A 144,179-nucleotide genomic window follows, 5' to 3' on the forward strand; every position below is an offset into this window, starting at 1 on the left:
ACGAGATATTGATCTTAATAGCATCGCCATGCATAGTCTGTCACACATTAAATATTTGTTGAATGAATACATGAATAATATTTTTAGCTTTAATGTGTCTCTCAACCAGCCTATTAGAAAAACAGAATAATTCATATATTCACAAAGCATCACTTTTTGGCTGTAATGGGTAGGGGCCCGTCCCATGGAAGCACATCTGCCAATATTTACATCCCTTTGCAAACCATACCCAAAGTGAAATCTGTTCTTCGGTCACTACGGGAGCTGTTGCCATGAATACTGCTGACCTTTTAAAGTTTGGTGTCCCAAGGAGATCACGGTGAAAACAGTCTTTCATATTTAATCTTATTTTTAACGTACTCTAGTACCGAGAGATGATTGTCAGTAAGTAATTGGAATGCTGGAATTAATGTTACACCCATAGTCAAAGCGATCGGCGCAGTGCAGCTTCAAATCAAGGCATCTTAGTCCTCCAGCAGGCCCTGGAATCGCTTTCCTTTTGGGCAGAACTGGTGTAGAAACTACTGCAGTCAAGGTTCGGCCTGGATCAGACACAGCCAGGCAGGGCGAGCATCAAGGAAGTGCACAGCTCCTGGCAGGTGCCTTAAACCGGGGCTATCTTCCTCCAGCCACAAGGGGGCGCGACGGCGCCACAGGTCGCACAGGCCGCAGCCCGCCGGGGACCGCTCTGGGATAGCGGACAAGGACTACCCGTCTCACACGGGCGGGGCAAAAGGCGCCCCGGAGGTCCCAAGGGCAGGAAGTGAGGGGGCGGGGCTTGGGGAGGTGTGCGCCTGCGCGGAGGCCGGCTGCTGGATCCCGCCCGGGCTGCGGCTACGGTGCGCGCTCACGGTGACGGCCCGATGCTCGCCTAGAGCAGGGCGGAGAGGGTGGAGATGGGGAGTCGGGGCGGAAGCTCGGGGGTCGCGGTGGTCACTGGCCGTGCCCGGGTGGGCGGGAACGGCCGGTGTTGGGGCCGGTGTTGGGGGTGGGGGGGCTTCCTGGAAGTTTGCCTCCCGCCGCCGGTGGTGGGTTCCTCCGGAGCAGCGCGTCCTCTTGCGGCGTCGCGGGGCCTGGCTTGTGGGGGGCTCCCCTCCGCTCCCCGCCGCTCGTCCTTGTGCAGGGAGGGAGACAGACACATGCTCTCCTGCGCGGCATCGACACAGTCGGTGCAGTTCCAGGGAGCTTCCCGATCTCCTCGGAAACTTGTCTTTCAAGGATCCCTTTTCTTACGGTTTACATGCCACTTGCGGTGTGACAGGGAGCAACTGCGCGGAGCAAACCTCAGCCAGAAACGTTGGTCCCAGGACATGAGAATCCCTCAGTTGGAAGTTAGGAGTTGATCACCTCATAGCGACTCCAAAGGTCTTGGAGCCCTCCCTAAAAGGATTTAGATACGTAGCCACCATCCGCAGTCAGGAGGCAAGGGTGCTAGTGTGACATTTGGAAGTTTAAGAGCCAAGCCTGATAACTTACTTAAAAAAAAAAAGAAAGAAAGAAAGAAAGAAAGAAAAAGAAACCGTCCATCATGTGTACTTAGCTTGAATGATTATTTTAAAGTGCATGTCCTATTTTTTTTGCCAACCTGACAGCTGTTTCCATAGAAACTAGAGAAGAAATTGTAGTTTTTCAGTAGTAGTTGTTGAAACTGTCTTTCCGGACATCAGCTGTGAGTGCCAGTGAGCGCACTACTTGCTCATTCTGAGATGGGCACTTGAGGAATTAAGGGTTTGGAAAAAAAAAAAAAAGAAGAATTAAGGGTTTGGAATGTTCTCTGAGGCTAGCAATCCAAATTGTATGATTTTCTCACATCATTAATTTTCTAATTCTGCAAGTCTGCCGGCTATGTTTGTTGGCCTGCCACAGTTCTTTGACGAGCACACGTCATTCCCAGTTCAGTCTTTTTATAGGTGTTGTGTAGTGTAGAGATTGGCTCTTGGAAAATGTATAAATATGTCCTCCCCATTTTACCCCCCCTCCCTTGTCCCCCCCCTCCCCCGGGTTTTACAAACCCCATTTTAAGGATTAATCAGTCATTACAGATTAATGTTCTGTTCCGGCACTTGATTGTCAGTGGTAGAGATAATAATGAGTTAATTATGTACCTAGAGATTGGGGCTTTTGTCTGTACCTTCCATTGGTAGACTGTTAAAATGTTTGCATATGCTCTGAGGAGAGCGGTTCTCTCATGAGCAGAGCCAAGCCAAGTGAACGAATGCTGCGCACAGCAGCCGGATGAGGGTTTATCTTCTGAAGGATATCAGTATCCTCGATGTTCTAGAAATGAACAGTGGGTGTAGGAGGCCTGGAGAAGGTGCCTGTGAAACCAGGAAGCCAGGAGCAACATTAGGAAGTTTATTGAAACTCACAGAAAACCCATGGAAGTGCTTGCTTGGTTTGAGGTTCACAAAGCAACATACCCTGTAATATTTATTTATTTTTAAAGATTTATTTTATTATGTATACAGCATGTGGGTCTGCCAGCCAGAAGAGGGCACCAGATAGATGGTTGGGAGCCACCATGTGGTTGCTGGGAATTGAACTCACGGCCTTCGGAAGAGCAGCCAGTGCTCTTAACCGCTGAGCCACCTCTCCAGCCCCCATACCCTGTAATATTTAAACTGCCAGAAAGGCCTCCCACCCCAGCACCATTCTTACCCCTAAATTACATGTAGTTCTTTTCTGAGATTTGTTTTTTTGTCCATTAGTGTGTTTTTTGTCTTTATTTTATATACCAGGCAGGGATTTTTGTCTTCTTTTTTTCTGCTTTATATCTGCTACACAGAGTGGTGTCTGACATGTAGCAGTCACTCACATAATGGATTAATGAATAAAATAATCCTGAACCCAATGAGATATGTGAATATCTGATTAAGATAATCAAGTTTCATTAATTCGGTTGGCAATGTTTTTAAAATAGGTACATTTCGGCCTGGCGGCGGTGGTACACGCTTTTGATCCCAGCACTTGGGAGGCAGAGGCAGTGAGTTCCAGGCCAGCCTGGTCTATAAAGAAAGTCCAGGATAGCCAGGGCTACCCAGAGAAACCCTGTCTTGAAAAACCAAAAAATAAAATAAATAAAATAGGTAAGTTTAACATTAGATCTGAATTTTTGGCTTTTGTAGAAAGGTTTGAAACATTTGGCAACATAAAGGACAGATCCTGTCATGTTGTTGGGCCTCCTGTGGGTGACTGGGGTTGTTCACATCCGTATGGCTTTGCCAAAGTTACCTGCATCTACCATACAGCCCTGTGCGGTCTCTAAGTCCTCCTGTTATCTTTAATACAAATAAAACCGGCTATAAGTTCCGCCCATCTGATGCATGTAGCCACATATGAGGGCTGCCATATTGGGCAGCACAGAGAACTTGTTTTTTTTTTTTCCCCAGAAAGTTTTAAGCAGTATTGCTTTCGATGGTGGACTTTGCTTCTCCTGATGTCCTGTTACACTGAAGATCTTGTTTTAAAATAATCCTGAGCCAGGTGTGGTGGCGCACGCCTTTAATCCCAGCACTCGGGAGGCAGAGGCAGGCCGATCTCTGTGAGTTTGAGGCCAGCCTGGTCTACAAAGGGAGTCCAGGATAACCAAGGCTACGCAGAGAAACCCTGTCTTGGAAAAAAAAAATCCTGAACATCTCTATGACTCAAGTGCTGAATGCAGGCCTGTCCTGTCACGCTGGGTTTTGGGGCTCTTGTGGGCAGCACTAACCGCTGATGTTTTTAGGTTAGCATAACGTCTTAGTTTTGAGCTCGGTACTTCAATTTAACATACAGTCTGTAGTGGTGTGACTTTTTTTGTGACTCCTGGGGTTAGTGTCTGTTAAGGATTGCTTTAGGTTGCCTGGAGGAGGGGTTGGCAGTGAAGTCAAGCACAGTGGTTAGAGGGACTCTAGTAAAATCTGCTCCCAGGGTCACAGAGCCCAGGGCGAGCTGGGTTGAAGTCCTAAGGAAGTGATTGGCAGGACTGACTTGAAATGACCTTTGGCCTTTTGGGTGTTAAAATCCTAGGGCTGATTCCGCATAGTCTGTGGAGGATGGGAAACTTCATGTAAGTTCCCCATGGTGTATAACATGGAAATAGTAACTTGCACACGAACTTGTGCAGCTGCCTCCTACCATGAAAATGTCTTTGAGATCAATTATTTGTAAGACACAGAAACTGGAGGAAGGGAAGGAATTACTTTCGAGAGCTTCTGAAGCCCAGTCACACGGCGGGGGCAGGAGGGGGGGGGCGCACATGGGGGGTGGGGATGGGGGTAGGGGGTGGGGGGGGTGGCGGGGGATGTGTCTCAGGAACTTGGAGGCCTTTTGGCGTTCCTGTGCACGAATGGGCAGTCAGTCAGTCTCTTGATCTTCCACATTCTGCCCTCCCAGCCCCCTCCCTGTTACCACGTGTGCATGCCATCTTCCTTTCTGTGTAAACGCTTGCAGAACTTTTCCTCACTGGTCTAGCTTGCATTCTGTTTGCTGCAGCACCGGCTATAGACCCTACATACCCACACCTTTATATTCGTAGGCCAGATACTTACTTAAGGTGAAGTGTCTCTGTGGTAGGTCTCTACTGCTGGCTTGGAGGCCACTGGCTGTTAGGGACCAGCATTATTGACTGGCCCATTCCCTAAGCGGAGGCCATGCCCAGACAAGTGTCAAAGCTTTATGACAGTAAATCATCAGATTTAAAGGAAAGGAAGTATAGTCATGTTGGTTTTGCAGTTTTCTAGTAAAAGAGCTTACATATACTTTTCCATGTGAAACAATTCTGGAATATTCTACTCTTTTTTTTTTTTTTAGAATACATTGCATTAATAAGATATTTTATGTATTTTCCCCTAATAAACTCATTTTTGTCTCCTTGATTAGAATGCTGTCTCTACAAAGATAAGGACTGTTTTCTCTTCTTTCTGTCATTTCCGTACCACTTAGCTAGCGAAGAAAACAGGCTGCTCAAATACACGAGGATGGCCCCATTAGTTCTCTACAGAGCCAGACACTCCTGTTGCCTAGTGACATAGTTTCTGACTTAATCCAGTCCAAAGAATTACTCACCTGTACTGCCCGTCAGGTAAAAATCAGGACCTGCCGCTGTGTATAGCACATAGCACTTGCTAATGGTAATGATGTGCTTTCTATTACTGCTGTAGATGGTATTGCTTCTGCTTTTGAAAACAGTCACTGAAAGACAGGATGCCGTGTGGTGCCAGCAGCAGCCCCCCACACCTGTTCACTGCATCTCTTCAGTGTGTCAAGGGCACCTGGAGTGACTGGCCTGTGCTCTTTAGGTCTGGGGATGTGCTCCGTCTGCATGGTGAGGAGGCCTAACCGCAGTTCTCAGTCACTGCTCCATAAATGATAACATTACTACAAATTTGAAATGATTTAAATTGTTTTTATTATTATGCCACTTCTAAGCTTAGTGCAAGACAGAAGAAAGAAAGCTAAAAAGTATCTTGTTAATGTCAAGCTATTAATAGGTTCAGTTGACTTCATTTTTAATTGGTAGTAACTCAAAAAAGGCACCATGGGATTAATTTTCACTTAGCTTTACCTCATTCACTTTATAAATTAATAATATAAAGGCATAGTATACAAATCAGATAAAAGTACAGTCTAATAACTTTCATATTGGCAACTATGCAGCCAAGACTATTCATTAAAATTAGCAGTTCAGAAACAACTCTTAGGTATTAATTCTGTATTAGTAAATTTAGTTTTGCCACCCCATGAACATTTTAAAAATATTTAGAAAAACTGAAAGAAAATGTACATATGCCACATAGGTATAATTATTATTACATACAACATTGACTCTGCATCCTGTGTGTGCACACGTATGTGTGTGTGTGTGCATGCGCTTGTGCATGTGTGTGGGAGTACAGGTGTGTGGAGGTGTACATGTGTGTTTGTAAGAGTACTTGGGAGTAAGTTTCATTCATGCATAGATCCTTCAACAAGTACCTCAGGTGTGTATATGTTCACACTATAGAGTGTAAAGTATAGGCCTCCTAATGCTTTCCGAGGGAACAATGTCCAGTTTGACATTTTCCCTTGGATGGTGCTCAGATCAAGACGAAGGTGTGTGAGCTGGTTCACCGTGGCCAGACATTGGAACTAGCTTCAGGTAAACAGGTCATTTAAAAGCACTAGCCACCATGTTGGAGACTGGAACCCAGAGTCTCAATGAAGGCGAGATTGGGGGAGCAAAAGGAACTCCTTTCCTAAGTTTGCTGTGTGCGTATGGGATAGGCGCATATATGATTGTCATTACAAGGAACACCTGGCTGGGAGGCGGGGCAGGTGGGAGGCATTTAGGTGAGAAAAAGCCTGGGCATGGACATGGGGTGGCATTTCCTGTAGCTGTGAAGGTGGAGGAGGGAACCTGGTAGCAGTTGCTGCTCCACCTGTAGCAGGAGAGCGACCAGGGCTATAGAAGTTGCTGGAATGCTACCCCATCTTTAAAGTGGCAGGTCCAGAATTGGAGTTTCCTTTGGGCTTTTCTGTGTGGATCATTGAACCTCATGGTTTGTGGGCTTACAGCTGTCAATAACTTTGTGCAAGCTCTGGCCACAGCCTCTTTGCCGTCTTTTTCTCTTACCCACCCTTGCTGCATTTGAGGATTGTAAGCCACAAGGGGATTAAGCTATGTATGTCATCAAAGTCTCTCACTCCGTTTATTTTAGCTCTGATCAGTCATTAAGTTCACAGGTCCTTATTTCCATAATGACCAATCTGCTGTGAGTGTCACCCAGTGTGCTTTTCATCCTCCGTTTTGTGGTTTTATTTAGAAGGTGAAGGTAGTCTTTTAAAAATATGTACTCCATGTCTGTATAAAACATGCTCAGCTGCTTTAACACATGGGGTATAGTTAAGGAGCTAGCCTCATTTGATCAATGCTTCTTTTCCCTGTGGGTCTAGTTTTCTGCTTGGTAATTTTAAATTGTATGTTGCTAAGTGTTGGATACTTTTTGATTCTTGAGGTGTTTTGAAGAAAATCCAGGATGTAGCTATCAGAAGCACCTGGATCTTTTTGACTGCTGGGTTTTTTTTTCCTTTAACTTTCTTTTTTTGTAATGTTTTATTAATATATTCATATTACATCTTAATTGTTATCCCATCCCTTGTATCCTCCCATTCCTCCCTCCCTCCCATTTTCCCCTTACTCCCCTCCCCTATGACTGTGACTGAGGGGGACTTCCTCCCCCTGTGTATGCTCATAGGGTATCAAGTCTCTTCTCGGTAGCCTGCTATCCTTCCTCTGAGTGCCACCAGGCCTCCTCATCAACTGTTTTACCAAGCTGGTAAAGAAGCCACTCCCTGGGTGTTGTAGTCTCTGTTCCTGGGGCCTGAGGGGGCAGTTGTCAGTGCAGTGTTGATCCTCTAATGCTGAGGCCAGACTCTGGGGAGTTGCCCAATGCCAGTCACAAATGGCAGGTGTGTTTCCCACTTTGATTAGTAGCAGCAGGCAGTGCACCCCGCCCTGCGCACTGTGCTCTGTGGTAATTCACCCCGCCCTTCGCACTGTGCTCTGTGATTGTGGTTCTTTCAAAGTTTCCGGGGGAGGGGGCGGATTTCTCACTCACATGATCAGTAGTCCTCAGCTGAATAGGGAAGGACTGCACGGACATTGTGGGTTTCCTTCCTCTGTCCGTGAGCTCCGGCCGCCTGGTCCACAGGAGCGCCCAGTTTCGGCTCTTCAGTTTAAGGCAATTAAGGGCCTAGTCTCTCTTGTCGGTGTGTTTGGAAACTCATCTGCTGGTTCCTTCCAGCAGTCTTGGCTTCATTGGGGGCTCGGGGGTGGGGGTGGAGTGTGAATAGGGTCGGGAAGAAATTGGGAATGTGAAAAGATTTCTGGCCCAGAATGGGCGGGGTCTCTGGGGCAGTCATGGGCCCCTCCTGTTTCCCACCTTTCAGTCCCCCATTGCCTACAGCCAAGTGTGGTGAAAGTCTTGTTTTATGTATTCCATTTTTTTTTCTTTTTGGTTTTTTGAGACAGGGTCTCTCTGTGTAGCCTTAGCTGTCATGGACTCTCTTTGTAGACCAGGCTGGCCTCGAACTCAAAGCTCCTCCTGCCTCTGCCTCCCGAGTGCTGGGATTAAAGGCTTGCGCCACCATGGCCGGCTGTATTCCATTTTAAAAGTGATTTTTAAGTGGCATTAAAGCCCCTCTTTCTAGATTCTGATTCCAATCAAAAGCCTCATGATATTATTTGAAATAATAAATTAGAATTTTTAAAAATAAAATTTTCTAAGTTAGGCTTTTCTATCCCATTATATTCTTCTTATTGTCAGCTGATACAAATTTATTGTTGGTTTCTCTAAGCTATTTCCCATTTCCCCAAATGATTTGCTGCAAGTAAAAAAAAAAAGAAAAAAGAAGTGAAAAAACTGAAGTGTTGAAAATAAGCACCCTGTAGTGACCTAGTGTGTGTGCAGCCTACTGCTTCGTCCTGTTGAAGGTACTGCCGGGCAGAAACACGTGTTTCTCCTGAGATGCTTCACACACTTTTCTTAAGCATTACATTCCCAGTGATTAAATCCATATTTTTCATAGGTGCTTATGTCTTATTTTTTGTGTTCTAGATAACCAAGCAGAACCAAGATGAGTTTCCTTTATGGACTGCAGTCTGCCACAAGAAACCGTTTTCTCTCTGGCGTGAACTCGCTGGCCAACAGGAGCCAGTGGAACACAGCAGCAGGCTGGCCACGAGCACCGAGGCCCTTGGCTGTAAATGCCGGTCATGGACGTAACACAAGCAGTCAGTGTCCCTCGCTGACTTCGCTGCCTGGAGACCTTCTTTTCTGTAGGACTCTCAGTAACAGAAAGTCAGGGTGCCTCCCAAGTGCCCAAAGCCGAGAAGTGCGGGTACTTACCTACAGACATACTGCATGGGGTAACTCTTTTTCAAGACAAGGAGCGAGGCAAGAGGCTGGCCTCCCTGCACTCTCAGCGTCAAGTCCTCCGAGCTGCCCTGTGGAGGGAGCCGCCAGGCCGTTCCACAGGTCTCCACCGGTTCAGGCCGCCCCTGTGCCTCTCTTACTCCTCATTCTGAAGCCAGTGCAGAAGCTCCTGGCCATCATTGTGGGCAGGTAAACATTCTTCGTTAAAGTTCTTGAATTTTATATTCACATTTGTATCAACTTTTAGTAATTTTTAATAACTAAACCTTAGTATTTATAACACTGTACTTTTAAGGAAACCTTCCCCTATACCATATCCAGCTCAGAATTTGAGTTTATAAAGGTAAGTTCTGCCAGGCGTGTTATGGGTGTGATTTAACGATCTTGAAATAATTTATTGTAAATTTAGTGTACAGAAATATGGTCCTTAAGTTTTGTTGGTAGAGACATGCCTAAAAGACTGCCCGTTTCTAATGGTAGGCATAGCAAGTTGTGTGATAACAGCGCTTACGAACACTGCGTTTTGATTTTGTGGAATGGTAGGCAGGAGGCGTGAAATGGAGGCCTCCCTCATATAATTAGGGGCTCAGGCTTAGCCACATTAGTAGTGCGCGTGCCTACCATTCTGCTTTCAGTCTTTTTGCTGTGCCTCCCTCGGTGGTCTTTTATAACCAGCTGCTCATTGTATAGCTAAGCGGTTGCTCTCGGCCCTTTCCTTATTTCATGAAGTGCAAGAAGGCAAGCCTGCGTCGTCATCAAGTTTTCATGTGCTTGGTAACAGGCTGCCCTCCCCTCCCCCACTGCCCAGCCATCTACTTCCTTCCTACTAACAATCTAGTCTGCTTCTATTAACAACTCAAGAATTCCTCTGTCATGTATTTAATCCAACATGTTTGATGTTGACAGAACATAGGTGTCTATATTGGCTCATTCTTATTTGTAGGGATGTTTGCTTTGTGAGCTCTATTCCTTTAACATTTTTTGATTTTGGCCAGGCATGGTGGCGCACACCTTTAGTCCCAGCACTGGGGAGGCAGAGGCAGGCAGATCGCTGTGAGTTTGAGGCCAGCCTGGTCTACAAAGTGAGTCTAGGATAGCCAGGGCTACACACAAATACCCTGTCTTGAAAACAACAACAACAACAAAAATGTTTGATTTTGGTGTTGATTTTACTATATAAATTTTCTCTTGTAGTATGTTGTACATATATTATGAGTAAGTCGTAATGTTATAAGATGTAATAGGAACTATGTATACTTTGTTGCTTTGTGGCCCTTCTGTTTCAGTCGGTTTTTCTCAGGCATTTCCCCCATGTCCCCATGCCAGCCTTCTGACACTGTGATGAAATAACTGAGATAATAAGGGGTAAAGATTTATGTGGCTCATGCTGTCCACGGTTGCCTGGGCCCCAGGCCACTCAGTGGGATGCTTGGCAGAGGAGACTTGTCCATTTCATGGTGGCCAGGAAGGCAAAGAGAGAAACAGGCAGGGGCTGCGGTGCTAATATCCCCTCCAAGGACACAGCCCAGGGCCCCCACATCCTCCCTCTAGACTCCGCCTCCCAAGGGTCATCCCAGCTCTCTGTCCCACAGGACAGAGACCCAGCCTTTGATATTAAATAGATAGACTTTTGGTGGATACTTCCAAATAAATGATAGCATGGGCTTAGTAAAATTATACTAGCTTTATAAAGTTGCTTTACAAAGCAACTTTGTAATGGATTCTTGTCAAGGGAGTGAGAGGGGGAGGGAAGGAGAGACACACAGAGAGACGCTGGGAGAGCCAGAGAGAATGTGTGTGTGTGTTAAATTTTTATTAAGGCTTAAAAAATGTATGCACAAAGAAATGTTTTTGTCCCACTGTTGAGAAACATTTCTTGTCAAAATGCTTGTGAACCTGTATTGTTTTTAAAATTGTATATATTATCAGTATTATTTGTAGGCCCAGCTAGCAATCAACCAAGACACAGACACTTATTATATTTTAAAATAGCCTTGGTTAACCTGGGGCAGGACAAATATCAATCTTCTAAACTACCTCCCATAGTGGGACAGGCATGGGATCCCTGTCTCAGCTTTATGTCATTTGTTCTTAGTAACTTTGATCAAGCTACCTTTCAACTATAATCCCATATACTTGGTTATGTTTTTTATCTGGGCTGGATTTTCCATCCACACCGCCCGTATGCTTCTTCTTTAGCTAACCCATGGCGGCCTTCCTCTCTTCACTTCAGGCCTCTCTCCTCCTCTTGTCAGTCCTTTTTTTCTTCCCAGAATTCCTCTCTCTCTCCTAGCCCCACCTATCTCCTGCCCTGCCCAGGTGGGATGGCTTTTTATTAAGCAAAAGATGGGTCAGACAGCAAGCAGTAATTAGCATCAAAATACCTCAGACCATCCCCCCCATCCCCCCCAACAAACCCAGCCCAGCATTTGAGGGAAGCTTGCCTGCTAGCAAGGCCCTCCCCAGCGGCATCTGTAGCAGGCCTGCTTCCTTACTCCCGTGCTTCCATCTTCCCTCCCTCCTCATGTTCAGATGGTAGTGGAGCTGCTGCTTCTGTGCAGTGCTGCTCAACGCAGGCTGGTGCCAAGGGAGCGGCTCCTGTGCTTTGCTGGAGCACTGGCCGATTGTGCTGGAGTCTGAGGAGCACTGGCAGATTGTGCTGGAGTCTGAGGAGCACTAGCAGATTGTGCTGGAGTCTCAGGAGCACTGGCAGATTGTACTGGAGTCTGAGGAGCACTGGCAGATTGTGCTGGAGTCTGATGAGCACTGGCAGATTGTGCTGGAGTCTGAGGAGCACTGGCAGATTGTGCTGGAGTCTCAGGAGCACTGGGAAGTACAGTGGTGAAAGGTACAGACTTATCCTCCAAGTCTGCTTGTTAAGTGGTCAGGCTCATGACTGGAGTTCCCTTTCCTACTGGGTTTTCCTCTTGGTACCTTTGTGACCTTGGCTAGGTTGTTCTCTGTAACAAGGCATAAGAAAGAGCAAGTAGGTGTAATGATTGGAGCAGCACTTTGAGAATGACAAATAGTACTGTTGGTGAGTGGGAGTTGTAACAGGATCTAGTGTTTGCCTTCACACTAGCCCAGAGGGAAACTCCAGTGACCCTGAGGGTTTGTAAGCATAGAACTGATGACTTTTCCATCCTCTAGCTAAGAATTTTATGACTTAAGAAGCTGTGTACAGAAAGAAAATATAGGCTGAGGTGACTGGTGATGTAGAACCCCTGCATGTGAGTCTGACTTTGGTGATACGTGAGCATGCGCTCACCAGAACACTCCATTTCTGATCTGTCACAGGGGCATAAGGAAATGGTGGCAAGCACTTCCTCCCAACAAGAAGGAGCTATTTAAAGACAGTGTGAGGAAGAATAGGTGGAAGGTGCTCTTTGGGCTGAGTGTGTTTGGACTGCTGTTTGTAGTGTTTTATTTCACCCACCTGGAAGTGAGTCCTGTCACTGGAAGAAGCAAACTCCTGCTGCTGGGGAAAGAGCACTTCCGACTTCTGTCAGACCTGGAGTATGACATGGTGAGTAAGTAAGACTTGTATCTAACCAAACTGCATACACACTGCATACACAAATGCAGGAAGCTTTCTTAAGACAGGGTGACTGGGTCAGGCTGAGGTGAGAACTGGGTGTGGTGACTGTCCCAGGCCTGGCCGCCCTGGCTTAGGTTCTAGCTTTCTTTCTTTTTCTGTACAGGAGGGCACTCACCATGGTCTGCGCCCACCTCCCTGTTTTAGATTAAGCTCTGTGCGACCAAGGGTCTTGTTGGTTTGTTTATTTTATCCTAGGAACTAACACACTATGCAGACTAGTGCTTAGTTTTTTGTCTCAAATAAGTAAATATGCTGTAAGAATTTTTATATCTTGAAATTCAGGTATAATAAGATAGTTGTGATTTTTCTAAACAACAGTTTTGGTTTTTGAAATTTTATTGTATTTTCTGCCTTAAAAAAAATTCCTAAAACAGTGTTTTGCTGTGTAGCGTGGGCTGCCTTTCAACCTGTGACCCTTACGTCTCAGCCTTAAGTGTTGAGGTGTGTGCTACCATATCTCCTGTTGTCGACTTGACACAAGCTAGAATCATGGAGGGAGGCTCAACTGAGAACATGCCTGTGTAAGCCTGGCTCTTAGCCTAGCCTGGAGGGCATTCTCTTCATCGGTGATTGATGTGGGAGGACCCAGTAAGTGGTGCCACCCTTGGGTAAGTGATCCTGGGGCATATAAAAAACAAACTAAGCAAGCCATGGAGAGCAGCAGAGCACCCGGGGCTTCTGCTTGAGTTCTTGCTCCAGGTTCCTGCTGTGAGTTTGTGCCTTGCCTTGCTTCAGTGATGGCCTGAGAGCTGCGAGGTGAAATAATCCCCTTCCTCCCCAACCGGCTTTTGGTTGTGGTGTTTATCACAGCAATAGATAGCAAACCAAACTAAGATATACAGTCTTTTAATTCTTTTAGGATAGTTAATAGAGGACCTTTTAAATTTGTTTACAATTGTTGAGTTCTTTAAAAATGATAATTGATACAGTCTTTTAATTTCATATCTTATGAAGTTGTATGTTTTAATGCATCTTAAAAAGTTATCAACTTGATTTATATGTTAATTAAACTATACATGTTATGAAAATTAAATATTTGTAGAATATTCTTAATGCTTTCAGTATATATGAAAGAATCTTTCAGAAAAAATGTTTCCATATATGAGATGCCTAGGCTTTTTAATCAGCTTCACATAGAGAAAACGATTTGCTCATTAGCTCTGAGATCTTAGTGATTTTCTTTCAGTCTGTGTGGATCAAACAGTTTATACTTAGTGAGATATTGTCCTTTTTTGTAAAAGCTTAAGTCTATATTATGAATAGGGTGTTCTTCCATTTACTGGATTATGAAAATAATTCATTTTCTTTGACATATTTTTCTTCCTTACTTTTCCCCCGTGAGACTGGGTTCTTTGTATCCCAGGCTGGCTTGAACTTACTATCCAGCAGAGGGTGACCTTGGGGTTCTAATCATCTTGGATTCCCTTCTCCTGTTTGGATTACAAGGGTGTGCAACCACAGTAGGTTTATGTGCTGAGAACCAAACTGAACCTTTTTTATTTATTTATTTATTTTTTGGTTTTTTGAGACAGAGTTTCTCTGTGTAGCCCTGGCTGTCCTGGACCCGCTTTGTAGTCCAGGCTGGCCTCGAACTCACAGCGATCCACCTGCCTCTGCCTCCCAAGTGCTGGGATTAAAGGCGTGCGCCACCACTCCTGGCTCCTTTTTTATTTTTTTATAAGGACTTTTTAATGTGGAGTCTTGGTATCTAGGTAGTTTTGTTTTCTGAAATTTTTAGGAAAGTAGAAATATTTAGGCATTTTACTTGTATATAGATTAATAGAAAAGAAGAATAAAATTTGAATTTAGTAACATTTATATAAAAAATCTTATAATCTACTCCTTTGTGAGAAACCACACTGCTTTGGCATGAGCAATTCAGATTTCAGAAATTTGAGTCTTTAATATATGTAAATTTTTGCACAATTCAAAATTAAAATGTCCGATGTTAGTCAAATACTTCTCCATGAAGCGGCATATGCATTTTGTAGTTCAAAAACTCTTAAACAATTCACTTTAAAAAACCTTCTAGTGGATGGAAAAATTTAAAAGTGATCTGCTGCCTGAGAGAGACCCTCGATACCTGACTGTTAAGGAAGTGGTGACTCACCTAACACAGTGCAATCAAGACGTCCCGGGAATCTCTGAGATCAACTGGGCGATCCATGTGGTCGATTCCCCAGATGTCAATGCCTTTGTGCTTCCAGTGAGTAAATGCTTTATATTTGTTATTGTTGCTAGCTTTAGTGTCTGTAAGTCTTACTGTAGACTAATTGCTTATGCCATTCTCTTTGTGTGCAGAACGGACAAGTGTTTGTTTTCACCGGGCTTTTGAATAGCGTAACTGATGCGCACCAGCTTTCCTTCCTTCTAGGCCATGAGATCGCACATGCAGTACTTGGGCACGCTGTGAGTACCCAAGTGACCTGCAGCTCTTGAGTGTTGCCTTCATATTAGCAAGTTGTATCCTTTAAGCAACCCAGTTTTTTCAGAGTTTTTTCCTTCTTCTTTTAATGACGAAATGTAATTGTATTCTGTACCTGAAAAAAGGTGCTGAGCTAATTTTGAGATTTTTGCAGTCTTTAGTGTATGATAATGAATAATTAGTATTTCTCTTAAATACTGTTTTTATCGCTTGTCTCTTTTGCTAAAAAGTAATTAGTCTCAACCTCTAATTATTTCATGTTAAATTTTAAACTTCCATAATTATTAACATACTTGTAATCCAGTCAAAAATTAATTGTTGGAAAATGATGCTACTATTTAAGTGGTAAATCAATTTTATTCTTACTCATTTTCAAACTATGGTTGGAATATTGTTGAAAAATGTCTAAATAATATGTAATATGGGAATAATGCAGAGCAATAATGATACCTTGCCAGATCAGTTTACTGAACCTCACCTAAAATGTCCTTCCCAATCAGAGCTTTAACTTATGAGAATGTATTAATCATCCCTGCCTTATATATGAGGAAGCAGACATTTAAAAAGACTAACTGTGGCCACATAGATCTTTAATAATGCATGAAACATTTTTTGAACTCATTTTTATTGCTATTCGTTAAAAGTATAACTGAATCTTTTGTGCATACAACTAGAATAAGCATATTTTTGTTTTTAATCAGACCATGCAGATAAATATTTGTGAAAGGAATACAATATGCTAAATCAGAAGTACAAATGTTATTAACTTCAAATGGAAACTATGGTGTTTATTATTAATCTTTCTTAACGTCATTTAAAATTCTGTCTATTCTTTAGAGGAACAATAAGATGAGATTGGCCGATGTAGTTCTTTTTTGAAGTATCCTGATTTCTTTTGATTTTTAGGGAAAAAATGTTTCCTAAATATGTACAAGAGTAAACTAAGTAATAGAAATAGTCATTTAGTGTGTTTTAGTATCTCTCAAATGGTAGTGGCATAACACATCAGTGATGCATTAATGAATGAGACAGAAACTTTCTCTTGGATTAGTTTTATAAGTGTAAGGCCAAATTTGATTTCTCCACTTCTCTCCCTGTGTCTTCCATCTGCCTGTAGTTTGTGTATGTGTGTAAGACTGTCTGTCTCTGTTGCCTCTGCGTGCGTGTGTGTGCGTGCGTGTGTGCGTGTATGTGTATCTGTCTCTGCCCCTGTCTATAAAAAAGGACTTTGGTCTGTATTTATGAACAACATAGAAAACATGTTAATCTTTAAACAGAAATCTTTAATGGTTTTAGAAGAAGAGGTGACATTACTGACTACATCTGACCCAGAGTAGCACCCATTATTGCAAACAGGTGCTGTCATTCCATGTCTACATGTTACTGCCAACGTTTCTGAGACATTTTTGTTCATGGCTGCTTTTAACCTATTGGCTGCTTTCAGCAAATGATCACCACAAGATATACATGCATTATTCTGGGTCAGGGCATGGAGTAGTAACATAATTTAAGATTAAAGTTGTGCATTACTTTAGATTGTAAAAGCTTATTGCATTAGAAATCCAAGGCATAGTAAGGTTGGGTACACTGTTTTTTAAGGGCAGCTTAAATGTGAGCAGGCTGTGTACACAGTAGGACAGCAGGTTATGTACATGGTGTTAAATGACCTTAAGGCATGTTCTATTCTTAAATTGACTGTGGCAGTTCCCATCAAAATTCTAACACAAGTCTTTGCAGACTTTGAAAGAGCAGGCCTCAACTTCATAGGGAAAGTAGGAAACCCAGGTTAGCTAAAATAATCCTGTACAATAAAAGAACTTTGGGAGATATCACCATCCCTGACTTCAAGCCATAATATTGAGCAATAGTAATAAAAACCACATGGTATTGGCATACAAACAGACAAGTTGATCAATGGAATTGAATCAAAGACCCAAAAATAAACCCACACACCTACTGACACTTGCTTTTGACAAAGAAGCCAAAACCATACAATGGAAAAAAATAAAGCATCTTCAACAATTAGGGCTAGTATAAGTGATGTCTTCATGTAAAAGAATACAAGTATTCTAGTGGGACTCTAGATGAGAGAATCATGGGAGAATGGCAAAGTAGAAGGATCCAGAGGGTCCTAGAAGCCTACAAGTAGAACATTATGATAGGCAGATTTGGGCACAGGGGTCCCGCTCAAACTAAGGCAGCAGCCAAGGACAATACAGGCGGTAAACCTTAAACCCCTACCCAGATCTAGCCAATGGACAGAACACTCTCCACAGTAGAGTGGAGAGTGGGATATTACTTTCTCACGTACTCTGGTGCCTCACCTTTGACCATGTCCCCTGGAGGGGGAGACCTGGTGGCACTCAGAGGAAGGACAGCAGGTTACCAAGAAGAGACTTGATACCCTATGAACATATATAGGGGGAGGAAATCCCCCTCAGGAACAGTCATAGGGGAGGGGAATAAGGGGAAAATGGGAGGGAGGGAAGAATGGGAGGATACAAGGGATGGGATAACCATTGAGATGTAACAAGAATAAATTAATAAAGGAGAAAAAAAAGAAAAGCAAAAAAAAAAAAAAAAAAAAAAAGAATACAACTAGATCCATATTTATCATGCTGCACAAAACTCAAGTTCAGGTGGATTAGAGACCTCAACATAAAACCAGACATACTAAACCTGTTAGAAGAAAAAGTGGGGATCAGCCTTGAAGTCATTGCTACAGGAGACAACTTCCTGAACAGACCACCAACAGCTCAGGCACTAAGATCAACAATTAATAAATGGGACCTCATGAAACTGAAAAGCTTCTGTAAGGCAAAGGACATCTCAGTAGGACAAAACGGCAGCCTACAGAATGGGAAAAGATCACCAACCTTACATCTGACAGAGGGCTAATATCCAAAACAAGAACTGAAAAATTAAACACCAGTAAACCAGATAATCCAGTTGAAAAATGGGGCACAGAGCTAAACATAAAAGTCTCAACAGAGGAATCTCAACTGGCTGAAAAGCACTTAAAGAAATATTTAATATCCTTAGCCATCAGAAAAATGCAAATCAAAATGATTGAAATTTCATCTTATACCTCTCAGAATGGCAAAGATCAAAAGCACAAATGACAGTTTATGCTGTCAGGGAGGTGGAGCAAAGGAAACACTCCTCCATGGCTAGTGGAAGTGCAAACCTGTACAGCCATTTTGGAAATTAATCTGGTGGTTTCTCAGAAAATTGGGAATAGTTTTACCTCAAGATCCAGCTATACCACTTCTGGGCATTTGCCCAAAGAATGCTCCATCCTACCACAAGGACACTATTTGAATTATGTTCTTAGCAGCTTTATTTGTAATAGGTAGAAACTGGAAACAACCTAGATGTCCCTCAACTGAAGAATGAATGAAAAATGTGGTGCATTTACATACAGTGGAGTACTACTCAGCTATTAAAAACAAGGGCATCATGAAATTAGTAGGCAAATAAATGGATGGAACTAGAAAATATCCTGAGTGAGGTAACCCAGACCCAGAAAGACAACTAAGGTATGTATTCACTTATAAGAGGATATTAGTCATAAAGTACAGGGTAACCATGCAGCAATCCACAGACCCAAAGAAGCTAAATAATGAGGAGGGCCCAAAGGAAGACACTTAAATCTCACTCAGAGGGGAAATAAAATAGAGATCTGAAGTCGATGAAGGGAGGGAACCGGGTGGGAAAGGGTGTGGGGAGGGAACAGGGATGAGGGAGGCTCCTGAGAGCCTATTGGGATGACCTTGCTGAGACTCCTAGCAGCAGGAGACAGGGAACCTGCAGTGGCCTCCTCCTGTAGCCAGGCACTTCTGGAGGGAGGGGACACCAACCCACCCCCAAAACTTTTGACCCAAAATTTGTCTTGCCTCCAAGATTTGCATGGATAAAGCCAGAGTGGAGATTAAGGGAATGACCCACCAAGGGTTGGCCCAACTTGAGACCCACCCCGTGGGAGTGAGCCGGCCCCCGACACTATTAATGATACTCTGCTCTGCTTGCAGACAGGAAATTAGCATAACTGTCTTCTGAAATGCTTCATCCAGCAGCTGATAGAAACAGATACAGACACCCACAGCCAAATAACAGGCCAAGTCTTTTGGAAGAGCAAGGGGAAGGCTTGAGGGAGCTGGAGGGGTCAAGGACACCACAAGAAGACCTACAGAGTCAACTAACCTGAGCCCATAGGGACTCACAGAGACAGAACCATCAATGAAAGGGCATGGCTGGGCTGGACCTAGGCCCCATACACATATGTGCAGATGTGCAGCTTGGTCATTATTGGGTCCCCTAACAATAGGAGTAAGGGCTGTCTCTGACTGATACCTGCCTTTGGATCCCTTTCTCCTAGCTGGGCTGCCTTGTCTGGCCTCAGAGAGAGGATGAGCTTAGCCCTGCTGCTTAGTCCTAATGTGGCTTGATGTTCCAGGGCTGGTTGGTACCCATGGGGGAAGGGCGTCCCCTTCTATTAGGAAAAGGAGAGAGGGGGTATGTGAAAGTGGGACTGGGAGGAGAGGGGGGAGAGGAGCTGCAATTGGGATATAAAGTGAAAAAATACATAAAACTGTAAAGAAAAAGCTAAAGATGGACAGGAAACTCATGACAGAGATGGACTGGGAGTCAGGGAAGGGCAGGGTCTCAAGCAAGGTTATGAAAGATTCAAGACTGGCACCAGAAAGTAATTGTCAGTTCCTGTGAAGGCTCAGCTTCTTTCCTGCCTACAAATAAATTGCCTATCACCAATAGGAGGGAAATGCTCCTGTGTTAATATTTAGTTAAAGTAGGTCCCAGGCCTTTACACTGTATTCTCACTACAATGTTTTATGTTGTTTAGGGAGAAAAAACAAGCACAAGGCTAGAGTAGACCAAACAGTTAACAGTAGTATCCACTAATCTTAGATTTAAAAAAAGAGAGAGAAAGAAAAACCATTGACCATAAGGTCTAGAAAAGTTCATTCTCTTTAGGGTCAGGAGATATTTTCAGGAAACAGTTGGCTTGATGTCTGACATCCAACCTGCACCTTCTCAGTGTTGGCTCACCACGGCTCCAGTGCAGCATGGCAGTCTGAGGAGATATAGGGGGCATCCGTGGTGGAAAACAGCTAACATGTCTTTTTAAAAAAATATATTTTATTAATTTATTCATATTACATCTCAATTGTTATCCCATCCCTTGTATCCTCCCATTCATCCCTCCCTCCCATTTTCCCCTTACTCCCCTCCTCTATGACTGTGACTGAGGGGGACCTCCTCCCCCTGTATATGCTCATAGGGTATCAGGTCTCTTCTTGGTAGCCTGCTATTCTTCCTCTGAGTGCCACCAGGCCTCTCCATCTAGGGGACGTGGTCAAATATGGGGCATCAGAGTTCATGTGAAAGTCAGACCCCACTCTCCACTCAACTGTGGAGAATGTCCTGTCCATTGGCTAGATCTAGGTAGTAGGGGTTTGAAGTTTACTACACATATTGTCCTTGGCTGGTGCCATAGTTTGAGCAGGACCCCTGGGCCCAGATCTGCCCGTCATAATGTTCTTCTTGTAGGTTTCTAGGACCCTCTGGATCCTTCTATTTCCCCATTCTCCCATGCTTCTCTGTCGCATGAAAGTCTTCACCTACCAGGAAAGTGGGACAGAGGGGTGGACATCCTATTGGGACTCTAGCTAACATGTTTTTGACGGAGGCCTCTTTTACCAATGCAGTATTTTCTCTTTTGGGAATCTTAGTTTTGGTTAAACCTGGCTTTTATGGTGTTTCCAATTTTTTCTATAAATACGGCTTAAAATTATTTTTAGGCCAGGCATAGTGGCGCACACCTTTAATTCCAGCACTTGGGAGGCAGAGGCAGGAGGATCTCTGAGTTCAAGGCCAGCCTGGTTTACTTAGTGAGCTTCAGGACAGCCAGGGCTACACAGAGAAACCCTGTCTCAAAAATGCAAAAACAAACAAACAAAAACAAAAAAACTAAAAACAACAACAACCAAAAACCCCATAAACAAAACCAAATCAAACTAAACAAAAATTTTTTATTTTTTAAGACTAATAACTGTTATATTCTTTAATAATTCATAGTAAGGTTCTCTTCATAAACACTTTGTCATTTTGACTTCAGTCTTTGATGGTAAAATAATTCAAAAGCTGTGATAATGTAGTTTGTTTTGTGAGGAGAGATGATGTTGATGTTGTCATAGTCTGATTTCAGTGTATGGTGATTAAGCCCATGTATATACCTTTTACTGGAGATTTCTGTGAAAAACACTTTTTTTTTTTTCAAAACAGGGTTTCTCTGTGTAGCCTTGGCTGTCCCGGACTTGCTTTGTAGAGCAGGCTGGCCTTGAACTCACAGCGATCTGCCTGCCTCTGCCTCCCTGAGTGTTGGATTAAAGGCATGTGTCACCATGACGGGCTCAGAACATACATTTTATATAAACCTTTTCTGGTTACTGCTATTATGATGTTTGAAACTCACAAAACCCAGCTCTCAGTGAGAAATACCAAACTTATAAAATAAAAACCACTTGTATAAATATGTTTTGCTTTCATGTACTAGTGCATAAGCAACAAAACAATTTTTTAAAGTAAGTTTAAATTCTTTTTTGGGTTTTCTTGTGTTAAGTGCAATTATCTATTATATATATTTAGGTTTTATGTAACAACATAAGTATAACGAACACTTTTATTTGATTTGTAGAACACAGTGTCTACATTAGAAACCAAAATAGCCTTGGCTTGGATTTTTGGTCCTTTTACTAATAGTTGTGTGAATTGGGGCAATCATAAAATCTCCATTTCCATTTCATTATCTATAAAATAAGTGTCATTGTACTAGAAAAATTGTTTTATTCGCTAATATAATAAACTGTAGTTCATTGTCACTGTCTGTGACAATGAATAATTAGCTCAACAAAAGTAGTAAAATGTTACTTAAAGGCATAGTGACTCATAAGTGTAAAACAAATAAAAGGGGACATTCCAGGAGATGGCATGAGCAAGAGGGAAAAGATTTGGGCATTTGGTTGATGAGGTGGCTGAGCAAGTAAAAACGGTGGCCCCCCAGCCTGACCGCATGAATTAGTTCTCTGGTCTGGAAGGAGGGAAATTACTCCCACAAGCTGTTCCCTGACCTCCTTGTACTGTAGCATACCCGTGCCCCAAGTGTGTGCACACGAGCAAAACACAAACATAACAAAACAATAAAAAAATCAGATCTTGACTCATGTTGGCCAGTTGAATATACAGTTATTTATAAGTATGATTATTAGTGACTGGGAAGTATAAATGTGTATATCTCCGTTTACTAATTGCTTTTCCTTATTTTGATCATTCTCAGGCAGAAAAGGCTAGCATGGTCCACTTACTGGATTTCCTCGGTATGATTTTTCTCACAATGATTTGGGCTGTTTGTCCACGAGATAGCTTGGCAGTCCTGGGCCAGTGGGTACAGTCAAAGTTGCAGGAGGTAAGTCTGAGACGGCCTGTGGTGAACATGCAGCAGTGTTCATGTAAAGCAGCGTGTATGAGAACCATTTTAAAGTCTGTATTGAACTACAGTACTGAATTTTAGTGTCTGTTTTTCTTTTATAGGTGCTGTTCCCACATAGTATTTAATTAAGGGATATTAATGTGCCCAGTGATTTATAAGGATTGATTGAAAGGGCTTTGGGCTAATATATATTTTTTTAAATTCATAGTTTATTGATATTACAGAGAGAAAACCTAGTCACTGGTCCTTCTCTTATCTCTGACAATGATGTCCTCACTGATGTTTCCACAGAGAGCTCTTCCAAGAAGCGTCATACCGTTCTCCACTGTTGCTAATGCTCAGCTAACCCAGCACTGCCTAGGACACACCGGGAGGACGGTTTTACTGGGCCTGTAGTGCTGATGGCGATAAAGCCCTTAAGATGAGGTCCCACATTACTTACTGAGGATCAGTCTTGGGGTCCTCACAACCACCTCAATCAGATTAATTATTTTATCTTATATCTTCCTTCAAATATTTCCTCTTGTTCTGGGAAGTTTGGTTACTTAGCAACAGTCTTTTGTTGGCTTATTTAATGATTTGTTGGAGCACTGCTCATGTACCATCTGGGGGAAATAGCTTCCGCAATTGGGGGAGTCATCTGTTGAGTGTTGATGTATCATTTGGCTGCATTTTGATCGATCAGTGGTTCTCAATGGAAGAAGAAGGAACAGTTAGGTTCAGACTGTGGGACCTTAATTTGGAACTTTGTTCTGTCACTGACCTGCTGGGCCGTTGGTGGACTTGATGTAGTTTCCTCTTATGTACAAGCAGATGCCTTTTAGAATAATAGAATCTTAAGAGTTGATGACTACAAGGGCAGTGCAGCTGTTTTTCTCTTGAAATACTAATGATTTCCACGTCTTAAGCATAATTTTTCTATTTAGTAATTAAACAAGATAAAACATGGAAGCCTTTAGTGTGGACTCTTTTCTCCTAAATTGACTTTGTTGTCAGGAGATGCTTTCTCTGTAAGTAAGCCCTGTTCGTCGTGTTTTGAGAGCAGGAAGGAACGCTGGCAGTGCTGCACTGTAGGGTGGGAATTGCCCTCATTCCTTGCCATGCACGTATTTACTGTGCTGATTGGGTGATGCACCAGGGCTCTGTTAACACTTCTGATATTTTGATCTGGGTTATTCTTGCTGTTGGTCGTGTCCTGGTATTGCAGGTTCTTGCCTGTGTTCCTCTTGCCAGGTTGGGTCCCGGAGCCCATGTGGTGGCTCACGATCATCTGTAAGCAGGGATAAGATGTCCTCTTGGCTTGCATGTGTACCAGGCATACGTATGGTGCACATACATGCAAGCAAAGCCACTTATACACATGACACGAAATAAATCTAAAAGGAATAATTTAAAAAATGCCTCTGGGAGGTGGCATGGCAGCACACAACGCTAGTCCTAGCTACTTGAGAAGCTCAGGCAGGATGTTTGCTTGAGTTCATGACTTTGAGACTACGTAGGTAGCAATATCATGGCCTTATAACTCCAAATATTTACAAATGTCCCCAAGAGTCAAAAATCAGTCAGTCAATCACACCAACTCAGCCACCTTTTAAAAGCATTATGCATAGTACCTGGCACAAAGTAAGAACTCAGTTAATAGGGGTGGCTAGTTTGTTATTGGCTCATGTCATCCTTGGTACAATAGAGGCTTTTGTTATTGGTATCAGCCTCATTTTGCATATTGCCCTGTGACTTCTTCTGTGAAGTTGGTGCTCCGTCAGGTTAGCACAGTCGGCGCTGACACTCTGCCGTGCACTTCTTACTTGTATCTGTGTGGGGAGGAAGTCATGTTCAGTGCTCACCTCCTGTGACTGGAGGCCTGGGCTGCTTGTATCCATCACAAGCTGCTTGCTGTGCTTGAGAACTTACTTCCTGGATTAATAGCGCCTGTCTCAAAAGTCTTGCTTATTGATCCAGCTCCTACAAAGTTTTAGTACTTCCTGCAAATTAGAAGTTAATTGGAAAACATACTCATAAATACAAGTAATTAGGAAGATTAAAGTTTCTGTTTTTTAAAAAATTGAAGCCAGAAGAAAATTTTAGTTTCCGAACTAATCAATATTTAGAAAAGGAAATTAGGATAATTCATCATAGAAGAGGCTCAGCTCTGTGGTTACTTTTCTCACTGAAGTTCTCTGCTAGTGTCATTGGCTCTCTTACACCTACCTGTATTTTTTTATTTCCCCTTAGAAATATGAGTTTAATGTTCCTTGGCCATATAGCTTGTACCAGTGTGCATACTTAGGCAGCACTTTGTTCAGCAGTGGAGATTATAAATAGAAATTAAAAGAAGCTGATGGCAATACAGGCTTTCTGGGAAGGCATATACCTAATTTTTCCTAATTTCATGTTTAAAGTATGAATATAATGGAAGAAACAAAGGCTACATTTACAGTTTACACCTTAGAGGATAGATATTTCATACTAGATTTTTCTATGAAAATAATTTAATGTTTATCTTTAAATTCCTTTGATCATGAAATAAATCCGCTTAATGGAGTTTATCTGTCCTGTTTCTTTGTAGTACATGTTTGACAGACCATACAGTAGAACATTGGAGGCTGAAGCCGACAAAATTGGACTACAGCTTGCTGCAAAGGTAAAGCAATCAGTAGCTGAAAACAGTGTCCTTCACATAGCTGACAATAAGTATCTGTTGTCTTAATGTTTGGCACAAGCACAAGCCGAACATTAAGGCATGTACTGTGTTAACCCTTTGTAGTACTTATCTTTGTATTACTATTAACAAAATGCCGGACACAGCTCAGTTATAATAAAAGGTTTGTTTAGCCCACAGTTGTGGAGATTCAGGGACATGTTGGATGCCTGCGTTGGCTCAGTTCTGGGGAGAATAGAAGAGGGTGGCACATGCAGGATCATGTATAAAAGGAAATCGGTTACATCTAGAACCAGAGAAGAGAGAAAGAGATGACAATCAGGGGAGTACAGTCCCTTTTCAAGGGCATATCCTCAGTGACACAAGCAGTTTCCTATTTGGCTCTGCCATCTCCAGGAAGTACCATGTTGGGGCTACACCTTTATGGTCACAATGGATCCTTTAGTGTTATTTAGATTTCACCCAAGCTATAGTACTTTTTATGCAGTTTTCACAAATCTATAATACTTGAAGATTGTATCACTTAAAGGAATGAATAACTGAAAATATTCATCAATTCTTTCTCCACATGAGGCTGTAATTGGCACTATATAATTAAAAGTCTTAATCTTTGTTAGAAATAATTTTTTGTGTGCATGCAATTCTTGGTTATAGATATGAAGTATGCAATTTAAAACATTAAAAGCATATGGCTATATATATGCCTTAGGCCCTTACTACTCTGTGTACCTTTTGGGAGGCCAGTGCTGCCTCTGTTCTGCACCCCTTGTCTCTCTAAGAGGGTTTGAGAAAACAAGACCATGTGTAGCTGCCTTCCCTCACCTTGATAGGTTAGTCCTACTGCCGCTGTGATCCAGGCTGAGCATCTGAGTTCTACCACTGAGATGTGTTGTGGAGAGCAAGCGGGGCCGCCTCATGTAGCAGTTGGCTCTCTGAGCACTCCAGCAGTGGTGTTCAGGCCTTGTGGGCTTCGTGCTGTTTCCCTGTTGGGCAAGACCCTTCATACCTAATTATAAATTTAACCACTTGTGAGAGCTAAGTCATCATCATTAACAGAACATTTTTAAATGAGTATGAATTATGCAGTTTATATATTAAGTTAAAATGTTGTTTGGCCCTTTGCTGAGTTTCCAGTAGTTATTATTAAACATTACTATCATTCTAACTTCTCATTGTGAATCTTAATGGATTTGACTCTGTAAATGATATTACATATTTACAAAAGAAAAAGTATTGCTTGGTGTGTTAGGTAGGTAGGATCAAGTGAATTATCAGGCTGCAGGCTTTGTTACTCACAAGGTTATTTTTAATTCACTGGTATAGAATTTTGTATATTGATGCAAAATAAATTTAATTTTGATACATTGGTATGGAATTCAAATTTAAGATTATTATTCACACACATTATATATATTTCTACTCTAATATGAGGTATTGTACCCATACAACTCAAGTAGAATACAAGGTTTACCTCCAATATTTTGAAGGTGCTATTACAGGCTGTTTAGGATAAGCACATTATACAAGTTAATTGTTAATTGATCAAACCATGGTCGTGGCAATTACTAGTATATTTATATGTCAATCTACATCCTAGGTTTAACAGATAGATATGATTCTATAGATAAGGTAAAATAGTTAGGTAAGGAATTAAAAAAAAAACCTCAGAGACCTACAGAATATGGCATTTAAAGATGTTTTATTATTTTAAAGATACATTGACAATGAGACAGGTTAACTCCTGGCAACACCCAGCCCACCTCAAAGAAGATGATGAACATCAAAGAACCTCCTAATGGAGATGGCTTCAGTTGTGGCAAACCAGCCACTGGGCAAAATGGCCTCATTTCTTCCATAGACAGAATTCTGCCTAAAAATGGGCAAGCTTGGATGCAGGCAGAGTCGACAGCCAAACTCTGCCAAGACAGGGTAAGCAAGTCCTCAGTAGTTCCTGCCTCACAAATATGTCTGTCAGATATATTGAGCCAGAAGGCTGAAGATGATGCCCCAGTGTTATAGAGTTTTGGGTGACTATTCAGGCAGCAAATTGTCTCTGTTATTTTTTTATTTTTTTTTTCATTTTGGAAGCTGCTAACCTGCACTTCCTGTTTACTCAGGTAATTAATTTTATTCCTTTTCAAGTCTCTGAAGGAATTGAAGACCAGGTAGTTTAGTTTTACAATTAAGCTTAGTTGGTTAGGAGTTAAGATGTTTTTAGGTCTAGGTAGATGTTTTAAATCGATAATGATGAGATATGATAGATGTTGATTTACATTCAGAATTTTAGATGCACTAAGATAGGAAGGATGTTTTCTTCAAGGCTGCCAAATACAAATGGCCAAAATACTATGAATGTAACTCAGCTTTATGCAATTACCCTCTTCTGGAGTCTGTGGGCACCTGCACCTGTGTGCACACATGTCTACACACTTCCACACAGGCAGGCAGGCAGGCAGACAGACAGACAGATGCGTGTATCTTTAAAAATAAATCTTAAAAAATATTGTTTTAAAAAATTTTAAAGAAAAATATACTTTGTGGTAATGCTTCTTGCTTAATATCTGCCTTTTCCTTTATTTTTGTTTTCATCTCCTCCCTTTTTCTACCACATTTATTTTGAGTGGTGCAAGAGTGTTGTGTGTGGTCTTAGAGTTTTCACAAACCTACTTTATTTAGGATTCTTAAATGCCTTTAACCCCCTTCCAATTCCACAACTCCAGGCAGGAGAAAAAGAAGGTTAGAAGGAGGAAAATGGGGTATAGACCTCTGTACTTCAGCTGGCTGGGTTGGGTTGTCTGGTTCTTTTTGGGCTATGCCAATCTCAGTTGTCAGCAGCGAATGCAGCAGGCAGTCGTCCATTAGTGTCCTCCAAATTACTGCTGCTCTCTGCTCTCCCTTTAGGTTCTCTCCATTGTCTGTCTGTCTGTCTGTCTGTCTGTCTGTATTTTACATCCTGGTCATAGCCCCATCCATCCTTACCTCCTAGTCCCACCCTTCTTCCCTCTCCCCCCTTCCCTGTTCCCTATTCCTCAGAAAAGGGGAGCTCCTGTCCACCCCAGCTCATCAAACCACATCAGGACTGAGTATGTCCTCTTCTGGCAAGGCAGTCCCCATAGGGGCAAGTAGTTGAAAAGCTGGCAAGTGAGTCCATGTCATAGAGAGAGCGCTCCTGCCCCCCTTACTAGAGGACCTACCTGAAGCCTGAGCTGCCCATTGGCTACATCCTTGGTTGGTGTTCCAGTCTCAGCAGGCCCCTCTGGGCCCTGGTTGTTGGCTCTGTTGGTCTTCTTGTGAAGTTCCTGCTGCCTTCAGGTCCTTTTCTCCTTCCCCCTCTTTTCCACAAGGCTCCCTATGCATCGCCCAATGTTTGGCTGTGAATCTTAGCATTTGTTTTGAACTGCTGCTGGGTGTAGTCTCTCAGAGGACAATTCTGCTAGGCTCCTGTCTGCATGCATAGGAGAGTATTGTTAATAATCTCAGGGGTTGGTTCTTTCCCATGGGGTGTGTCTTGGGTTGGGCCAGGCATTGGTTGGACTCTTCCCTCAATTTCTGTTCTATCTTTATCCCTGCACATTTTGTAGGCAGGGTGAATTTTGAGCCGAAGTTTTTGTGGGTGGGTTGGTGTTCCCCTCCCTCTACCAGGAGACTTGTCTAGTTAGAGGGTGTCCTCTTTAGGCTCTCTATTTTTATGCACCTCAGAGTCCACAGAATTCAGCTAGCTCCAGCTGGCAAAGACCATGCCCCTGTGGATAAACTAAAGCTCAAACTAAAATCTCACACTTGGGATTAAACAAAAACATATTTACATAATATAACTGAATTTACAAGCAATCCAAAACTTCCATTACAGTTATGTCTTTTGCATTCTCTTGTTCTCAATCTCTTTGTGTCTTTATATGTATCTTTTATAAGTAGTACATTCTTTCACCCTTCAATCTTTCTTTTGGGTGAGTGTGCTCTCTGGTTTGCTTTTCTTACTAATCATGATGTAGGACATGTTTCATGTGCATCTCTGTCTTCCTTTGTGACTCTTCTGGTCAGATATGTTGCCTGTTCTTAAACTGGGTTGTGGTCTTCTTGAATTTATACAGTTTTTAATTACTTGTCAGATACAGATCCTTTGATATATGCTTATATATGTGCATGTATGTCTGTGTTACGAGTACTTTCAACATTGTAGCATATTTTAATTTTTTAAATGGGTTTCTTTTGAAGAACAAAAGTTTTATGTTTTTTGTGGTCTACTTTTTTGACTTTGGGCTTAATTATTGTTGTAGTTTTCTAAGGTGGGAGCTCAGGCAGTTGATTTTAGAGTTTCTTGTTCCTTAACATAGCTGTAAAGCTAAAATTTCCACTTCTCCTTATTTTACCTGAACTTGAATCGTTTTGATATGTTTTTGTCATCGTCATTTAAGTAAAAATGTTTCCTAATATCCTTTGTAATTTTCTTGTTTTATGTATAGATTATCTTAATTCAGTTAATGTCTAGATATTTTGGGGTTGTCTAAATGTTTTGTCATTATTTATTGCTAGTTTGTTTTCTTGTAAGTCAGAGAAGATGCTCTACAAAATCTTAATCTTTGTGCTGGCTGCTTTTATGTCAGCTTGACACAAGCTAGAGTCATCTGGGAGGAGGGAGCCTCAATTGAGAAAATGCCCGCATAAAATTGGCTTGTAGGAAAGTCTTTAATGTATTCTCTTAGTGATGTAGGAGGGTCCAGCTTACTGCAGGCAATGCCAAACATGGATTGCTGGTTCTGACTGAGCAAGCCATGAAAAGCAAGTGAGTAAGCAGCCTTAGCAGTCCTCCCTGGCTTCTGCATCAGCTCCTGCCTTGAGTTTCTGCCCAGCTTCCTTTGGTGATGGCCTGTGACCTGAGACTGTAAGCTGGGTTCTGTTCCTCCCTAGGTTGCTTTGTCTTGGTGTTCTCCCAACAGAAACGTAACTATGGAAACTTGGTTTGGAGGAAACCTTGGCTTGTCTTGGTAACTGCCTGTTCTACAGTAATTGAATAGATTTCTAAAAACAAATGTTAGGCTAAGTTGGTTTACTGAATCATTCAGGGTAATGTTCTGATATCCTTTAGAGAGAATACTTTGAAACATTTTAACTATAAATGTTGAGTTGTCTGTCAGCTTTTGCTGCATGTAACTTGAAGTCTGTTTTAGACACACAGGTATTTTGGATTTTTTTCTCCTTTTGAATTGTTTGATTATTTTGGAGTTCGTCTGTTTATCTATCTATCTATCTATCTATCTATCTATCTATCTATCTATCTATGTATTTGATTCAGGACACTACTACTCTGTAGCTCTGGTTGGCCTAGAACTAACATGGAATGCAGTCATCCCAAGAACTGGGATTATAAGCATGTACTACCACACCTGGTTTGGCCTCTAGTAATGCTTTTTTTTTTTTTTTTTTATAATTTGAGGCCACCTCAGGATTCTTAATGTATTATTACTCAGTTATCTTATTGATTTGTTTGACTTTTGCCTTTGCTGTGACTTAGAAAAGCCTTCTAGATTGGCTTAAACATTATTTGCCACGGACATATTTAGTTTTGCCACTTTTCTGTTTCTGTCACTGCAATTTTGGGGTCCCTTAATGGTCACCAGAAGATGAGAGAAAATTGGGATCCCCTCTTGTTTTTCTAAGTTGCATTAATATAAAAATTTAAAGATGGACTCAAATGGAAGCTCAAGAGCAGTTTTATTACAGTTTAAAACCAAACCAAACCAAACCAAACCAAACCAAACCAAACCAAACCAAACCAAACCCCAACTGTAGATCCAGAGTAGGGGAATGAAGAGGAGGAAGGAAAACCATGCTGTCCCATTGGGGACAGAGACCAGACGTGGTGGACAAGCTGCCACAGGGTGGGGAAGGCTGTTTCTGAGAAAGAGTAAGGAAGCCCAAACAAGAGAGAAGCCCAAAGAATTAGGAAAAGCATACTTAGAAAAGAGATAAAAAGAAGAAAAGAAGGGCTGGAGAGATGGCTCAGAGGTTAAGAACACTGGGTGTTCTTCCAGAGGTCATGAGTTCAATTTCCAACAACTACATGGTGGCCCACATCCATCTATAATGAGCTCTGATACCCTGTTCTGGCCTCATTATAGATGGCAGAATACTGTATGAATAAATCTTTGAAAAAGCATGTTTACATAACATATAAGTTCTTTAAAAAAAAAGAAAATAAATTATGCTTCTTTAAATAATTTGTGATAGTGGGCAGACTTGCAAAGCCATGTGGCTGTGGTCCTGTATGCCACTGGATGAGGGGGCAAGAATCCTGGGAAGGGAAATTTAGTTTCTCTGTAAATGGCCAATTATCTCTTTAGCAAATCAAGCCGACCTTCTTAGGGGTGATCCCTCGGCCAGGTGACTGATCTAGGCCAACTGGAAGGAGGAACTTTTGTTTTAATCCTTTACATGCATGTCACAAGGGGGTAGGTTGTTTTTCTGGTTCTGTTGACTCAAGCCCCAGTCAACTCTGAGTTAGTGACATGCTGTTTTCAACAGATTTCCTTTGGGGGTATTGCTTCTAACCCTCACTGCCTCTGGGAGATGGTCTCCGTGTAGCCACTACAACTTATGCACACTTGTTCAGAGTCAGGGCTACAGATGGGCCACAAAGGGGAAGTAGGGAATGTGGGGGGAAAAAAATCTAAGGCAAGCTTTCAAATTAGCTCTGGTCCAGAGCATAGGAAGACCTTAAAGATCGGTGGTTTCGGAACAGGCTTCTCAGAAAAATCATTCCCATAAAGGGGTCTGTTTCAAAAGTAGATTTCTCATTTGCCTGATCTTCTTCAACCCCACTCCCTCACCAGCTTCCTGTTTCTCGTCTTCACGCTAGCTGCCAGTGAGGGGTTTGACCGGAGTGGAGGCCGAGTGTGTCAGTCCTGTTCTCTGGCAGTAAGCAGGTCTGTCCTGTTTGCTTTCTCTCTTCCATCTGTGAACTCTGGACAGCTATTGCTCTAGAAGCACCGTCAGGAATGGTTAATCTCATTTCTTCTACAGTTTTTCAGTGTTAAATTCTCTGTTGACTTCTGTTTCATTTATGGTTCCCTATAATTGTTAAATAATAGTTACTTCTAATGAAGATTTTAAAATTGTCATCTGTTGAAGCTTTTGTGTGACCAGCACCTCCTTTTTCCACTCCTGGAAGCTAACATACTTTTGAAGAGTATTTTTGTTGGACACACAGTTTTAAATTGGCAAGTTTTTCTCTCAGGAAGTTGATGATGACCTCTGAGTGTTTGCTGAGCTAGATGTCTCCTTTGAGACACCATCCTGTTGTCTTTCTGTGGTTTTTAACTTTCTTTATTCATGAATGCCAAACTTGCATTTTTGTCTTTTCTGTTGTTTGATGTGACATATCTATTTCCTATGTGTTTTCTTTGTATTTACTGTGCTGACTGTGGCTGGGTATTTTTCGTCAGCTTGATAGATTCTCATTGATTACCTTTTAACATAAAGCATGTAGAGGAATTTTAATTTGGAACATGGCTGCTCTGGCAAGAGATCACATCTGAAGACCTTCTAGGTCTGTGTGATCCAGCTGGAATACAAACACGCCTTTAATCCAGGAGACAGAGGCAAGAGTTCAAGACCAGCTTGGTATAGAGGAAGTATGAGGTAAAGAAAAGCTCAGGTCCAGGTGTGGTGGTACATGCCTTTACTCCCAAACAATGAAGGTAAAGTTAGTTTGTAGAAGTAAGCACCCATGTTTGAAAGTGGTGTCTAATTGGTGAAATCAGAGGAAAAAGTGATGAATCAGAGAAAGACTTGACAGAATGGGATATGCCCAACTCTCACAAGAGGAGCGAGGAGAGGGAAGCTGCTTATGGAGCAATGCAGAGAGAGAGGAGGCGGCTTTAGTGGAACAGTAAAAGAGAGAACGCAGGGGAAGACCAGATGAACCAGAGAATGAGAAGGAGCCAGGAGATTAGAGAAGATTGCTGGAGTTAGCTTGGGGCCAAGCAGAGCAATTCATATGCCAAGAGAAAAGCAAGATTAAATAAGTCAGCTGGGAGAGGAATTTGAGCCAGAACAGTTGAGTTGAAGCAGCCAGCCCAGAGCTCTGTAAGAGCAAGAAAGGGTGGGCTTATTAAGCAGCAAGTCTCAGAAGCTGAAAACGCTCTAGGCCTACGATAGATTGTACAGAGGCTAGAAGCTTCCAGGACTAGACCTACGTTAGCAGATGGAGGCAGTGATCCTCTGAGGCAACAACTGAAACGGGCAAGTAAAAGTTCTCTTTACAAAAGCATGTGCTCCATTCTTTCTCACTTCTGGGACTAGAAATATACATAAATTATTTATCTTAGAGTGTCATATCTGTTTCGTTACCTTTTTGGTTTATAGTTTCCATGTGTGTCAGCTTGAATGATTTCTGCTGTAGTTCACCAGTCTTATTGCCATCTATATCGATTTTGCATTAAACTCAGTCAAGTCCCCATGTTTGCCAGGGGTCCCTTCATGCAGCAGAGGGCTGCTGTCGGAATAGGCCTCCCGAGGGATCACGTGTGGTGCAGTTCTCCACTAGACCTATTCTCAGGAACAGCAGATCTAAGCTTCACCGTTAGTGCTCACAGCACCAAGCTGCTACTTGGATTTGGGGCTATAATTTCTTTAATTTCTTAAATTTTCTTTAAGAATGTGCAGATGTTATGGTGAACCAGTGCTGTGCTTGGCTCTGTGAATCCTTGTCTATTTTTAAACCTCGGTCTTCACTTTTACGAGTTACATACAAACAGTATGCAGAGTAGACACTAAGTAACCCCTTTTAGAAAGTTATCTCACTATTACTTTCTCTATAAGCTTCTATAGTAAGGGGCTTGGGTACCATGATGCAGGATGCACAGATGCTCATCACTGCTAGGTTCCTAATCAACAATAACAAAAGGCAAAGTTACCAGCCATTGAGCCAGTTTCCAGGTCTCTAGATTTAATGCTTGTCTTCCGCTCCTTCCCCCCGCCCAGCCCCGCCCCTGCCCCAAACCCACCTTTGCTCTATCTTTACTGTCTCTCTTGTCCCCATTTGCAAAAGTTGGAATATTCTTGACTAACACTAAACTTCTCAAACTTGGCTGCCTTAATGAGTGTAAAGTTTGGTTTTAGCCCCACAGGACAGCCACATGCTTCCTTAGCTCCGTCTTCCTCCTGGTTTCCTGCCAGATCCAGCTGTGCTGCCTCAGATGCGGGGTCCTGATGGGAAGAAGCTCTCCGGTCAGACTGCTTCAGCAAGTTTTTCTCCTCTCAGGGTTTTGGCATCTGTCTTGGCTGGCATGGTGACTCTCCCCCTCTCTGACCAAGTATTCTGTTTATTTTTGATATATTTTTCTAATTGTTTTTGTCAGGAACCCTAGCTTGTTATGAACTACCAGAAGAGGAAGCTCCTGAAAGCTGTCATAATGATAAGTTCAGTTATTTACAATTAATAAATATTTGGATCATTTCTAGGCATTATTAATATTGTAAATAATTTTGGAAAGCACACAGTATTCATGTATCCTTAAACTCCATGAGGTTTTCCCTCTCTCCCTTCTGTATTTTCCTTCCTCCTCCTTTCCTTAGTTCCTTTCTTTTTCATGGTTGCTTTTTCCAAAACACACTAAATGTGTTGTGCAGCGTGCGACTTCCAGTTGTGATAATATGGTCTGTTTATGTCAAGCACAAAGGAACGTTGTTACAGATGTTAAATCTGTCTTTGTTATGAAACACTTAGGATGAAATATGCCATCTCTAAAGCACAAGTATTTATTTCCTGTCAAAAAGAGAAGCAGTTTGAAAGCTTCAAACACAGTGTTTACACTGCCTTTGTTCTGGGAAAGCATCCCTGTAGATAATAACACCTCTGGCTCCAGTTACTGCGTTCTCTGCCAGTGCTGCGCTCAGTGCCCCGGGGCGGGCCTGCTCTTCTTACTGCATGAAGTGGCTACTGCTCTCATCATCGGCTCCTCTTGGCAAGTGAGGGCCCTGAAGCCCACACGGGCTATGCTGGCTTCTTTGTTAAAGATACAATGATAAAAGTTGTGATTCAATCAGGGATGTGACAGAGATTTGTTTTCTTCCTGCTCATTACAGAGACATTTGTTCTGTTAGGAACTACAGTAGTCACTTCCCTTGTTGCTGTGACCAGGTACCGGGCAGGGAGTCGTCTAACAGTCCTTGTTGGCTTTTGGCTTTGGATTCAAGGGCGTGGTTACAATCCAGGATGGAAGTAGGAACATGAGACAGTTGATCATACTGTGTCCCTAGGCAGGAAGCAAAAAGTGGACCAGAAGTGAGGCCAGGCTATAAAACCCCAGTGCTCACACTAATGATCTCCTTCTTTCTGTGAGACTCTGCTTCCTAAATTTTTCATACCTTCCCAAACAGCGCCACCAGCTGGGGACCAAGTGTTCATACACACACACACACACACACACACACACACACACACACACACACACACACACACACATCTGGATCACAGTCTGGACTTTATACTATAGTTACCCTCCTGTGTTTAGTATCAGCCTTTTAGGTACTGGTGGTGTGGAGGAATCAACTGCCATGGACACTGAGTGGAGTGCTAATGTTAGCATGGCTGCTGACGTAGACCACCCACATCTGGGACTCTGCTTTGCTGATTAGCTGTGTGATCTTGAACACGATGCTGAGTTTCACTTTTCTGCAACAGCAGCTTTCCACACCTGGCTGATGGTACATGGACTTTTCTCATGCAGTCAATACAATTCAGGTCCTTAGAGCACCAATGCTGAGGTTTACCACCTACTTCTGATTTACGTTTCCCCTAACAAGTGTCCCATCCTGTAGTTAGTTCCTGCTTCAAATGCTGCAGTCTGTCGTCGGTCTAACTCATTTAAGATTTACACCCAGTCTTCCTCCAAGTCCCGGCAGTCCCATGTATAACTATGTCCCAGCATGTTCCTCTCTCCACCGTTACATCTTTTACCATACTGAACGTCTGCTGCAGCTTCATTATGGCTTCTCTGAGGGCGTTCATGGTCCCTCTCCATCCACTCTCCACCCAGCTACACAAACAAAGCAGGTCCGGTGAGCTAGCGACGGCCTCCAGGCTTCTGCTCAGTATCTGGGCTGTGAGGCCTCTAATTCTGATGGATTCTTTTCTTTTGACATTACAGTAGTCTGATCCAGACCCAGATGGTAACCCCTGTCTATTACATGATTTTCATTTATTGACTGAACTGTATTTGCTGCATGTATTTGCTTTCTATCTGCCAGGTGATCGGAAGTCAGAATGTTAGTGGGACACAGATAGAGTACATTAATAGTTTAATGTGGTAGAGCCATAGAGGCTGGTTCATCCCATGGAAGGATGCAGCAGAATGGAAGAATTTGTATCTGTGCTTACACGGCAGCCCAGGAAAAGAACTGAGAAAGAAGCATTTAAAACAGAGCTTTGTGAGTGGCAATTAAGACATTAAGTTAAGGAGTAGATTCACTGATCTACTTTTTGTCCTATCATCCCTATATATTTCTATATTCCCCCTTCTTTCTTTTCTATCTCCAAACCTAAGAATGGAAGATAAAGGAAAAGAGAGACATCTCTGAGTCCAACTTTGTTTTTTCTCTAAATAAGAACAATAATAATTTATAACCAACTCCTATTGAAAATAGTACTTCTTGCTGTAGGTAGCTTATTGTATATATGTGTAATAATATAAATGTATTTGTAAAAAAGAAAAATTAATAAAAAACCCCAGAGCTTTATGGTACAGGTAGTAATTATCCTGGTGTGGTGCTGAAGGAGGTCTCGGGGGAGATTTGGTACAGAAAATAGGATGGTCAAAGGTAAGGAAAACAAGGCCCATTCTGGGAATTGGAATCTCTCTGTGGATAAAATACAGACAGAGTTCAGAGGCATCCCTGGCAAGCTGGGATGGGAAAAGTAGGCAGGGGCTTTGTTAGTTGTCTTCAGGACCACACCCTGAGCTAGGGATGGAGACTTAGGGTGTCACAGAGATCGTGCAACTCTGATTTCCTACATGTGACACAGGCAGGCCACTTAACCTCTAGGTTTTCTTTTCTTTTTTTCTTTATTTACACTTTTTTATTCTTAATTTATTCACTTTCCATCCCAGTTGTAGCCCACTCCCTTGTGTCCTCCTTGTCCCAGCCTCCCTCCCTAACCTCTATGGTTTCTGCTAGAAAGGAGGATAATGATGCTCCTACTTACATTGTTGCTTGATTCCTATATGTGACTTGTACCCTGTATCCCGTATCTTGTACCCTGTCCCCTGCACTGTGCATCCTGTATCCTGTACTCTGCACTCTGTACTATGTGCCCTGTGCCCTGCACTGTGTATCCTGTATCCCTGTACTCTGTACCCTGTACCATGTGCCCTGCACCCTGCACTGTGCATCCTGTATCCTGTACTCTGCAGCCTGTACCATGTGCCCTGCACCCTGCACTGTGTATCCTGTATCCTGTACTCTGCAGCCTGTACCATGTGCCCTGCACCCTGCACTGTGCATCCTGTATCCTGTACTCTGCACCCTGTACCATGTGCCCTGTCCCCTGCACTGTGCATCCTGTGTCCTGTACTCTGCAGCCTGTACCATGTGTCCTGTACCCTGCACTGTGCATCCTGTGTCCTGTACTCTGTACTCTGTACCATGTGTCCTGTACCCTGCACTGTGCATCCTGTATCCTGTACTCTGCACCCTGTACCATGTGCCCTGCACCCTGCACTGTGCATCCTGTATCCTGTACTCTGCAGCCTGTACCATGTGTCCTGTACCCTGCACTGTGCATCCTGTGTCCTGTACTCTGTACTCTGTACCATGTGTCCTGTACCCTGCACTGTGCATCCTGTATCCTGTACTCTGCACCCTGTACCATGTGCCCTGCACCCTGCACTGTGCATCCTGTATCCTGTACTCTGTACCCTGTACCATGTGCCTTGTGCCCTGCACTGTGCATCCTGTATCCTGTACTCTGTACCCTGTACCATGTGTCCTGTACCCTGCACTGTGCATCCTGTATCCTGTACTCTGCACCCTGTACCATGTGCCCTGCACCCTGCACTGTGCATCCTGTATCCTGTACTCTGTACCCTGTACCATGTGTCCTGCACCCTGCACTGTGCATCCTGTATCCTGTACTCTGCACCCTGTACCATGTGCCCTGTGCCCTGCACTGTGCATCCTGTATCCTGTACTCTGTACCCTGTACCATGTGCCCTGCACCCTGCACTGTGCATCCTGTATCCCTGTACTCTGCACCCTGTACCATGTGTCCTGCACCCTGCACCCTGCACTCTGTACAGTGTACTGTGTACTCTGCACCTGTCCCATGCCCCTTGCACCCTGCACCTTGGACATTTATTGACCAGGTGTTTTGTGAGACAAGTCTCTACAGTTGACCTAACTCCCCAACCCTGCCCTGCAATTCCCATCACATTGCCAGATTGTGATCCCACATCCCTGTGATTAAAGCTTAGCTTCCTTTGTCATGTGTATAAAAGAGCAAATATGCTGACCAGGGCCCACAGACACACACCTTGTATAGTCGGCCTGGTCTGCTGTAAGTTGCCATCACGATTCTGCGCAAGACTTGCGAGTGTGGTAAGAGGAAGTGATGGAGAGGCACGTCTGTTGCTCGTGCGTTGCCCGGGTGGATTCACGAGCATTTGAGGCCAAGGAGCAAACAGAATATAGGAAAGTCCCTAAAATGAAGTCACTGGTGAGGGCTCTGTTCAAACCTGAAGCTTTCTCTCCTTAAGGTTCTTCCTGTGTCTGCTCCACTATCGGCTGTCAAGATGTCAATTTGACATGCTTACATTTTTATAGTTTAAAGTTTTATTTTGGAGAGCTTTGAGTTATCATTATAAAAATTATCAGAATTATTAATTTAGAATTAGTGATTAACTTGTTAAGTCTGCTGTGAACTGAGCATAGAATAAATGGCTCAAATCAGTTAGACAAAAGATATTGACTGATTTTGTTGATATGTATATTCACTTGCCATTGTAAGGAAAATTTGACACTTTGCAGTCATTTGTAGAAATGACTTTTATTTTTTAATTTCACAAACAACCGAAACATCTATATTCATTTTTGAGTATCCTTACTGAAATCTAAAAAAGGAAAGCTAATTTTCTTTTAATGCTTCTAAACTGGGGGCAGGCTCCTTAGAGGGCATTATGTATGATTGCTTTTGATTGTTACGGAGGCTGGGGACATGTGGATGTGGTATCTCGTTTAGTGAGTGGGGACTGAGGATGATAAATACACTGGAGTGGTTTGGGAGCCCTCACTGCGAGGGACTGTCCAGCTGTAGAGCTGCTAAGGACTACAAGCCCTGCTGCTGGCTGCAAGTGACCTGAAATAGCTATGCTCATAGCACCATCTAGCGAGGGAACTGGGGAACAGCAGAGTCCACTTTATTACAGAAATAAGAATCCGAACTTTAGAAATTTGTGTAAACCAGTAGATTATAGAACCTTAAGGTTTGGACCAGGGAGGGAAACTGGAGCTAATTTAACTCAACTTCGGCATTTGCAGGTAGGGAAATGAGAGTTCAAAGTGATGATGAGATTTACCTAGTAGCATAATTGGTTAATAGCAAGACTCCGGCCCTTGTCTTTCAGGTTAGTAGAGTCTTTGTCACAGCGTGCTGATGTTGTGTTGTACATGGATGACTGTCTAGGTTCTTAGATTAGTCATTTAAGACTGAATAAACAGCCAATGAGAAGGTCTCATTTCATAGATGTGTTGTAGGGGAACTTCCACAGCGCATACCTTGTGCCCAAATCTTGTTTTGAACCCATTTTCCCCAGAGAATGAACATTAATTTGACTTTTAGTTGTTGTGATTTTCATTTAGTATTGACTGTTGTTACAAAACGACATGAAATAAGAAAGAAATGTGTGTAAAATTTATTTAAAGCGTTACCAGCTTTGCTGAGTGGTGAACTAACACAGTCGCAATTAAAAGACACAGACCACTTGGGCAAGGACTTTAGAGTTATTGAACCATGAAATAAGAACATCCCATTTCTCTTTTGCGTTGGCTCACACTGTTATTGATAAATAAAATTTTTTTTACTGACAAATCCTGAGAATGATTTAGCTGCAGGTATTTGTGTTGCATTTGGTTGGAAAAGAGAAGTTTTAAATTATTGAGTGGAAAAACTGTTGTTTAGAGAACGAGTAGCTTTACAGAGTTAGAGTGAGTGTAGGCAGGGGTGTCCTGAGTGCTGGAACACCCCACGCCCGTGTGTGCAGATGGGGGGAGCTGGCTTCCCAGGATGTGCTGAGGACAGTGTGGGCAGCTCCTTCACTGCTGGGACAGCTGAGCCCGTGCATGCAGACAGAGCGAACTGTGTCTCCCTGGAGGTGCTGAGGACAGTGCAGTGACACTGATGGTGGTGTTCACAGTTGGCCTCAGTAATATTTTTCTAGGCACTGGGTCCTGTCCGGAGTTGGTTATGTGTAGTAATTCTTTTAATCTTCATTTCAGCCCTTGAGGTACAGATCCTGTTATTTTCTTTGTTTTACAAATGCATCTCTCACTTGTGGTGGATTTCTTCCTCCTCCAAGAGGGGGTGTGTTCCTGGGGGATGTGGGACTTCTTCCTCTAAGCTGCTGGAAACACTTTTTGTCTTCTGCAGTATCACTGCTTTAAAAAATGCCCATTTTCTATCTGTTTTGTTCCCTTTAATTATCATAACATTCTCTCACATGTCTGCGTGGGATGCAGAGAGGATGCCAGGACATCTGGTTCAGATGTGCAGTGCTCCTGGCGTTCAGAGAAGACTCAGAACTGCTAATATCAGGCGTTTCCTCTTGAGGGGGTGATGGCTAACAAGGATTGTCCTGCGGAGGCTAAGAGTTCAGAGCCCCTTTTAGCTTCTACTTGCAGTGAGCGTTTTGGCCATAGATGGGATAGAGGCAGTCTCAGCCTGCTCTCAGTGTGTGTTGGCATTGGGAAATGTTCAGACTTTAAGGATGGTTCCTATAGTACTGTGTGCCGTATAGATATCATATCCTCTTGAATTTATAATCAAATAGGAAAGTTCACTGTCAATTAATGTCTCTTACTGCATATTTATGCATATTGCTATTGTAATCTGGATTTAAAAGATTCTTCTTTATTTATAAATTAATGGCACCATCTCTTATGGCCGGACATAGCTTCTTGTAATTACCCTAGGCTCCTGGCTACTCCCTAGAGGAAGGGAGGACAGAAACATTCTGATCTGGGCTCTGGACTAGTCACTTTTCATCCTGCTGATCTGCAGCATTAAGCTTCAGAGGGTGAGTCTGGTGGCCTTGGGGACTGAATTGCTAGCCCAGGACACTACCTGGGACTTGATGAATTTGTGCCTCATCCCTTGCACTACTCATCACACCCCACATCACATAAGGTTGTTGTAAAGAGTACAGGAGGTGACCTAGTAATGCTTATAGTCTCCCTTATCAAGCTCAGTATTAGTTAAGTAAGTAGATGAGCTTTCAATCCCACATCTTACTAGTTTTAAGCCATGCCAATTCTGCAGCATATAGGAAAATTCTGTGGTCTTGTCCTTGCCCAGTTCTGTAGCACTGTAGGACACCTTTCCCACTGACATCTGTCCCTTAAGTTTCCTGGGACTTGTGATCACCACTGGCCCTGTTTGAATAATAAAATGTGGTCTAAAAAGAGCCTTACCTTTTCTTCTTGAGCTTCTACAAGCTTGGTAAATGCATTCTCTTTTACTACATAGTAGTTTTTTTTTACTTTTTAAATATTTTTATGGTGAGCATGATGGTACACACCTTTAACCCAGCACTTGGACACAGAGACAGGCAGAGCTCTGTAAGTCCAAGGCCAGTCTGGTCTGTGAGCAAGTTCCAGGTCATCCAGGGACAGTAGAGAGAGGTCCTTTATTTATTTATTTATTTTTAAGACTTGACTTATTTTTATTTTATGTATATGAGTTTGCCTGTATGTTTTCTATGCACTTTATCTGTGCAGTGCCCGCACAGTCCAGAAGAGGGCATTGGATCCTCTGGGACTGGAATTACAGGCAGTTGTGGGACACCTTTTAAGGTGCTGGGAGTTGTTTAGTTTCCATGTATGTGTAGGTTTTTTGTTATTTCTGTTGTTGAAGTGCAGCCTGAGACTATGGTGATTTGATAGGATAGAAGGTATTATTTCAATCCTCTTGTATCTGTTGAGGCTTGCTTTGTGACCTACTATGTGATCAATTTTGGAGAAGGTTCCATGGGGTGCAGAGAAGAAGGTATAATCCTTTGTGTTTGGGTGAAAAGTTCTATAGATATCTGTTAGATCTATTTGATTCATGGCATTGGTTAGTGATGTTATTTCTCAGTTTAGTTTCTGTTTCAATGACCTATCCTTCAGTGAGAGTGGGGTGTTGAAGTCTCCCACTATTATTGTGTGGGGATCGATGTATGGTTTAAGCTTCATTAGTAGATCTTTTACAGATGTGGGTGCCCTTGTATTGGGAACGTAGATGTTCAGAATTGTGATGTCATCTTGGTTGACTTTACCTTTGATGAGTATGAAGTGTCCTTTCTTATCCCTTTTGATTAATTTTGGTTGAAAGTCTATTTTGTTAGATATTAAAATGGCTACACCAGCTTGCTTCTTGTGACTGTTTGCTTGGAATATTTTTTCCAGCCTTTTACCTTGAGGTAATGTCTATCTTTATGGGTGAGATGTGTTTCTTGAATGCAGAAGAATGTTGGATCTTGTTTATGCATCCATTCAGTTAGTCTGTGTCTTTTTATTGGAGAATTGAGACCATTGATGTTGGGAGATATTAATGACCAGTGACTGTTAAGAGTCTTAATTTTGATGTTGGTTCCAGTAGAGAGTTTGTGTGGTTGTGTTTTTGTGAGAGTGTAATTATCTATTTCCTGTGTAGTTTTGGTTGTAGCTTGTCCCTTTGAGGTGGAGTTTTCCTTCTAGTAACTTCTGTAAAGCTGGATTTGTGGATAGGTACTGTTTAAATTTGTTTTTGTCATGGAATATTTTGTGTTCTCCATCAATGGTTATTGATAGTTTCACTAGGTAAAGTAGTCTGGCCTGGCATCTGTTGTCTCTTAGGGTTTGCAGGACCTTTGTCCAGGCCCTTCTGTCTTTTATGGTCTCTGCTGAGAAGCTGGGTGTAATTCTGATAGATTTGCCATTAAATGTTATTTGGCCCTTTTCCCTTGCAGCTTTTAATATTTTTCTTTGTTTTGTATATTTTGTGTTTTGATCATAATGAGTGAGTTAACCCAGAAGCAAAAAGAGTCAAATGGTATATACTCACTTATATCTGGACACTAGCCCAAGGGGCACAGCCCATGAATGAAAGTCTCACCAGGAAAGTGGGACAGAGGGGAGGACATCCTATTGGGATTCTAGGTGAGAGAAGCATGGGAGAATGGGGAAATAGAAGGATCCAGAGGGTCTTAGAATCCTACCAGAAGAACATTATGACGGGCGGATCTGGGCCCAGGGGTCGTGCTCAAACTATGGCACCAGCCAAGGACAATATGTGCAGTAAACTTCGAACCCCTAACCCGATCCAGCCAATGGACAGGGCATTCTCCACAGTTGAGTGTAGAGTGGGGTCTGACTTTCACACAAACTCTGGTGCCCCATATTTGAACACATCCCCTGGATGGGGAGGCCTGATGGCACTCAGAGGAAGGATAGCAGGCTACCAAGAAGAGACTTGATACCCTATGAGCATATACAGGGGGAGGAGGTCCCCCTCAATCATAGTCATAGGTGAGCGGAGTAGGGGGAAAGCGGGAGGGAGGGAGGAATGGGAGGATACAAGGGATGGGATAATAATTGAGATGTAATATGAATAAATTAATAAAATAAAATAAAATAATACAGTAGAAAAATAAAATAAGGTGCTGGGATTCGAACCTGGGTCCTCTGTAAGAGCAACAAGTGCTCTTAATCACTGAACAATCTCTGGCCCTCTAGGTATTGGTTTATTTATTTTCTTGTTTGGTTATGTATCTGCTTGCATCTTTATTTGCTCATTTGTTTATTTATGTATATGTTTGTGCATACATGTTCCATGCCTTACATGCGGAGGTCAGAGAACATCAGTTCTCTTTTCCTGCCTCATAATTTCTGGGGAAATTTATCAGGTGTGGTGGCAAGTGCCTTCACCCACTGGGCCTTTTTGCTGCCCTCGTCCCTCTTTTTTTTTTTTTCTTGTGGTAAAACATTAAACCTAAGATCTGTTCACTTACAAATGTAAATGCGTACTACGGAATGACCTCTGGGAACAGTGTCTAGAACCTACATCCACTGAAGAGTGGCTCCTCGTCACCTCCCACTGCGTCCTTCATCACTGTCCTACCCTGTGCTGGGTTGACCTATCTTAGAAACCTCATGTAGGCTGAACCACGCAGCCCCATGTCTTCACTCACTGCTCTGAGTGAGCATTTAAACTGTTTCAAGCCCTTGCCACTGTCCTACTGTAGTATCGAATGGGGAATGCTAGTTTATCTTCATGATACTCTTTGTAACTTTTGTGAAAACACAGCAAGTAGGATATTGCACCTCACAGGGTTCCATTTTTAATGTTTTTGGAGTACTCTGCATCATTTTACATTCCTATGAACAAAATATAAGTTAAAAATTTCACATACTGGACAATAATAATAATTATTACTATTTTTGTGTTAGCCTCCCAGCAAGTGGGAGGTGATACCTCATGTGGTTCTGGGTGCATTTCTTGGAGGTGTTTTGATGTTGAGCTTTTTTTCATATGCTCATTGTTATTTGTATGCTGTTTTTCGAGATTCTTATTTAAGTCTTTTGCCCGTTTTTAATTAAGTATGCTTTGTTATTGTGTTGTAGGTTCCCTTGTATATTTTGGATATTACTCTCTTGTCAGGTGTATTATATAGAGATACTGTCTTCTGTCCTATTTGCTGCGCAGAAGCACTTGTGTATAGATACAGTCTCAATCTAAAATTGCTGAGCTTTGATGTGTGCCCTAACATATGCCTTGGCTTGTGAGAACACACTCACACTCTCTCTCTCTCTCTCTCTCTCTCTCTCTCTCTCTCTCTCTCTCTGTTCTGTAGCTATTGGATGGAGTGCTCTGTGTGTCTATGGGGTATTATTTGGTTTAGAGTAATATTCAAATCCAGCATTTTCTTACTAATTTTTCATCTGGATCATCTATTGCTGAAGGTATAGGGTACTGGAGGTACCGTTGCTGTTATATTTCAGCTTGTTTCTGTCTTTAGATCCTTTCATTGTTCATGTATCTAGAAGTGCTTTGATTTGGATGCACTATTTTTACAAGTATTTTATTCTGCTTGATGAGTTGACTTATTTGTCATTTTAAAATGTCCTTCTTTATCTCTTTTTATAGTTTTTGTGACTTGAGCTATGCTACTTTGTTTTGGTTTTTGAGTCTGTGAAGTGAAGTAAATCTGTCGTAAGAAGCATACAGTTGGATCATTGTTCTAAAAATTTATTAGTAGCTTTACGTAATTAATTGGAGATTTCAGTTCGTTACATCTAAGGTAATAATTGGAAGGTTAGAACTGATTATTGGGCTGGAGAGATGGCTCAGTGGTTAAGAGCACTTGATGCTTTTATGGAGGTCCTTGGTTCAGTTCTTAGCACCCAGTTCTAGGGGAGCCAGCATCCTCTTTTGATGTCCTTGGCACCAGGCACACATGTGATATCATACATACATGCAGACAAAACATGTATACACATAAAATAAAATAGATAAATATGAAAAGTTAAAAAAGGGCAGATTCTTGCTGTTTTGTCATCTTCTGGTGGTCTTGCAGCCCCCGTGATCTTCTTTCCGGCCTTGCTGTCTTGCTTGATGCTGATGAGTCTGTGTAGCAGCTTGCTTGGCGTTCGCTCCGTTTCTGCTCTGTGTATCCACTAACACTTTTGTTGTATAGTTACTGTAAGGCTTTGGTAGAATCCCTTCTGCATGGAGCAGCTTGCTCAAGGTGATAATCGTTTAACAGAGATTACATTACTCATGTTTTCCGGTTTGTGATGTATTGCCGTTATTCTTGCCTGTAGTTGTTCTTAACTATTGCCATCTTCTAACCCTAGGATTAGAGGTTACCTCCGCAGCAGCATCGTAACCCTAGGCTTCCTGACGATGGCTTTGCTTTACATATACCACTAAGCTTTGACTTATCTTTGTCTCATGTTCTTAACAGCTACTTGAATTTGTATTTCAAATTAAATAAATTCCTTTGCAATTCCTGCACGGTGTCTGACTGTGTGGCCGCCCTCTCTCCACCTCGTATGCTGGGGTTTTAGGTGCGTGCTGCCGTTCCTTGTTCTTCCTATAGCTTTTGTCTGTCCCAGAAAGTTTTCATTTCTCCTTCATTTATGATAGACAGCATTGCAGGAAAAAAGGAATACATTGTTGTCCCACACTCTGCTGGGCGGCAGGGTTTCTGCTGAGAACACTTCTGAGAGGCAGTGTTGAAACAACAGCCTTTTAAAAGAGAGATGTCTCCTACTGTTCGTGACTCTTGGAATCTTTCTTTTTTGGATTTGGTGTATTACTTGTGGTATGCTTTCCTTTGGATTGATGTTTGGCTGATGACATATGTTCTTCCTGCCCTGAGTGATGGTATCTGGAAGTTTCCAGCACCTGTTTGCTCTCTTAGTGATGTGTCATTATTCACACAGGTGTCTTTTTCATCCTTTTTCTTCCCCTGGATAATTTCAAATGTTCTGTCTCTCAACTTACTCTTTTTTGCCCAGTAGAGTTGCCGCTGACGATTTTTGTTGAGTTTTGTAGTTTAGTCATATTTTAAATTTTCAATATTTCTTTTTAAAAAATAATCTGTTTGTTAGACTTCCCAGCTTTTCTCTTAATTATTAACTGAGTTTTATTATTTCTTTATAGTTTATTGAATTTATTTTCTTTATGAGTGTTATTCTGAATTCAGTTGCCAATCATTTTGTAGATTTTAATTTCTTTGGGGTCTATTTCTATAACCTATAAGTCTCCAAAGTGCGATGGTATTCTTTTGTTTTTATTATTATATTTAACACAGGGACTCATGTAGCCCTGGCTAGCCTCAAACTCAGTGTGTGAAGCATCGCCTTGTGTCTGACCCTCCTGTGCCAGCTTCCCATGATGCAGGACTGCAGGGTGGCCATTGTGCCCAGTTCACTAGCTGCTGGGGGTCAGGTCAGGGCCCGAAGCCCTCTTCCAGCTGAGTTACCCCCAGCCCAGCGATCCTCTTATTCTAAGCTATACTGTGTCTCTCTTTTGATGTCTGTGCTTCGAGAAGCACCCCTCCTGGCTTTCACAGTATCCTTTGATGCATTCTGAGGGTCAGCTAATGACAAACACAGCGGGGCAAAGCTTTTTTAGTTTGAAATATTTTAGTTATTTATCGTGATAATTTCCCCTCTATTTCTACATATCAAATGTTTTAACTATTGCCTTAAATTATGTTACTTAGATTGAACAGGTACATATTTTACTTGTCTTTCAACTAACAATTATTAGGTAAAAATCCCCATTAAAGTATGTTTTTTGTTTTGTTTTGTTTTTTTGACACACATTAGTGTGAATGCTCCTATCTGCTTAGTAGGAAAATGCTTTGGGTTTTTAAACTTTTAAAATTGATTTGTGTATAGATCTGCATTCATGCAGGGTCGTGCTTGTGCACAGGCACACAGGTGCCACTGTTAATGTGGCCATTGGGGGACAGTTTTCAGCAGCTGGATCTGTATCCCCTGTTGAGGCATGGTCTTTCTGCCTCTGTTGCAGTGCTGCCTGTTCCATGCTAGCTTCCCGTACATTTCCAGATGGTTTTTTTTTTTCTGTCTGCAGTGCTGGGATTACAGATGATGCCACTGCATATGGCTTTTTCTGCAGGTTCTGTGGCTCAAACTCAGGAAGTGAGACCTTCCTGGCTAGCACTGTCACTCTCTAAGACTTTTGTCCAGCTCTACCTTGTGTTCTTTTAAATTTGGAGCACTTACAGTGCGTAAAAAACTACACTGATTTGAACATTGAGTAGAAATTGAATTTCAGGTCATTCCTTCCTCTTTATTTCCTAACCTTGAAAAACGTCTTAATAGTGTTTCATGAACAGAGAGGCAGCATAGACGTTGACTGTCTATTGAGTGTGTGTTTTGACTAGGCTTCTGTTGTTGAGATAGAGCATCACGACCAAAAGCAACTGGGGGGGTGGTGGTGGAGTGGTACAGGGTGGTGTTTTGGGTGTTCCAGCTTACAGCTCCATAGTCATCACTGAAGGCAGTCAGGACAGGAACTCAAACAGGGCAGGAACGTGGAGGCAGGAGCTGATGCAGAGGCTATGGAGGGGTGCTGCTCACTGGCTTGCTCCTCATGGCTTGCTCACCCTGCTTTGTACAGCACCCAGGACCTCCAGCCCAGGGTTGGCCCCACCCACAATGGGCTAGACCCTCCCACTTTAATCATCAACCAAGACAATGCGCCACAGGCCAACCTGGTGGGGACAGCTTCTCACATGGGTTCCTTCTCCCCAATAACTCTAGCCATATCAGGTCGACATAAAATCAGCAGCACAACATGTGGCATTTGTCTTGCTTTTTAGGTATCGCAGTCACATAATTTAAGGCTTTTGTTTCCACACTTTGGCCAATCTGATAGAATTTTGTCCTTAATTTATTTAAAAGTAAAATAGAAAATGTAAATACTTGTTTCCTAGTTTTTATAGAAAGAGTAAATTAAGATTTGAAGAAAACTGAACAGACTTCTAAAAAATGTCTAAGACTTCTTAGGGAGGATTTAAAAAGACTTTTTATTATAAACATTTTAATATAGTTCACAATTAACCTGTTACTTCTTATCTGTCTCAAGTTCTTAAAACTACTAGCACAACTACTGTTAACAGTTAAGTAGCCTTCCGTAGCGTTCTCTGTATTTAAGTGTTTTCTTGGCATGTATATATGGGTTTGTCATAGCATTGTGTTCCCTTCTACACTAGATCCATATATATACTTTAAAAAATAGTGTGTTTTGAGTGGCCTCAATGTGATTTTTCTCATGTAGTTGAGAAAATTGTACAGGTTGATATACATTAAGATTAACTATTTTATTAATGTTTATTAATTTTTTTCTAATTGTATCATTAGATATTCAATTTCTTTAGTGCAGTTTAGTAGCATATTACTTTTAATAGAAAAGTTAACTTATATGGAAGAGTTTCCCCTTAATACATGTTTTTAATGCCCACTGTGCTGAAAATAGTGGAATTATTGGAAATGCTTGCAGGGTCGAGGCAGGGCAGTGGGCTGTGTTGCTGCAATGCTCTGTGTTTGAGCTTTGCTTTTCTCCTCCTCGTCCTGTTCTGGAACACTGAGGATCAAACCCACAGCCCAGTGCTGCTAGATTACTCTACCATTGAGTTTAATCCCAGCTTGAGGTTTTATTCTTGTAAATAGTGAGCACATCACCATTTATTAAAATGGTGATAGAAAATTAGAGTAATTTTGGAACATGTAGTGACACAAAGTAAACGTAAAGATATTTTCCTTTCCTCCCTCCTCGCTTCCCTCCCTTCCCCCCTCCTTCTCTTTCCTCCCATTCCTCCCCCCTCCTCCCTCTCTTCCCTCCCTCCTCCCCCTCCTCCCTCTCTTCCCCCCTCCTCCCTCCTCCCTCTCTTCCCCCCTCCTCCCTCTCTTCCCCCCTCCTCCCTCTCTTCCCTCCGTCCTCTTGCCTTTGATTCTTCCTCCTTAACCCTTAGAATACCTGGCTGAATTAATTTTGTTAAAGTTGAAGTAACTAAGCTCATTGTGTGCTTTTTTAACTCTGTGTCTAGGCATGTGTGGACGTAAGAGCCAGCTCCGTGTTTTGGCAGCAGATGGAGTTGTCCGAGAGTCTTCATGGCTACCCCAAGTTGCCGGAGTGGCTGTCCACACACCCTTCCCATGAGAAGCGAGCTGAGTATTTGGACAGACTCATACCACAGGTGAGCTAGCCCTGCTAATGCTGTTACTTCTTCGGGGTAGAAAAAGTGAGTTACTATGCAAGTATTTTGGTTACTGTAATTGCTGACTATTGGTTTTCAGAGAGTTGGACTGCAAGGGAACATGCTGTTTACTTACAAGTACATTGATAAGTACAGCTGAGTTTTCTGCGTGCAAGGTCTAACTCTAGTGTCTGACTTTGAACTGCAGTTGTTTGGTAATGGTTTAAAACTTTAGTTGGGCCTCGAGATGTAGGTCAGTTGGCGAGTGCCTGCCCCAACATACGGGAAACCCTGCCTGCATCTCTAGCACCTGCAAGCCAGGAGTGAGGATGCACACCAGTCAGGCCAGTGCTTGGGAGCTGGGGGACAGGAAAATCAGGAGTTCAAGGACTTTCCTGCTTCCACAGTAAGTTTGTGGTCAGCCTGGTCTATATGAGACCCTGTCTCAAGGAAAAAAAAAAAAAGAAAAAAAAAAGAAAAAAGAAAAAAAGAAAAGAAAACCACGTTAGGCATTTTTTCAATATATTGATCATAATTTGGTCTTTCCTTAACTCTTGGTTTTAAATGTCTGTTGATAAGTTATATGTAAGTTTTGGGTTAAATGAGTATCAACTCCTGTTTTGCTGTTTTTTGTTTGTTTGTTTTGTCTTGTTTTTGTTTTTGAATTAGCCAAGATCACACTACATAACCCTGGCTTGGAAGTTCCTGTGTAGACAAGGCTGGCCTAGAATTTACAGACATACTTCTGCTTTCGCCTTTGCCTCCCAAGTGCTGGGATAAAGATGTGCTCTTTCACATCTGGCTCTTGTCAGTATTTTTCGTTTGTTTGTCTGATACACAATTTTTGAGCCTAGGCTGGCTGCAGACTTCTACGTAGCGGGCTGGCCTCAAACTCCTGAGTGCTGAGTGTATAGGCCTTTGCTGTGTACCTGGTTTTGTACAGTGCTGGGGTTTCAACTCAGTCTTCATGCATGCTAGGCAGGAATCTACCATCTGAGCCACATCTATATCTCTGAGTGGTTTAGAAACACTGGGAATTTGTTTCTGAATTTAGGAACTGGGAAATGTTACATTAGACTTGGTGTCTTGTAAGAACCCACTTTCCAATTCATTGGCAGCTGTCTCCTAGTATAACCTTATATGGCAAACTAGGAAGTGAGGTCTCTGGAGGAGTGAGTTTGTCTGTCCATCATCCATCCAGCATTTATTTATTTATTTATTTATTTGTTGTTGTTTTTAAGTCAGAGTCTTACTATGGAGCTGAAGGTGGTCTTGAACTTGAGATCTTCCTACCTCAGTTTCCCCAGTGTTGGACTACAGGCATGGGCCTGTATGCTAAGAGTAAAGCATATTTTAATATGGCGCTGATCCCATTGATGAGGGATTGACTTTCATGACCTGATCACGCCCAAAGGCCTCGTTTTATGAGGCTCTCACATTGGTATTAGCATTCCAATGTGTGAATTCTGACAGGTGCAAATGTGAGTTGATTAGCACCTTTTATTGGAATCAAATCTTATTTAGATCCTTAACGTGAAGGAAAAGAATAGCAAAAATAGTAATGAAGTTTACCTCCTATAATCTGTAGCAATTACTTACCCAGCAGGGCCATGCATGTGTTTCACTAGTAATTGATTATCGTGAGGGCCAGCGAGGACCCAGATGTTAGAAGCCCTAGAGAGGCCATGGCTTGTCTCTAAATTCATGACACACACAAGTGGTTTTCATTTTCACTCAGCAAAGCTAAACTATGTGGCTTACTTAAACTAGACAGTGAATTCTACTAGCCAGCTGTGACTTGAGCCTACCCTAAATTCTGAAGCTGTCGTTTCACCAAATCACTGAGGATCTTCAGACGGGTTTTTAAAGAGTGCTTTAGGGAGGCCTGTGAAAGAGTAAGGAGCTGACTGAGAGCACAGGGAGCCCGGCTGGAGAAACAGATGCGATTTGGGAGCCAGTGAGGAAGGAAAACAGGGGAGGCCTTTTTTTTTTTTTCCTAAAAATAAACTATCCCAGTTCAGAAATTTAATTTGAAAACTGCAGGTAAATTTCTTATATTTTCCCCCCAAGTGATTAAATTCAATTTGAAAGCAATAAAACTCTACTACAACACTGGGAATAATTCAGTGGTTGAAGTGAGAATGATAGTTAGTACCGGGTACACTGTTAATTAGAGCACGTAGTCATAAAGATTGCAGTGTGCTGCTCTCCTCAGTCTGACTTCTGTAATGGAAGAAAGCAGCCATGTATGGAAGATGTGCGTCTGCACCCCACTAAAGACTACATTCTGTTGGTTTGTTTGTTGTGTTTTCGAGACAAGGTTTCTCTGTGTAGCCTTGACTGCCCTAGACTCACTTTGTAGACCACGCTGGCCTTGAACTCACAGAGATCTACCAGCCTCTGCCTCCTGAGTGCTGGGATTAAAGGCGTGTGCCACCACCAGCTAAGACAACATTCTTTTTATTTATTTATTTTTTAATTTTTAAACATTTATTTATTTTTTTATGTGCATTAGTATTTTGCCTGCATGTATGTCTCTGGGTATCAGATCTTTCAGTTATAGACAGTTGGGAGCTGCCATGTAGGTGCTGGGAATTGAACCTGGGTCTTCTGAAAAAGCAGTCAATGCCCTTAACCTCTGAGCCATCTCTCCAGCCCCAAGACAACATTCTTAACATGATCTTGTGCTTGGGATGTTTTTTCCTAAACAGAGTACAGAGTTGATATTTACTAATGGCTTCTGCCCTCTGACGTTTGGGTAGTCAGACACCCTGTACACCTGTACATTTCTAAGGTCTAGAGTGTTGGTGCTGGCTTATGGCAGACACAGTGCATTCAGTGTTGTCCTCCAGAGGTGAATTGAGGAATGGACAAGTTCACCTAGGGACCAAGTAGAGAGCAAGGCGAAGGGCGGAACTTAAATCTATAGTAGGCATCCTCTGCTTAATTGTAGAGCCTGCCTGGGGATCAGATGTGTGGGGAGAAAACCAAGAAAGCAAGAACCATGTGGTTCTGTGATGGGAACATACATTTTGGTGACTTTAATGTTTAATCTCATGTGCTAAGTCTTTATTTTATCAGATTCTTTGAATGCCATTATAACATATTTCTTACTGTAGCTTATCAACATTATAGACGTTTTAAATGTTTCACACATCAGCAGATGTTGAATCACTGTTACTTACTGTGCTGTGGATTTTGTGATGGCAACTTCATAGAGCGCTGCACCGTCAGCAAGCTTGCTCTCTGTGAAGGAGTTGGGCAGTAGGGGAGATGCAGGATGTGAGGCTCTCTGTGTAAAGGCCCTAGTCCTGTTGGAGAAGCGTAGCGTACTTATGACCCAGTTTATCCTTAATTACCTCCTTGTAGGCTCTGTCCCCAAATATGTGCATACTGGGGGCTAAGGCTTCAAAGTATAAATCTCTGGGAAAAACAATTCATTCCCAGGCAGATAGCTAATATTTGAGCAAAGATGGGAGGGCTATCGGAAAAGTGGTTGAAAATGGCATGGCCGGGACTGCAGAGATGGTTCTGTGGGTCAGCTTCCTGTCATGAAAGTGTGAGAACTGATAGGAAACTGGCCATGGCCTGTAATCCCAGCTCTCCTACAGGGAAATCGGAGGTGGAGACAAGACAGGAGAATCCCCAGAAACTCAGGCCAGCTAGCCTGGTGTACAACGCAGTGATCAAGAGGAGGCCTGGCACCTGAGAATGCCCTCTGCTCTCCAGACGGTGCCTCAGACTACATTCATGAACATGCTCTCTCTCTCTCTCTCTCTCTCTCTCTCTCTCTCTCTCTCTCTCTCTCTCTCTCTCTCTCTCTCTCTCTCTCTCTCTCTCACTAGCCAGGAAGGCTAGAGAAAGTAGTTGCAGTAAGGACTGATTCTGCTCAGAGTAAGATGCTAATGGAAGATTCTGAGCAGAGATGGAGGATGTGATGTCTTGACTTGAACGTTCACTTTATTTGGCGTAGTGTATTGTTCAGAGAATAAACTGCTTCCCATCGTGTTCCGTTTTTGTGTTTGATCTAGCGTCTCCCTATGTAGTCCTGGCTATCTTGGAACTTACTCTGTAGACCAGGCTGGCCTCAAACTCAGAGATCTGTCTGCCTCTGGGTCTTCCTTCCCAGTGCTGATATTAAAGGCCTGTACCACATTGATGGTCTTTTATTTTGTTTCTAATGAAGATAGAACCCCCAAATTAGGGGATAAAATACCCTTACTATTTTTTAAATGTGAATTCTGGAGAAAAAACAACATGTGTAAATGTCTAGTTAAATATAATCATGTGACCCACTAGTATTTGAAAATGATAAATATAGGTTTGTAGTAATAATATTATTTTGTTGTTGATAAGCTGATATGATATAATTTTATTTACTTGAAATAATCAGTTAGATTTAGGAAACATATTCCACATATTTTGGTTACCATAACAACTTGGGTGAAAAACTGAAGAACAGATGTTGTGTCAACCTGTTGATGTTTCTTAGCGTGAGCTTCAGAATTACAGTTATGCTGTTTAGACTTTGAGTTTATGTACATCATAATTTGTCCTTGAAAGAAATACCTTATTTAAGTATTTTATAAAATATGAATCACTATGAATAACAGAAATTTTGTTGAAAGGGTTATTTTAAAATCAAAAGCCTTCAGATTATTATTTTTTTCTGTGTTCTTGCTGGTTTTCTTTCTCCTGCTGTTGCTCTTCGTGAGGGCGAGAGGGGTGGGAAATGATGGAAGAGCTGGAAAACATTTAATTTGGAATTATTGTTTAAGGTTGTATAATTATAATCGTAATTTGAATGGAATTTGTTTCTAAGTATTTTAATTGTAAACACCATTCCATCTCTAGGCGTGAGAATCACTTGGTAGCAGGCTGCAAATGCATTCATTTTAACCTCATTTTATTTTTAATCCTTTAAACTTTCAGGCAGCTGGGAATTTGAACTCATGTGTAAATCATCCTTATGCATTTGTAATTGGATAAAACAAATGAATAAATCATTAATATTGTGCATCTCATGAGCAGAGAATATAAGTGTTTGGAATTACCATGAAATGTCACTGTTGGCCATGTGTAAAAACATACACTGTTCACCTTGCTGAATCTCATTTTGTCTGACATGGAGAGTGTTGAGGAAGCAAACAGCAGCTACAATAATTGAATCGGCCTCTGTATCACATGAAGCCAGAAAACCTGACAGTAACGTGTTCCAAAACCTTAAACACACACACACAGAGCTTATGGTTGAATGGACCGTTAGAATTGCTTTGAGGGAAAAGGCAAGAAAGAGTAATGATATATATTTAAAATGGAGGTGATCCCCCCCCCAATATCTTGCCTTCTGTTTTTAGTAGAAGCTTTTAATTTAATCACAAAGCCCTTCTGGCACTCCCCCCTTTTCTTTTCACTTAGTTATCACTTATATTTAATGGATAAATAATTTCTGTTTTACTTGATGTGTAGCATGTAGGAAAATCTCCCTGTGTATGCCAGCAGTTGGTTCATATTTAGTTGTTACTGGAAATAAATGTAGCCAATGCCTTAAAAGAAAACAGTGTGCTTATTGCTTTTAACCTTTTGAAATATTGTTTATGGGCTACACGATACGTGATGCTTGTACACGTTGTGGAGTGGTCAGGTCAAGCTAACAAGCAGATCTATCACCTCACAGTTTTGGAGGGTGACAGCCCATGTCCTCACTCTTAGCACTCCAGGTGTGCACTGTTACTGGTTGTGTTGTCTGAGGCACAGTGGCGTTCAGAGCTCCTTTCTTTACCTCTCTGAGATGTTGGCCCCTGGCCAGTGTCTCCCATCTCTTCTTCACCCTGGTGGTCACCATGCCCTCAGCTTTTGTGTGCTGTTTCAGTAGATCCCCATGTGAGCTCACGCTGTGGCCTTCAGATTCATCTGTGTTGGGTCGGAGGGTAAGACTGCATTGTTCTGTTTGCCTTGTTTTCTGGAACTTGGCTCTGTAGACGAGGCTAACTTTGATCCATTCTGAGTGCTGGGGTTCTAGGCCTGTGCTACACTGTCCAGCTAGGATTTCATCGTTCCTCTGGCAGGACGTGCTGACTGTAGAAAGCTTTGTTCAAAGCCCTCACTTCACTTCTCATTCCTGAGAGCAACTTACCTATGTCAAAATAGCCTTTTGGTTTTTTATGTTTACTTACTGAAATGTTTCAGTTACTTATACTTAGCAACTTTTGGCCATTTTAAAAACTAGTCTATTTCAGTCTCCATTATAGTTTGTGAAAAAAATAAATGTTTGAAAGATAAATTTTATTTTTGAAATGTAATCTCAATTCATATAAATATTTAATGAACACACATTTATTTAACTTATTAATGAGGAAAATGGGAAAATGTTATAGGTATTGTAAAGGAGAATTTAACAACCATAAGGTAAAGTAAGAAATCCTATATGAGATGTGAGCATGATAAATCTAAAGACAGTTGTATAGACTTGTGGATGGAAACACATCTACACCTAGCTGAAGTCTACTGAAGGAAAAGGAGCCCGGATTTTTATCAAATCCAGTTACTGGGAACTGACACCAAATAGGTTGGTCATAAATTCCATGAGTCCATGATATGGTGCAGGTGAAAAAAAAAAAGATTTTTATTCTAGCATTTTTCAAACCTTGCATGGTGTTGTTAGGTTTCAGAAAAGTGTTCCCTCTGGCAGATTCAGTTCTTGACTTGATCTTCCTTCTGTCGGTAGACCTCTAAGCCTTAGGAAAGGATTCATCCGTCCTTTCTCCCATCCCTTCTTTCTCCGTTTCTCTCCTCACATTCTTTAGTCACTCTGCAGCCATTTTGATGCTTATTAAGGTCTATAGAAACACCAGTAACTGTAAAACAGCTCTCCTCATAGGTCAGTAAGCAGCTGCTTCCCACCAGGCAGAGTTCACTTTCATTTCCATAGGCAAATAGAATTTTCATTATTATTAATTTTAAAATAACAAAATGAAGGCAAATATTTGGTGAGGATTTTTAGCCAAGCGATATTAGTTAGTAGCTCAGGTTAAAACCAGAATTAAAATGTATATATAGGCATCTAGCCTGGTCTCAAAAATGTGTGTGTTTTGTGCATATCTATGTTTATGTGTAGACTGTCACATAAGGTGCAGCTAAGTATAAGAACCACAGTAACCAGAATGAACCGCCTTAGCTAACTGTGGAAAGAGGTAGGTGTCAGTAAGCCAAATAAACTTTATTTCAGCAACATGTAGAGTCACAGCAAATTAGCCAAGCCACAATAGAGCTTTACTTCAGTCTTTGTCCACCAGTGCAAAGAACAATTACTTAGTGACTAATTGATTCTAGCATCAAAATATACAAAGGGATATCAACTGGCTGATTCATCTTATGAACATGGATGATTTTGTTTCAACAATTTGATTAAAACGGCCTTAAAAAATTATGAACTGGGATCATTAACCAGCAAGCAAGACAGGGCTGTATCACAATTATTATTTCCCACAAGCAACTGTATTGTTCTCAGATTCAAAGATGGAAGGGACACGAGAGCAGAATCTTCCCTTCCTCTTTCCTTTTCCTCTGCATCCTGTCCAGTTGGCGAGCTGCTTCTGCTGTGCATTAGGAGGCTCCGCGGTCCTTCACACTGCCACTACCTAGACCTAGCTCCTCAGTTCTCTCCAGTTACAGCCTCCCTGCGCCGTTGTTTCTATCAGTGGCCTATTTTCAGCCTAAAACATTCCATTATATTCTTTATCTATCTATCTATCTATCTATCTATCTATCTATCTATCTATCTATCTATCTATCTATCTTAGCTTAGAATAAGATCTTGTTTCTTTCTGTTGCTGTGATGAAACACTGACCAAAACCAGTTTGGGGAGTAATGGGCTTATGTAGCTTACTGGTCACATGGTCCATCGCTGAAGAGAGCCAAGGCAGGGGTCTAGAGTCAGGGACTGCAGCAGAGGCTGCAGGAGGATGCTGCTTGCTGGCTTGCTTATCATGGCTGTTTTCTTGTAAAGTCCAGGACCACTAGCCCAATAATAGGTCTGTCCACAGTGGGCTGGACCTTCCCACATTAATTATAAGAAAGTGCCCCCACAGGCATAGGCGAATCTGATGGATGCAGTTCCTTAGTTGGGGTTTCCTCTTCCAGAGTGACTCTAGTTTATGCCAAGATGAGAAAAACTAACCAGCACAGTCCCATAGTCTTCCGTCACGGAGTTGGCCACTGTCTATCTTGCTCACATCTGTCTTGCTCCAAGGTTTTCCTCAGTTCTAGTCATTTTACACCAGGCTTGCTTGTTTCCTCCATACAGACCCACTGGTTGCAGGCATCACCTCCCCACAGAGGCTTTTCCTGGTCCCCTAGACAAATAGCTTCTCTCCCATGCAGTCATCCTCCCTGTTCAAATTAGAATGATTTGTTTACTCTTGACAGATTGTTTTCTACCTTGAAATATATGGCCCCTGTTGTCTGTGGTCTCCCTGGCGACGCCCACAGCTTCTGAGATGCCTAGTGAATACTTAAATGCCCCTAGGATATATAATAATAGAAAATATATAATAGCTAAAAATAGAACACTTTGCAGGGGCACTGAGTAGTGCTTGCACTGCTTAGACAATATAAGGTGTAGGAAATTATGGCCAGTAATGAGAAAAAGATGCTCACAGGAACTGGCAGTGTAGGAACAGTAGTGAGCTTAGGTGTCTTTGCTTTAGTTCTGCCCAGGAGAGCTTAGTGTGGTAAAGTCTAACCTTCCCTTTTCTCCATTCATTGCTAGACTCGTCCTAGTTCTGCTCCTGTGTCTGTGTGAGTAAGGCCCTGCCATCCTCTTCCGTCCTCAATTCTTCTTGACACTTTACTAATAAAGTGGTTTGCATTATAGCATGTGCTGAGATAATGTTTGTAAATTACCGGTGCAGAGCGAGGCACAGAATGAGTGGTGCGTGCCGTTTGCTCTTGCAGCAGCTGGAACATTGAAGGCTGGCTGCTGGTTTCTCACTTACCTCTGCTCTTCCCCGGGATTCTCAGAGCTATATATTCTGTCTATTGGATTATCTTTCTACTTTCTCATAAATTGTAGCATCTCCCTAATATTTTTACAGCATTTATTAAAATGGTTGTTTATAGTTTAAAATCCAGCCTGTGTTTATGAAATGCCTATTATATGCAATTCATAGAGTCAGACAGAAAATAAAAGCAATGTAAGGCATATATTAGGTGCACATGGGGGAAATTCTCACTTTGGAAAAAAATTGAAGATTTATTTAAGATGATAGATTTGAATTTATAAAAGGGAAAGGATGTTAGCACACTGAAATGCTATAAAACATATAGGAAGAAAGCCAGAAATCTAGAAAAAATATTTTACCAATATATTAAATAAATCTTACTATTCAAAAGATTTTGCATACATATATTATACATAGTATAATTTTTCTTGAGAGGAAGTGGAATGCAATAGTCCACACATGAGGAAACAGTGATAGGAAATCTTTGTGAAGACTACAGTTTTTCTGGTTAATAGCTCAAACATTTCCAAAGTACAGGCACTTGGTAGAAAATTCATTCAAAGAAGCATGTGATACCAAATTCATTAGCATAAAAAGCATTTGAGACCAAAGCAAAAATTTCCATCTTTTTATTTCCAAGCTAACTTTACTTTTTAAAAAGTAACAACTTTTTATATTTAGTAAATAATATATATGTGTATGTCTCTCTGTGTGTATATATATGTGTGTGTGTATGTGTGTGTGTGTATGTGTGTATATGTGTATGTATATATATATTTCTTTTTGAGGCAGGGTCTCATGTGGCCTCAAACTGATTGTGTAGCTGAGGATAACCCTGAAATTCTGATCTATCTGAGTCTACTCCTAGGCGATGCAGTTATGGGCACTTAGTTCCACACCTGGTTCATTCATGGTGGTATGCATACCATGTGTTATGGTGTGTGTCCAACTTTATAGGACACGGAGTTTTTCTCTGTCCTGAAACATTCCATGCCTGTTTATCTCTCTTTCTCCCTGTCCTGTATAGAGCTAGGTTGTCCATGGGGCTGGTTATGTGGAGCAGCCGTCCAAGAGCCTGCCCTGTGTTTTGGTCGTGGCTCTATGCTATTCTATGCTGTTTTGGGTTTTCCCAGTATATGTAAATTACATGCTTATGTTGCTGTTTCCTAATGTTCCAGTTTTAAGCCTTCTATTTATTTTTTCACTGCAGAGAACTAGAACAAGCTTTCTTTTCACCACTATCACCCTCCCCTACACACACACACACACACACACACACACACACACACACACACACAGCTCTCTCCTCCCCTAAATGATTAAACTGTGATTTGGGTTGATTCAGGATTTGGTATTTTAAACCATAAACACCACTTACAACCAAGTTACACAGTGCGTTATAATTGCTCTTCCTTTCCCCACACATTTCATTCTCTGTAGAGTTAAAAATTATTGACTTTGATTTTTTTTTTTTTTTGCTCCTTCTCTGTCATTAGCATCTATTTCACCCTAGAAGGTCACAGCTGTGAACAACTTTGTTGTTGTTGCTGTTTTCTTCAGTGTGTTTAGACATGGACATTTTATCATTTTTCTTGTGGTGAAAAAAATATCTTATAGAATCCTCAAAGCCTCATTAACTGACATGGTTCTCAGGATCTGCTAAGGGTGACTGTAACTGGTTTTGTCTCTGAGGTGGCTATTGTTGCACATACAGCTGCTGCTTTAAAAGTGATAGTTATGGGGTCAGAGCATGGAAAGTGATTACACATCTTCTTGTGGCTCTTCTTCATGTCCTATACTTGAGCTAACTCCTATTTTAAACACATAGGCATGCTTGTTTACTTTTGATTGCCTTGTGAGGAACTGCATTGTATGTTTCTTTGTAGGCTCTCAAACTTCGGGAGGTCTGTAATTGCCCACCACTCTCTGGACCAGACCCTCGCTTACTGTTCAAGCTCACTGTGAAGCGTTTTCTTGAAGACTTGGAGACAGAGGACCTAAACATCACTGTCAAGAAGCAGAAGGTGGATGCTGTGCCCATTCAGAAGCAGGAGCAGATACCTCTGACGTACATAGTTGAAAAAAGAACAAGTTGAACTGTAATGTATGAACTTGGGGTATGTGAAGACTACAGCAATCCTCATCATTTTTATGCAACTCTTGAAAAATGTTTTAAATAAAAAAAAAAAAGGATATCCATGGTCAAGTCATATGTATTACAGATATCTGAATTTTTCTAGATTTTTATCTTTCATGAAATCTTGATGTATTCCAACCTATTTTAAAATATTGCCAATGAGGAAAACATCACAGAATAAATTTATATTATTCATTTCACTGTCATCCATTCTTGCTTTAGATTTGGAAGGAAGGCCTATAGTATAGTAATTATTATAGCTTCCTGCTTAACCTACAGTGGGTTTTGGAGTCTCGGTGGTTATGAAATGGGAAACTTAGAGTCTGAAAGTTATGTTCTGCACTGGGGTGTAGGGGAGTGTGGGAAAGGGGACCCAAGGGAGAGCTCCCAAGGGAAATTGCTCCCAATGGATGCCGGAAGCTGTTTCTGTTCAGAGGCACAGGAACAGCTGCTTGTGGCCCAGGTGACGAAGTGAGCACAATGCAGAAGCATTGTAGGAGGGAGGGTGGTCCTCATGTCGTGATGATGGGGCTTTTGGAGGTTCCCAAAGGACACAGCTCTGTTCCCACTGAGGCACCGTCTGCAGAGGCAGCAGTGAGCGCGGTCCTCGATTTCACTGGCTGGCAGGCAGGGGCCAGGTACTTCTGGAGAACGTGGACGAAGGTGTTCAAGGCTCGTCCCTAGGGAAGCCAGAAGTTGATGACCATGTTGTGTAGAAATGGAAGTAAATGTTAAAGCATGAGTTATTTAGGCAGTTTTATTTGTACTCTCAAATTGGTGCACATAAGGTTTCATCTTTTAGATGGATGGTTTCTTGAAAGACATTAAGTAGATACTTTGTTGGAGAATTAAAAGCGCAAGACAATACTTTTTGTGAGTAACCGCTATGAGCTGAGCCCTTAAAAGGTTTGCTTTACTTTTAATTAACTAGATGAGTGGGGAGTATATGCAGGTGCGTGTGGTGTCCACAGAGGCCAGAAAGGGCGTCGGATCCCGAAAGCTGCGGCTGTGGGTGGGAGGGGACCATCTGACGTGGGTTCTCAGAACTGACCCTGGGTCCTCTGAATAAGCAGCAAGTGCTCTTAACCCGTGCGCAATCTCTCTGGCCTCTTTTTACGTCAGTTATTTCAAAATCATAGGTAAGTTTTATTTTCATTTTATGTTTATAAATGGACTTCGAGAGGTTTAATAATGTGTCCAATGTATCTTTTTTATGTTTAAAGACAGCTTATTATATAATAATACATTATACATTATACATATACATTATAATATGCTATCCTAATATTATAGGTCACATAATTTTTCTGTTCATATATAATATACACTCATCCATGTGCCACACTGTATGTGTGGCAATTGCTTAGTTAAAGTAAATCCCAATATTAATATCTAAAGAACATTGAGAGAAAATACAGAGACACATGCTAGAAAATATAGAACATGTAATATTTGAATCAAGTGTCTCTATTACCATAAAGTGACAAAAAGAAGCCATTATATATTTCTATTACAAGATTTAAGACAGTTAAACTTAGAAAAGATTCATTTAATTTAATAATAACATTTGATACATAACAATTATTTTATTAAAATATTAAAAATATGTGACATAAAGAAAAAACACCACCAATTAAGCAAAGATAAATAAGATAACTGGTGGCCACTATAAAATAATTTGTACATGTAAATCAGGGAAAAGAAATAAGCACATTGAAAGGTTTTTTTTTTTTGTATTCTTTTTTAATGGAATGATGCTAGATTTTATTCTTTCTGACTCTTTCCCTCTGCTCCTGGTTTTATTTTGTAATCTATCTTTCTTTCTTTCTTTCTTTTTTTTCTTTCTTTCTTTCTTTTTACATGTAAGTTTATATTATTACACATATATACAATAAACTACCTATAGCAAGAAGAACCATGAAATAATCAGGAATTATATAAATGTTACATTCTTAGTGTTTTGGCTATTTGTACTTGACAGCCTTGAAGAAAATATCTTTCCTATCTTGTTGCATCTAAAATTCGGAGTGTGAATCAATCTCTATCACTTATTGTCATTATCAACTTAAAATATCTATCTAGACCTAAAAACATCTTAACCCCCAAACAACTAAGCTTCACTGTAAAACTAAACTATCTGGTCTTCAACCCCATCAGAGATTTGAGAAGGAATAAACTTGATTACCCGAATATACAGGGAGTGCAGGTAAGTAGTTTTTCAAATGAGAAGATGACAGAGACAGTTTGCTACCTGAACAGTCATCCAAAACTCTCTATTATGTTAGAGCATCTTCTTAAGCCTTCTGGCCCAATATATCTGACAGACGTATTTGCGAGGCAGGAACTTTTGATGTCCAATGTATATCTTACCTAGAAAGAACAAAAGTGTATCTCTGGCTCCAGTTTGTCCATTTGCACAACTCTCATGTACCAACAGTAAAGCTATAAAAAGACAAGGAACAAATTACATTCTCAATCATCTGTTAGTTTGAACACAGGTGAACATCATATAAGTAATAGGATCAGAGACCACTATGCTGTCTGCAGGGTGGCTTTCTAACTCTTCTTAGATCATTTGTCAATCTCCATGAACAATTCGGGGTAAGGTAAAGTGGCAGATCAGGTCTCCCACCCTAGAGTTTGTGAAGTCTTACTTGGTATGTACGCGGATGCTTAGTTGTCAAGAATACAGGTTTGAGCCTATTTATGTTTTTCTGGGCTTGTTATATCATGTTTATAAAGTATTTCTTGATCTGCACACAAAGCAACAGCTGTAAGAGGAGTTTCATAGTAGCTGTGATCCGTGTTGTCATTTCTTACACTACTGTAAAGTTTTATAAGCGGCACCCTATAATGTGTCACCCGCGGGTAAACAGTAGAGAATACCATCCGATTTCCCAGAGGAGTGGTTTCTAAGAGAATAGTACACTGCAATCCCTAGTCTTGTTTTTTTTTTTCTTCTGTCCTTCTGGCAAAGCTGATCGCACTGTTCAGACTTCCTAGAGATTGCATACAAGCTGAAATCATGTCAGAAACAGCATGGATACACTAAAGATAACGTCTTTTTGTTTATATGAAAGTTTTAAAACTATAGAATCTGAGAAGCGTTTGATTTCTCTGCAGGATGTTCTGGAGTAGCTTAGGAGAAATTGAATAGCAGTTGATTGTAAGATACGTTCAAGTTCTTAGGTGTTATGTGCATTTCATCCTATAACTTCTTGCACTGCTGCCTGTGCATGCAGACGTGGATATAGCTGGACTTTTGGCTACTTTATTGGGTTCTTCTCCCTACTTCCCTACACCACCCTATTCCTTGCAACCCTCCAACACTTTGTTGGAAAGAAGGAATATTAGAGGGCCGTTGATACTGTTAGACTACTTTAGCTGATAAGGGGCATCGAGTTCCTTGGGGGCAAATCTGATCTTTGTAGTCAGTCTGTCTCCGAACAGCAAACAGCCACAGCCTCAGAGGGAGCAGTGGCAGCTTCCTCTGTCGGGGCTCTGGCATTATATACCCTCTGAAGAGTCTCCAGAATTCCAAACATAAGCTATCCTCAGCTGACAAAATCACGCGCCTGACAGAGCATGAGGCTAATCACAGTCAGCTGCTGTGGACACTTTGAAGCAGCCCCATACCTCACACCTGGGATTAAAATGAGAGCATATTCCCATAACATTTCTATGTTTAAACAAAACAAAACAAAACAAAACAAAACAAAACAAAACAAAACAAAATTCTCACTACATGTTGGGCAATTAGCTCAGCTGTTAGGATCATGAAGATAATAGATCCCTGGTACACACTTAATCTAGCTTCTCCTATAACCCCAGATGTTTATACCTAACAGTGGTTGGCACATTATAGGCATTCAGTTAACATTTTATTTCCATTATATTATCAATATAAATCAGCTTTTTAAAAAATAATTTTTAAAGGAGAAGGCACCATACTTTGAAGTTTCTGCTTGAAACCAAAGAAGTACCTGCAGGTCCCAAGAAACTTCTAGACCCTCATTTCTTCCTTGGTAAAACAGGAAGAGTAAATCTGCAATGCTGACATAGCTATTCGATGAGAGCATAGAGCACATAGAGCACTCAGTGTAGTCTAGAGCTCTGAGCACAATATGATTCACATCCCTTTTTAAAAATTTAATTTAAATGTATATATTCACTTTATATCCTGATCCTCTCCTCCTGGTCCTAGTCTCCCACCCTCTTCCCCCTAAACCCTCTGCCCTTCTCCTCAGAAAAGGGGATCCCCTCCCACACTTATTCACCCCAGCATATCAAGTTGCATCAGGACTGAGCTCATCCTCATCCACTGAGGCTGGACAAGGCAGCCCAGTGATTGGGAGGTGATCAATAAGCAGGTAACAGAGTCCATGTCATAGACAGCACCCAATTTACTAGGGGACCCACATGAAGATCAAGCTTCTCATAGATTACATATGTGTAGGGGGCCTAGGTCCAGTCCATGCGTACGTTTTGGTTGGTGCTTCCATCTCTGTAAACCCCTATGGGTCTAGGTTAGTTGACTCTACTGGTCTTGGGGTGTCCTGCCCTAGAGAATGAATCATGAGTGTAGTGCTCTTTACCAGCCAGTAACTGAGTTAGAAGCAGTAAGTGGCCAGACTGGGCAGTCAGAAATAAAGAAAAGCAAATATTTTGCAGGGGCAGAGGTTTTCCCCCCCTGCTTTTAAGAGAAGCAATGGGCAAGGCATCTTTGCTTGGCATCTAAACCTGAAGGTCTTGTTTGTTTCTATGTAGCCCATGAGATGCTGGCCCGATATCATTGAGTGACACCAGTATTTCTTCCCTTATAAATATCTCATGGAATGAGTTGTTTAATATTTTTATTATTTATACTGCTGTTATTTGGTTATTCTCTTCCTTGCATAAAGGAGTATTTGTATGGATGAGCTAATGGTCATACAGTTTCATTATACAAATGAGAAAACCAGGCATTAAAAGAAGCTATTAATTGTTTGCCATGTATCATACATTAGTAGGTGTGAGGACTTCAGAGTAGGTCTGCCTGAGCCTAAGGTCTTCCTACCACTTGTTCTGCTAGGGACGGTCCAAGGTCCAGGAATTATATACCAGGGACAACTGTGTGGGTCAAGCAAATAAAAATCTCAACACTGGGCAGCTTGATAGGGTGGGCAAGTCTCAGTTATTGTAACTGTCAGAGTAAAGACGACACCCATCTGTCAGGCTTGTTGGAGAAGGGACTCAGCCTCTAAAGGCAAAGGAAATAGAGCCCAAGACTGATAGGTAAACACCCCATAAATCTGTTCTGGGATGGAATCATATGAGCTCAAAGAAGAGGAGAAACAAAGTTGCCATCTTAGTTACTGTTCCTTTGCTGTGACCAATGCGACTTATAAAACAATGAGTTTAATTGGCACCTTGCTTACAGTTTCAAAGGATGAGGCCATGACCACCATGGCAGGGAGCATAGTGCTGGGGCAGGAGCTGAGAGCTTAAATCTTATCCACAGGTGTGTGTGTGTGTGTGTGTGTGTGTGTGTGTGAGAGAGAGAGAGAGAGAGAGAGAGAGAGAGAGAGAGAGAGAGAGAGAGACAGAGAGAGAGACAGAGAGAGAGACAGAGAGAGAGACAGAGAGAGAGACAGAGAGAGACAGAGACAGAGACACAGAGAGAGACAGAGAAACAGAGACAGAGAGATAGAGACAGAGAGACAGAGACAGAGACACTGACTGGGCCTGCCATTGGCTTTTGAAACCTTAAACCCAGCTCCCTCAGGGATACAACACCATCATGTAATGCTTCCTAAACAATCTATCAAACGGGAACCAAACATTTAAATATATGAGCCTGTTGGGGTACATTCTCATTCATACTCCACAGCTACAGCCTTCCACACCTATAACAACACAGTGTTTAGGCATCTTGAGGAGATGGGTCTGATGTCTCTGTTCCTGGACCACAGAGGGCAATGGCATAATGAATGTAAGCATCAGGTCTGGGTCTCCATTCAAGTGCCAGACTAGCTACTTCTTCACTGCAAACCTTGGCTCCCCACTTTGTCAAATGGGAAGATGGCCTCACTGTACTTTCCAGCTCCTCTGTGAAGAGAAAATGAGATGGTGGCATACTTCCAAAGGTATGTGTTAGTGACCTACTGGGTGCCTTATTTTATGCTCACACTTTGTGAGCTGGAGAATACTCCCTAAATTAAAATTACTAAGTAGTCTGTGTTTTAGAAGAAATTCCAAGTCTTCTTCCCCTTCCTACCTCAGCCAGGGAACAAGGCAAAAAATCTACAGGACTCCATCTATCTATTTTGAAATAAATTGAACTCTTATCTAGGAAAGTAGAAGAAATGGCTCCAATGGACAGACTTTCCAGCAAGACAAATCCCCCAATGGCCTCTCTCTGCCACTGCTCAATAATGGTGTTTGCTATAAATCAGAGAGCTTCTTTATCAAGTGCCTTGGAAGCACTCGGGACCGATTTAGTCCCGGAGTGAGATTAATCACAAATGCTGCTTTAGCAAGAGTGATGGGCATGAATGAGAAGGTTTGGTGAGTCTCCGCTCGTGAGAGCTGCAGTTTACAGAACCAGAGCTTTACATTTTTAGGCATTTCTCAGCTTGAGAACAAGGATTGGTTCCAAGAATAGACTCCTTTATCCTAAAGAATGCCTCAGTGCTTTGGGAAGCAACTGGTGTTTGCCTCGCATATGAGAAAAGTGAGGCCACATCAGTGAAATGACTTGTACAGGGTTGTGTAGTGGCTGAGTGGCTGAGACAATGAAATGCAGATCTGAGTGACATCAATGCTTTACCATAAAGTCTCGAGAGCTGACCACAGATCCTTGGCAGCGAAGCCTACACAGATATCAATAAATGAGTGGAAGTGTCTTGCTAAGGTGTTGGTCCTAGAATTGATGACTGGTGTATTCTCTTACGACTCAGTTTGAGTGATATTGTTCCGCTCAAATTTTCCCCAACTTGTCATCTTAAAAAGTATAGAGAATGAAGGGAGGGAGGAAGAAAGAATGAAAAAAAAAACTCACCAGGAAGAGTGACTTTCTGTTTGCTCTCTGTTCCCACACAGTACGGCAACTATGAAGTGGACCTGATAGGGTGACTGTTCAGGAGGATGCTGTGGAGTTATGGTTGATGAGTGCCCCACCACTGCACTCTTCATCGTCTACAGTGCTTTACCTGGGTGGCTTCGAGCTAGAGGCCAGGCGTGAATGTTGTGCCATCACTGTAGTAAAGCATTGTTTACTTGTAGATTCCCCATCATTATTGGCTGAGACTTTATGTTATAGAGCTATAGCAGACAAAGCTTCTTGTCTGTTCTCTTTCCTTCCTGCTTGCCTATCAGACATGACAGGTCCACAACTTGGTCTGAAGCTCAGCCCCTACCCCCACCCCACCCCCATCCTCCATTATTTAAAAGAGTTTCCCCCAAAGATACTTTGCACACCTAATACCATCCTGGTATCTGCATCTTGGACGATATTAAAGGACAGACATAATAATGGTTCTGCTACCCAAAATAAATGTTTGTCGTCAGTCAGGAAAGCAGACCAATGCTGCAACACTGTAATGCTACCAAATACAAATGTAGCCAAGAAAATGAATAAATTAGAGATAGTGCAAATACATCTCAAGGACAGAATGTTAAGCAATAACCAAGGTGTGGTATGTAGTGCTTATGTGAGGTTCTAAACAACTTAATGCAGTGTATCGGCTGTAAACACACACACAGATATAATAAAAGTACAGAAACACACTAGGGAAGGCAAATACCCAATTCAGTAGCGAGGTTACCAGTGAGCAGAGGAAAACAGGTAAAAGGTGCGGATCTTAATGCTATGTGTTTGATACACAGTTGCTCATTGTACCTGTGCCTTTGAATATGCCTGAGGTTTTTCAGAATAAAAAACCCCCAAATCTTATGAAATCATATACGACAAACTACTTCTGGTGAGAAGTGAGAAAACGATTTGAGGTTGGATATGTTTTTAGAGCGTGTCGAATCTGTGCTGTCCTGCACGCCAGCCGTTGAGTCTTTGTCTAGTGTGAGCTTTTACTGCACCGAGCAGCAGTCACTTCTGCTCATCCTCTTTTCTCTTCTCCGTCCCTCTCTCTGACCCCCACTGGAGCACGCGCTCCACAAAAGGAGGCTCTCTTCATTTCTGAATCCCCGGTGGCGACAGTGGCAGCAGAACAGCAGTGCCTGCGTATTGTGGCTTTAATAATCAGTGCGTGAGAAAATGGACTGGGAAGAAAAACAGAAAGCAGAGCAGCAGTGGCCATTTCTCCAGAGCAGCCAGAAAGGGAAGGCTCTGTCCTTTGGTGCTATCCACTTGGGTGAGAGGCAGGTCTGCTGCGGCCGAGGCCAGCTTGGGAAAGGATGACAGCTTTGAGTTTTTGTTTCTGTGTCTGTTAAAATACTACAAATGATTTTTCTTTAAAAAAAAAAAAGTCTTCACTGTAACTTAAGACTTGGGCACTGTCCCTCTTTTTACAGATATTTAAATGGATGCTCATCAAACTTGCGAATAGCCAGAGTCCCTGGCCCACTGACTGCCAGCGCTGGCTCACAGGAAGTTCTCCCTTGAGGCACTGTGTCCAGGGAGAAGGCTGTTCATCTGTTTACTAGTGTACCGATCGACTCGGGCTTCTTACATTCCCGGGACATAAAGGCTAAGACCTACCCTCGATGATTCCCTAGCTAGCTGCACTTACAGGCTCAGAAGTGGGTGCCAGTGCGTTTCATGGGGGTGTAATGTCACCATGCCTGAATGCAGAATCACCTAGGGGACACCTCTGAGCATGCTGTAAGGATGTTTTTAGAGCGGTGTACCGGAAGAGGGAAGACCAGGCCCGAGTGTATGCTGCGCAAGCTCACAGATTGGTGTAGGCTCAATTTTCTTAGCAAATATATTTTATTATGAACTTAGTAACCAAAGGTACCTCACTTATAACCCGACTAACCTAAACAATAGGAAACGAAGATTAAAGAATATGATAATGAAACCATAAGGATATCTGTTCCGAGGAACTATTGTCCTTGCATAATCAGCATGATTTCTTCTGCTGGAACCTGGAGCAACCAGAATCTGGAACCTTGGAACCTCAGCTGGAGCTGGAGCCCCGAAGCCTTCCCTCGAGTGGTTCGCTCTAGGAGCCTCTCAAAGTGGAGCGATGAACAGCCGAAACTATCCCAAGTCTCCAAAGGCTCCACCTCTTGTTTCTGGCTCACATTTATATTTTCTCTTAGAATTTGCTCAAGGATGTTTTTCAGCCGGCTAGTAACCAATCTTCCCCACATGGTGGTTCAACTTCTAAGGGGATAAACATCACCTGCTCTCTCCCAAGTCTTTTTCTCATCCCCTACTTGCAACCTAAACAAAAAACATGTTAATCTCTCCTTCAGGTTGGGATCCTTGACTGCATAGGAGGGAGAAAGGGAGAAAGCAAGATGGACACCAGCATTCATTTTTGCCTGGTTCTTGAATTTGAGCCAAAGTAAATAATTTCCCTCTAAGCTGTTACGTCAGGTATCTTGTCATGCAATCAGAAAAGCAATTAACACAGGAGTTTTGTTACGAAGGATCGAGGCCGTTGCTGTGATGAACCTGGGCGTGTGTTCGGGGACCATGGGAGCTGGTTTCCAGGAGGGATATGGAAAAGTTGATAACTGTGGACTAGATATGAGTTAAGGTATTGTAAGCAGAGTTTGAGGCTCCTTTAGTGGGAAGACCAGAGTGCTGAGAGAAATGGAGTGAGCCGGCCTTCTCAAGGGGTTTCAGACTGGAACAAGGATGCTTTTAAGACCTTGATCAGAGGTCATTCATGTTACATTCTGGCAAAGAATGGCTACATTCCGCCATCTTCTGAAGTTTTGAGTGAGCCTCAGGCCAATGGACACAGACTACCTTCTGTAATGGGCTCAGTGGTTAAGAGCACTGGCTGCTCATCCAGAGGTCCTGAGTTCAATTCTCAACAACCGCGTGGTGGCTCACAACCATCTGTAATGAAACCTGATGCCCTCTTCTGTCTGATGCTCTCTTCTGTGAACAGAGTGATTATATATACATAAATAAATAAATCTTAAAAAAAAAAGAGAAGGGAATGTCAAGACAGTAGCACTCGGGCTGTTTCCTGGTTATTGCTCACTGAGGTTTTGAAAGAGAATCCAAGGCAGGAAGATAGAGAAACTGTTCAGTTTGGTGGGGAGAGGGAAGGGGTGTGAGCAGGGTTAATGATACGAACAATGCAGGTCCAGACACAGCATCTGTGCTGGTGAAAAGGGGGTAGCGCCATTGAGGAGGGAGCTTCGCACTCTGTACTAGGAAAACAAGATTTATCCTGAAGTGGCAATAATGTTCACTCTCTATTCCTCACCAAACTGTACTTTAAAAAGACACTTTTGTCCGGTTGCTGCTGTCTCTCACTTCGGCCTTGACCGCGGGCGCTGAGCAATAGCCGTGACCCTGCCCTGAATGTTTTCTTGCCTTGAAATTTCTTCTGGCAAATGCATGAATCCATCCATTCCTTTAAGATCCATCTGCGCTCAAGTTCTCAGGACATCAGCAGAACACACAGAGGTTATTTGTCTGAATATAACCTGAGTGTGACCTGGAGCCCAGTTCCTAGGGGAGGCCTTGTTTCCTCCTGAAACCCAAGAGCTGAGCCTGTGCTGTCCACATTCTCCTGGCCTTCTCTTCTTCCAAACTCCGCCTAGGGCAGCCCGTTCAGCCCTGCCTACATAATCACTGGAGAGATGCCAGACTACAACACACTCCTCCTACCACTAGCTCCCAAGGCCTTAGAATGGCAGGGTCAGGTTTATCACAACAGTATGCCTACTTCTTGGGACTATTTTATGAATTAGTTACTTATCCCACCGTTGTAATAGACATAGCGGATAAAAGCAACTTAGGGAGGGGAGAGTTTACTTTGGCTCATAGTGTGGAAGTTACAGTCCATCGTGGTGGTGGCAGGAACGTGGGACAGCTGGTCACAGTGCATTCACAGGAAGTAGTGACAGATGACTGCACTTGCTTGGCCCTCCCCATGTCGGCCCAGGACACTGGCCCACAAAATTATAATGTCCACATTTAGAGTGACCATTCCCTGGACATTAACTTTATTTAGATAGTCTCCCTAGATATACCTAGAGACCTTTCTAATCTACATAATCTCTTGCGACTGGTTTAGTCTGTATCCTGTCAAATTGACAATCAGTGTTAACCAACACAACCAGGAAGTCATGGCCACTTCTGCCACAGTGAACTGTATCCCTTCCTAACTATGAGCTAAAGTAAATTATTCCTGATAATAGCTTTATTTTATTTTATTTTATTTTATTCGGATATTGTCATAGTAACCAGGATAGAAGGCAAAGATTAGGGATTACAGCAGCACAAACAATTAGAGTGTCTCCCCATGTGTGGTGCCTGGGTCTTCTGAAGGAAAATAATTTCCTCTTGAGACACAGAAAGAAGCAAGGGAAGGGAAGGGAAAGGGGGTGTATGCTGAGGGAGAGAGGTTGTCACCTCAAGACAGGACAGTCTCTCTGTGGCCTAAAGATGAGAGCAAAGAGAGGGCTTCAGGTGACAGCCACTCTGGATGTCACTCCCCTTTCTAGGCTCAGACTCATGGGCCTCAGGATACCCACCCTGAGTATGCTTGTACATGACCTGGGTGCCCACCTGCGTTAGTCCGTGTGCTCTGAGAAAGCACAGGCTGAGACAAGCCTATGAGGAAAGGAGAGGAAACCCGGAGAGGCCCAATGCAGGAGTCTGTCAGGCACCCTAGCCCACCACTGAAGAAGAAAGAAAACAGTTTCCTGGTCATAAAGAAATGTTGACTGTCTGGAAGTCCTTTAGCCAACAGTGCATGTGAGAGCATGCCTCTATGTCCTCCACTGACTGAACATGGTCAGAGGCCAGCACAGTGCTGGTACCGGTCTGGGCAGTTTTGTTCCCTGAGATGGGAGATCTCAGAGCGATGTTCCACCGTGCTCACAGTTGTTCATTCCCAAAGCTCAGGCATCTGTTCTGGCTCCTATTCCTTCCTTCTGACTAGAGAAGCATGCCTGGCCAGAGGGTGTGCAGGCTAGTGTGAGGAGAGAAGACGTGAGCAGCAGGTCCCTGCCTGGCTGTTTATCAGCTGGGTGCTTGAGGTAAGTTTCCTTGTATGGACCCAAGGATGAGGACACTTCCTATCACACACATTTATTTATGATTAGATGAATTAAAGCACACAGTTTGTTTGCTATCTAAGTGGAGTTATATCTACTATTAGAAGCATTAAAATAAAAATTAAAAGCTCCCCCACAGCTTTGTGCTGGCTAGCTTTATGTTCCCTTGACACAAGCTAGAATCATTTTGGAAGAGAAACTTCAACTGAGAAAATGCCCCTCCCAGATTGGCCTGTGGGCAAGCCTGTGGGCCATTTTTCTTGATTGATGACGGATGTGAAGGTCCCAGAAAACTGTGAGCAGTGCCAGCCTTGGGCTGGTGGCCCAGGGTGCTGCTGAGCAGGAAACAAGACATGTAAGCCATAGGGAGCAAGCCAGGAAGCAGCATTCCTCCATGGCTTTTACATCAGCTCCTGTCTTGAGTTTTCGCCCTGACTTCCCTGGGTGAAGTAAGCCCTTACTCCCCAACTTACTTTTGGTCCTGATGCTTCTCCCAGCAACATAAAACCTAAGTAAGGCAATCTTCATCCCTATGCCTGCTGTCCGCCAAACATACCCAAACCACTCAGTGCGTTCTTGGTTCTTCAGCCATCTTTTTGCATCGGTTCTGACTGTGAGGCATGATTTAGGGTCCTCTGTTCTCCACAGATTGTTTCACAGGGGTTTGTGTTACATGGCTTTTCTTTGCAGTGGATCCCATTGCTTCCACAAGACAAGAGTCCCCGTAGGAAGGGGCACAGAGTCCTGTTGACTGCAGTCTTTTATAGTACGTGGCCGAAGGGCTGGCCTCTGTCCTGGGGACGACCACTTTCTAGAAGCATCCGGGCAGCTGCCTGAGAGATGAGTGGGGCACAGTCTGACTGGTGTGCTGCGTGCTGAGCTGTATGCGCAGGACTGTGCTTGCACGCGGAGGCAGTGGGCTAATTTGAATTCATACAGTGTTTCCAACAGCCCATCAGGGTAGGTAACATTGGGCTGTACCTCCCCAGAAGACGGTTCATTTTATATCTGACAGAGGGTCTTGGCTGGTGGACAGCAACTCTGCCAATTATCTTAGCTCAGACACCACACACATGCATGCCTTTACTTTTTGCAGCAAGGGCTGCAAATGTGCTGAAAGAGATTGCTTCTGCCTTAGTGAGGTTAGAGGATGGATTTCTATGAGGTCCCCTCCTGTCCCCACATTCAGAGATTCAAAGGAACTGGCTCTTTCGGCACTGCTGCAGGCGTGAAAAAGGGCTGCCTCATACAGCTCAGGGCCACCACATCCGCTCTGGGCTTGGGGTAGCCTTGCTATAGTGCAGGTCAGGTGTCACCTCTTTTTGGAATCTGCCTAACATGCTCACATCTATTAAGTTTGCTTTGTACCTGACAGTTTACGAATGACTTCAAACATGTCCCCTTTAATTTCTACAGTGACCCAGTGACAGTGTGTTAGCTCGGAGAGGAGAGGAAGAAAACTCACACAGCTCACAAAAAAACAGAGTTCAGGCTTGAACAGGAGTCTAGAGAATTGAATTCTTATGTTGCCCACTTTGTTACATTGTTACCTGTTTTTTCCCCTGCATTGCATGTTTTCCTATCTTTGTCCCCACATTTCAAGGAAAAGAGTGCAGGGTTCTATTTCATTCCAGTCTGTGCTGCCTTGTTTGTATGACAACTTGACAGAGGCCAAGAGCCATTTGAGAGGAAGGAACCTCAATTGAGAAAAAATAGCTCCATAAGATTGGGCTCTAGGCGATTTTTAGTGATTGATAAGGGAGGTTCAGCCCATTGTAGGTGGTGCCATCACTGGGCTGGCGGTCCTGGTTTGGATAGAAAAGCAGGCTGAGCAAGCCATCAGGACCAAGCCAGTAACAGCACCCCTCCCTGGCCTCTGCATCAGGTCCTGCCTCCAGGTTTTCTCGTAGTTTGATTTCTTGCCTGGGCTCCCATCGATGGACTGTGATTCAGAATATGGGATCCAAACAAACCCTTTCTTCTTCACGTTGCTTTGGGTTATGGTGTTTCATCATGACAATAGTAAGCCTAATGACGTCCTTCCGGAACACCTTCTACATATGGTAATAACTGTCTAAATTCCAAATAAAAGTTACATCCTTAAGATTCAGTCACTTCGCACATCCAACCCTGGAAAGGGCCTGTGTAAACACAGACTGCTGTGTGTGCATAGTGGCACACACACTGTCATCTCCTATGCACACCATGATGTAGCTGGTGGGTGGCTTCAAGAAGGCATCTGGTGGCTGGGGGCAAACTTCCTGCCTGGGACTCCTGGGCAGTTGTAGACTTGTTGGCCAGAAAGCTCTGTTTCCTCCTCATTTGTGCACTGGGTTCTTCCCTGCCCTCCAATTCCCTTCCTCAAGCTCATGCTGGGCACCTTCTATCTTTAGTCTGTGAACCTTGACCTTTCCCTCTCTGAATGCAGGAACCACTTGCTTTTTCATCTCTTCTTGGCTCTGGCCTATCCACCTTTGATCTCTGAGAGCCAGCTCACAGATAGTTCTAGAAGGTATGCCCCCCACTACCTTTCTAGTGTCATGTTCCTGATCAATATTGACACATATATTGATATTCATGGATCTGTGAATCTGTGGGTTTCCCCCATTGGGACCATATAGCCATTCACAGACCCAAGGGAGCAAGGGGCCAAGTGTAAATTTGGTTCCATTTTAGCAGACACAGCATTTATATACAACCCATTTGTATTTTGCGGCAGCATTTGTTCAGATCCATAGATACATGCAGCCACAGTTGTCAAGGGTGCATATGACCTATGTGTGTGATACTAAGCTTGTGGGCCCATGTATCCCATTGGGTATGCGTGCCTCCGTACGCAGTCAAACACAGCACTGTGGGTCTTGTGAGACTCACAGACATTCAAGCCAGGCTGGTGGCGTTAGCCTCTTTTTACCCAGGGTGCAACACATAGATAGAATTTTGGCCTTTCAGAAACACAAGCTCACACCTTCTCCTTGGGGCCAGCTCTTTCTTTGTCAAGTTGTCTGGCTCTTCAAAGGTGCCTGCCTATGGACAGAGTGGCCTGTCACCTCCACACTCAGCTCCCCCCTCTCCTCAGGAGCTCTCTGCTCTCTGCAGGGGAAGGCACTAAGGCTCAAGGTAATTAAATCTCTCTCCACTTCAGCAGCATTGATCCGTACAGGGACACAGCCTGACTCCAAAGGAACAAAGCTTTTAATTTCTCAGCTGGAATACGCTGTTCTTAGACATGTTTCATATGTGAGTCAGGAGGACTGAAAATTACAGTGTGTGTTCCCATCTTTAGAGCATGTCCCAATCCTTTCACGTCATTGCGTTGGGCTCTCACAAACATCCCATGGGATAGGCAATATGTGCACTGGCCCCATTAGACAGAAGCAGGGACTGAGCTCACAGCAGCTGCCGCTGCTTCCTACAGGCTGTGTCCATCGTGATTTGTGAGCATCACGACTTCAGTTCCCACTATGATGCAGAGAGGTATGTGTGGGTTCCCCCCTACCTTACAGAGGAGGAATCTGTAAAACATCAGGCCAAGTTAACAGGCTTAGGCTACTCACTTAATAAGCACTCTGGGTGTTTTATGCTCTGCTGTAGAGAAAGATATTTACCATCCAAGTAAAAATCTAAAGCAGAATTTCCTCTACTAATTTCCAAAATAACAGACATTTTCCTTGCTGTGCAAAGTCCACTTTCTGATTTTTTTTTGGTATGGAGCCTATGCATGTGTATACACGTATGTCTGCAGATGTGTACATGTGTGGACTTTTCTCTATTATACTCCACCTTGGCTTTTGAGATAAGGACTCTCACTAAACCAGAGCTGGCCAGTTTGGCTAGATTGGCTGCCTGGTTAAGGCCCCAAGAGCCTCTGTCTAAACCTGCCAGTGCTAGGGTGACAGCCCTTCTTGCCATGCCCCGCTGGGAATCCAAACCCAGGTCCTTCTGCTTGCTCAGCAAGCCCTTTCCCACCGAGCCATCCCACCAGCCCACTATGTAATGTTTTAAAGAAGCATTCAGCGGTGACTGGTGGCTGTCTGAGCTTCCTCCCGTTGTCCACCATCACATACAAATGCCAAGACTGCTGTGCCCAGCCAGGTCTGGTCACGGAGCAGGAGAGAGCTCAGCAGTTTCAGGTGGACGATATTATAGGCCAGACCTGCCACAGAAGAGCATCATTTCTGCTTGTACTCTGTGCCTTACAACTCAGCCATATGGGCACATCTAACTGCAAGCCAGAGGCTGAGGGCAGAAACTGCATGTCTAACAGTGCCGCTCTGAAGGGCTTCCAGTCTTTCCTTTTGGCTCCCTATTCTCCAACCACTGACGAACACATTGAGTGCATGATTTCCATCCATAATTGATGCTCGAAGGATTTTATCCAGTGCAAATTCTGAATTCATTAAGAAATAGCCTGCGTTGTGCCATTGGAGGGAGACTATTTAAAGTTTGGAGAACACTTGTGGAACTTTTCAAAGACCGCCATGGGTTGAGATGTCAAAGGACTGGGGGTCCTGGCTGGAGAGTCTTAGGATATAGAAATGATCTTCCAGACAGATCTGTGTCCAGATCTTGGCTCTGCCATTAATCCCTTGGGGGAAGTCACAGCACCCTCTCCTTAATTTGCTGTCCTGCAGTGAAAAATGGCAGGAGTCCGACTGAGTGCGTAGCGGCACAACTGGAGATGCTTCACAGCTCCTCCCAACGAGGGCGATAGATCAGGGCACCGTAGAGCTGGCAGAAGAATATGACGCCTGTTACATGAACTGTGGACAATAAGTCAGCGTTCTATTTGCCTTGAGACAGGGCGAACATCAGCACATTTCTCATCAAGACAGAAAATAAAAACAGGAAAACCCAGGAGCCTTTTGGAATATCTCAGGCATGGAGATGCCACTGCCTTTGCTGGTTTTCTCCAGAATGCCTGTACCCGGGCTCATCTTGATACTAGCTCTGCACGTTGGCTACACAGTTTTCTGCCTTTCAGCTCTCTGCTGTTGGCCTGGGAATGGATGCGGTGATGAGGGGGCCTTAAGAGTGGGCTCTCTTGCTCTCTCCTTGACATTCGCCCCAGTTCTGACTCTGCAAACCTCCCCTCTGTAGAGTGCCTCACTGTCACTCTCTCCTCTCGTCCATCGCTGCCTTTCCTTTATGTTTGATTGTTCCAGAAGAACGAGCACAAGTCTAAGCCTAATAGTAACAACTGGGCTCCCAGCAGCTGTCCTAGACTCTCTGCTTCTACAGTGGATACATGTTTTTCAGATTCTAGTATCAATGGACACACGTTTCCACTAAAGCAAATTGCATCATTATTTTCATATTAACATTTCATATATAAAACATACACAATGGAGGTCTTAAGGATCAGAGATAAAAACAAAAGTTATTTTAAAATAATTTATTAATGAGATAAATGCTTGCTCACACTAAAATACCTTCAAAACTCTAGTTTACTTTCTGACATAGTTATTCAAATACCCAATCCAAAATTCAGCTTATAATAGAAATGGAATTCAGTTATTTTCTCAGCTCTAAGAGTTCATCAACAGTTTTATCACCACAGAAAAAGCCAGAAAGTTGTGAACCATTGTTTTTTGTTTTGTTTTGTTTTTAAAGCAATACGTACCTCTCTCATTTTTATTCCAGAATACTCTTTTAAACACAAAGTCAGATGAAACTCTAAGTGGTATTTACAGAAAGTTTTCGTCATAGCATCTCGAACGGTGGCAGTTAGGTGATGCCACATGTGGCTGCACCTTCCCGTGAACACATTGGACACCAGACTCTGCCAGGAAGTGTTGAAAGCCAAAAGTTTAGTACGGACTCCAAGGATAACCCCCGTGTATTGTGGGATCTTACACATTTCTCAGGATCTCTCAGAGAGTAGGTGACAAGTACTGGGTAGGGCAGCCAGTGACTTTATGCAAACTGTGTCTTAGTAAACATTACTGTTCTTTTGTTTGTTTGTTTGATGCTGAGTATTTTTCCTCATTAATTTATTCACTTTACATCCCTATCATAGCCCCCTTCCGCCTCTCCTCCAAATCCCACCTTCCCACCCTCTCTCCTCATTCCCTCCTCTCCTCCTCAGAAAAGGAGAGCTCCCAGCCACCACCTCACCCCAGCACATGACGTCGCATCAGGTTTAAGCACAACCTCTTCCACTGAGGCCACAAAAGGCAGCCCAGTCAAGGGAAAGTGACCCAAAAGCAGGCAACTGTGTCCATGTCAGAGATACCCCCACTCCAATTGCTGGGGGCCCACATGAAGGCCAAGCTGCCCATTAACTACATATGTATAAGGAGCCTAGGTCCAGTCCATGCATACTATTTGACTGGTGCTTCAGTCTCTTTGAGACCCTCATGGGCCTACGTTATTTTGACTTTGTTTGTGGGGTTCTTGTCCTCTCTGAGTCCCTCTATCCTTCCCCCAACTCTTCCACAAGATTCCTCGAGCTCTGCCTAATGTTTGGCCATGGGTCTTAGCATCTGTTTTGGTCCACTGCTGGGTGGAGTGGCTCAGAGGACAATTATGCTAGGCTTTTGCCTGCAAGCATAGTAGAGTATCATTAACAGTGTCAGGGGTAGGCTCTCTCTTTTAGGGTGGATCTCAAGTTGGGCCAGTCATTGGTCGGCCTTTCCCTTAATATCTTTATTTATCTTTATCCCTGCATATCTTGTAGGCAGGGTAAATTTTGGGTCAAAGGTTTTGTGGGTAAGTTGGTGTCCCTCTCACTCCACTGGAAGGCCTGCCTAGATACTGGGGGTGGCCACTTCAGTCTCCATATCCCCTGCTGCTCAGTTAGAATCACCCTGCCCCCCCCCATCCTCCCAGGAGTGTACCACGACACAGGCCTCCAGCTTGTCCCAGAGATACCCTCCTGTTTTGTTTTCCTTTTTCTCTCCAGCCCTCTCACCTCCCACTCCCTACCACTGCTCTCTCTACACCCAGTTCTCACCCTGGTGCCCTCCCCACCCCTTCTCCCATCCAGTTCCCTCATCACTTCTGATGTCTATTTTATTTCCTCTTTCTTAGTGAGATTCAAGTATCCTCCCTTGGGCCCTCCTTGTAACTTGGCTTCTTTGGATCTTTGGATTGTAGTTTGGTTATCTTGTACTTTACAGTTAATGTTGACTTAAAAGTGAGTACACACCATGGGTGCTTTTTGGGTCTGGGTTACCTCACTCAGGGTGATATTTTCTAGTTCCATTCATTTATTTGCCTGCAAATTTCATGAAGTCCTTGTTTGTAATAGCTGAGTAGTATTCTATTGTGTAAATGTACCACAGTTTCTTTATCCATTCTTTGGCTGAGGGACATCTGGATTGTTTCCAGTTTTTGGCTATTACAAACAAAGCTGCTATGGACATAGTTGAGCAAATGTCTTTGTTGTATGATGGAGCATCTTTTGGGTATATTCCCAGGATTGGTATAGCTGGGTCTTGAGGTAGCATTACTCCCAATTTTCTAAGAAAACGCCAGATTGATTTCCAAAATGGCTGTACAAATTTGGACTCCCACCAGCAGTGGAGGAGTGCTTCCTTGCCCCACATCATTGCTAGCGTGTGCTGTCACTTCAGTTTTTGATCTTAGCTATTCTGATGGGTGTAAGATGGAATCTCAGAGCCACTTTGATTTGCAATTCCCTGATGACTTGGGATGTTGAGCATTTCTTTTAAGTGCTTCTCAGCCATTGAGATTCTTCCGTTGAGAATTCTCTGTTTAGCTTTGTACCTTATTTATTTATTTGTTTGTTTGTTTTCAAGACAGGGTTTCTCTTTGTAGTCTTGGCTGTCCTGGATTCATTTTGTCAACCAGGCTGACCTCAAACTCACAGAGATCAAACTGCCTCTGCCTATCTGGGTTCTGGGATTACAAGCATATGTCACTGCACCAGGCTGTACCCCATTTTTAATTGGGTTATTTGGTTTGTTGGTGTCTAATTTCTTGAGTTCTTTATATATTTTGGGTATTAGACATGTGTCAGATGTAGGGTTGGTAAAGATCTCTTCCCAATCGGTAGGCTGCCATTTTGTTCTATTGATAGTGTCCTTGCCTTACAGAAGCTTTCCAGTTTCATGAGGTCCCATTTATTAATTGTTGATCTTAAAGCCTGAGCTGTCAGTTTTCTGTTCAGGAAGCTGTCTCCTGTGCCAATGCGTTCTAGGCTCTTCCCCACTTTCTCTTCTAATCTGGTGTTATGTTGAGGTCTTTCATCCATTTGGATTTGAGGTTTTTTTGGCATGGTGATAAATATGGATCTATTTGTGTTCTTCTACATGCAGACATCCATTTAGACCAGCACCATTTGTTGAAGATGCATCCTTTTTTCTATTGGTTGGTTTTGTTTTCTTTGTTGAAAGTTCGGTGTCTGTAGGTATGTGGGTTTATTTCTGGGACTTCCATTGGATTCCTTTGTTTGACTTGTCTGTTTTTATGCCAGTGCCTTGCAGTTTTAATTACCATTGCTTTGTAGTACAACTTGAGATCAGGGATGGTGGTATCTCTAGAGGTTCTTTTATCATACAGGATTGTCTTTACTGTACTGGGTTTAAAAAATTTTTCCATATGAAGTTGAAAATTGCTCTTTAAAAATATGAAAAGAATTATATTGAAATTTTGATGGGAATTGCATTGAATTTGTAGATTGCTTTTGGCAAGATGGCCATCCTACTGACTCATGAGTATGGCAAATCTTCCCAACTTTTGATACCTTCTTCAATTTCTTTCTTGAAATTCTTTTCATACTGGTCTTTCACTTGCTTGGTTTGAATTACATGAAGGTGTTTTGTATTATTTGTGGCTATTATGAGTGGTGTTGTTTCCCTAATTTCTTTCTCAGCCCATTTATTATTTCTATAAAAGAGTGCTACTGATTTTTTGAGTTAATTTTGTATCCAGCCACTTTTCTGAAAGTATTTATCAGCTATAGGAGTCCTCTGGTAGAATTTTGGAGGTCACTTGTGTATATTATCATGTCATCTGTGAATAAAGATACTTTGACTTCTTCTTTTCTAGTTTGTACTCCTTTGATTTCCTTTAGTTGTCTTATTGCACTAGCTAGAATTTCAAGTACTGTCTTGAATAGATATGGAGAGGGTGGACAGCCTTGTCTTGTTCCTGATTTAGTGGAATTGCTCTAAGTTTCTCTCCATTTAATTTGATGTTGGCAATTGGTTGCTGTATATAGTTTTTGTTATGTTTAGGTATGGGCCTTGAATCCCTGATCTCTCCAAGACTTTTATCATGAAGGGTATTGGATTTTGTCAAAGGCTTTTTTCAGCGTCTAATGTGATGATTATGTGTTTTTTTTCTTTCCGTTTGTTTATATGGTGGATTACATTGATGGATTTTATTCATTGAAACATCTTGGGATGAAGCTTACTTGATCATGTTTTTTTTTAATGTGTTTTTTATGTGTTCAGTTTGTGAGTATTTTATTGCGTATTTTTGCATCAATGTTCATGAAGGATATTAGACTGAAAGTTTTTTTCTTGGTTGAATCTTTGTCTGTTTCAGGTATCAGAGTTACTGTAGATTTATAGAATATGTTTGGCAATGTTCTTTTAGTTTCTATTTTGTGGAAAAGTTTGAGAACCATTGGTATTAGCACTTCTTTGAAGATCTGGTAGAATTCTGTGCTAAAGCCATCTTGTCCTGTGTTTTTGTTTTTGTTTTGTTTTTTTGTTGTTGTTGTTTGGGAGATTTTTTAATGATGTCTTCTATTTCCTTGGGTGTCATAGAACTATTTAGATTGTTAACCTGGTCGTGATTTAATATTGGTAAGTGGAATCTATCAAGAAAAATTTCCATTTCATTTAGATTTTCCAATTTTGTGGCATACAGGCTTTTGAAGTAAGACTTAATGATTCTTTGGAGTTGCTCAGTGTCTGTTGTTATGTTTCCCTGTTCATTTCTCATTTTGTTGACTTGGATATTGTCTCTCTGCCTTTTAGTTAGTTTGGCTAAGGGTTTATCCATCTTAAGTTTCTCAAAGGACCAGTTTTTGGTTCCATTGATTTTTTTTTTTGTATTGCTCTCTTTGTTTCTAATTTATTGATTTCAGCCCTCAGTTTGATTATTTCCTGCTGTGTACTCCTCTAGGGTGTGTTTGCTTCTTTTTTTTTCCCTAGAGCTTTCAGGTGTCATGTTAAGTTGATAGTATGAGATTTCTCCAGTTTCTTTATGTGAGTACTTAGTGCTATGAACTTTTCTCCCAGCACTGCTTTCATTGTGTCCCATAGGTTTGGGTATGTTGTACCTTCATTTTCATTGAGTTCTAGAAAGACTTTCAATTTCAATGTTTATTTTGTCTCTGACCCAGTGATCATTGAATAGCGAGTTGTTCAGTTTCCATGAGTTTGTAGGCTTTCTGTTGTTTTTGTTGTTGTTGCATTCCAGCTTAAATCCATTGTGGTATGATAGGATACAAGGGGTTATTCCAATCTTCTTGTATCTGTTGAGCCTTACTTTGTGACCAACTATATGGTCAATTTTAGAGAAGGTTCCATGTGATACTTAGAGGAAGGTATATTCTTTTGTGTTTGGGTAAAATATTTTGTAGACATATATTAGGTATATTTCATTCATAACGTAGGTTAGTTTAACTATTTCTCTGTTAACTTTTGGTCTCTTTGACTTGTCCTTTGTTGAGAGTAGGGTGTTGAAGTATCCCACTATTAATGTGTGGGGTTCAGTGTTAGATTTAAGCTTTAATAATGTTTCTTTTACAAATGTGGGTGCCCTTGCATTTGGGGCATGGATGTTCAGAATTAAGATATCATATTGGTGGATTTTTCCTTTGATGATTATGAAGTGCCCTTTCCTATCTTTTGATTACTTTTTCTTGAAAGTCTACTTTACTAGATATTGGAATATCTTGTTTTATGAGTCCGTTTGCTTGGAAAGCCTTTTTCCAGCCCTTTGCTCTGAGGTAATGTCTATGTTTGCTGCTGAGGTGTGCAGCAGAGTGGCTAATCCTGTTTTTGCATCCACTCTGTTAGCCTGTGTCTTTTTATTGGGGAATTGAGGCCATTGATGCTGAGTGATATTAATGACCAGTGATTGTTGATCCCTATAATTTTGATATTGGCGGTGGTAGTGTGAGTATGTGTGTTCCCTTCTTTTGTTTTTGCTGGTGTGATATGATTTATTTCCTGTGTTTTCTTGGGTATAGTTACCCTTGTTGTGTTGAAGTTATCCTCTGGAAAGCTGGGATAGTGGAAAAACTATTGTTTAAATCTGGTTTTGTCATGGAATATCTTGTTTCCTCCATCTATGATGATTAAGAATACTGCTTGGTATAGTAGGGTCTGCAATATATCTGCCCAGGCCCTTCTGGCTTTTAAAGTCTCTGTTCAGAAATCTGGTGTAATTCTAACAGGTCTGCCTTTAAATGTTACAGGGCCCTTATGTCTTCTGGCTTTTAATATTTTTCTTTGTTCTGTACATTTAGTGTTTTGATTATTATGTGGTAGGATGATTTGCTTTTTTGGTTCAATCTATTGGTGTTCTGTAGGCTTTTTTGTCTGTTTATAGGCATCTTTCTTTAGGCTAGGGAAATTTTCTTCAATGATTTTATTGAAGATATTTTCTGGGCCTTTGAGCTGGGAATCTTCCCCTTCACCTATTCCTACTATTTTTATTTGTATTGTATTGTATTGTATTGTATTGTATTGTACTGTATTGTATTGTATTGATTTCTTGTAACCTAAGATTCTCTCTTCCACCTCTTGTAGTCTGTTGGTGATGCTTGTGTTTGTAGTTCCTGTTCTTTTTCCTAGGTTTTCCATTTCCAGGGTTGCCTCAGATTATATTTTCTTTATTGCTTCTATTTCCATTTTCTGGTCTTGAAAAGCTTTATCTATTTCCTTCTTCTATTTGCTTTTATTTTCCTGTATTTCTTTGAGAGATTTATTCATTTCCCTTTTAAAGGCCTGCATCATCTTCATAAGATTAGATTTAAGGTCATTGTGTTGTCCTTCAATTGTGTTAGGGTATCTAGGGCTTGCTATAGTAGGATAGCTTGATTCTGGTAGTGCCATATTGCCCTGGGTTTTGATGAGTATATTCTTATGCTGGCCTTTAGCCATTTGGTTCTCCAAGGTGTTGGAGGTAATCTCTTTTAGATTATCTTCACTTTATGCCCTATTTTTTATTGTTAAACAATGTTTCATGAATATTATGTGATGTTTTGAACCATGTACGTATGTGGAATGGCTAGTTCAAGGCATGTTATATATGCTTTACCCCCCAGAGTTATGTTGCCACTTCTATAGTGACTATTTTCTTTGTTTTAAAGATCTGTTTCATATCTCTCTCTCTCTCTCTCTCTCTCTCTCTCTCTCTCTCTCTCTCTCTCTCTCTCTCTCTCTCTCTGTATGTGTGTGTACGCACCTGCCCACCCATAGAGGCCAGAAGAGGGCATCAGTTCCCTTGAAGCCTGGAATTACAGACAGTTGTAAGCTTTCTGTCGAGCTCTCTGGCTCCCATTCCCCCATTATATTCTTAATCTTGTATAAGGCAAGGTTCAAAGATTAGTGAATATTTTTTAATGAGTAGAATGAAGGCCATGAAAGAAAGAAAGAAAGGAAAAAAGAAAGAAAGAAAGAAAAAAAGAAAGAATGAACAAATGAATGCCACTGTAATGAACAAGTGACTGGATACTTTTATGAGGTTAGATTATAAAAAGATGGTGTGATCTTCTTTCTCTCCACCACCAACTCCAGCCACTTTTCTTCCTTCCTGGAGAAAGCCAGTGCCACGTCTTAAGAAATCTCAAGGAGGCTTGTGAGAGAAACTAAACCTCCTGCCAAGAGCTTCATCTCTATATTTTCTAGCCACTGACCCTCTGACTTGATCAGGCCAAGCCTACAGACAATGCAGCTGCAGAGAAAGGCTTGACTCCAACCTGCTAAGAGACTCTGAGCACAGCCACACAGCTAAGCAGTGCCTCGGTTTCTCACCCTTGGGAACTGGGATGATATTTGATGTTTTAGTTATTCCATCATGCAACAACAGTTACTAAACATCAGTGTTCCTAATCCTGAGCCAACTCTTCCTTGCTATCACTGAGTTTAATTTTTTCTTTCTTGAGTTTTCCAAACAAATGACTTCCAGACTCATTGCCTATTTCTGGTTTCAATGTGCTGCTATTTGTTCTCTTTCTCTCCTTTCCTTCCTTTTGAGCTCAGCTTCTTAATCTAAGCTACCAGCTAGGACAAGGTCCCTGCCCTGATGTACACAGGTGCTATCTTATCATGCCTCTATAAAAACACGAAGTGACCATGTTTTCTCATATGTAATGAGGAAAAGAGGCTCAGAGAGGTTGACAACCAGCCCTGCATTTATGTTTCAACTTGGATATGTCACAGTGCTTATAACGTGTGTGTGAGTGTGAGTATGTGTATGTGTGAGTGTGTGTGTGCATGCACTGTGTGTGCGTGTGAGTGTGTATGTGTGTGTGTGTGTGTGTGTGTGTGCACGCGCACACACACACGCGCGCTATTTATTTTGGGATCATTCATTGACAGGTCTGGGGTTAGGACAAGTATGGCTTCACGTCCTGTCTTCACACTGACCAGCTGACCTCTGTTTTCTCTGAATGAGGAAACCCACCCCAGTCTCTGTGAGGAACAGAGGTACGCACATAAAGAAAGTGTGCCTGTCTGATTAGGTCAGTGCACCTGGAAGGACCTCTCTCTGATGAGGAAGATGTTTCCTGACTACCCAGTAAGGATGCTGCTACTCACATGCCTGTGTGGCTTATGTGTTTGAAACATGGCCAGTCAAAACGAGCACCTTAAGTTTTCACTGTATTCAAGTTAACTCAAGAAGCCACCTGAGGCTGGTGCTGTCATTTTGGAGGGACGGTGGCTGCTGGCTGTAATCTCCCAGGAGACGGGCCACACCTGCTTGTAGCAGAGCACAGACAGCACTGAGCACAGTGTCTGGCACAGATGAAGAGTGGAGTGAGGAGCATAAGAAAGAGCAAGTGACCCATCTTGGGCACCAAGTACATCACTTCTGTCTGCTAGGCAGCGTATTGATCTGAGTGGACCCTTCTCACCTCCCTCAGCCCCCCTCCAACAGCAGCCAATTATACGCTCCTGCAGAAATGTCATTTGAGCTCCAGGAATTGGACAGAGACTAGATTTCAGGGAACCAAGGGACAGACGCAAAGAAGCCCCCTCTCTTTAATGGGCCACAGAAGACAAGACTTCACCCTCCACCCTCCACAACTGACTAGAAAGTTAGTAACAGGGACAGTTAAATTAATGATGAGGCTCAGTGACAGGGAGGCCGGAGAAGCTTCTTAAATGTCACCTTCGTTATTTTTCAAGCCAGCGGGATGACTGCCTTCCCCTTGGCTTCCATGTTGTTATTGGTGTGCCTCGGGGTGGAGGGACATTTTCCCCCTAATCCCTACAACATGAGCTGTGTAAGTTCAGCGAGGGCAGGAGGAGAGGCAGCCCAGGGAGCTTAATAAGGGGCTTAGCTGTCATTGAGCCCGAGTGATAGTGCTGGCGTGAAGAAGTGGTGGGTGGGGGTGACCTGCTGGGGCTCCCCTCCTCGCTGCCGCTCCTAACACAGCATCTGTCTTTCTAGTCTGGGGAGTGAGGGAGCGCTGTCTGCCTCTCAGCGGCTTCCTGTGTGTCGCTGGATCAATATTCCAGTCTACAGCAAAATGGCACCTGGCTGCGAGCGGTGACTTCTGACTTAAGAGTCTGGATTCTACACTGCCACCGTGGGTCCTTCCCATTGGTTTCCTGCCACGGGACCTCCATTTTCTTCCCTGTGAAAGGATGAGCAACTGAACACCCATCTTTTAAAAATATATTTTATTAATTTATTCATATTTCATCTAAATTGTTATCCTATCCCTTGTATCCTCCCATTCCTCCCTCCCTCCCATTTTCCCCTTACTCCCCTCCCCTATGACTGTGACTGAGGGGGACCTCCTCCCCCTGTATATGCTCATAGGGTATCAAGTCTCTCTTGGTAGCCTGCTATCCTTCCTCTGAGTGCCACCAGGCCTCCCCATCCAGGGGGCGTGGTCAAATATGGGTGGACATCCATCTTTAAGACCATGCTTTAAGTTCTATACTTGCTTCATAGCTGTCACTTAAGTTGTAGCTTGGGTACTGATCCTTCCTTAGAAAAACACATTTATCTCCTGTGTGTGTGTGTGTGTGTGTGTGTGTGTGTGTGTGTGTGTGTTTATATGTGTGCCCATGGGTGTGTATGCATGCATATGTGTGTGTGCATGCTCACATATGCACAATGTAAAGACAGAGTTCAGAGGACGACTTACCGGAGTCGGCTTCTCTCCTTCTACCATGTAGGTCCCTGGGCTGACCTCTGGTGCCAGGCTTGGTGGCAAGAGTGTCTTTCTGCATCTGGCACCTGATGGTTTGGGTCCCATGTCCTGTGGGCTAGTGCAGGCACTGCCTGCCTCAGGACCGAGAACGGATGGATCTTGGGATCAAATGTCCCAAGGGCCTGTTCCTCTCTCAGGGGCAGCTAGGGCACTTTAGGGCAAGGACTGAGGCCCGGGGGTAGGGGTAGTGGTAGGCCAGGTTCCCAGTCTCACTGGGAGTCATCATTGAGCTAGCAGTGGTGGAGCTGCTGCCTGGGCGGTTCTGCCATAGCTGCCTTGACTGCTTTAATTAGAAGTCAAGCCCTGCTGTGTTCTGCGGCACCCTGCCTCTCAAGCCAGCCACCCTTTATTTATAAACTTTGGGCAGTAGGGAGGGGTTTTGAGGGTAAATGTGTCTGATTTACTAGGGCTAAGGGTGCCAGGATACTTAATCTAAATACAGAAGTACAGTACCTCATTTATAGTCACTAACATGGGGGTCCTCTCATAAAAATGAGGAAACAGTACTTAATTATCCTATGTGTGAGGGGATGACCCCTAGGTACAATTAAAGGGTATTTGCTGGAGGCTAGGATCTGCTTAGCATAAGGTGGGGTACTTCCAGGAATTCCTGGTGCTTGTTGAACAAGTTCCGTATCAGGAAAGGGTCGGGCTTGTAATTTTCCTTTAGGGCTATGTGATGCTCCTTACAAGATCTGGGGTTACCAGATGAGGTGGAGCGAGAACCCTGCTAAGGAAAGGGAGGCCGCCTTCATAGGCTGAGTGTGAAAGGGCGATCTGGAGAAGTCAGCCTTCAACCTTATCCAGCCAAGTCCCATACCCAAGCTCTGCCCTTGACTTATGGCTCTGCTACCTCTGAGCTGCCATTTAGCCTCTCCAAGACAACAACAACATGTCCCCAGCGGGTGCTGTGAAGATGAGACGTGAGATAATGAATTCTAGTGGTTTGAGCAATTACAGTTATCTGGGGTGCTTTTGAAAAAAGAACCCCACTTGCTCTTACATGTAAGCCCTAGAAATACTAAATTTTGTCTGTAGCAACATCTGATATCTGTGCCTCTCACTTTCTTTTGAGTTATGTTAAGGTCTAATTGCAGGGGAAGAGAGGCTGTGCACTCAGAGCAGAACCAGCCAGTACTGGGTGATTAAAAATATTAAAAAACATTTGGGGTGTGTGTGTGTGTGTTTAGGTAAGTGGCAAGTTATAGGAGCTGGTTCTTTCCTTTTATTGACTATTGGTGAATACTTTAAAGATTACTTTTGTCCCTATGCTCCCTCTAGTTTGGCTGAGTCTAAGTTACACAGTATAAAAATGGCCCTACAGCACTCGGGAGACAAGACCAGCCTGGTCTACAAAGTGAGTCTAGGAACAGCCAAATCTACACAGAGAAACCCTGTCTAAAAAAAAAAAAAGCCTAGACTTGAAAAGCACAAAGCCTTGTGAATTCTTATTGTCCTCTTACCTTTTTTTTACGTTCCCCACCTCACAGTGATTATGTATATGTATGTAGACCCTATAACCAGAGTTCTAACCCCAGTGGAGGCAACTACTAGCTGTGTGGCCATGGATAACGTTTAAGAAATATATCTTACATTTTTCATTGACACAGTAAGTGTATATATCTACAGGGTACAAGAAAGTACTTCAATACATATATGCAATGTGTAGTGGCCAGACATAACCTCAGACACCTGTCACTGCTTTTGTTGGGAATATAGAAAATCGATACTAGATCTTCTGAGATATACGGGTAAGTTAACCACAGTCACCCTGCAGTGCTAGAGAACAGTAAAGTTTCCTGTCTGAATGCACCTTCGGGTCATTAGTCGTCTACCTCCCTGACCCCTCCCTCCGCTCCCCCCCGGCCTCCCCACCACCACCCCAGTTCTATTTTGTACCCCTTGGTACCTGTGATGTCAGGAGCATGCATCTACAGTTAGGACACAGAGAGATGACTGCTGATGCTCAGGTAGTTTTCTCCTTTTGTTCAGTTTACGACTCAAGCTCATGGGTACCAACATGTAGGGTAGGTTTTCCCACCTTCCTTGCTACGGTTTGGACACTCTCTCATAGATACGCCCAGAGGATGGCTGTCTCTCAGGGGACTGTAGAGCCTGTCAAGCTGGTGACCAATATTAACCTTCACAAGCCCACCTCTTGTCAACTTTACATTCAAGCATATCACTAAGTCATAACCTTATACCCTTGTTTCCATAGGCTTATGACTATCTCTTAACTTCCTAGGGCGCCTGATGGGTGGAGTCTTGCCTGATGGGTGGAGTCCTGCCTGGTGGGTGGAGACTTGTCTGATGGGTGGAGTCTTGACTGGTGGGTGGAGTCTTGCCTGATGGGTGGAGTCTTGCCTGATGGGTGGGGTCTTGCCTGATAGGTGCAATCCTGCGTTCAGAACACTTTCGAACACAAGAGTACAGGTTCATTTTTAACAATGTCGATCTCTTTAACAGTTACAGTTGCTTTAGCACTCACTTTTCAGCTTTAAAATGCCCTTGTATGCAGGCACATGACATGTTTTAAGTATCCTTTTGATGTTCTCTCAGTGAACCAAGCCAGCCGGAGTGCTAGCCTATCTTGAGATTCCTCTGTCTGTCAAATCAGTTCATTACTTTAAAAAGCAGCCTCATGCACGTTCTTAGGATATAGGCAGAATGCAGCCAGGTTCTGTGCTGGTGTTTAACACCGATGATGGCCTCGTTCCTAGTACAGCCCTTCTCTTCCGAAATCTCACCAAATGGTTCCCCACTGTCTGTGTCTCTCTAAGCATTCCGATCTTCCAGATTCCAACCAGAACGGTTCATCAAGCTCTGCTTACAGCATTCAGGGGGCGTTCCTAGCCAAAAGTTCCAAACTCTTCCACATCTCACGAGCCAGTTCCAAAGTTCGAAGAACCACGTGATCAGGCTTATGGCAGCAACAGTCCTACTTCTTGGTACCCATTTCCTATCTTAATTACTTTTCTTATTGTTGTCACAGAACACCTCATAAATATAACTTAGGGAAAGAAGGATTCCTCTGGACTCACACGTTGAGGATACTGTCCATCATGGCAGGGAAGCCATGGTGGTAGGAACATGAGGCAACTGTTCATATTGCATTCAAGCAGAGGCTGATCAATGCTCGTGCGTAGCACACTCTCTTCTTTTTAGTTAGTCCACTCCACAAGCCCATGTAATGGTGCCACCTGCATTTAAAGTGTGTCTTCCCACCTCAGTGAACCCAATCTAGAAATATCCTCACATACAAGCCCAGAGGCTTGTTTCCAGGTGAGTCAAGTTCCTGCAAAGTTGACAGCAGTAACCATAACAGCAACATCCTTCTGCTTTGAGCTCACAGGTGTGTGAGGGATGTTGGTAGCCTGAAGAGGAATAAAAGAGGCAGAAATAACTTAGTTATTCAACCACAGCTTTAGAATCAGTTTTCCAGTGGGTAGCAGATATCAAATCACGGGATACATTTTTACTTTTTCTTACTTATGAAAAGGCACTTAAGTAACCAACCTGAGATACTCAGAAAACAAGTAAAAACAATAGCATTCATTCATTCTTTGTTGTGTATCACTTACAGAAACAAGAGATAAGTGGCCAATTGCTGAAGATCTCTCAGTGAACTAAGCAGAATTCTTTGAAGTTTGCTCAGATATGATTCTGCTTTCCCTTCCATTCCTTGGCCTAATTTTATTTTCAATTGTGCCAAGTCCATCAGCTAAGGACATATGCTGTTTCTAATGAGTGCTTCTTACTATGATAGCCCCCTTTGCCTGTCTGGGGTCGACCAGTAGTCCTAGGGAACAAAGCCGTATACACAAGTGTGCTTCAACTAATGGTGAAGGATGCTGGCATATGACTACCATAGCTCACTGCCCTTTGATGGTCAGAGAAGCAGGGATTCCTTATTCCTAGAATCCATAGTCGTGTATGATATTCCATTGCCTGAAACCATCTGGGTTTTTACTTCATGTTACCTTGGTTGCACCCCTCCCTCCCAGGTTACCCCACAGCCATTCTTAGATTCTCTTCCCATTAAAATGCTTGTTCTCTCAGAGCAGATTCTGGAGGAACCAGAAACACACACTTCTTGGAATGGCACTAGGCAGTGAGGAAAGCGGTGGAAAGGACACTATTCCTCCAAGGAACCTGGGTCAGTGAGGGGGTCATAGAGCGGTGTCCAGGTGTCATGCAGGATCGAAGTCAGGTCATTGAGGGAGCATGGGTGAGGCTGCAGCTCTGTTTTCAAGATGGGAGAGGAAGGGAAAAACCCGTTTTAGGAAAGGTAGGAAGAGCTTGGCTTTGCCACATCCTCTGGCAGAAGCAGGCTCCAGGCTTTTCTTGTTTGACAACATGCCTTGTTCTCAGAAGGGAGCAAAGCCCTTGGCTACACAAACACGCTAAGAGAAATTGTCTTATTCTGAGGATTCATAACTGCAGGCTCTAGGAGCATCCTGTGACAGGGCACTATGCACAGCTTCCCACCGGGACCTGGTAAAGATGAGGCACCTCAGAACCTAGAGGCCAGCCTTCTGCCTGCTGTCCTTGAGTGCCCTTCCAAGATCCACTTCGTCATCTTCAGCCAGCCCCTTCATCTGTTCCCAAAGCTGTTCTGTGCAGTTGCCCCACCTCTTATTCAAGGTGAACTTTGAGTCTGGGTCAGCTCCTCCTCCAGGCATCTGGTGCCAGCCTTCTGACTTCTCTGGGTGCTTGGTACATGCTTTTATTATTACTACTATTACTATTGTTGTTGTTGTTAGCATATAAAATATTGGCTTTCTTTTTTTCTTCTTTTAAAAAATCATTTATTTATTAATTCATTCATATAACATCTCAATTGTTATCCCATCCCTTCTATCCTCCCATTCTTCCCTCCCTCCCGCTTTCACCCTATTCCCCTTTCTCATAACTGTGACTGAGGGGGACCTCCTCCCCTGGTATATGCTCATAGGATATGGCTTGGTGTGGCTTTCTTTTTTTAATGAAGAATTTTATTTTTTAAAAATACCATGTAGGATTGGTACCCCATTTAAATATTTTTATTATAGTTTATTCACATTATATCTGGATTGTTATTCCCTCGCTCTTGTCTTCCTATTTCCACCTTCCCTATCTCTTCTATATTCCCCTCCCCTAGACCTCTGACCAGTGCTGTCCCCCTCCCCCACCGTCTGACCACAGCCAATCAGGTCTCATCTGGATAGCCTGCATTCCTTTCCTCCGTGCTCCCACAGGGCCTCCCTATCAAGGCTGGTGGGTCTGGACCCAGGGGGGCCTGCACAAACGGATGCACCAACCAAGGACATTGCAAGCAGAAAACCTAAACCCCCTGTTCAGATGTAGCAGATAGACAGTTCATTCTCCACATGGGGAAGCCGGGGTGCGGGGGTGGGGTGGGGGGGAGACTGGACCGCCTCTGACAAAATAGTGGCTTTCTTTATGAGACTTTTAAACTTTATTCTTTTCTTCCTCATCCCCCCTGCCTTCCCCCATCCCTCCTTTTTCTACTCCTAACAGTCCCTCTTCTGCATTGCCCCCCGCACATTCTAAATGCTGCATATGAGAGAAAATGTAATATTTAAAATTTGTATTTTATTTTTTTCAGTTTGTTGTTACTTTCTTTTTCCTTTTAAATATATTTTATTAATTTATTCATAAAAATTAATATGAATAATTTTTTTATTTTTTAAAGGTTTGTTCAAGTAAATATTGTAAATTGAGCATATTCCCTTCCACCTTCTATCTTCTTTTCTTGTTCCTTCTCATACTCACAGTTCCCTTTGTCCCCCTAGGTAGTTTCACTTCTCCTTTTATGCCATTCTTACATACATATATACAAAAAGTCTGGGATCCACACATTTTCTAAAAAATGCCATATTTATCTTTCTGAGATTCACTTAACTAATTTAATATGACAGCTTCCGGTTACTTCCATTTTTCTACAAATAGCACATTTTCATTCTTCTTTATGGCTAAAAACTTCATATTCCCTATCCATCCATTCCTCTGTGGATAGACATTACCTTTAAGATGTAGACTGTGAAACATTCCATCCTGTATGGACAATCCTTAAGACAGGAAGTAAATAACTCAAAATAGCTTCAGGAAATCCCTGAAGCTGACCAGATTCCCTAGTCTCTTCCCTCCTCAAGATTATATGAACACAAATACTACTAAGAGTTCCTCTCAGACAAGGCAAGCTACAAAGATGCTCAGATCACAAGCAGCCTACAAGAAGCAGAGACCAGTCAAGTTGCCTAAAAGAGGCTCAGAACAAAAGAACCAACTGCAAAGGAGACTCCCCAGTCTGTTGAGCTGCCTGAAGGCTGTGCAGTGTGGTCCAGGTTCTCAGCGTCTGTAAGCTGCCACGTGCTGTGGTGATGCAGCTGTGTGAGTTATTTCTGCTCTACGTAACTCCTCGCCTATATACCTGTAAGTAACGCCCAATAAAACTCACTGGTTCACCAAGTTGGGCTGTGGTGGTATCCATACTTTGCTCTGTGGTCAGTTCTCTGATGAGAGAAGGTGTTTGTTCATGTCTCTCGAGGAATAGTGTCACACAGCAGCTTGATCTCTGGGATTCTCTGGCCTCCATGCATATGCATAAATCACAGACACGCACATGCACACACTTAAGCATGTATTAGATAGATAAATACATTAATTGAAATAAATAAATAAATAAATAAATAAATAAATAAAAGCTGTGCTCCAAGGATTGTTATCAGAGGTCTCACACCTCATTCAGAAAGGTCAGAAAGGTCAGAGGTTGCCTTTGTAGGCACATTAGGAAGTGGGTGGAGCTTAGAGCTACGAGGAACTGGGCAGATCTATGAGTTACCTTTAAGAACCTTCAATATGCCTCTTTCCTCCTGAATTCCAACTGTTAGGCGTTTGATCTGGGCTCTCGCTATGCATCCAGCCAGTCATTTGTTCGTCCATGCATGTGTGAAAGAAATGTGGAATTTATCAGAATAAAAATGTAGTCTCAGTGTCAACCCCAGTGACCCCAATGAAAGTGACAGTACCCAGGAAGTTATATAGGTAGGGTTCTTTTTTAAAATTTAATTTAATTTAATTTTTTTTAATAGGTAGGGTTCTTTCGCATGACTGCCTGATAGCAACTACCACAAAAGACTCTGCAAGAGCCATAACCCTGAGCACACATACACAGAGGCCACTGTAACCTTGTATAAAAAAAAGTCTTTTTAAGGCCATCTACCCTACAACTGAGCAACTCTGTATTAACGATGCTCTTATTAGTCACTGTGGCCCAACACTCCTGTTTCAGAATACCGGATGCAGCCCTCTTCTCTTAGCCCGGCATGGTGGTACACGCCTGTAATTCTAGCACTCAGGGAGGCAGAGGCAGTCGGATGGATGTGAGTTCAAGACCAGCCTAGTTTACAAAGTGAGTCTAGGACAGCCAAAGCTACACAGAGAAACCCTGTCACAAACAAACAAACAAACAAACAAAACAAAACAAAACTTCTCTCGCTCAGGCTCTTTGATCCACCGTTAGCTTATGGCACGGACTCCCACTGCAGAGTTTTACTCTCTTCTTTTTGCCTTGCCCTGCGTAATTCTTTAGAGAAGCTCTACCTGACTGACGCGCAGATGTATGAATGCACCCCACTTGAATTCTGGGTCACTATTCCTTGAAAACTTTTTTGTCTGTCATGCTGTTCTCACCCCTCTATCTCCGATTGACCCTTCCTGTTTCCTTTGGTCACCCTCCTTCCTTCTCTGCTCCACACATGTGAGTGGCTCACCTCTGTTCTCAAGGTCCACCCTGTGCCCGCCTCCTCTAGCCTTCAGGCTATTGGCTATCTGATCTGCTGACGGGGTGGAGGAGGAATACGAAAGTCTTCCAATCCCTTTGCAGGGTTCTGGTGGATACGTTGTAGTAGCTGACTGTTTCCACTCATTTCTGAGAGTCTAATGGGATCGAGTTACAGTCATTTTTTTTTCCTGCTCATGTTTCCTATCCAAAAATTTCTCTTTGAAAATGCTTGTGGGCATTCCTGTCCCCAGCCACTTTTCTCCTTCCATAATTGCCCTTCTTTGTGAATAAGCGCCACACAAGGACCGGCCCGACCAGAGTACCAACGCCCCACTGGTTTGGGACAATTCTCACGCTGTACTTCAGGCAGCGAACACTTAGGAATTTGCGGTCAGATCATTTGTGATCCAGACTGAAACTTCATGAGACAAGTTATATAAACCACTGATTTCAGTTTTTTGTTTTTTATTGTAAAATTGGTGAGTAAAATTCGTAGCTCTCTCCTTGTCATACAATCCCATTTTAGTTCAGATCTTAGCAACCACAAACTTCTAGGGAGGAGGGCTGAGGCACCAGAGGTTAATCATGATAAAGATGACCGAGAGGTCATTTCATCTTGTTCATGATTGGTTAGGAGTAGTCACGTGATAAAATTCTAGCCAATGAGATGAGAGAGTGCTGTCTGATGGGCGCTTTAGGAAAGGAATTCTTCAGTGGAAAGGGAACATATTGGCTTTTTTTTGGAGCCTGGAGCTGCAGTCCACTGCACCAAAAGGAAAAATCCACACCGTGAGAGGGATATTAAGGCAGACCGCTGAAAACCTGGTTCTAGGTGACATAGTTAGGCTACATCACTCATCATAAAATGGCCTCCTCAGCCTTCTCATTTCACGAGATTGCTAACTTTTGCATGGTTTGTTTTGGTTGAACTAGCAAAGGCAACACATCCATTTGTGGTGTGTTCTAATGAGTCTCTTACAATGGTCAAATGAGAGGCTTTCTGCCCATCTGTAGTTCTCAATCCAGATAGAAGTGTCTCCTGACTGCCATACTTGTTCCTATTGTCCCGAAACATTTGTCACTAACATGTACACCTTTCCTTCACTTCTCTCATGCCATGCGACTTGCCAGCTTACTTAAGTTTTCATTTTCTCAAGTCTTCTAGAAGCTCTTTGAAGGCTCGCATGTTTCTCTGCTGGACCTTGTGTCTCTGGTGGCTAGCAAAATAGCCAGCACATAACAGTATCCAATAAAGATCTGTTGACAGAATAGACTAATACGTGCCTATGAAGTGATGGGCCATTTAATCATGGGGACAGTTTTCAGGGGTCAGAGCATCACCTATTCTCCTCACACAAACTGAATGTCACACACAGTCTACTGCATGCCTAGGCTGTGTGGAACATAGCCACTGCTCCAGTAGAGGACATATGGGCTGTCATACATAGAAAGTCATTGGGCATCACATGACTGGATAAGGAGGAAAATGGAACATGGCAGGAAAGTTCCCCTTTCTGTCCTTTCTAAGATGGAAGAGTTGATAAACTCTTCTGTTTTTCATTTTGATAAATGACTTTGTACCCAATCACTGGCTGATGTATTTCAAAACAACCTTAAACTTGCTTCAAAAGGCACCATTATTTTCTCCCCAATGCAGCAGGCGCTATTCCAACACCCCACCTCTTGCTGCTGTTCTTTAGCATCTGTGACAGCAAAAACAAGCCTCTTTTTGATTTTCCTTCCTCTGTAGATGCCTCCATTACCTGTGATTAATGACCAAGGAGGCTGCTGAAGCTGGTAAGAGTCTGGGCCCCTTACCATCAGGTGCTCGGCTTTGGGCCAATGGACAGAGAGGAGAGTTGCCCTTATCAACATCCTCCTGGGATGTCCAGACTCACTTCCCACTCTTCAGTAGGAATTATGCCGTTCATGAGCAGAGGGTGGTACAGGGACTTGGGAAGACGTCCAAACCGCTTGTGATGCCTCAGGAGCATTTTGGAGGCCAGCCAGAGCCCATGGTGATTCATTTTTATGATGTGTTAGATTGCACAGAGGGTGAACTTCTGGGAGCTCAGAGAGTCAGAGCTGCAGTAAGTAGAGCTTCTCCTTAACAACCTTATGAGTGCCCAGGGGACCGCTATGGCACCCACAACCACAGAAAACACTACAGACTCAGAGGAGAAGGACAGTGGACCAGACATTAGGGACCCATGCCCAGTGGTCTAGTCCAGCCTCCCTTGGATGACAGTGTGCAGAGTGGAAGGGCCCTTAAATGCCGGTTGCTAAGTGGATCCAGGCATCGAGCATTCCGAACCACAGTTCGCACTGGCTACTATTCCTTCATCCTCTCCAGCCCTGTGCTTGTTGCATGCTCATCCTAGGCTCAGTGAAATCAAAAGATAAGATGAAGAAAAACGAGAAATTGATTGCCTTTGTTTAACCCGCTGTTCCGGTGCTCACTCATTTCTCAGAGGAGACCCTTGTTTGTTTTGTAACTACAATGAATCTTGAATGAAGGCATTTGGGAAATGCTGATGTAAGCAAAGGTGATTACTGTGTATTCTTAACCATACCATATTTACTGAACAACCTGTTCATTCAGGAAAGTTCTATTGAAAGGCCACTTCCTATGGGCTGGTAGCCTTGGAGACAGATTTGATTGATGCCCGCCTGAAGCTTAGAGTAGAGTGAACAGGCTGTGCCTGGAATTTGCAGATCTGGAGAGCTGGCTCGGGCAGAGGAATGGTGTGGGTCTTATTACCTGGAGAGGCTCTAGGATCTTCATCTGAAAGGAAGGAATATTGATATTCAACTCAATCCAATTTTTGCGCTCTGATAATATTGATATGTCTAGATTTTAACATATTTACTCTACTTCTACACTAACGTATATGTAAGCCTCACAACAGGGTATATTATTATCTTCCATCTTACAAGCATATGGGGCTAAGAGCCCTGCCTGGATAGCATGAGCAATCCTGGTTTGTCAGAACTAAACATCTGATATCCTAAGTAATCCCTGGGGTGCTTGGCTAATCTAGAATCTCACACAGTTAAGTGGTAGAGCTAGGATAGATTAAGGTAGATTATGTGTTAATAAAAACACAACCAAGAATGAATATTGTTATGCATACTATTCTGATTGCAATAGTTAGCTTCCCTTGTCAAGGTGACACATGGAGGTCCCCGCCTGGGAAAGGATAACCTCAGTTGAGGAGTCAGATTGGCATGTGGGGCACTTTTGCAATTGTTAACTGATGAGCACACAGCCCCTGTGGGTGCTTCCTCCCTGGGCAGATGTTCCTGGGTTATAAAAGAAAGGTCATTAAGCAAGCTGTGGAGACCTGTGTTCTTCAGTGGCCTCTGCTCCAGTTCTTGCCTCCAGCCTCTTGTCTGGTCCTTCCTTGATGAGGTACTGTAAACTGTAAGCTAAATAGACCATTTTCCTCTCTGGAGGTTTGAATAAAAATAGCCCCAGAGGCCCATAGGGAGTGGCACTTCTAGGAGGTGTGGCCTTGTTGGAGTAGGTGTGGCTTTGTTAGAGGAAATCTGTCTCTACAGGTGGGCTTTGAGATCCCGGAAGCTCAACCCAGGCCTAGTCCATCCCTCTCACTTCCTTCTGTGTGCTGCTCAGCTCCATCTCCAGCACCATGTCTGCCTTCATGTCACCATGTTTCCCGCCATGATGATAATGAACTAAACTTCTGAAAGCCCACCTCAATGAAATGTTTTCCATTATAAGAATTAATGTAGCTGGGTACCATGGTACCCACTTGTAATCCCAGCTCTTGGGGAAGCAGATTCCCCTTGAGTTTGAGTCCAGTGTGGTCTATAAAGTGAGACCAGGATAGGCAAGGCTAAACAGAGAAACCCTGTCTCAAAAACCAAAAAAGAAAAAAAAAAAAAAAAAAAAAAAAAAAAAAAAAAAGAAAAGAAAAGAAATTCATGTGGTTGTGGTATCTCTGCACACCAATAAAATCCTAAGGCAACTAAGACATTCCCCTAGTTGGTTTTGTTATGTGTTTTATCACAGCTATAGAAAGCAAACTAGGAGAGTTCCATAATAGCCCACATCTTGTATACGGCACATCATGTTTTATGTATTATGCAGCAACACTCACAGCAACCTCCATTTCAGTGTAAACAAAGTGCCTCTGACCGTCTAAGAAAACCTCTTCCTGCTTACAACGCTCAGCAGACATTTTTATTGTCACGGCTGCTTGTTGTTTTCTTCATCGTAGGTACTGAACCTTTGGTGTCACCTGTTTTCCTTCACAGGATCAGGCACTGTTTAGAGCAATGATGTGTGAGTGGGACAGACAGGTTTTTAGTTGTCACTGCTCAGTAGGGCGAAGAGTACAAAATCCAGGGCCCGGAGCACTTGGCTTGTGTCCAGCTGTGTGCTCTTGGCTGAGTGGCTTAACTTCTCTGAGTCCTACTTAGCTCTACAGGAGAGAATTCCTACCTCCCACTGTTCTACAAGGCACACGACCCTCATATAACCGATGGCACAAACCTCACAGTTGAGTACTTTACTTCCTCCACTCAACTTTGTCTCTTGTGTGGTTTGATGAAATATCCCAAAGGTTCCCAGGTCACCAGGAAAGATGGTTTAAGTAACCAAAGTCCAGAAATACTGAGCATTCTTTTCAGTGTCACAGCGAGGACCGACTGAGAGTGACATTGCCAAGTCAGCACTGACTGGACACAGCATTATCCTCCTGCCTTCTTTATAACAAATAGATAGAGTCCTCTTTTCACAAGTATGGAAATTGAGGGGAAGGAAGAAAAATAAAGGTGGGAGCTCTAGAGGCTTGAGAGATGGCCCAGTGGTTAAGAGCATTTGCTGCTTTGCAAAGGACAGAAGTTCTGTTCCAAGCACTTATACCAGGGGGCTCACAACTACCTGTTACTCCAGTGCCAGGCGATCTTTTCTTGCTTCCATAAGCTCCTGTATACGTAATTGGTGTATATACATACATTCAGGCACGTACATAAAATAAAACAAATACATTTTAGAGAAAAAGTTGGTAGCATCGGAAGAAAGATAGTAATTAGGGCCAGGGGTATAGCTCAGTGGTACAACATGTGACTCATATGCTAACCTGGCCCAGTCCCAGCACCAAAGCCAATAAACAAACAAACAAACAAACAAATAAATAAATGAGATGAGATGGTGTATTTTAGATGAACAACTATTTAGTATCAGAACGGTAGCCATGATTTCTGCGTGTAAGCAACAAAAAGGCTGGTTACTTCTCTTTAGAAGCATACAGCTGGGTGTGGTGGTGCATGTCTGTGACCCCAGCACTTGGGAGGCAGAGGCAGGCAGATGTCTGTGAGTTCAAGACCAGCCTGATCTACAAAGTGAGTCCAGGACAGCAAAGGCTACACAGAAAAAACCCCCCTGCCCCCCCAAATAAAAGAAAAAGAAAAGGAAGCATAAACACGATTGTTTGCTTATTCACTGAAGTGTTGCATGTAATACATGTTGTTTTATACGTTGGGTTTGCTCTTTTATGAAATGAACTTTTATTTTGGAATTCCTAGACTTGCAGGTGGATCTCAGAGATGGGACAGGGAATCCCCGCAGTCCTGCTCTCTTTTGCCTTGCTTGTCTGTTGTCAAAACTTAGAGATGAATATCGCATAGCTTGCTAACTCCACGTCTCCCCAGTTACCTCCTAATGACCTTTTCCTACCCTAGGATCCTACTGGGTACGGTGTGAAGTGGAAAAAAAAAGGTGTTAGTGCTGTTGGGGAAGTATGCATGCTAAGGGAAGGATTTGGGAGGATAGAAATATAGGTGGCATTTCTATACGTTCAGAATTGTCACACTGTTGCTATATGTTAGTTACCTTAGTAAGTCCCCTGTGCCCTGGGAGGCTGGCATCACCCAACACAAACTAGGCTTATGCCACATTCTGCAAGCACTCAGAGTGGGTGTTGAGTGGGGAGACGAAGGAAAAACTAATTCACCATCATAGCGGAGGGGACCGGAAACAGGGAGGGGCTAGATGCATTTATGTTGAGTCCATCTCCAGTGGGTTTTCTATCCAAAGGGCCTTTAAGTCATTTTGTCCAAGCGTGAGCCTTTGTGCCAAATGTTAAGAAAGCGTGTGCTGGAATTTGAGGCTCCGAGTTGCTTGTCTTACTGTATTAGAGCTTGTAATTTTCAAAATTAGTCTCAGGCTGTGGTAGTTTGACTGTAATCGGCTGACATATGGTCCATAGGGAGTGTCACTAATAGGGGGTGTGGCCTTGTTGGGATAGGTGTGGCCCTGTTGGAGGAAGTGTGTCTCTGTGGAGGCAGGCTTTGAGGTCTCACATATGCTCAAGCCATGCCCAGTGGGACAGTCTCTCCTTGTACCTGTGGGATCAAGATGTAGAGCCCTCGGTCCTAGCACTATGTCTGCCTACATGATGCTATCTTTTCTGCAGTGACGTTAATGGACTAAGCCTCTGAACCTGCAAGCCAGCCCTAACTAAATGTTCTCCTTTATAAGAGTTGCCTTGGTATGGTGTCTTTTCACAGCAATAACTCCCTAGCTAAGACACATGTTAAAAGATCTCTATTCACATTTCAAAACTGAAAAGAGATCAGCAAAGCTGAGTAATTTGTTCATGGACACACCGCTTGTCAGCACTCAACAAATAAAATTCACGTTGTCCTGACTTAATTATTGTTTATTTTTAGATCCTAAATTATACCCTTTCAACAACAACAGAGCCTCATTGGAATTTGGCACCAAAGGGAGGCCGGAATAGTCAGCAAAGCATTTGACTAAGGGCTGAAAGGGACACATTAGGAAGCGGTAGGAAGGTTTGAGAGACGCAGTAGGATTTTGTCTGTGTGTTGACACCATGATTGTTGCAAGTATATCGTTGGGTCCCTAACAGAGCTTTCAGCTTCCTTGCTTTTTTTCCTCTACCAGGCACTAATAAGGAGCCTGTGTGGGTCCTTGGGGGGCAGAGCATTTGCATGAGTGAGCTGGTTCATCAGCCTCCAGACCTGTCCAGGGGTCCCCAGACATTGGCTAAGTTTTGTTTCCTAGGCTAGATGCTTAGGAAATCTCCAAGTTGGTGTTGAAGGGCACACATACACACCAAAACAAAGTGCATGAAATGAAATACAAAGATGGGAGGCCCCCCTGGCGGGCCCTATTTACAAACTGCTCCTTCCGGGTGTTATTTGATTTTCTACTTCACCGAGAAATGGGGAAACATCAGAGTGACTTACATGCCAAAGAGAGGACCCCAGGCCATCCTTCAGCCTTGCTGGCCCTCGAGTCCCCTTCATGTGACAGGATGCCCTCAATTACTCTCTCTGGGGGGGTCCCAGTCTGGAAGAAGATGCAGCCAACCATCTGTTACCGACTCCTGTGAGCAATTTAATCTTCTCTTGTTCCCAATGAGGAGGATTTTGTGAGAACATAAATTCCCATCAGTCCTGGTTAATCAGGGGCCTCTGCTCTGAGGGGTGGAGACCCTGACAGGAGAGCTGCCCACTGCCTGGGCCACTAGGAGGGCAACACACGTGGTGACAGAAACAGAAACAAAGGTCACTGAAGAAGCTTTCGGGGCAATCACCTGATCAATCATTCTTTTTCACACAAAGATCTTGGTACTGGGGGTGGGGGGCACAATCTGCATGGTGACCCAGGGTAGAAAGATTGAACAAAGGAGCCCCGATTCCCAATTTGCCCCTTTCCAACAAAATGTGAATTACTTGACCACTTGGGGTTCAGTCTGTGGGGGCAGGGCAGAGGACAGTAGCCATGATGGCAGTGGCAGCCCCAGCAGGAGCTATGTTTGGTAAGACCAGCCCTGTGGCAGTGTGGAGTTTATAGAGAAGGCTCTGGACTGATTCGTGCTGCCAGTGTTTAAATCCTGGTTTCTCCACTGAATAACTGTATGATCTTGGGGGAGTTTTCTGACCTGCGGAGTCTATAGGAGAAACTGAGGATCTGAGACCTACCTTCGCAGGCCCTTGTGCTTTGTATCCAGTCTGGATCATCCTTCTATGGCCAGCTTTAGCCTTAGGGGGCTTGCCCTGGGGTCTCTAGAATCATCTTTATCAGTGTGTATTGTAGGCCTAGAGTTTCCCAGAGGCAGTTGTCAGCTAAAGACTGATACAAAGAGATTACCAGTGCCCCAGCTCTCTTATTAACCCTGGACAGAAGTAATTCTAAGTCACATGAATGGGGTACATTTCCACAGGTCCCCTACAAGCCTAGACACAGTCATCCACTTCATAATGTACCTGTGGGCATCCTTCCTTTTCTCCAGTGTTTCCTGTGCTCTTTGCATTTCTCCATACACTACTTGCATTTGAGTCCCTGCTCTGAGATCTGCCTCTGCTCAGTTCTTCCAATCTAAGATAGTTGTTCAACTAAATGGTGATGTTTAGTAGGATACCAATGCAAAGAACGCCTGACCGAAGGCTGGGGAGATACTGACGTACCTACTGTGCAAGCATGAGTCCTGTCCCATAAAACTGGGCAGTGGCGGCACATGCATGTAATTTCAGCACAAGGGAAGCAGTGATTGGTGGGTCTGTAAAGCCTGCTGGTCAGCTAGTCTAGCAGGATTGGCAAGTTCCTGGTTCAGTGAGAGATCATGGATCAAAAAATAAGATGAGAGACTGTCCTACTTTCATTTCTGTTCATGTGATAAAACACCCAGACAAAAGGCAACTTAAGGGAGAAAGGTGCTTATTTTGGCTACAGTTCCAGGCTAACACCATCACTGTGGGTGAGTAATGACAGGAACTTCAAATAAATAAAATCTAGTCACAGCACATCCCTAGTCAAGGGCAGATAGAAACGAATCCATATATATTTGCTTGCTTGCCTGTATTCAGACTTACCCATTCTCATACAGTTCAAGACCACCTGCCTAGAGGATGGTGCCACCCATAGTGGGTTTTCATGCATCAATTAACTTGATTAAGACACTCCCCACAGATATCCCCATCGGCCAATTCAGTGTAGACAATCCCTCATTGAGACTCTTCCTAAGTGACTCTGGTTTGTGTCAAGTTAACAGAGCCAACAATACAGAGATTAATTGAAAGAGACACTTGATATATTAGTGTCTTTTCTACTATTGGATAAAATACCCTGACAAAAGCAACTTAAGGGAGAAAGGATTATTTTTGACTTATTATTCTTGGGAGGATATGGCCCATGATGGTCGGGTAGGCATCCTGACAAGCATGTGAGGCCAGTTTGTTACAATACACTTCAGAAACAGAACTGGAGGTGAGGCCAGGCTATAAAACATCAAAGACCACCCCCAAGCAAAGCTCCATTGTAAAGGTTCCAGAACCTTCCCAAAGAGCTCCAACCAGCTGGGGACCAGGAGTTCAAACGCAGGCACCTATGGGAAATGTTCCACATTCAAACCTCAACAATCCATGTTGACCTCTTGCCTTCACATGAACACTCACATAATCACATGGCATATATTCATACGTGTGCGCATGCGCTTACACACACACACACACACACACACACCCTACACCAGGTTAGTGAGAATTCAACAAATGCTCACTATACGTTTGATAAGCACTCATTAAGCTCTTTCTGCATGCACTATTGCTCACATTGTATAAACAGCATAGTACAAGCTCTGAGAAGTTAATTTCCTCAAAGTCATGCTGCTTAATAAGGATGGAAATGTAAATCAAACTTTAAAGTTTTTTTGTTTTTTAAAATTTCTGCCAGAAGATTTTTTTCCACACTCCCAATCTGGATCAAGGGTCTCTCTTTTTGTACTGCCACAACTGTCATCACAGATACAGTCCAATATTAAAATTGCTTTTGATTTTAATTCAGAGAGGCCACACACTCTCTGAAACCTGTGACTTTGCCTTGAGCATCACTATAAGGTCAGCCTGTGGCCTGACACCCAGGACACAGTAGGCTTCTGATGAGTCATGAGCTTGGTGCTAACCCTTTATTCCAGTACTATTGTCTTCATTTTCAATTACCGAAGATCAACAGAGATCCCAAAATAGTCAGTTTAAATTCCAGAAATAAACAGTTTATAGGTTTAAAATGTGCACTAATCCAGCTGCATGATGGAGTCTTTTGCTCTTGGAACGTAACTTACCCTCTACCCAATGTATCTGCACTGTATGTGGTAACTTCCCATTAGTAACCTAGTAATTGTTTTGGTTATGAATCAAACTATGTAGTGTAATGTTGTGTTGGGAGAAATCAGTCCCCCAGTGCAAGGATAGTCATTCTGAGGGGAAACAGGGCAGAAAATACAGAAGGACAAGTTGACTCTGCCACTATGGACATTGCAGGACACATAGGAAAAGTCTTTTTTTTAAAAAAAATATTTATTTATTTATTGTATATGAGTGCTTTATTTGCAGAAGAGGGCATCAGATCACATTATAGGTGGTTTTGAGCCACCATGTGGTTGCTGGGAATTGAACTCAGGACCCCTGGAAGAGCAGGTGGCGCTCTTAACCGCTGAGTCATCGCTCCAGCCCAACATGGGAAAAGTCTTAGAGCATGGCATATCGGTGTCACTATTACTCTACATTCCAGGCGTTCACTCACTGGAGCTCTAGGAACATAGCCCACAGGTGAATGAGAACACAGCAGGGAGCATCTTGGAAACCTCCCCAGGAAATACTCCTCTCTTTGCATCCTGCTGCAGAGAAGATTCATAAATGTAGTTAATCTGCATCTCTGGGCTTCAAAGATTTATCCTCCCCAAAGTCTTATCAGAAAGACAAGATCTGGGGAAGCCAGAGGGATGGCTCAGGGGGAAAGCACCCGCTGTTCTTCCAGAGACCTCAAGTTTGCTTTCAAGCACCCACGTTACGCAGCTCACAGCTCCAGGAGATCCGTCGCCCTCTTCTGACCTCATGACCCCTCACAGACCTGCGTGTATATACAGAAATGAAAACAAATCTTAAAAAGAAAGACAAAGACCTATCAGGCGCTGCACAGATAGAGGGGTGGCAGCCATCGCTCCATTGTAAAGTCAGGCTGTGCCGACAGAAGGAGCTTTCCAAGACTGACAGAACGTGGGAGAGATGGCAAAGACAGCCAGAGGGCTGCAAGGCTAGAGATGCAGATCTCAAGAGACTGGCCATTGCAGTTGTGCTGCCCAGGTCTTATGTCAACTTGACACAGGCTAGAGTCATTTGAAAGATGACATTTCCTCCCAACTGAGGAAATAAGACTGGGCTGTAGGCAAGCCTGAAGGGCATTTTCTTCACTAGTGGGTCCAGTTTGTTGTGAGTGGGGCAAGTAGGTGGTCCTGGGGTCTATAAGAAAGCAGGCTGAGCAAGGCTTCATGAGGAGCAGTAGACAGCACGCCTTCATGGCCTCTGCGTCAGCTCCTGCCTCCAGGCTCCTGCCCTGAGTTCCTGCCTTCAGTGATAGACTATGGTGCGTAGGTTAAGTGAATCCTTTCTTCCCTAACTTGCTTTTGGTCATGGGGCTTCATCATAGCAGTAGCAACCTGACCGGGACAGTAAATGCACCCACGTCTTTTGACTGATTACCTACACTGGCTGCAGGATGCTTTTTAAGATTCTGGGTTCTGTAGTGAATAAGTAAAAGTCATTCTATTAAAATAAAATAATAAATTCTGTATCAGAACTGTTTGGGTAGGAGTTGCTATTGTTCCTCCTCCTCCTCCTCCTTCTCCTCTCCTCCTTCCCCTCTCCTTCCTTTTAGGATTTGTTCTTCACCCTTCTGCTCTGGCTCCTCCCCTTCTTCTCTCCCTCCTCCCCATCCCTCCCTCTTCCTTCCCTTTCCATCTATTCCCCATCTTCTTTCTTCTTCCCCTCCTTCTCCCCTTTCTCTTTTTCCCTTTTCTCCTTCCCATTGCTTCTCCTTCCTCTTCCCAGAGCCTTAACAAAGTTCTGAGGCTAGCTGGTCGTGTGGCCACTCAGAAGAGCTGGCAAGACCGTGGGTTATCACTCTCACTAGCTCTCTGTGTTCTAGCCTCACCAAGTTTCTTCTTTTCCTACGTTTAAAACTATGATTTGCAGTGTGCCTCTTCCCAGGATTATCAAAAGTATTAGTGTTAGTGTTTAGGTCACTGGTCTACCATGTAGGAAACAAGTAGGTGATGGCTAGGTCTTCCTAAGTGCTGAGTGATGCTGAAAGGAAGAAACAGTGGGCAGAAGTTAGATTTACTCTTAAGGCACCCAGAATCTGTGACTGCCGTCATTAAACTCTTGATTGCTTACTTTATCTATCATAAAAGCCTTGATCACATTCTTCCAAATAAGTGTGGTTGACACAGGGCTCCCACTGTGTGTGTGTGTGTGTGCATTTGTGAGTGCATGTGCGTGTGTTTGTGAGTATGTGCACTTGTGTGTGTTTATGAGTGTGTGCATTTGTGTGTGTTTGTGAGTGTGTTTTATGTATGTGCGTTTGTGAGAGTGTGTATATGTGTGTTTGTGAGAGTGTTTGTGCCTGTGTATATGTGTGTGTGTGTGTGTGTGTGTGTGTGTGTGTGTGTGTGAGAGAGAGAGAGAGAGAGAGAGAGAGAGAGAGAGAGAGAGAGAGAGAGAGCGAGCATGTGTGTGTGATGGGGAAATGGACTGTATTAGCTTTCTTAGATCGCTCTGGTTTCCACCTGAAACCCTTCATGTCCACAGATCCATTCCTATTTTCCTGTTTCCTTCTTCATATGGTAAACTTTTCTTATCTCATAGATGACCACCCATGCCACTTCCTCAGAGAAGCAGCCTGGCCCAGACCCATTTACTGTGTGTCCTCAGTCCCTGACATGTCCCTTCCTGGCACTAGTACTTGTAGCTATGACCTACTGTGTATGAGCCATTGGCCTAGGGAACAACAAATGGCATATAAACACAATTTGGTTTCTACTTTTTTGGGTGCCCTGCTGTAATGTGGAAAGATAACACATACCTGTTATTAATGATACTGTGCTGGAGATGATGTGTGCTCTGGAGAAAAAACAAGTAGGAGACAGCACAAAGGAAATGTGGGCATCACTATTGTCAGGGGTCAGAGACAGCATTTTGAAGGGTAGTGAGACAGGTGTCAAGGAGTAAGGGATCTTGTGCTGTCATGAAGGAATTTAACCGAGTCTTCGGACCTAGTTCTGACTGCTCCTCCCCCACGCCTTCTTATTTTACAGTTTAGTATAAGCTTCAGGCTGTATGAAAATGCCTGGTGTGGCCTGCTATTATTTGTTAAAAAGTACAGATGCCCAGACTTCTCCTAAGGCTCACAGAGTCAGAAACTCTAGAGCAAGATTTGAGAACCCGTGCTGTTTCAAGCTCTCTGTGGACACGGGCCTACTAACGTTTGCAGCTGCAGAGATAGTGGAGATGCCAGAGGCTCTCGCTGGAGACGGCAACCTCATTTGTCCTCAGGTGGGTGGCTCTAAAGGCTATGTCGATCAAGAGCCAGAGTCCAGAAAGAAAGCAAGGCTGCAGCCTTAGTGGGTGGAGCCACAACAGTGGCCAGGATGTGACAGAAGAAAATGGTGACCAGCAGGGTGGAAAGGGATGTAGAAGAGCTCCCAATGCTCTATCTTTGTGGTGTCTGCAGTGACACCATTTGCTCACATGGACCAGAAGGCATTCCCCTCCTGGCTTGTCTTATTACATACTGTACACTGAGTACTGACTTTGGAGTCACCCACTAAACTGCCGCCATTGCATTACCTGTGGTAGGTAAATACAAAATATCCTTTCTCTTTTTCTTATTTCCTGTTCATGTTGCTTCTTCTGGATCTTCACCTGGAAGAGGCCGGCATCACACACTTGGCTTCCTGACCTCTGTCTCTGTGTGGTTCATTTGCGGAGGGGAGATCCAAGGAAGGGAGGGGCTACTGTCTTCTGTGTGGCACTGAGCTAGAGATGAGGACTATATGGAGGGTTATAGAGGCTTGAATGAGACCGAGCACAGGCCCCCATATTTGAATACCTGGTCCCCATTGGGTGGTGTTGGTTGGGGGAGGTGTAGGAGGCGTTGCCTTGCTGGAGGAAGTATACCACTGAGGTGGACTTTCAGAGCTAAAACCCTCCTGCCACTTTCAGTTTGCTCTCTGCCTCATGCTTGCTGTTGAGGATGTGAGCTCTCAGCTGTCTGGCTCCTGCCACTGTGCCCTTTCTTACTGCCGTTTCTCCATCACTATGCGCTCCTATCCCTATGGACCATGAGAGTAAGTGGACTCCTCTCTAAGTATCTTGGTGTCTCACTTAGGCCTTTATTGATGTGAAGAGACACCACAACCAATGCAACTCTTACAAAGAGAAACATTTAATTGGGAGCTGGCTTATAGTTTCCATTGTCAGCATGGCAGGAAGCATGACCGATAGGGTTCTAAGGTTTTATGAATTTTACAACTGGCCGATGAGGGTTGGACCATAAGTTGGCAGGACCTCATGTGGGAGTTAGGAATGCTGTGTCTCCTGGGGAGGAGGACCTCAGCTGGTGTGAAAGTAGGCAGAGTGTGCTCCTACCCCTGTCTTGGCCCTCAGGTCCTGGGCTGCAGCTCCCAGGCTCCACAGTGACCAAATCTAAACTCTCTCTGTCTCTGTCTGTCTGTCTGTCTGTCTGTCTGTCTGTCTGTCTCTCTCTATCTATCTATCTCTCTCTCTCTCTCTGTCACATCCATTCACCACCTCAGATGGGCTAAGGCTGGTTGTCTTTTTTTTTTTTTTTTTTAAGGCCAGCTGTCTTATAAATCATGGAACAGATTAACTGAGTTGGACCCACAGTATAATTCTCTTCCAGTGACAGGACACAGGCTGGAGGCAGATCACACGGGAAAAATGACAGGAGGGAACACTGTTCCTATTGTAAGCTAGGAGGAAGGTAGCTGAGAAGAGGATAGGCAGGAAGGAGTCACCCCATTTTTCTCTTTCTATCCTAGCTCACCTGGAGAAGTCCCGCTGGCCCCAACCTTCCCGTGGAGTGATACTGCTTCTTACTTTGGTGGTTTCTGTTGCCCGCTAAAGGCAACTTCATCCTTTCTCTGGTGCACATGACAACCTAATACCTCATGTTTTATCCTCAGAATTCCAAGAACACACTTTCAGAAACCTAAGTCAGAAATCCAAGTCAGATTATATCCCTCCTGGGCTCCAAACCCTGCTCACATCACTAAGTCACAGCAGGGTGCTTGGTGCCACGTGGCTGTGTTCCTCTTTCCCTCTCTGATGATGTGGGCTATTCTTGCCACGCCTACTCCACTTGACCTCACTGGCCTCCTCCCTGATGTTAAAACAAGAAAGTCTCCATCTTGAATCTTAAGTCTACTCTCCCTTCTGCCTGAAATGTTCTCCCAGCAGGTGCCCAAACTCTTGGAGTCCTTCCATTGTCACTTCTTAGCAGAGCTTGCCCTGACTACCCTAGCTAGGATCATACCTACGTTTTCCAGTCTGCACACTTCCTGACTCACCTAATCCCCCCCAACTCCCATTTGCCTTAAGGCTATGACACCACCCGTATGTGAAGCATCTGTATACCAAATTCACAGTCCTGCTACCTTCCAGAGAATGGCCTCAGGCTTGGCTGGTATGTGCATTATGAGGGGCCTCTGAGGGAGGTATGTTGAGGCTTTGCTGCTTGCACAGTCTGCAATCTTATTCCCCACAAAGGAACGCAGGTCCTCACCTTGGGCTTGGCAGCTTGTGAAGAAGAGCCCTGAAAGGCAGACAGGGAGATACCTTGCCTCTTGCATGTCTCCAACAGGACTGAGCTGGGGAAGGACCCCCTCCCCCCCCCCCCCGGAGAAGCCTTGTTCACCCAGGCTGTCCTCTTGTTAGGAAGGATGGAAATGCCCAATCTGCTCTTCATCTAATGGATCCTCCTGATCTTGGGGTCAAGTGTCTGTTCAACAAATGACCGCTGCGGGTTGGGAGGGACTAGGGTCATCCCCAGGTTCCCCCAAAGTGCTTAGCTGGGCAGGGAGAGGCGTGAGGGCAGGTGAGCAAAGGATGTCCATGGTGTTCTGTCAGAGCTGTGAGCAGGTGAGCAAAGGATGTCCATGGTGTTCTGTCAGAGCTGTGAGCAGGTGAGCAAAGGATGCCCATGGTGTTCTGTCAGAGCTGTGAGCAGGTGAGCAAAGGATGTCCATGGTGTTCTGTCAGAGCTGTGAGCAGGTGAGCAAAGGATGTCCATGGTGTTCTGTCAGAGCTGTGAGCAGGTGAGCAAAGGATGTCCATGGTGTTCTGTCAGAGCTGTGAGCAGGTGAGCAAAGGATGTCCATGGTGTTCTGTCAGAGCTGTGAGCAGGTGAGCAAAGGATGTCCATGGTGTTCTGTCAGAGCTGTGAGCAGGTGAGCAAAGGATGCCCATGGTGTTCTGTCAGAGCTGTGAGCAGGTGAGCAAAGGATGTCCATGGTGTTCTGTCAGAGCTGTGAGCAGGTGAGCAAAGGATGTCCATGGTGTTTTGTCAGAGCTGTGAGCAGGTGAGCAAAGGATGTCCATGGTGTTCTGTCAGAGCTGTGAGCAGGTGAGCAAAGGATGTCCATGGTGTTCTGTCAGAGCTGTGAGCAGGTGAGCAAAGCATGTCCATGGTGTTCTGTCAGAGCTGTGAGCAGGTGAGCAAAGGATGTCCATGGTGTTCTGTCAGAGCTGTGAGCAGGTGAGCAAAGGATGTCCATGGTGTTCTGTCAGAGCTGTGAGCAGGTGAGCAAAGGATGTCCATGGTGTTCTGTCAGAGCTGTGAGCAGGTGAGCAAAGAATGTCCATGGTGTTCTGTCAGAGCTGTGAGCAGGTGAGCAAAGCATGTCCATGGTGTTCTGTCAGAGCTGTGAGCAGGTGAGCAAAGGATGTCCATGGTGTTCTGTCAGAGCTGTGAGCAGGTGAGCAAAAGATGTCCATGGTGTTCTGTCAGAGCTGTGAGCAGGTGAGCAAAGGAAGTCCATGGTGTTCTGTCAGAGCTGTGAGCAGGTGAGCAAAGGATGTCCATGGTGTTCTGTCAGAGCTGTGAGCAGGTGAGCAAAGGATGTCCATGGTGTTCTGTCAGAGCTGTGAGTAGGTGAGCAAAGGATGTCCATGGTGTTCTGTCAGAGCTGTGAGCAAAGGATGCCCATGGTGTTCTGTCAGAGCTGTGAGCAAAGGATGTCCATGGTGTTCTGTCAGAGCTGTGAGCAAAGGATGTCCATGGTGTTCTGTCAGAGCTGTGAGCAAAGGATGTCCATGGTGTTCTGTCAGAGCTGTGAGCAAAGGATGTCCATGGTGTTCTGTCAGAGCTGTGAGCAAAGGATGTCCATGGTGTTCTGTCAGAGCTGTGAGCAGGTGAGCAAAGGATGTCCATGGTGTTCTGTCAGAGCTGTGAGCAAAGGATGCCCATGGTGTTCTGTCAGAGCTGTGAGCAAAGGAAGTCCATGGTGTTCTGTCAGAGCTGTGAGCAAAGGATGTCCATGGTGTTCTGTCAGAGCTGTGAGCAAAGGATGTCCATGGTGTTCTGTCAGAGCTGTGAGCAGGTGAGCAAAGGATGTCCATGGTGTTCTGTCAGAGCTGTGAGCAGGTGAGCAAAGGATGTCCATGGTGTTCTGTCAGAGCTGTGAGCAGGTGAGCAAAGGATGTCCATGGTGTTCTGTCAGAGGTGTGAGCAGGTGAGCAAAGGATGCCCATGGTGTTCTGTCAGAGCTGTGAGCAGGTGAGCAAAGGATGTCCATGGTGTTCTGTCAGAGCTGTGAGCAGGTGAGCAAAGGATGTCCATGGTGTTCTGTCAGAGCTGTGAGCAGGTGAGCAAAGGATGTCCATGGTGTTCTGTCAGAGCTGTGAGCAGGTGAGCAAAGGATGTCCATGGTGTTCTGTCAGAGCTGTGAGCAGGTGAGCAAAGGATGTCCATGGTGTTCTGTCAGAGCTGTGAGCAGGTGTTCTGAGACACTGTGGAAACGGCAAGGTGCCCTCCTGCCTGGCTCGGAGGGAAGACCAAATGGGGAGACTCTCCTGCACACGTCTGCTCTTCCCACGTTGATGCTCTCATTTCAGCCAGACTAGGCATGAGCAGGAAGGTTCCAGGGAAAAAAAAACAGAAAACAAAACAAAACATGTTTTCTTTGATTTGAAAGAACTGAGAATCTAGAAGCTATGACGAGGGAACAAGAACAAACAAGGAAGTGTGAAACTAATGACTTTTTTTTGTTATTATTTAAGGCTATGAAGAAACCCAGCAGGGTCTATAGTTAGATGTTTGTGGGGAGTTTTATTTTAGGCCCTATAGGAGGGATCAACAGGAAGCAGGAGGGGTATGGTTCAGTGAGGCAGGCATGGGGTGTGTCATGGGCAGAGGCGCTGAGGTCCGAGGACATCAGGGAGGACCACAGAGGTGGCTTGGTACTACATGGCTAGGGCCTTCATATGCTTTTCAAACTGTAGGTGGTCTGAGAAATTTGGGTATTAGCTCTACTTGACCCCGCACCACTCCTCAGCCAAGGGGGCCAATGGTTTCACATGTTAACTCTGACTTCTTGCACATGGCCTCCGCAACAATCCTCACCGCAGCATCCAGCCCTCAGTGCACCTTCCCCAAGCAGCATACCCCTTACGAGCCTTCCCTACAGCTGCCCAACTGAGGACTATACTGACCTTTGAGTTTCCTGCCTGGATTGCCTGTCAAGCTGTGAAGTCTTTTTGTTGTTAGAGCTGTGCCCTCAACCAGGCAGGTACGCCATGACTGTGCCCAAAGGAGGGAGGGAGAAAAAAAGAAAAAGAAAAAACAAGGAAGGTAAGAGTTACCTTCTGAAAAACAGAATATTTAGCACTAGTATAAAGTGTATGCTCCAAACCTTGACGACCCAGGTCCTTGTAACTGTCAAAGTAGAATCTGCTGTTTTGGTCATTGAAATTTTCTATTGGTTACTTATTTACTCTCCATCTCCCCCACCCCGTGTGTGTGTGTGTGTGTGTGTGTGTGTGTGTGTGTGTGTGTATGTGTGTATGGCACATGTATGGGTGTCAGAGGACAACTTCTGGATGGGAGTCTGGTCTCTTTTTCCGCCATATTGGTTCTGGGGATTGAACTCAGGTCATCCGGCTTGGCAGCAAGCGCCTCCACTTGCTGAGCCATCTTGACCATCTGCCATAGAACTTTTCTCAAACCACTGTTTCCTAGGCTCTATCACTCTTCTCTCCACCTTGTCCCTAGCATCAGCCCTCACCCTCTCTTGTCCACAGAGAGCCCAGTTTTGGTACATTTTCAGACAGCGCTTTTTGAGTTACGTTGTAAACTTCAAAGGCCATGCTGAGATGTGAATGCTGGAGTTCTCAAATATGCTTACCAGCCAAGCAAAATGGCTCTTCAAAACCAAATTAATGATGCTGCAAAATGACAAATTACTATGTGTCATGGCCCTCAGGGGTCCCTGGGGATTCCAGTGAGTGCAGAGCAGTACGGGGAGGCATGCTAATGGAGCCTACCCTCACCTGTGAGGTGTGTGGCCCTCCGGGAAGGACTCGACCACAAGATTCTGGTCCTCATTCCGGATGCAGCTCACTCTCATTCACACTGGGCCATGGGTTTAGCTAAGTACCCCGTTACTAAGGAAACCCAAGTTGTCAGTCCTGAGCCGTATGGGAATAATGGTGATTTATTTAGGAAAAGCGAGGTTTGTCACTTTAAGCTTTACTGCTACAAAATTGCTTTTTGATTACCTTCCGCCTTATTGCGTTGTCTTGTCACAATAAACTACAGAAACAAGTGGCAAGGTTAATGATTATGGGCTCCATTCTTGTCACTCTCAGGGCCCAGCAAGGTCACGGTTGCAGCCCCAGTGTCGCAGGCAGGCTGCTCCAAACTCCTACCCTGCAGAAGAGAGCTTTGTGGAGAGTACAGGCTACTGACTCTGTTCTGGTGGCTCTGGACTTCAGACTGCCTCTGGGCCCTTCTGGGGACAGAGTTCCTGTAAGCCACCCTACCTACTCATCATTGCTGACTTTTGCACTGAGGTGCTCTTTAACCTGACTTTAACCCTTCCCGCTCTTTAGGCTTCCCAGTTCTGAACGTAACACATCCTCTGAACCCCACCGCACAGCTCTCCTTTCTTGAGATCGTTTGCACCTTCTCTCTTGCCCTTCAAATCCACAGCGGGATGCCCTACCCTGCACCTCCAGGCAGTGTAGCTCTGGGGCCACCCTCGGGTGCCACGCGCTGTTAGAGTTTTCATGTGTGTCACCTAAGGTTTTTTCTCATAATCATCATAAGGTAGTCTGAGGCTGAGTGGACACCAGCTTTGTGTGCTCCACTTGCCAGAGTCCCATGTTGAATCCTAACCTTGAGATAGGTCGTACTAGGATATTGGGACCTTTGGGTTGACAAAGGCAGGAGGACAGAGGCCATAGAAGTGGAATTGATGCCCTCATATGAGGCCACAGAAAGACCCGCACTCCTCTGCCATTTGAAGGAACACTGAAAAGACATGGGTGTCCTTTATGCTATCTACTGATGACAGACTGGTTCTCAGTAGACATCAACTTGCTGGGGTCATCATCTCAGGCTTCCTAGCCTCTGTACCGTAAAGAATGAATTTCCACGCATTATAAACTATCTAGCCTATACAATTTTGCTATGGGGACCCAAACAGACTTCCTTAGTTAGGTTTCTGTTGCTGTGATAAATGACCATGACCAAAAGCAACTTGGGGAATTTTTTTTTAATTCAGCTTATGACTCTCAGCTCACACGAAGAGAAGTCAGGACAGGAACTCCAGTTAGGAACTAGAGCAGAGGCCGTGAGGGAACACTGCTTACTGACTGGCTCCCCTTGGCTTTCTAAGCCTGCTTTCCTATACAACCCAGAACCACCTGGCAAGGATTAACACTGCCTCCAGTGAGCCCTCCAGCATCAATCCTTAAGCACAGGCCACTCTGGTGGGGGCATTATCTCAAGTGACACTCTTTCCTCCCAAACTTCTCTACCTTGTGTCAAGTTGACCAAAACTAAGCACGTAATGCAAAGACAAACGTTTCTATGATACACGCGTTACACAAAGGAACCAGTGCTCAGGAAGTGGAGTCCCTTACCTCTGGACACAGGTTTGCAAGTCAGAAGTCCACACTGAGGCATGGTGCACAGCCAGACCCTGTCTGTTCTTCTCTTTGGTCCTCTTAGCATCCTTGAACAGTGTCCTTACTTAGCCCTTTCTATGGCTGTCTCCCTTTATGGAACAGGAGCTCCTCAAGGGGTTTGCTCAAAATCATAGCCTCTGACCCAGGAGAAGCGTCTCTTCAGTGGACATCTCCACTCCCCTTCTGTCTCCTTGGCTTGTTTCTTTGCATCTTCTGTGACCCTTGAGGTTGAAGGACACCACAACACAGGCCTTGGTCCACTTTCTGGTCCTCAGTTGATCTTTCGTCACCTTATTGAGTTTTTTATGTTCAGGGGACAGTTATATACCAGAAGCTCCCCCAATCTATTTTTTAAAAAATGGGGTATACTTTCATATACAGTAGAAGGCATCAATCATGTAGCTTTATAACTGTTTGTGTGATTACAAATGTGTATGGAAGTTTCAGCTTGAGATTCATCAGGCTCCTATTGCTCCTGTGCCTTTTTATTGTCAACAGCACCTCTTTCTAGGGAGTCCCTTTCAGCAGATTTTGATAGACTTTGAATTTCTTTTACATTCTTGTTTGAGTCTGGTTTATCATATGACTTTCCAAGAATCTCATTTGTTGTGCTGATAACTATTTTATTAATATTTGGAAAAAAATTAAATTTCCAGCAGATGCAAAAGCACCGAGAACAGTAAAGTCAGTGGTCATGTTTCATCACTCAGTCCCACCTGCAAAGAGAGTCTCAGAAATAACCCTGCTGGAAATGTAAATATTTTGACATATATTTGTAAAGATTAAGATCTTTTTTTTCTTTGGAGTGATTATACTATAGCATTATTACATCTATAAATGGCAACAGCTCCCCGGTGTTCTGCAATACCCACTCCATTTGGATCTGTTCCGTCTTCAGATGGAATACTAGGTTGGCAGACAATGCTTCAGTCTCTTAATTTATGAACACTTCTAACTTCTTTCTCCCCCCTCCCTCCTCTCTATTTCCTTCCCTCCCTTCCTCCTTCCCTCCCTCCCTTTTTGTTGTTGATGAAACTGGTTGTTTTTTTTTTCTATAAAGTTTTTATATTCTTGTCTGATCGAATCCATCTTGAGTCTTTGAACACGTCCTTCTGTCCCTGGTGTGTCCGGGAAGGTGGTCAGTAGGTACAGAGGCCCAGCCACAACCACATCAAGTTTCTTCTGTTTTTTTTCTTTTGTTCTGGACAATGGTGTTTCATAGCCATTGTCAGGAAGCAGGAAGTCTTGCCCATGCTGGCTTTGTCATCATGTTTCTGATGGCTACCCTCTGGGACTGCAGCTCTTTAGACATGACTGCATATCCCTATTGTGCCTCTACAACTTGTCCATGTACTTCTATAAGAGACACTTCCTGTAATCAACCATTGATTACCTAGAGTGTAATTCATAGGGGAAAAGTAATTTAAATACATAATGATTTTTCTCTTATTTACCAGCGGCTTTTTTTTTAATTTGCTAGTTTTGAATAATGAATTTGTTCTTTAGTGTCCTCAAAGGGGCCAGTGCTAATCTTTTTGTACCATCACGAATGCACAGGTTTTTAACCATTCTATGCGTGCTGACTGCAGTTGATCTCACTGGGTGAATTGCTCCTCATTTATTAGCAGGGACCTCTTCATGTTGGCTAAGCTGATGACCATTACATTTTTATCTTCATTTCAACCTCTTTCCTTAACTCAGGACTCATATAATCAGGTACCTATCAAGTAGTGGGCTATGGCACCTTTGGGATGTGGCATCTTTGGGCTCTGGCGTCTTTTAGATATGGCATCTCTGAAATACGGCACCTTTGAAATATGGCATCTCGAATGTAAATACCATTCCCAAGTCAGATAGCAGGTCCAGCCCCTCCTGGTCCTGTATACGTCACAGCCATAGCCAGTGACAGCTGCTTCACGGTACTCAGGTCAAACAAAATCTTGAAGGTGTCCTTGATTCTCCTCTCATTTTCATAACCAAAGTCAAAACACCTGCCACTGATTCACTTCTTCACTACAGTGGTTCAAGCCTCTTGGAACGTTTACGTGACTCCAGCCCAGAATCTAATTATTATACCTGGCCCCACTCTTTCCTCCTATGGTTTGGTGTCCCAGCATGGCAGCCACAGTGATATTGTGACAACCTAAGTCAGATCATGGCGGCATCACACTGTGGCTGCCATGCTTTATTCCACCTTACCCAGCACACCCTTTCTCTTTGCACTGCAGTCCATGCCACATCCTTCAAGCTGCTTTATCTTACTCCCCCCTCCCCAAGCTCGTTACCCTACCCCTGCCACTTCCCATCTCCCGCTTCGTTCTACCCCATCCCGGCATCTTTTTCTCACCCTGCTCTAACCTATTCCACTCTACTGCACCCCGGTCCACTGCGCCTCTCCTCGGTCCATCCTTGTTCACTTAGCTTCGTTACACGCCATGCAGATTGGGCTGTATCCCTTCTTTCAGCCTCATTACCCACTATGTATCCGCTGTGCCTTCCCTCACTTTAACCCTGTCCTCTCAGCCTCATGATATGCTGTGGACATTTGGCTCCCTGACATTCCAGGAACACCCCTGGCACATGGTCACTGCATGGCTTTTCTTCTTGCCATCTCTTCTCCCTGCAGAGAGTCACAGTGCCCATTTCCTCTGCTCTCTTAGAGTCTTGCTTAGCATCTTCCCCCTCAGTGAGAACTCTCCCTTCATTAAATTTTTTATTATGTATTTGTATGCGTGTGCGTATATATGTTTATGAGTGCCATGTATATGCAGGAGGTCACAGAGGCCAGAAGAGGGCACTGAATTCCCTGGAACTGGACTTACAGGTGGTCGTCAGCTGCACCGTGGATGCTGGGAACCTAACCCAGGGCCTCTGCAAGAGCAGTAGCACTCTTAACTGCTGAACCATCTCTCTAGCCCCCTTTCTTCTCTTAAAAAGAAAAAGACAGATTTATTTATGGGCTGGTGATGCTATACAAGGAGCAACAGCCACAAAACCCGATGGCCTGAGTTGGAGCTGTAGGCCCCGAATGGTGGGAGAAGGGAACCAGGTCCTGCAGGGTGTCCTTTGACTCCCATATGCATATTGTGGCATGTATGTACCCCCATAAAGAAATAATATAATCTTTTAGGATATTTATTTATTTCTCTATTTTTGAGCTTGTGCAGAGGCCAAAATAGGCCATTGGATGTGCTTTTCCATCATTCCCTGCTTAATCCTTTGAGACAGGGTCTTTTCCAGAACTCAGGACTCATGTTTTCTTGGCCAGGCTGACAGCCAACCAGCAAGCGTAGCAATCCTCTTGCCTCTGTGTTTCTTGTATCTGGAGTCACAGATGTGCATAGGATTCCTGACTTGTTATGTGGATGCTGGGATCTGAATTCTGGCCCTCAGAATTACATAGCGAGCATTCTCAGCTACTGAGCCATCTCGCTAGCCCTCTTTAAAAATGAGCACTCCTCCCCTCTAGCAGGCCTGATTCTTTCCCTCAGTTTCCTTGTAGCATTTGGCATTACGTATAGTATTCATTCCAAAATGTATATTTATTCTGAAGATGCATTCAATGCATCTTTAGGTACAAACCAGAATCTGGCACTAGTTTGCTGGATGTTGGAATACAAGGTGGTATCTTGTCTCTATTCCCTGGTACTGGGGGATGCCCATGATGGCAGAGTGTCTGCCTGTTTCCTGCTGGATCCCAGGTTTCCTGCCTGGCATATAGTAGGGACTTAATAGATGGTCACTGAATGACACTTAGTGCTCAGCATGGTGCCTGGTACACGATCAATGCCCTAAGAATGGCTTCACTGTCTTTCCTCCTGCTTACTAGAACTTTTCATAAAATGCAGGGCTAAGATCTGCCTCAGCCTGGACAGTAAGGAAAAAATGTGGCATATAAGCCAGAGCCCCAGACGTGAATTCAAAGACTGCTTAGTCTGAGGTCACCGCTCATCATGGGACCTTTAGTCAATCACTGAATGTCACCAACTTCAAGTTTGGTGGTGCAAAATGGGTTGATAGTAATATCCCCAATAGGCACATCAGAAGTGTGCTGAAGGAAAGAGCAAAGATGTGTGAAAGTGCTTGGCGAGCTTTACTGTCTACCCCTGTGACTTGGACCCTCCTCTTCCCCGGAAGATTCCTTTCTTCTCTTCTGCCCACCTGTAGGCAAGCATCATGCCTGAGCTCCTCCCTAACGCCCCACACAAGCATCCTGAGACTATCTTCTGTATCTTCCTGTCTCTTCTCCACCTCTGCTTCATCTCCAGGATGAGGCTGCAGGCTTCTGTCCTGCTGCTCAGCCCCTCACCATGTGCAGCTGTTGGCTAATTCTTTAAATGTCCTTACAGTTTTAAAACTCTTCCCACTCTCCTTCCTAGATGTTTTTTCTACTTTTGAAAAAGCGATTTTCCCCCTTTGAGGAACAGTCTTGCCTTGTATCCCAGGCTTGTCAGAAACAAGATCCTCTTGCCTCAACACCCAGAAGCTGGGAGTGCAGGCAGACCCCACTATTTGGTGCTTGGCTGTTTATGATATATAGGGAAACCCCTAGATTTTTGTCCCTGGCTCTTTCCTTTTTCATCCTATTCAGTTGTTCTCAGTAACATGTTTGTCTTAAAGACTCCAGATACTGTTTATTTTTCTGTTGAGGTCTTCATCTGGTATTGATTTTCTTCTAAGTTTCAGGCCCCACAAAGCCCAGCAGCAAATATCTAGAAAATACCAAGTTCCACAAGGTGTATGCTGCAGGTCCCCTAAAGGTGCATATATTACAGTCTTGGTCCCTAAGGAGTTGCTATTGGGGGGGGGGGTGGAAAAATTTTCAGAGGCAGAACCTGGTGGGAGGTCATGTGGTTACCTGACTGTGCCCTTCATCTGTTTCTTTTCTGCTCCTTGGATGAGGTGAGAAGCCTTGCTTCATCATGCATACCTTGCCGTGATGTGCAGCCTCACCAAAAGATCCTAGTACAAGGCCAGAGGATCACGGACCGGAGCCTCAAGATTGTGAGCCAAAAGAAACTCCTTCTTTATAAGTTGATTTATTTCAGGCATTTATTACACTAATGGGTCCGTATCTCAGGTATTTGTGACAGTGAGTACATTTGAACTGGGACATTGGCTTTTCCCTGCCATTGAATTTAAAAAAGAAAGCACTTGATCTGAAACATTAGCTTTATGGATGTGAAACCTACTTGCTTTTAGACTGTAATTATTCTCTTGTCTCTCCTGGTCCCCAGGACCCTTCATATTGAATATTTTGGGAGTTGTCGGTCTCCATAATCATGTAAGCCAATTCTTTATAACATACCCCTCCCACATATACAAACTCATTCTGTTTATCTGAAGTTTGATTGACAGGCAGATGCTAAGTAAGCCTCCTTCCTATGTCTGAGGAAGCCATGCCCATCGCCTGTTCAGTAACACTGCATAAGGAGTTTGCTTTAGGTTTCTGGGCACAGATCCTGCACAGTGTCAAGTAAGAAGGGTCTCTTCCTCCTGAAAGGGAAATTTAAAAGCCACCTCCATTGGAACTGACAACATCTAGGACAGGGAAAAATGCAGTTATAATGAAGGAAAAAAGGCCCAGGACCCTGAGTTACCGAGACAAAGAACAGCCTGTTGGCAGCAGCTGAGCATCAAAGAGCCTGAGCTAATATCTCAGGACTGCATTTGGAGTGAGTCCATTAGCCGAGTCCTGGCCACAGGCAGGGTGGGGAAGGAAGTGAGGCAGGCAGCTCTGTGTGCCTTTCAATGTTTATACCAGTTAGTGAAGAGGGTGTTTAGGATTCACCTTTTTCCTTCTAAAGATAAGAAAAACCGAGGTTCCAGGGAGTGAGTTCTATAAGTCTAAGGTTAGGGCTCCCAGCTAGCAGAGTGTTAAGCCAGGTCATTCTTGCCCATTTCCTTATAAGGATGCTATATAGGCAAGTCTTGGTGTCCACAGCATCTTTTTCTATATGTAGGGGTATGGTCCCCATTTTAGGGTGCTTTTCTTTCTTCTAGTCACTCTTTTATTAACTGTTGAAACTCTGGATTGAGTGAGACCTAACATGCTAGGTAGAGTAGACTCTGTAGAGACTGTGCTAGGGAGGACGTGGGTGGGAGGCGCCCTTTCCAGTTTCACCATGTGATGTGTTCAAGTTAAAACAGCAGTGACTCTGAGCTCTTCCTCCATTCCAGGTACAGTTCAAAACATCTTTACTTATGTAATCCTCAGAGACTCTCTTACGAGGCTGATCTTACCATTCATCACCATTGTCTTTCAGAGGGGAAGCTGAGGTACAGAATGCTTAACTTACTTGCCCAATATTTCAGACGAGACCTTCGATTTGAACACAGATAAAACACTGGGCCATTCTGCTTCTCACTGTTACATTTCCAGGTTTGGGATGAGGGAGAAGCAAGGGGTAGGGAGGGATAGGGTACCAGACACTTCCTGCATGTGAGGACTCTGCGAGGGTGATGCTAGTCCTCCCACCGCATCCTTCTAATAGACTCCTAATCCCTGTTGCCACAGAGCCTAACTTCCTAGGCAAGCTGACGTAGCCCTACCCTGTGCCTCGTCTCTGCTGTGAGATGACTTTGATGTGGTCCAGGGGCACAGCAATGTTCCTTTAGAAAGCAACGGTGAGCTCAGTGAGATGAATAAAAGGAATATGGCCTGAATAAATCTTGAGAAAAGGGAAATGTTGCCTTAGATACTCTTTCTTTCAGGTTGGTATTGGGCAGGGGCTCTCCAATAAACAGTGTTTAACTGAAGAGAATTATTTAATGTTGTAACCAAATAGAGCTGTGGGCAAAGTTAGTGAGCCTGCAAGTGGTGGCATTGCCATCAGGATTAGCAACAGGGAAAAGTCCTTGCTTCCCCAGACCCTAAGGGTAATGAGAAGGCCATGTTTCTGGAAGGGCAGGAACAAGAAGAGCCACACAGAGATGCAGGTGCGCCAGAGCTTCAGTTGTGAGATCTGGAGAAAGCAAGAAGGAAGACATCCTCTTCCACCTCTCCTTGCCTTGGCTCTTCTGCTGGTGACGTCAGCGGAGCCCAGTGGGAAACTGAAGAACAGGGAGCCTGGTGCTGCTCTACTTAGGTGTCAGCTTCAGTGGGGGAATGGTAGGGTAGGTGCAGGTGTCAGCGGGCACACAGACTCCTCTAGACTGTGTAAGGCTGTGAGCCAGGTGGAGTCGGCCTCCAGTTGCAGATCCGTCACCCTTCCTTCCTGTATGGGGCAGGAGCAGGGTGGTAGAATGAGAAAGAACTCTATATGGTCCAGTGAGAAGCACTCTCTCTCTCTCTTCTGGGACTGAATGTTATGAGGTTCTTCTTGGGGTGGACTTGAGATTCAGAGCTCTAAGACTGGAGTCGAGGGAGTGGCCTGGGAACAGTTTATTCCTGGATGTTAAGCTGAAGGAACAAGAGTTTTCCAGTCTTTGAATGGAGAGAGATGATGGGGGCGGGGGGGGGGGCGCGGTAAAGGAGGGAGGGAGGGAGGGAGGGAGGGAGAGAGAGAGAGAGAGAGAGAGAGAGAACACTGAAAGCCCAGCTGGTATGTGACACTGTCTACTCAAGAAGACATCTGGTCCCTTTAGAGAGGCAGCATGACAGGAGAAGGAAACTGATATTCTGTGCTCCTTCTTAGGTTCTTTTCTGGTCTACAGCATCTTGGGAGGTAGGACCACCTTTCCCAGAAACCGGCCAATCAGAGTTCTGCTTGTGATAGGTAGCTGTGAGGGAAGGCTGCTTCCACTTCTCCTGGAAACCCTGCTTGCAGACTTTTAGTCCTCTTTTCTTGCACACCCAGCATAATGGGCGTGGCTGTGTGGGTTGGTGCAGACGTCAACAGGCCACACGCAGCTGGGGGAGCAGGCAGCAATAGAAAACATCCTCCTGAGAGAGGCAGCTGCTGTACGATGGCTGCTCTCTAACTCTGGCTGTTGGCTGCATCAGTTACTTTTTTGGTTGCTGTGATTAAAGACCATGACAAAATGTGGCTTACGGAAGAAAGGGCTTATTTTTGGTGAAGGCTTCAGAGAGAGAGAGAGAGAGAGAGAGAGAGAGAGAGAGAGAGAGAGAGTCATTCTATAATGGTGGGAGAGGCATGACATCACTCAATGAGCAAAAAGGTCAGAGATCACATCCTTGAACACAAACATGAGCCAGAGACAGACAGACAGACAGACAGACAGACAGACAGACAGAAGTGGAAGTGGCTCTGGAAGTTTATTCTTAAATACTGAACCCTGACATTGTCCTTAGCAATTCATAGCCCTCTTGCCCATTTGAGCAGTGTGTTGAGTTCTCCTGCTGCTCCAGTTGCCTAGACTGGACGTTTTCCTCCTCAGCTGTACCTTGCACAAAAGAGACAGTCACAGTAGTAATGATGCTAGCTGACATTAGACACCTACCACATGCCAAGTGTCCCAGGAAATTTACACGGATTATTCTTTCACTTAACTCTTATGACAACCCTATGTTAGATATATAATATTAATTCTCATTTTCTGAGTGAGGAATCTGGGGTCCACTAACTTGCCTCATGGCACTGGTCCAGCTGGTAAGAAGAGCTTGGTGTGCATCCTGAGTTTAACTGTTTACTTCCACTGGGCTGGAATCCAGAATTCCAGATATCAGTTTGTTGTTGTTATTATTGGGAACCCAGTAAATACTATGTAAAGAGGAGGCAGAGGCCTATAGATAATATACTTTTTGCCCAAGGGCCTGAGGGCAGCAAATGGCTAAGATGGGACTTGACTTCAGAATCTACGCTTTTGTCATCTTAGCAGTTAGCTTCCACTGTCCTGAGACAGCTCATCAAGTCTGAGAGGACAGCGGTCCTATCCGAGGCACTTTCTCCCCTGCCAGTTCAGTGTGCAGGCCTAGTACTCTCAGGGCACCTCTGTGAGTCCTCTGTCTAGCCAGCCCACCTTCCTGCAGTGTGTATGTGTCCCTCTTCCTGTCCACCACACAGACCGACCTTGGAACTGGGTGTGTCCGCCAAGCACAGAAAAAAAATGCCAGGATGAAATTTCATCTCTGTCCATCTTGGGGTGGAGAGGAGCAAACCTCTCTCTCGTTCTGCCACTTTGCCCAGAAACGTCCTTCCCTGTGGGACCTGTCACTTTGCCTTCAAGGAAGACGTGACATATGTGTTTTTGCAGTGATTAAGAGCTTTTTCTTGGGCGGGGCACTGTAAGCAGGAGGGTGTGAACGGCCCTTTTGCTTCCAAGCTGGAGTGGACTTCTAAGGAGTTATTTATGGGAGGAATGCTAATTACTCAACTACAAATATGTAAATACTTTGAGAATAAATTCATCACAATATATTAAGCATCACATTGCAATTAAGCTCAATTAGGTATTATTAGCAGTATTAATGTCATGTTGCTCGTGCCTGTTCCTAATGAATATATTAACCTAGTCTAGCTGCCACCATCAACGTGGGTACATTATGATGATGGCAATAATAGACACATAATTAGAGCATTATTGCTTTGCTTGCAAATTGTGCAGAGAAATATGTCAGTGTCTTTGGAATCTGGATGACTGGCCTGTCTATGGACATGTTGGATATGGCCTGAGGATTGGGCCATCTGAAGATAAGGGTTAGCCTTTCAGTGGGCATCTAGGTTTGTAGTCCTTGAAAGAACGTGATTTCTTGTTTTCTTTTATGAATTAGGTAAATGCAATTGGAATGGGCCAGGGGTCAGTGATGGATGACTTATTTCACTTTCAAGGGAGAAGAGTGGTTGGTACCTAAGACGACTTTCTTTAGGAGAATGAGGATGTGACTTTGTCTCTTATTTGCTGAGCTTCCGGCCCCACACTTGTGAAAACACAGGCCACTGGATCTTGATGTATCTCATAGTAAATCTGAGTGGAGAGTTCCTTGTTTCACCACAGAGAAAAGAGGCTGTTTGCATCATGGAAACAGGAGAGGGGTAATATAAAGGTAGGCACAAGCTTGCAATGAGGTTGGGGTCCAAAGACAGGAGACCAACATGTCTGTCTTTAAAACCATCCTGTAGGAGGAGGTGTTGGTGTCCTGATTTGCAAAGTGGAAAGTGCATTCAAGAGATGTTCACTAGTTGTTTCCAAGCTCATATAGTCATAAACAGAAAGGCCAGAATTTGACTCATGCTGTCTGACAATAGGTTACAGCGGGTGCAAGGCAGGGCACTCTAGAAGTGGAGAGATAGGCAGACCTGTGAAATGTAAAACCCATAGCGAGAGCTTTCTGTGAACACTTGCCCTGGCTCAGGCAATCTGAGGGCTGTAGAGAAATATTTCTCCAAGATGTGCATGCCACCTCTCTCTAGAAAGATGAGAAAAAGATCCAGTGGACCAACAGACAACAGAGAATGGATGGAGTTGGGTTAGGAGCAACTTAGCATTGGAGAGGTCAGTTTTGGATATGGATAGTGAGACTGGATCTTGATTTGGGTTTTGGGCAAATGAAAGGAGCGAGAGAGATGGTTATAGCTGAGGGAAGGAGCCTGGCAGGGAAGGTGGGCGGGGCCACTGAGAAACTCCGGACTATCGACAGGTTTACCAACCTCTGTGCTTCCTTGATGGTGAAGGAAAACTCACTCATGGTGTTGGTCAGGGCTCAGGAAATAAAAATACATTTGGAACATTTTTAAGTAGAGCGACATGGGGAGTGGAAGGGCCCAGAAGAAGCCTAATGGGGAAGAAGAGGCAACTGGAGGCTGTGACAGCTGGAGTTGCTACCTCCTTAGGAAGAGCCATGAGCAGGGCAGATGAGGTCATCAAAGGAGGCAGTGATGTGCACACATAGCAGGTGCTGGATAGGGAAACCGAGGTAGAACAAGATAGGAGCAAGCCATCAGTGCCAGCATCTTGGTTGGTCCTTCCTTGTGACCTAGTATCTTTGCACTGCAGACCAGCCTGCTTTATGCATTTGGAAGCCATGTTCCCCTCTCCAACAACTCCTTTCATGCATAGGTCAGCTAGTGAGCCATGCTAAGCAACCAGCCTGGAGACTGTGCAACCAGGGAATGGTGCAGACTTAGAATCCTGCTCCCCACACCCTGACCACATCTCCCAAGATTCCACGCAGCTTCCCTGTACCCCATGAAGATTCTCTCACGTTGCGCCTCTGGTTAAGAAGATTGGAATAGACCTTCCCACCCACCCCATTTGCAACTAAAGAATCAGAAAGGACCCAACCAGGGAGGGCGTGTCTCCCTGAGTAAGGGCAAGATGGTCGGAGGATGGAGGAGGGACTGTCTGGCCCTGCAAGTGGGTTTGTCAGAAAATCATCAAGTCAACAGAACAGTCAAATGTGTGAGTAGAAGTAACACTTTATGCTTGGTTTATAAGCAAACATCTCGAAAAGGTAATTCCAACACATGACCTAATACAAAAATTTCGGATGAGGTTCCTTCCGTACTCTTATCATGACTGTAAGTTCCTGTGTATATTTCACACTGTTGCATTCCAACCGGGAAGCCATAGTTTCATCAGAAACACCCAGTCTGCATCGACATTTTATAAAACAGGCAGCTGAAAAAGTAGACTCATAAACCCAAACTGTAAACACTTGGGAGATTTCCAACTTAGGGTTCATTTTTAAACGGAAATTTCACTTAGCTAAAATTGCCTTCAACCGAATTCTGTCCCCATATGCACTAACCAAGTGCTCATCGCCACCTCCGGTTAGCTTTTTATAGTCATCCCCGCTCATAAAATCCCACATCTCCTATGAGCCTCCTCAGCAGGAGGGCAGAGTTGTGGCTATCAGGGATGCTGTGAGCACCACCACCAGTACCACTAGCATGCTTGTGATGGTTAGTGCCGACGGGCAACCTGAGAGTACGTGGAACCACCTAGAAAACAAGCCCTGGGTGGAAGCAGGGGAGTATTTGGATTAAGTTAGCCCTGGGTAGGCCTTTGAAGGACTATTTTGGTTCGGTTAATTGAGGTGGAAAGCCTCACTTACAGGAGGATGGCACCAGCCCCTGGGTTGGGTCCTGGACTGTTAGAAAAGAGTAGGCTGGATGAGCCTAAACATTCTTTACTCTTTTCTCCCTGACTGCAGACGCCATGTGACCAACTGCTTCAAACTCCTGCCATCTTGTTCCCTACCACGAAGGGCTGTCCCTTCAGACTTTAAACCCCAAATAAACCCTTTCTTCTTGTGAGTTGTTTTTATCACAGAAAGAAGAAAATGATGCAACACCCATGCTGTAGACAGGGAAACGAAGATACTGAGCTTACTTAAGTAAGCTTCCTCATGGGGGTACAACCAGGAAAAGGGTGGGTTCAGAGCTGGACCCAGGTTTGAGACTAGCAATGTCAGCTCAGGGTCTGTGGAGGCACTTACAAATCGAGGTGGCTTTGGGTCATGGTTTAAATGAAGCTTGCACATGAGGTAAATGCAACCTGACCTGGGAAACAATGCTGTCTTCTCTGAGGCCATTTGCCCATCTGTAAAATAAGATGGTGGGGTTGCGTCTGAGTGTTTTAGTGCCCGTCTCTTTCTGAGGCAACAGGGTGGAGAAACAACCACTCATTGATGGTGGCTCTTTCAGGCTAAGTCTCTGAAGTCAAGCCTGTGAGGGCAGGGATCTGCTTTGTTCACTGCTGTGGACCTATGTTTGACAACAGTTGGCCAAGCATAGGTTCAGTAACCATTGAATAATGAGTAGACATAGTGCTTTGTAAGTTTAGTTTTCAAAGCTTTTAGCCTCTGAGGTGCTTCACAGTGCAAAGATGTATTTTTGCATTCTAAGTAAATGAATTTCTGAAGTAAAGCTATTGTTTCCGCATGCTGTATTTGTCTTGTCTGTCTCTAGCATACTTGCGTGTACCCAAGGACAGTCAGTGACAATAAAAGCCCAGTAGAGCTTGCACCTAAGGGAATGGATTCTCTTTTTACTCAGTACTAGATAAAAACAGTCATGGGCTGGCAGCAATGCCAACTGTCTCAGCCAGGTTCAGCAGCCTGACAGAAGGCCACCAAAGGCAGCTTCCCAACTGAGATTTATATGCCACGGTGCTGAGGCCACAAGCATGGCAGGCTGGAGAGGGTTGTGTCCTAGTGTGCAGAGGGCAACCTTCTCTCGTGTTCTCATATGGCCTTTCCTTGGTGTGTATCCAGAGAGAGAAGGAAGGAAAGACAGACAGAAGGATAGAGGAAGGGAGAAAGCTCCTCTTAAAAGGCAAGAATCAAATGAAACACTGCCATGAAGACTCCACTATCATGACCCCATTTGACTTTGACTACCTGCCAAATGCTCTAACATTGTCACATGGAGATTAAAGCTCTAACCTGTGAATTTGGGGAGAGCGAAAACCCTTAGACCTTAACACCAAGCTCTAGGATCTGAACAAATGCAGAAGTTCATTATTTCAACATTTTCTTTTTTTAAAAAAGATTTATTTATTTATTTATTATGTATACAGTGCTCTGGCTGCACGTACACCTGCAGGCTAGAAGAGGGCATCAGATCACATTATAGATGGTTGCAAGCCACCATGTGGTTGCTAGGAATTGAACTCAGGACCTCTGGAGGAGCAGTCAGTGCCCTTAACCTCTGAGCCATCTTTCCAGCCCATATTTCAACATTTTCTATGAACATTTTCAGTGAAAAGGGATTGTGGGACTGGAGCGATGGCTCAGTGGTTAAGAGCACTGGCTGCTCTTCTAGAGGACCTGCATTCAATGCCCAGAACCCACATGGCAGCTCACAATCATCTGTAACTCCAGTTCCAGAGAGCCTGACATCCTTTTCTGGCCTCCTCTGGCACCAGATGGTGCACAGACACACATGCAAGCACAGCACCCATATACCTAAAGTAAAATTAAAAGAATTAATTTAATTATATGTAGGTATATGTGTTTGTGGGAGGTATGTGCACATAATCAGATAAAGTGCCTCTACAGGCCAGGAGAGGGTGTCAAGATTTCCTTGAGCTGGAGTTCCCGGGAGTCAGAAACCTTCCAAGAAGGATGTTAAGACTGAACCAAGGTCCTCTGCAAAGAAAGAGCAATATGTGCTCTTGAGCACTAAGCCATCTCTCCATCCCCAACACTTTCAATATCCTAAGTGCCTCTTCTCCTTAGCTTGGGTGTGTGGGTATAAATAATTTAGTAGGTTATCATTTAGGAGATAAGATTGAACTTCAAATAGAAAGGCCTTTTTATTCCCCTTTCTCTGTCATATACTTTTCTGATTGTGAATCAGTCTCTTTGTGTTTCTGATCTTCCTTTTAAAAACAAATTTTTAAAGTTAAAAGAAGGCTTAAAAGGACTCTTTGTCTGTGACTGGCTGCCAACTCTGTTTTTTCTTATGGGTAGTCATGGAAATAAAATTTTACTGCTTGCATATGACTTAAATCTATTTCCTTTATCCTTCAACATACTTACTCTATGCCAGCCATCACTATAGTCATCAGATACAGAAAGGAAAATGAAAGAGCTGGGTGTGGTAGCTTGCTCCTGTGACGCCAGTAGTTGACAGGCTGAGGCACGAGGACAACCACGAGTTTGGAGCCAGTCTGGGTTTCTCAGTGAGTTTCAGGATAACCTGGACTATGCAGTAAGATCATGTCTACACACACACACACACACACACACACACACACACACACACACACGACACACTCACAAAACAAACAACAAACAATGTCCACAAACTTCCACACTACTACAAATCAAGCCCTGCACCCCCCCCCCAGGAGAAGCTGAGTGGAAATGAGACCATCACCCCAAGGAGACTCTCTACAGTGGCACAAAGAAAGTGTGTGTTGTAGCAATGTCTTGCATGGTCTGGGGCTGAGAGGATCTTGTGAGTCTGGGTCAGGCTAAGGTGGAAAGGACGGCTTTGTCCTACAGAAAGGCACGCACAAACCTGACAGGACAGGAGTAAGAGATTCTGAATGGCTTGACCCAGGGAGCAGAGGTGGGAGGCCAGCCAGCGTCAGTGAGCCGAGGGCCTTAAGCTCAGCGGCAGTGTTGGGACTCAGCAAGTGAGTGACAATTGACTTTTGCAATAGTTTTCTGGCCTGCAGTGCAGACTGTGACCCAGAGGGCACCTCCAGAAGTGGTAAGAGCTTATAAGAGCTGTGCAGTGCTGAGCAGCAGGAGACTAGAAAACAGCTGCCGGGCTGAGGACAGCCTTGGAAGTGGAAGCTGTGGGCAGGACGATGGCTCAGAGCATTTAGGAATAAGCTCGGAGGGGACAAGGTGTTTCCCATTAAGCAGAGAGCCTGAGACTCTGCAGGGCGGAGGGAACAGGTTCTCAGCAGCCTGGTGGCTCTGTTTGGGGGTGTTCCCATTCCATTTAGCTTCCGAATATGCTCTATATTAAATGCCATCAGCATAATTGCAGAATGCGACACACTGTAATTATGCCCCATAATTGCATTTTCTTCCATTAGCAGTGTGGCATTCCCGCTCGGCACAGGCCCCCAGCACCCGGGACTATTATTGTGGTCAGGAATAGATATAGCCTCCCTTTGCCCCCTTGTCAAGTGACATAGTGGGACCCAGAGCACTGGAGCACTGGGTGTAAGACAGGGCTGGCTGAGCAGCTTGCCACCAGGTTTGGATCATAGTCCTTACCACTAAGTAGCTCAGAGCACAGGCAGGCTACCTGAAGGCTCTCTATCTCACTTTCTCTGCTTTTAGAAAAAGCCCAGTAGTCTACTCCAGAGAGCCACTTGAAAGAATAGGACAGTGTATGCTAATTAGCCAATATAATAGTTACTCTTACATTTATTTACTCTTTCTCTTCCTCTCTCTCTCTCTCTCTCTCTCTCTCTCTCTCTCTCTCTCTCTCTCTTTCTCTCTCTCTCTCTGTGTATGCACACACACCCTCGTGCATGTGTACATGTGTGTGTGCTGGAGTGCACAAGAGTCAGGGGACAACTTGCAGGAGTCAGTTCTCCACAACTTGTGGGACTCAGATCATCAGGCTTCTGGGGTGTGCCTTTGCCCGCGGAGCCATCTTGATGACCTGTGATGGTCAATCTCGACAACTTCATTGCCCAGGAGGTTACGGAAACACAATAGAAATGTTGCCACAGATGGATCATGGCGACTCTAACATAACCAAAGGCCGAATCCACTGATGGATTAAAAGTGAGAGAGTAAAGCCAGGCGCAGTGGCACACGCCTGTAATCCCAGCACTCGGGAGGCAGAGGCAGGCGGATCGCTGTGCGTTCGAGGCCAGCCTGGTCTATAAACTGAGTCCAGGACAGCCAAGGCTACACAGAGAAACCCTGTCTCGAAAAACATTTAAGAATGACTAGATTATTGGGGGTGGTAGGTGGGGTCTGATTGGAGGAACTTGGCCACAGGGGTGTGTTTTGAAAATGACGTGTGCCTGGTTATACATTGGTGATTTGGTGTTGGCTTCTTCCTGTCTCCTCTGTCCCTCCTGCTGTCACAAGGTGAGCAGTCTGTCTCTGCCACGTGTTTCCTATCGGTAGGTTCTAGCTCACCTGACCCGACAGAGCCAATGACACATTCGAACTGTGGGATACAACACACATTTTCTCCATTTAAGGTATTTATGGCAGGAAGTTTTTTTCACAATGACAAAAACGGATAAATTCACCTAGCAGGCACAGTTTAAGCCACCAGTAAAATGTGGGGAAAGAGGACAAGAGGGGGCTCTACCCCGTTTCAGAATTCCAGGTTGGCATCTCCCTTGCACTGTCATGGGAACTGGGGAATCAGGGAGTGTTCTCCAACTCACCTGTCTGCCCTGCCACTGTCACCTCACAAACGAGTAAACTGAGGCCCTTTAAGGATTGCCAGCCTGCTATGGAGAGCGTTGCTCTCAGTTAGTTACCCTGACTTCTGGAATCCAGGACTGGTCCCTTATGTAAAAAAGGTATGTTTTCATTTTTATGGACAATATACCATTACTTTTTAAAAATTCCATTCAGGAATGACCTTAATAAATATTGTTGTTGCCCAGACAGAGTAAAGAATTATAAAGGCATGGTTAGGAGAGACAGTGACTTTTGCAAGGACACCCATCAGAGAAATGTGAGGCCTGGTGTTTGACTGCTGTCCACTGCTCTCTGGCTCTCTTTTTTGGCTTACTTGGTTTTATTCCACAGCCATTTATTGAATTATCTTCCCGTCATGGACACTGCCAGGCACATCATGGGGTGGGGTGAGGGTGGGGCAGATTCCAAGCTGCCTGCCTCTAAGGGGTTTCCTCTCAGGGGCAAGTAGGAGCACATACCAACTTGCCACAAGGAAGGTAGGCTGTGGTAACCACCATGTGGTGCTGCAAAGCTGAGTGTGGCGTGCTAACTGTGCAGGGACAATGCCTCAGGATGGCAACCCCCCACCATAGATTCACACACCTGAACACTCGCTCACCGATTGGCGGTGCTGTTTGCACAGTGTGTAGAATCTCTAAGAGTTGGAACCCCACTGGAAAAAGGAGGTCTCAGGGTGGGGGAGTCGGGGGGGGGCAGGCCTTGAGGTTTTTAGCGAGGCCCCTACTTCCTGTCCTCTTTTCTAGTGGTGGGCACAGTGTGCCCTTCTACCTCTTTCTCCATGGCTTCAACGCCGTGATGGACCATAGACTTTGTGGAACTGTGAGCCAAAAGAAACCCTTCCTTAAGTTGATTTAGTTAGGTGCTTGGTCTCAGCAATGAGAAATGAAACTCAGCCGCCTGGCCATACAGATGGCCAGGGAACAGTCTCTAGCTGTTGACAGGGACAAAGGACCAGAATGGGAACAACTTGTCACTAACTTTTTCCAATTAAAGTGACAAAAGTCTACAGGCACCCCATCCAGCTGAGTGGTTCATGAGGTAGCCGATCCAGGCAGTGTCTGTCTGAGGATAGCATTGTCCTTTCTCTGTCTCTTCCATCCTGAGGCTCTGTTTTTCTCTTCTTGGCGTTTGTCTTCAGAAGGATCCTCTCCTGTGGGACAGGAGAGAGGGCCTCTAGTACAAACTCATGTTTTCCCAGTTCAACAGCAGCAACGAGCCAGCGATGCCTGTTGGAAACTGAAGGGAGGACCCTACAGGACTCCTTGGGTTATGTGGGTATCTTTGAGGCCAGGGAGGGTGTGTGGGGGCATGGTCAAGGTTGGCATGAGCTCACCTGGTCATGGGAGATGGGTGCCCGACAGGAATATAGGAGTCTGGTGTGAAAAGATGCTGTGAATGGGTCTGAGGAACACTGCATTCCTGGCACCCATAGTGAGAAACAGCCTTGGAGAGGTGGGCTGGAGTGGAAAGCTGAGATTCTCAAGGGCTGTCAGTGCTGACAGAGCTTAGAGTGCTGAGTTTGATTTTCTCATGTGCCAGTTTCCTACCAAGACTGATGTTCCGCCTTTAGGTCTAGTTATGGCCATCCATAGAAGTAGCTTTAGGTGTTGTTGTATTGTGTAAGGTGGGCTACAGAGATTTGCCACCCTAGCCTTCTGGTGGGCTTGTGAGCAGGAAGAAGACAGAGCTTGGCCCCCATCATAACATCACAATTACAGTTTAACTCCCAGGCATCAGTATGAGGAATGCATCTCCCCCAACCTGGGGTTACTTCTGAGCTTAGGAATGCAATGAGGCTACTGCAATCCTGTGTGGGAAGGCACCTCAAAATCGATGTCACTAGAGTATGTCCGCCTCCAACCCTGTTAGGATTCTCAAGTTTCGTCAAAGGGGCCTCTTAACACCTTTCTAGAATCCACCAAGCCCCTCTATGAGCATAAGATAGCATGACTGGTCTTGGCAGGTTTTGAAGATATTAAGTCCGGTATGGGTTCATGTGTGTGTGTATGCGTGCATGTGTGCATTCCTGTGTGTGTGTGTGTGTGTGTGTATGTATGTGTGCATTTCTGTGTGTGTTTGTGTGTGTGTATGCATGCATGTGTGCCTTCCTGTGTGTGAATGCATCTGTGCGTTGTTGTGTGTGCATTTGTGTGCGTTCCTGTGTGTGCATTACTGTGTGTGTTTGTGTGTGTGTGTATGCATGCATGTGTGGTTCCTGTATGTGTGTGTGTATGCATGCATGTATGCATTCCTGTGTGTGAGCACATGTGTGCGTTTCTGTGTGTGTATGTGTGTGCATTCCGGTGTGTGAGTGCATGTGTGCATTCCTCTGTGTGTGTGTGTGTGCGCGCGCACATGCGCATGTATGTGTTCCTGTGTGTGTGTTCCCATGTGTGTGCATGTGTGTGTTTCTGTGTGTGCATTCCTGTGTGTGAGTGAATGTGTGCATTCCTCTGTGTGTGTGTGTGTGTGTGTGTGTGTGTGTTCTGTTCCATTAGGTATTGAGGTCATTGGTTCAGCTCCCTCCCCCGTCCCTTTCCTGAGTACTCTGTGGAAGGGCTGTGAAGAGAGAAGCAAAGGAAAGGACCCCATTAGGAAAAGGAACAGTGACCCCCCTTCCAGCCATGGATTTTAACCCCAGAACTTAACAGACTAGAAAAAGACAGGAGATGATTTATCAAACATCAAAAGCTGCCCTCACTGCAGAAAGTACCCTTAAATAGTTTATATGGGATTTCACAGAGCTGTGTGGCTTCTTTGCAATTCCTCCCCAAGCCAAGGGTATCCACTCCCCAGTATGCTGATGGAGATGGTGACAGGTTAAAAACCTTCTTGCTCTGGCATAAAGGAATTCTGGGAATTCATAGTCATTGGAGCATGCTTGGATAAAATGATTTTTTGGTGTGTTTGTTGGTGTGTGTGTGTGTGTGTGTGTGTGTGTGTGTGTGTGTGTGTGTGTTGTGCGGTACATAGAACTTGTGCCTGGGGATGGCTCCCACGTGGCTATGGGGACAGCTCAGAATACTTCATGCCTAAGATGTTTTTTCCCCTGCTAGGAGCTGTTGGCAGGTTTATTTGCAGCCAGCTAGAGACCTCACTGGAAGGAAGTGGTCCCCAGGTCCCAGGTCCGTTGGCAGCAGGACCCTCTCTTAGCATTGTCACATTTTAGCCTTGCTGTCATCAAGACTACTCTTTAAAGCCGGGAGCATTTGGAGAGAGGGTGGGGGGAACCTTTCCGGTCACTCAGCATCAGGAAGCAAAATGAGGTCTGGAGATGGCTCCATGGATGAGTGGGAAGAGAATTCCAGGACCTCACACCCAGAACCTGCGCAGCCATCGGCTCAGTAGCCTTCTCTTCTTAGAAACCACAGTGTTTCCCCACAGGACCAACTGTCAGGCCCCTGTGTGCCCACACAGCAACAGAAGGTCTGTGAACCCTGCAGAAGGCCCTTTGCTTCCTGAGTGGCTGCAAAGCTCTTCCTGCATAAGGGGGAGCTGGTCTCTGTGTGATGTGGGGGAGGGGATGGCAGAGTGGAATGGTCAGGGTAACTCGTCTTTTTTCTAATTATTCATATATACTTAGTTACAAGGGCGCTGCCATCTTGTGTGATTGCCTTCACCTCTCTGAGGTTCATTTCCTTTCTCATCAGCACAGAGGGGGATTCCGATGCAACACAACCTAGGGATGTTGTAAGAATGCAGCAGGAATTCTGATTCTTTGAAAGCATTCCATTTTAAATGGGCCATACCTCAACAGATGCTATTATTTTCACTCTCAGTTGTAGAGTGCAGACACTTGCTGGCCTGGGTATGACCTGGGGTGAGGATTCAAAGGCTGATGATTGTGAAGCTTCGCTCCATTGTAATGGCGCTGAGAGCTGGTGGCGAGTTAAGGGGAGTGGCCCAGCAGAGGATGAGCCTGTGGTGGCATGCAAGTCCTCTGAAGGATTAGTTCTGAAAGGACTAGGCTAGCTGTTACAAGAATACATTGTTCTAGTCAGAGGGGAGGGGAATAAGGGGAAAATGGGAGGGAGGGAAGAATGGGAGGATACAAGGGATGAGATAACCATTGAGATGTAACAAGAATAAATTAATAAAAAAAAAAAGAATACATTGTTCTCGAGCAAGGTCCTCCATGGGCTTGGTCCTTTCAGCACATGACCATTTCCTTGTCTGTCCCTTTGTCAGGTGTAAACACACCCAGGAAGCTCTGGCCAGATGCTGCTGCCCAGATGTTTAGACTTGCCAGCCTCCAGGCTCAGGAGCCCAATAGACCTCTCTTCTTTATAAAGTCTACAGTCTCAGCTATTTGGTTATGGCAGCATAGTGGGTTAAAACGCTCAGAGTTCTTAGTGTATCATAGACCCTTCCCAGAAAGCACCACAGAGATGCTTCCTGTCTGTGTTTTCCTCTTTCGTGCTGTGATTCTCACCTCTGTGTGTGTCTCACCTCCCACCGTGGACTTTAACCATCCTGGATAGGGAGCCTGGCCAGTTTGCCTCTGGGTTCCTCCTAGTTCTTAGCTTTTCACGAATTAATTAAATTTTTGTGTGTGTGAGCAGGTCATTCTTCAGTCCCAAGACCTGCATTTGTTCTTCAGAGGGTCACCTTCAGTGTTGAGGGAACTAGCTACTCTTTTTTATTATAAAATTAAAAAATATGTTTTTAATTGAAATAGAATTACATCATTTCCCCTCTCCCTTTGCTCACTCCAGGCCTTTCATCTACCCTCTCCCAAACCTTCCCATGCTTGCACACTGATAGCCTCTTGTTTTGTTTTTTTGAGACAGGGTTTCTCTGTGTAGTCTTGGCTGTCCTGAAATCACTTTGTAGACCAGGCTCGCCTTGAACTCACAGTGATCTGCCTGCCTCTGCCTCCCAAGTGCTGGGATTAAAGGTGTGCTCCGCCATGCCTGGCTTGATAGCATTGTTTTCTTTATTATTGTTTTATATATATGATATGCATATGCACACATGCATGTGGACCACCAATCTGTTGAATCTGTTTTTCTTGGTAGTGTACTTTGATCGCTCTGGATTGGACAACCAATAAGGGGACTCATCCCTGGGAGAGGCTAATTCTCCTTCTCCTAGTAGCCATCAGTTGTTTGGAGTTCTTTATCTAGGGGTGAAGCCCCCCCAAATCCCTCCTGCCATGTTAACATTTCTATTGATATTGCTGATGTTCTGATCTTCTTCATGCAGCCGTTTCTGGGAGAGACTTCCCAACAGACTTCCGGTTATTCTGACTCTTACAATCTTCTCACCTCCTCTTCTACGATGTTCCCTGAGTCATTGATGCAGGAACTGTGATGGAGATGCACCTGCTGAGGCCACGCTCCCCACGATCTGCTGATCTCTGCATTGTGTCCAGTTGTAGTTTTCTGTGATAGTCTCTATCTGCTGTAAAGAGACTTCTTTAATGAGGGGTGGTACCCCTACTTATCTGTGCTCACATGGATAAGATTTAGAATGTATTAATTAATTACACTGGTCCAGCAAAAAGACAGTAGTAGATTGGCTACGAAATTGGCCAGGTTTCCAGTACCAGGCATGATCTCTCTTCTTCCATTTAAACAGCCATTGGTTGTCACCAATATGTGGATAGCACTTATTGTACCTTTATGCCATGCCATGCTGGTAATTGTCATGGTTCCGAGGTGTTGCAGCCATGTGGGAATGTCTGTGTGCTTCCCTCCATTGGTAGATTGCATAGTATTCTCTGCAACCATAGAAGCTAGCCTACAGGAAAGAGGCTTTTGGTCAGATCCAGCTTGGATTTCTAAGTCCTATGTCCTAAGTGTCTGGCGTCTTCAGCAGTGGTGCGCACCCTCAATCCCTGAGATATATCAATATAACCAAGGGCTACATTGATAATCTATATTGTTTGGGGAAGTCATTTGGGCCACCTTGACTGACTGACTGGGTTAGGATTTTGTGGTGAGCATCATCAGCCCAAATAGCTTAAATTCTTTAACATATATGATATATTAGACCTATTATAAATGTATATATTAGAGTTACAGTAATAAAAATAATATTATACTAGGACAGAGACAGACATGTAGATCAGTGGAATACAACAGAGGAGCCAAACACGAATATTTGTAACTACAGCCATTTGATATTGACAAAGAGCAAAAAATAAATGCTGGAGAAAAGAATTTTCAACAAATGATGCCAGAAAAACTGGATGCCCACATGTGAAATTAGACTTATATCTATCACCCTGCGCAAAAATTAGAAATAAGTAGGCCAAAGCGCTGAACTTGAAACCAGAAACACTAAAACTGTTAGAAGAAAACATAGGCAGTGACCTACAAGATGTAGATGTAAGAAAAAACTTTCTGAACAGAACTCCATTAGTTAAGAAATTAAGGCCAACTCACTACACCCGGGACCTTATAAAACTAAAAGGCTTCTTTACAGCTAAGGAAACAATCAAATGAAGAAACTCACAGAATGGGAGAGAAGCTTTGCTAGTTATATATACAGTAGAGGATTAATATCCAGAATAAACAAAGAACTAAATAAAACTAAGAGACAAGGAATCAAATGACCCAATTAAAAATGGGCTAGGGATCTAAACGGATTCTCAACAGAAAAAAAATGGGTAAGAAATGCTTCAAAAAGTGCTCATCATATATAACAATTAGAGAAAGGCTTTTCATGATTTCATCTCTCCACAGTCAGAATGACCAAGATCCACAAGACAACGGACAACAAATGCAGATGAGGTTGGCGAGAAAGAGGAACCCTCATCTGCTGTTGGTGGGATTGAAAATTGGTGCAACCACTGTGGAAATCAGCATGGGGAATCCTTAAAAATCTAAACTTAAATCTACCATAATTACCCAGCTGTGCTGTTTCTTCCTACGTACCTAAAGAACTCAACATCCACAGAGGGTCCAGGTCCAGGTCCAGGAAATGGAAACAACCTAAGTGTCCTTCAACAGATGAATGGATGATAAAAATATCGTACATCTACACAATGGAATGCCACCCAGCAATAAAGAACATTGTAACCATGAAGTTTACAGGTAAATGGATGGGGCTAGAAAAGATTTTTTTATTGAGTGAGTGAAGCAAGCCAGCCCCAGAAAGACAAACGCCACATTTTCTCTCTCACCTGCAGTTTCCAGTTCCAGTATGTAGATGTGAGCATCCTACATGGAGGAAACACAGAAACCGTGGAAGTAGAAAGCGGCTAAGGTGGGGGGGGGGGGGATGGGAGAGGAGAATGAAACTGAGTAACAGGGAGGAGGCTCCAGCTGGGGAGGAGGAGGGAGGTCAGTGCAGAAGAAGAAGGAGGGACAAATAGCACCAAGGATGTCTGATAAAGCCTCAGGTGGCCATGTCGGAATGTGGTCAAAGGAATGCTGCCTGGTGACTAACAGGAAAAAGGGCACAGGGCCTTTTACCTCAAGTGAATTCTGTTCCCTGGATTGTTCTTGGACGTGATTTTGTGTCTCCTGTGGCAAACATTTACATTCAAATGATAAGACATGTTTATTCCTGTTGGATGTCAAAACATAGCCATAGAACTGCTCTTTACAGTGTACCCTGAACCCGCGTATGGCCTTCTGTCTTGCTGTCATGCCTTCCCAGACAAAATCTATATGATGCGCCAGACGATTGTGTTTACATTGGTCTGCCCCGAGAAAGTTCTGGGAGAGGGCTGCTCTGTCAACATTTAGTACTGGCTTACTGGTGTTTACTTACATGTTTCCTCAGATCATTGAGTTCTTTGTTACATTTGTGTATAAAAGTTCACTGAAACTGAAGTAAGGTTGTCTAAAGCATCACTCCATTGTCTTCCCCATTCTTTCAGGCCCTCAGATCCCAGGCCCAGCAGACAAGACCTGCACAGGCTGGCAAAAATCCACAATATTATTTTTACTTACTTAAAGTTATAACTAACATATATAAGCATGTATGTGTATATGTGTGTTTTGACACCCGAATAGCGACAGTTCCTAAAACCACATTTCCTTCGTCCCAGGAACCCACTCTTTTCATCCTCCAGAGCCCAAAGGTTTCAGTATCCCAGTTTGAGTGTTTTGTTTTTCTTTCTCTTGTTCTCTACCCACCCCCCGCCAGTGCGATGTCAAATGTTGTCTCTTGCTGGCTAAGCAGATTACCTGCTTTCTTACACACTCACTTGGTATATATTCTGCAAGACTCAGTGATGAAAAGCATAGACCAGCTTATTAATGTACTCCAGTAACATCTGCACTGAAGTGGAGAAGAGAGGAGAAGTAATATATATATGTAAATAAAAATTATTAATATATTAATATATAATATATATTACTTATAATCACACCTTCAGTGGGGTAGTGTGGCATTGGCTTGGGCTAGCGGGCTTTAGACTGTGTGTACAGGAGAGTTCGTTGTGAGGAACTGTTGATTGGGTTGAGTTTGTGACTTGCATGGTGATCTACTCCCATGAAGACCTGGGTGAAGTACACTAGGAAGGGCAAGTACAAAGGTCCTGGGAAGGGCCAGGAGAAGGCGGATGTCCGAAGTCTATTCATCAGGAAGAGGACCAGGGCGGGGACAGGAAGTCAGAACGAGGTTTTGAATATTCATTATTTGTCTCACAAGCAGGAAAGCACAATCAGAGGCAAGAGATGCATACAGTAACAGCGAGGAAAATATCACATCTAGTCCTCTGCTGCTGGCAGTGACACGAACACACCCACCCTGCAGTGGGCCCTGCCAACAGACGTTCTAGATGCCTGGCAGATAGTACTATTTGATATTTTTTTTTCTCCTGAAGAACAGTGGGTCCAGAGAGGCTAAGCAACTTGTTTAAGGTCACACAGCCTATAAGAGTATGGTCCAGCATCCTGCTGGGAAAGCTGTCATGTCATTCATTACACTTGGCCACTAGGAATCATGCTTTGCTGTTAGCTTTAATGGGGGGGGGCAGGGGTCGGAGCGATGGTGGTGGGGGCAGCGGCAGTGCTGCCTTTCTTTTATAATTATCCTGGAGTAGGGTTGGAGGAATCGGGGTATCAGAGATGTTGACCTCGAAGGCGCTTCTCCAAAAGCTCCTGGGCCCGGGGCCGGTGTCATGGTGGCATGTATTTCTAGTGCAATTATCTTGTCTTCTCTTCTGGTTCTCTCAGAAGTTCCTCCATGATCATTAAAACTGGCTCTGGGCAGTGGCTTTGAAAGTAGCTGGAACTGCCCAGGGCTGGCTAATGTCCTTATTAAGATGGACTGCCTTCCAGGGACTTCAGTGGCCTCGCTGCTTTGTCAGAAAGTAAAGAAGATGAGACCTGGCCATGCCAATTACAGGTGAGGGACTCTCAAATGAAGTTGTTCTCTTTTGTCTAGGAGATGTTGAAATTCCCAGCTCTATTAGACTCACAGGGTGTCCTGTTCTCATATGGTGTATGGTGGCCCCCAAGGGTCAAAGGATCTGAGGCCGGAGAAAGGAGACAGTTTGCAGGAGAGTGGCAGCATGGCTGGGAGGATTTTGTCCCATCACAGGGCCTTTGAATTCCCTGTGCCTCAGTTTCCTGCTCTGAAAAAATCAAGGTTTGTATTGAGAGTGAGGCACCCAGTACAGGGCTTGGTATTTGGCAATGCTTACAGATGCTCTGGTCACCTGGCTTCTGGCCACAGAGATACTCCCATGGGACCAGGTCTCCTCTTTCCCTGGTGTGTGGCCAGTCCCCAGCATCCAGGATCAAAGCAAAAGCCACATGGCAAAAGTTAGAGAAGAGCCACACTGTCACCGTGAGAGATGGGAGGAGACGCTGATTCATCGTTTCTTGATTCACAAAAAGAGGATGGCAGAATTCGCTGTTCCTTCTCTTCTTCCGTCA

General features: G+C 43.8%; 1 protein-coding gene across 4 annotated transcripts; it reads left to right on the forward strand.

Moving 5' to 3' along the window:
* The first annotated feature begins 740 nt into the window (after positions 1-740).
* On the forward strand, positions 741-61,383 carry OMA1 (OMA1 zinc metallopeptidase). Of its 4 annotated transcripts, none has more exons than XM_084788113.1 (9): positions 741-839; positions 8,577-9,083; positions 12,192-12,420; positions 14,525-14,698; positions 14,794-14,901; positions 22,272-22,400; positions 24,991-25,065; positions 49,899-50,048; positions 60,938-61,383. In XM_084788113.1, exons 2-9 carry the CDS (start codon positions 8,596-8,598, stop codon positions 61,145-61,147), a joined length of 1,563 nt encoding a protein of 520 aa, XP_084644239.1. In that variant the 5' UTR covers positions 741-839; positions 8,577-8,595; the 3' UTR covers positions 61,148-61,383. The 4 variants fall into 4 exon arrangements, with proteins under 4 accessions (XP_084644239.1, XP_084644240.1, XP_084644242.1 ...); XM_084788114.1 differs by having other exon boundaries at positions 832-852; XM_084788116.1 differs by lacking the exon at positions 741-839 and adding an exon at positions 5,205-5,305.
* Positions 61,384-144,179: the final 82,796 nt, after the last annotated feature.

This window comes from Acomys minous, assembly GCF_964271855.1.
Source record: "Acomys minous genome assembly, chromosome: 6".
Taxonomy (NCBI): domain Eukaryota; kingdom Metazoa; phylum Chordata; class Mammalia; order Rodentia; family Muridae; genus Acomys; species Acomys minous.

Excerpts from the sequence above, each read along its gene's own strand:
- OMA1 (XM_084788113.1), top strand. The coding sequence starts at position 8,596 with ATGAGTTTCCTTTATGGACTGCAGTCTGCCACAAGAAACCGTTTTCTC. Across the intron at positions 14,902-22,271 it reads ATGCAGTACTTGGGCACGCT|GCAGAAAAGGCTAGCATGGT; the intron begins GTGAGTACCCAA and ends GATCATTCTCAG. Across the intron at positions 50,049-60,937 it reads TGGACAGACTCATACCACAG|GCTCTCAAACTTCGGGAGGT; the intron begins GTGAGCTAGCCC and ends GTTTCTTTGTAG.